General features: G+C 34.1%; 2 protein-coding genes across 3 annotated transcripts in view; both read right to left on the reverse strand.

Moving 5' to 3' along the window:
• Nucleotides 1-15,800: 15,800 nt before the first annotated feature.
• On the reverse strand, nt 15,801-87,816 carry LOC129944598 (serine/threonine-protein kinase SIK2). Of its 2 annotated transcripts, none has more exons than XM_056054140.1 (14): nt 87,180-87,816; nt 69,187-69,799; nt 62,453-62,569; nt 62,322-62,385; nt 62,147-62,262; nt 58,165-58,335; nt 43,239-43,362; nt 34,877-35,832; nt 34,484-34,705; nt 34,287-34,426; nt 26,585-26,778; nt 25,972-26,362; nt 24,971-25,910; nt 15,801-16,469 (listed from the first exon to the last, which is right to left on the reverse strand). In XM_056054140.1, the coding sequence occupies exons 2-14, from the start codon at nt 69,691-69,693 to the stop codon at nt 16,347-16,349; spliced, it is 4,065 nt and encodes a 1,354-aa protein (XP_055910115.1). In that variant the 5' UTR covers nt 69,694-69,799; nt 87,180-87,816; the 3' UTR covers nt 15,801-16,346. The 2 variants fall into 2 exon arrangements, with proteins under 2 accessions (XP_055910115.1, XP_055910114.1); XM_056054139.1 differs by having other exon boundaries at nt 25,972-26,386.
• A 14,032-nt stretch (nt 87,817-101,848) lies between these two features.
• LOC129946059 (integrator complex subunit 2) overlaps nt 101,849-111,460 on the reverse strand; it is a 10,212-nt gene continuing 600 nt past the window's right edge. Inside the window, exons 1-4 of the mRNA XM_056056084.1 lie at nt 111,072-111,460; nt 110,768-111,012; nt 107,005-108,462; nt 101,849-102,836 (exon numbers count right to left, since the gene is read on the reverse strand). The exon at nt 111,072-111,460 is cut by the window's right edge and continues 600 nt beyond it. Of these exons, the coding sequence (XP_055912059.1) occupies nt 101,957-102,836; nt 107,005-108,462; nt 110,768-111,012; nt 111,072-111,460 (2,972 nt within the window). The 3' untranslated portion in view covers nt 101,849-101,956. The remainder of the gene's footprint in view (nt 102,837-107,004; nt 108,463-110,767; nt 111,013-111,071) is intronic.

Here is a 111,460-nt window from a genome sequence, read left to right on the forward strand (position 1 = left end):
AAAAAAAGAACTGAACAGAAATATTTGTCACTTCGAATATTTTACGAACTGAAAATGATATTACTTTAAGAATAATTTTGTGCAACTCAAAATAATGTTTTTTACATCTGGCTAAATTATAAAAAATGAAAGAAATAATCAGTATTAAAAAAATTCTGCTAGAATTGTTACTAACTTTCATTTTTTTTTTAATTCCCAACTTTTGTACACAACACGAAAAATTACGCAGATGGAACATATTTGCATGTCAGGATTAATCCGAACGTCAACTGTGAGACCGACATTAGATGCCGTTGGAGCTCCGAGCTGTGTTCGAAATTATATGTTGCTTGGCAATGGGGTTATTGTATGATTTGGGCCGATTAATATAAAAATTATCCTGAAAGATGATTCACAACCCAAAAGTCGGAATAATTTAGAAAAGTCTGAATTTGCATTGAAAGTTGTTCTTGTGGTAAGGAAGAATAGACAGAAATATAGTGCTGTTCGAACATTTTTGTTCAAACTTTTCGAGATGAGTTCTTAAAATTTAAAATGCTACGGGCTTTTTTGCACTAGGTAACAACACGTCATTCAAAACCTGTATAAAAGTTGATGTTATTATTAATAAGAGCTGCATTGGGCTCGAGTTATTAGTCCAATACCAACCGAAGTGATTTTTTGGAAAAGAATGGTAAAAATTAGTTGGGAACATTAAGGTAATATTTTGCGTCTATCACGTTTCAATTTGACTACACGTGAAATTTCTAAAAGACTGAATATTGCTCAACAAACTGTGACATGGAATTTGAAAAAAAATATGGTGAGACCGGGATTTTTATAAGGAAAAAAAGGCTAAGGGAGGCCAAACAAAACGACCCCAGTGGAAGATCGTTTTTTGGTGTTCTAGAGTCATCGGCATAGGTTAAGGACTTCAGTGGACCTTAAAAACGATCTGAGTCGAGCTACAGGCAAAGTAATTTCATCAAGCTCAGGGATAAAAGGCTATAAGCTGGCCTTAGAGCCAAAGAAAAACGATTTTTCTGGGCTCAGGAACACCTAAATTGTACTCAAGACATGTGAAACAATGTCATCTTTTTGGTCGAATCAAAACTGAAGATCCATGTTGGAGATGGGAGGATCCTTGCGCAAAGAGAACCTAATAAAGGCTGAGATTTGATTGCATTTGGACTCAAGACATGTGAAACAATGTCATCTTTTCGGTCGAATCAAAACTGAAGATCCATGTTGGAGATGGGAGGATCCTTGCGCAAAGAGAACCGAAAGAAAGGCTGAGATTTGATTGTATTTTGTGGATGCCCACCAAAGCTAAATGTGTGATAGTGTGTGATGCTTCTCTGGAGATGAAAATGTTAAAATTGTTAGATTTTGCGTTTATATATACATACATACATACATATGTAATTATATTCTTTATATGTTTTACTAATACTATGAAGCATTCAACACTATTAGAGCAAAAGCAAATAAAAACTGTCCTCTTAATCTTTCTGGCAAAACTCAAAAGGTAACATCATTGTTTCATTTTATAAATATTTGGTTTGTTCCAACATTGGTTATGGGCCCAGGTTTATTTCTGACTCCATAAGAAAAATAATTTTTTTTTGTCAAAGAAATAATTTGTTAAACCATAAAGGATGAGTTCCAGCGGGCTATATCAAATAGATAAACTAGATGATACCAACTATGATGGGTGGAAAATCCTTATGAAATCCGTGTTGGTGAACTGGGATTATGAATCTGGCAAGATAACACAACCAGCAGATGCAGCTGAGCTAGAAACGTGGAGATCTAAAGACGAAAGAGCGTTAGCAACACTGGTTTTGTCTGTGAAAGCCAGCCAGCTTCTACACATTAAAAACTCAACAACATCTAGAGACGCATGGACCAGGCTTTCTGATTTACATGCCCCATGTGGACCTGCACGTAAAGTCACGATTTTTAAATCACTGATTAATGTAAAAATGTGTGAAGAATCAGCCATGAGTGAGCATCTAAACAAGTTTTTCGATCTGTCTGAAAAACTTGCAGAGCTGGGCATCAAGTTAAATGACGAGCTGCTTGCGATTATTTTGCTTTCGGGCTTGCCAAAAAGATTCGAAAATTTTATTGTGGCTATAGAATCGAGAGACAGTTTACCAGGTACATCGACACTAAAGACTAAATTAATCGAGGAAGGAAAACGGAGACAATTTGATAAAAAGAACAATGAGCGTCAAGAGACAGCATTTTTTGCAAACAGACAACGGACAGACAACGAACGAAATCAACCGCAAAGCCAATCATTTAAGAAAAAACCAAAAGGCAAATGCTATAAATGCCAAAAGAGGGGGCATTATGCTGCTTCATGTCGAAATAATACAGTAAAACATAATATAAATTGTAATATGCTTAATCTCTTCAAAAATAATTACACTCAACTCAATAATACCGCTTGGGTTTTGGATAGCGGCGCAACCTGTCACATGTGCTGTGATAAATCTTTGTTCACTCATTTGAAAGAGAATCGAGAAGACATCGAACTAGCGGGAAACAAATACATTTCTTCTGAAGGTGTATGTAGGTCAAGTTTTTGTAGAAACGGACACTAACAAAATTAGTTTGCAGAATGTACTTTATGTTCCCCACCTTAAAACCAATTTTTTGTCCGTTACCAAAATAGCGGAGAGCAATTGCAAAGTGGAATTTTATAAAGGCAGTGCACTTGTGAAATCGTCAAATGGTGTGAAAATCATGCAGTTGAAAAGAAGCGGTGATTTATTTATTTATGAAATGATACAAAATAAGCTGTATTTAGCGGCTTCAAATGACAATGTTGTTGAATGGCATCGCCGTTATGGTCATTTAAATAAAAGAAGTCTAGAGTTGTTATGTGCTAAAGATATGGTTCGTGGAATAAATGTACAAAAGGTGAAAGATTTTAGTTGCGATGTGTGTCTGAAAGGAAAAATAAGTGCTCTACCGATTCCTAAATATACTGTAAAATCGACCACGAGGGTCTTAGAAATAGCTCATAGCGATATCTGTGGCCCAATGAAAACTTCGTCCCTTAGTGGCGCCAAATTTTTTGTCACATTTGTCGACGATTTTAGTCGAAAGATATTCGTTTATTTTATAAAAAAACAAAAGCGATGTTTTTAAAACCTTAAAGACATTTAAGACGGCGGTGGAGTTAGAAACAGGTGAAAAATTGAAAATGTTGCGATCGGATAACGGTGGGGAATATGTTAACCGAGAATTCACTGAATTTCTTAAGCGAGAAGGTATCCGGAGTCAATTTACTGTTCCGTATACCCCACAGCAAAATGGGATCGCTGAGCGGGTAAATCGGACTTTGGTGGAGATGGGTCGATGCATGTTAATAGATTCTTCTATGCCTGAATTTCTCTGGGCAGAGGCTATAAACACTGCCGTTTTCCTGCGAAACCGTTCACCAACGAAGTTGCTCCATGATCTGACACCATATGAGGCATGGTGGGGTAAAAATTCAAATGTTTTCTATCTAGAGGTTTTTGGTAAAAAGGGTATTGTTCTAGATAAAATGCCAAAAATGTCAAAATTTTCAGCCAAGGGTAAGGAGTGCATAATGGTAGGATACGCAGAAGAATCAAAGGCATACCGCCTTTATGACAAAAGTAAAAGAACAGTTATTGTAACACGAGATGTGAGGTTGCTTCGTTCGGATAATATTCCATGTTCTTCGAAAGCCGTATTTGATGATGATTTTTCGGGCTTAATATTGGATACCAAAGTGGAGACTAGGTCTCAAATAAAAAATGATCTACAGTCTTCTGACGAAGAAGATTTGTATGATGCGGATGAGCCTCAGAAGGTTTCTTTGTGCCTTGATAAAGAAGACCATTGTGAGCCTATATCAGAAGCCGAGCAAACAAATGCTGATGTGACGTCTACGTCATGTAGTATGGGTGTTAATCCAATACATAATAAAGTTTGCGATGGTCAGGTTAGCGCTGTAAATGATGATGATAGTTCGAAATCTCCAATAAAGTTGCGTGTCCGAAAACCAGTAAACTATACAAATTTTATGCAAAGTAGGTATAATGAAAGCATCCATAATGAAAATCCGAAAAATCCAACGAGCGTTGAGGAAGCTCTTCAAGGCCCAGATGCAGACAAGTGCAAGGCAGCAATGATGTCTGAGTTTGACTCACTAATGAAGAATGAGACATGGGAATTGGTGGATGTACCTGCAAATCGTAGACCTATTAAATCCAAATGGGTTTTCAATGTCAAGTATGACAAAAATGGGTTTCCAGTCCGGTATAAAGCGCGCTTGGTTGCTAAGGGATGCAGCCAAAAATACGGGGTTGACTACACCGAAATTTTTTCTCTTGTGGTGAGGTTGAGGTATTCTTCAATTCGTATGATTTTAGCATTGGCGGCAGAGTACAACTTAATCGTGCATCAAATGGATGTGTCGTCGGCTTACCTAAATGGGAGTCTTGAAGAGGAGGTCTACATGTATCAGCCTGAGTATTTTATAGACGAATTCAAGAAAGATAAGGTGTACAGATTAAGGAAGGCGTAATACGGCTTGAAGCAGTCGGGAAGGAACTGGAATGAGGAGTTAAATAACTTTTTGAAAGGACTTGGGTTTGAAAGATGTCATGGAGATGCATATTTGTACGTGCTTAAGAGACCAGGCTAAAAAATCATAGTCGCAGTGTATGTTGATGACATTTTGCTTGCGTGCTCCGATCCCAAGACACTAGACGACATAAAGTGCGCAATTGGTTGTAGATTTGAGGTTGTCGACAAAGGACCGATTGAGCATTTCCTTGGAATGGAAATAACGAAATGTCCAAACGGAATTAAAATCTCACAACAGCAGCTGATCCGTAATCTACTTGATGATTTTGGAATGCAGGAATGCCGAAGCTGCACAACTCCTTTAGATCCTTGGACTAAGTTCAATAAGTGCGATGAGTGTTCCAAATGTAACAAAGTGGATCAGAAGCAGTTTCAGTCATTGGTCGGCTCTTTGACGTATTTGAGTATTTGCTCACGGCCAGACATAACTCATTCCGTCAATAAGCTTGCGCAATTTAATACAAATCCACATCTTGAGCATATGAATGCCGCAAAGCACATTTTAAGGTACCTAAACTCAACCCTTAACTTTAAACTTTCTTATTTTCAGAGTGGTGAAAAATTGAAGGGCTTTGTAGATGCTGACTGGGGTGGAAACACGTTACACCGAAAGTCGTACACTGGCTTCGCTTTTTTCCTCGCTCGTGCTGCTATTATTTGGGGAAGCAAAAAGCAGATTTCCATCGCCTTAAGTACTACTGATGCGGAATATGTTGCTCTCACAACAGCATCAAAGGAAGTTGTGTACCAACTGGTTGATAAACCCACAGAACTTTTTGGTGACAACATCAGTGCTCAGAAATTGGTGAAAAATCCTGTGTTTCATAACAGGACGAAACACATCGACATTCAGGCTCACTATATTCGTGAAGTTTACGAGAAAGGGATTCTTGAACTGAAGTTTGTACCAACCGATAAAATGGCAGCTGATTTATTCACAAAGACTCTAAAAAAGGTCAAACATCAAGAGTTCACTCATATGTTAGGATTAAAGTCATAAATTCTAAAGTAATGATTTTGGTTTTTGTTAATCATTTTTTTTTTATGAATTACATTTTTTATTATTGAATTACATTTTAAAGATATAATAAAATTGAATATTGTTAGATACCAGTTTTTAGGGAAGGTTTGTTAGATTTTGCGTTTATATATACATACATACATACATATGTAATTATATTCTTTATATGTTTTACTAATACTATGAAGCATTCAACACTATAAAAGCAAAAGCAAATAAAAACTGTCCTCTTAGTCTTTCTGACAAAACTCAAAAGGTAACATCATTGTTTCATTTTATATATATTTGGTTTGTTCCAACAAAAATGAGCTTTCTAAAGGGTACATTTTTAAAAGCTTTAAGAAAGTTTTAAAAAAAACATATACAATTAAAAAAAATTGAAATTGAAATCTTTATTTAAATCGATAGTACGGTCCATATAATTTATTGTTTATAGAATATTAAATGCGAATGTTGACCTTGATTGTGCCTCAAATGGTCCATTTGCTAAGTCCAATTTTTGCATACTCTTTCCAACATGCCGGCCAATATCTCACGAATAAATGCTTCAACGTAAAGGCGTTAAATCGCACGATCTAGTCGGCCAATTGACTGGTCCCGAACTTGAAATAAAAAGTTCACCAAACTCGCCTCTTAATAAGCCCATTGTTGCGCGTGCTGTGTGGCACCGTCTTGTTAATACCACATGTCAAGGGCAAACAAAGTTGGATATCATCTCACGGTAGCGCTCACCATTCACAGTTACGTTACGATTAGCATCATCTTGGAAGAAGTATGGTCCAATGTTGCCACCAGCCCATAAACCGCACCAAACTGTGAATTTTCTGGATTCATTGGTAGCTCTTGCAATGCTTCTGGCTAATATTCACTCTAAAATTGATAATTCTGCCATGGAGCTAAAAATGAGCTTAATCGCTGATAACAATTTTTCTGTAAAAAGCGTGTGATAATTTTTTTAACAGAGTACGCATTTTGATAATGAAATTCAATAATTTGCAAGCGTTGTTCGTTTGTAAGACGATTTATGGTTAAATTATAGACTAAACTGAAGATGACAGCAAAACAAAACACAAAACGTGAATCAGCTGTTTAAACTAGTGTTGCCAAAAAGATAATAGCTCAAAAATCACCCTTTAGAATCCAAATTCAATGCAAAAGTTAACCTTCGAGTCCTGGTAAACTTATTGGAGCCCACGGCGCTAGAGTCTTTAGAGGACAACGCCCCTTGTCATAAGGCCAAAATTGTAAGTATAAACTTGTTTTTATTTTTACCATGACTGACTAATATTAAGCCTTAAAAAACCTTAAACTTTAACGACTAAAAATAATATTTGGATTTTTTTGTATTTCTAATTTTAAAAAGTACTTCTAAGAAAATAATATTGTTGTACTAAGTTGGCCTCCCTGGTTAATAAGTTAAAAAAACTACTTACTCGGACCTGGAACACGATACCTGCATCCACATGAAAAAGCCTACCAATAAAGTATTTTTCTTTAATACTTAAAAATGAGGCATCATAAGGCATCCTTTGACCTTTGAGAAAAATCTCAAAATTATTATTGTATCATAAAACGATTTGAACCGCATAATATAACAAAATCTCATTAAAAATATGTTGTTATTTCAACAAAAAAAATTTGACCAACATGTTTCGAATGGCACTGTATATGTTTTTATAATAATCAACTAGCGGACCCAAAAGACTTTGTCCTGTCATAAAGATTTGTTATGTGAAAGAACCGTCACCCTGGTATTGGGCGTTGTTAATACAAAATAATTAAATGAAACATGTATAAGGTCATAGCAAAAGTAAGCCGCACTGGAAACTGTAGTCGTTTAAACTCAAATGGCACATTAGTCGCGGTATGGGAACATTTTCTCCTTTATACTTTTCTTTGAGTATAGTTACTTCTATCACGTTGTTTAGTAACTTTTTTTTTTCGCTTACCGTGTACCGTTGCAAAGACGCGGTTGGTTGATATTTCGCAACATTATAACTATTGATCCAACCTTTAATTGAAGATTGTGAGGTGGCAACCCTGGCAAATCCAGTGAGTTCCGGTGAATAGTTGACTACATCATCCTGATTATAGTAGCTGAATCAACTCATTTATATATTCTCGATTCGCCTGTAATTTGTCCTTGAATTTTGAAATGTAATTCTTTATATCTATGTTTTTTTGCATTCAATATAGCTCGTTCGCTCAACCAATTCTGTTCTGTTATTTTGAGAAACATCTGGAAATACGTTCTGAATAAGTTCATTTCTTGATTGCGTTAACTGACAAAAACTTTGATGAAAGTTAATGCAGCCAGTCACATATCTATAGAAATTTTCATCAACAATTTCAATGAGTTGTTGAGAGAATATGTTTCCAGATTGGTCATTTTGCAACTCGACACTGGTGAATTCTACCTTGCGTGCCGAAAGTAATTTATAAGAAACCCGAGTTCCGGAACGCGACTTTAAACTTCTCCAGCAATGTATTCTGTGCTCCAAAGCACACTCGCCCACTGTTTTGATAGATATGATCTTTGACGTTAGGAGTACACTGACATTGATTAGACAACAGTGAATGCTTATACATAATTTAATTTGAAATTTATACAATGCAATAAAGCTCAAATTGACTACGCTTTAGTTAGAAAACATTTGTATAAATTAAAAAAATAATTGGCCAAATTAGTCCAGGCGTTGTTAAGTTATGCGCTTACCAAAACATTTTGCAATTCATTTTTATATATAAGAAGATTGGGTTATATACTAACGCTAAGTAAACAAAGAAAACTTACATACATTTAAATAAACAATTATGTAATATATTTCAATTAGTTTGGATACGTTAAACATTATTGATAAAAATGCTAAACACAAAAGTTAAGAATTTAAATAATTTGAGAAAAAAATGATCTTGAAACTAACAGACTAGATATTATGATCAACAGAATTTAAAAAAAAATTATGTTTATTAACTGGTTAATTGGACTGTTTGACTAACATTAAAGTGGAATCGACACAAAACTGATGAAGATGAAATGGACCCATTCAGAATTCCAACAATAAAGCGAAGTTGCAAATACTTTCAGTGATTTGTTAGTCATCGAAGACCTATTAATTTTAGCCTGATAATGATGGGAGAAAACGTAAAATAAACCTTAGTAACCTTTTTTGGACAACTTCAAGTTTATGAATATGATTGTTGAATGATGCCTAGTCTGATATTTGAGATTTTGTAATTGTAATGTATTTATTAAGAATGCTAACTTACTTACTTAAGGTGGCGCTACAGTCCTGTGTGAACTAAGGCCTCACCCAACAAACTTCTAACTGTCTCCAGTTTAGCGCTCCAAGTTGGGTGAGGTCACCTTCCACTTGTGCGCGCCATCTGATCCGCAGTCTTCCTCTACTGCGCTGTCCTGTGGGTGCGGATTCGAAGACTTTCCGGGCCGGAGCATTGGTTTTTAATGCGCTCTACGTGACCCAACCATCTTAGTCGTTTGACTTTTACTCTTTTACCCTTCGATGCATACGGGACCGTAGATCACACGAAGAACTTTTCTCTGGAAGCGAACCAAGGTGCTTTCATCCGCTTTTGTCATGGTCCATGCTTCTGCACCGTATAGCAGGACGGGGATGATAAGGGTCTTATAAAGCAACACTTTGGTCCCTCGAGAGAGGACTTTACCACTCAATTGCTTTCTTAGTCCAAAGAAACAGCGGTTAGCAAGAGTTATTCTGCGTTTGATCTCAGCGCTGGTGTTGTTTTCTGCGTTTACAGCGGAGCCTAGGTAGACGAAGTCCTTGACTACTTCAAAGTTACGTCTGTCAATTGTGACGTTTTGACCAAAACGTCGGTGTTGTATGTCCTTTCTAGACGACACCATGTACTTTGTTTTGCCTAATTAACCGTTAAACCCATTTTTGCCGCCTCTGCCTCAATTCTCACAAAAGCCCCATTGACATAACGCTGAGTTCTTGCGATTATGTCAATGTCATCAGCATATTCCAGTAATTGGACAGACATTTGAAAGATAGTGCCTCTAGTGTTTACGTGTGAGCTCCGCACTATTCTTTCAAGCACGATGTTAAAAAAATCACATGACAGCGCATCACCTTGTCTATGGAGCAGCGTGAATTCTCCATTGTCATCCTGCACAAACGGACGAGTTTGGCAGGGATGCCAAAACTAGACATGGCTCTATACAGCTCGTCCCTGTAGATGCTGCCATATGCGCCCTTGAAATCGATGAAAAGATGGTGGGTGTCGATTTGGTGTTCTTGAGTTTTTTCCAGGATCTGCCGTAATGTCAATATTTGATCAACTGTGGACTTTCCTGGTCTAAAACCACACTGATAAGGACCTATCAGGTTGTTGACGATGGGCTTTAGACGTTCACATATTACGGCAGAGAAGATTTTATAGGCGATGTTAAGTAGACTTATTCCTCTATAGTTGGTGCAGTTTAGAGAGCCTCCTTTTTTCAGGATCGGGCAAACAATACTGAGGTTCCATTCATCGGGCATGCTTTCTTCCGACCATATCTTACAGATAAGTTGGTGCATGCTCCTAACCAACTTATCTCCAGCTGCTTTAAAGAGCTCGGCATTCAAGCCATCCTTTCCAGAGGCATTATTAGACTTCAACTTAGATATGGCAATCTTTACTTCGTCTAAGTCGGGAGGACGGGATTGTTGGCTTTCGTCGTCTATATTGAATGGATCATCCTGCCTGACAGCGGAATTCAGTTCGTTGTCGTGTTCCTTCCATATCCTCAGCATTGACTGCGGTTCCACTATGATGTTTCCACTTTCGTCTTTGCAGAATGCTTACACAATAAGATAATACAATTTTATAAATTAGTGAGAAGCTTTGTAAGGGCCAGCATTAATAGGAAATAATTATAAGTAACATTACAAACGAACTTAAATAATAAGAATAAAGTAAATGTACAAAAGCAATGTATTATTAATAAATAAATTAATAAAAATATATCAATAAGGTAAGAAAAGAAGAAAAAAAATAACACGCTAATCTCTTAAAAACCTTATTTGTATAATTATAATTATTTAACGGGGAACAATACTATGTTTTGAAGAGAAGTGAACTGTGTTTTGCACATTCCTTATGTGCACTTGTAAGAAGTTTTAACAGCAGATGGCGTTGATGAAGAACTGCCTCAAACGACGTTAGAAATAAAAAATCAAGATTAATAAGTTGGAAGGTTCTACTAGATGAGAATATTCGTAGTCTTTCAAATAGTTAACTATGCTCATGTGTTTGCATAATATTACAAATCAAGATAAGGGTTTTGTATGATAGCAAGTTTATCAAAAGAAAATAATTATAAATTTGCTAACATGAGGCGCGTTTTTAGAGGTGTTAAATGTTCTGACAAATGAAGTTGGCGGAGTAATCTATACGTTTTCCTTATGGCTTGGTTGATATGTGTGTCCCAAGTTATTGTCCTATTAAAAGTCATGCCCAAATTTTGTACTGTGTCGACGTGTTCTAAGTCTGATTTATTTGAAACATTTAGATTTTGACCTGTTGACGAACAATTCATTCTTCTTAGACCAAGTCACTGAGTTTATTGAACTTACACAGTCATTGATGAGACGAAGGCGAGTGTTTTTAAATAGTTGCATATCATCAGTAACATGTGCACAGTGGAACACAATACTGCTTATTAAGCTGATTAATATATAAGGAGAAAATCAAAGGAATTAGTACGGATAGGTATGCATCTAGCGATAGGGAGACAATTAGAAAGTTCTTTCGCTTCAAAAAATACCTGTTTTCTGTTACTTAAAAATCAGAATAGCAAATAATCTAGTTAGTTAGAACGAAAGGGAGAGAGTATGTTCAGGTTTGGAGAATGTACATAAGTTTATTTATTTTTGTGTAATATTATGAAATAATTTCGATAAAAATGGTAATACTGAAATAGGTGGATATTCATTGCCAGACCGATTTTTTGATTTGGCGACTACCTTTGACATTTTCCACTGGCAAGGGTATAGGCACCGGTCATCAACGCTGTACTAAAAAATACTCTCCACTAAATCAGTATTACGGATATAAACATAATCTCTCCGAAGGTACGTTTGTAGAGTGCGACGTACGTGTTAATTTATCAACATTTACATCGACCTTATTTTGCTTTCTCACTTCAAGCTCATACAAATTTGTCCAGAGCTGTGATCCCACAGAGACAAATTAAGACGTTTGCTATAAGTCTGTCTATTTGTATTCCTGACCTTAGAAACAACTGTATGCTTATCTTAGAAACCACTGAATACCAATTGGAGAAACTAATGTAAACTGATCTTTGAAACTACAGTTTAGTTGATCATGGTTTGGACATTTATATAGTTGGCAACACTGGTTGCTGACGCACGTTTCGTGTTTTGTTTCACTGTCAAACATCTTCAGTTTAGTTTATAATTTAACCACGAATAGTCTTACAAACGAACAACGCTTGCAAATGATTGAATTTTATTATCAAAATGCGTGTTCTGTTAAGAAAATTCATTGCTCCATTTTATGGTCAGTTTGATCGACCCACTAAAGCGGCTATTCAGGCTATTGTGACTAAATTTCGCACCAAATTTACATTGTTAGACATTAAACCACCAACACGCTTACATAGAGTGCGAACTGAAGAAAATATCGGAGCTGTATCGGCTAGTGTTAATCATGACCATTAATTATCGAATCGTCAACGTCCGCAGCAATTGGGCCTTTGTTACTCAACAAAGTGGACAATTTTGCGGAACGATTTAGGTGTGATGCCTTTCAAAATACAGCTGGTGCAAGAATTGAAGCCGATTGACATACTGCAACGTAAAATTTTTGATGAATGGGCTCTTGGAAAGTTGGCCGAAGATCCACTTTTTTACCGAAAAATTGTATTCAGCGACGAAGCCCATTTTTTTACTCAATGGGTACGTAAATAAGTAGAATTGTCGATTTTGGAGTGAATATCAGCCAGAAGCATTGAAAGAGCTACCATTGCATCCAGAAAAAGTCACAGTTTGGTGCGGTTTATGGGCCGTACTTCTTCAAAGATGATGCGAATCGTTACGTAACTGTGAATGTTGAGCGCTACCGTGAGATGATATCCAACTTTTTTTTTGCCCAAAATGCAAGAGCTTGACTTGCATAACATGTGGTTTCAACAAGGCCATCTGCCACACAGCACGCGCAACAATGGACTTATTGAGAGGCGAGTTCGGTGAACTTTTCATTTCACGTTCGGGACTGGTCAACTGGCCGCCTAGATCGTTTGATTTGACGCCTTAACATTAAAGCATTTATTTGTGAGATACCGGCCGACAGAGTATAAAGAAAATGGATTAAGCGGATGGGCCATTTGAGGCGCAGCCAAGGTCTACATTTGTATTAAATAATCTTTAAACATTAAATTATACGGAGATTTCATGCATTTTTTTCAATTGTTTGTGTTTTTTTTTTTGAAAAACTTTCTTATAGATTTTAAAAAATCACCCTTTATAACCAACGGCAAAAAGACTTGTAGGAAATTGGTTGACAATGGTAGTAATAAACAAAGGTATGAACTTAAATTCGTATATAAATAAATATATACCAACGAAAATGACAGTCAAGATTAAATATGTAAAAATATATAGTTTAAGGTTAAAAAGTAAAGTGAAAAATTAAGTAAAAAGAAATTAAATTAGATAAATTGATGAATAAAGATTTATTCAAATTATAACATTTTATACAATTTTTATATTTGTATTTATTGTAATATTCGGCTTGGTCCGACCATTAAAACTTATTCACACTTGTAAATAGAACACAATTTTTACTTTATTAAATCGCTCAAAACTTATTTATTGAACACTTTCAATTATTACTTTTCAAACACAGTCTTTACTTTATCGCAGTTAACAATCAACAATCCACAGCTTCGCTTCCGAGCGCCTATTTATATACCTCAAATTGATTCGAGAAACTACTAGGTTCTTGTAGGCACTGAATGCTCTCGAAGTGAGTTCTCCTCTTAGCCACTAGATGTTTCTCGATGCTTAACGAAGCGAGTTCTCCTCTTAACCACTAGATGTCGCCCTTATTCTAAATGTTCTACAAAAGTGTTTATTACCACACATAAACGGTTGCTACGTACTTATTCTACTATAACACAATATTAAAAGAAATAAAGAGTGTATACACGTTACAATATGTATATATAGGTACATATTATTTTTTATATTTATTTCACGATTAAAAGCCTTCACGTATAATTTTGTTTATTTACGCAAGTGCTAGTTTGATAAACTGAGCCATCTGTAACTAATCGCTTCCGTTCAACATTGATGTTTTTTTTATTTTTTTTTCAAGGTGTTTTGTTGCCAAATTTGTCACCGTATCTCTGCAAGGATTGGGCATCGTGCAATCAAATGTATCACGTTTTCTCTTTGTTTAGTGTTGCATAAAGAGCAATAAAGCATTAAGTCGTTGCGTTGCGGTATAAAATTCAGAGGCAATAGTTCTTCTTTGCCAACGAAAATCATAGATACATTTATTGCCCGTTTTAAAATTACAGTGGTGAAAGTCCAGTTTCAATAAGCATGTAGCTTGGAGTTGTGCTTGGCAGCCAAATTTGACGTTTTAAGAAGTACCTTAGAAGTTTTTGGCAGTTTCAAATTGACGCCAGGAGAGAAAAACAAAGAGATCTTTGTTCCCATAAACATTGTGCCCCAGACAGTCCCAACTGCATACTTCGAGCAGATAGTTTCTTCAAAAGCTGTTTTCCATATTAAGATTGCTTGTAATGGTAAAACCTTATTATTAGTGTTATTTTATTCTTTCAATGGTATCCGCGGTGTTTCTTTTCGAAAAACCATTGCTTTTGATTTTTTTAGATTAACCGTTTCATTTCAAACAATAATCTCATAGCCTGTTTATCATGAGCTGAAGCGATTCGAGTGCATAATAATTTTGATCACAAGCCAATATACATACCACTATGTATGCCACAAGGCACGTCTTTAAGCATGCTTTTAATGTAGAAACAAAAGGCTGGAGGGCTGAAGTTGCGTGCTTGTTTAAGTCCTACAAGGGCGAGGAACCAATGAGATAGGTTTTGTCTATCCCAAACTGCATAAAGTGTTGGATTATATAAGTCTTCAATCATATTTCCGAATTTAAGAGGCAGGAAAACAATTGTCGTGTTTGAAAAAAATTTATTTGAGATTAAATAAATCATTTTAGAGCATCCGGAAGGATTTTTGATGTTCTAGATGAAAATCAAACCACACCCAAAACCAACACCTAATCCTTTCTCTACCCCCAATATCGTTGCAGATTTGAATTTTTATTTTCTGTACCAAGAAAAGATGCTCTTAATTAAGATCTCTTATTCCAGATAAGTCATTTTGGAGCATCCTGAAGGATTTTTGATGGTCTAAAAATTTGTTTTGCATGCAATGTAGTCGTTACCTTTTCGAAGCGTATGTAAAATCCATTTCCACTTACGTCTTCGTATTATAGATTCTATAGGTTCCTGACCTGTCCTTCTATGAAGGACCTCATTTGATATGCGATGCGGCAGATGACGTCTTGTTCGGTTCCGCCTTCGATGGAAACGATACTTCCAAGGTATTGAAAGCTCTTCACTTTTTCCACCGGTTGCGAGAAAATATTTATTTGAGATGATGGTTGGGTTCCGAGGCTCATCATTTTTGTATGTATGATATGTAGCTGTGGCGGAATCACCATTTTTGTAGTAGGTCTTAACAATTTGCATGCGTTTTGCGATAGTACAGCGACATATTTCATGTCAGACTTTCAACTGAAAAAAAAAAATTCGTTTAACATCTTAGTTTGACAGATGTCGAATTTCAGCCCTATACTTTTAAAACCGCAAAACGGATAATCTTTTACAATAAAACAAATCAATCAGCGTATTTAATTCTATATTTAAAATTTAATTGAAATTGCTAGCAAATGTGTTAGTAAGATATTTGGAGAACAACCAAATTCTTCATTTTGTTAAATTATTTCAAATCTTTTGATAACTGTAAACCAAATATGTTTAGCCGACGAAAAAAAGGTCTTCGGAACATTCGAATGTTGAAACACGCACACAAAGACCTGGAAATATCGAGAATAACTTCGAGCCTGGAAGTATAACAAAAGATTTTTTTTTGCAAAGTTGTGATATCTTTATTGGAAATTGTTATTAGTTTATTAACCATTGAGTGACATCTGTTCTTTTTAAATATATTTATTAATAACAGTCGTAAGCTAATCGATTATAATCCAAGCCGAAATTTAGATTATTTTCCTATATTTTGTTACTTAATTTCGTATTTTATGTATGTATGTATGTATAAATATTGTTTATAAATGTATGTTTATATTATAAATACGTGGTGGTAGTACATTAGTTACAAATGTTATTTATTGAATTGACTATAATTTAACAGTCTTGACGATTTGAATTAATCTTAATTACTTGTTTGTTCTTAATTAATAATTGTTATGTATCATTCTTATACAACATTTTATATCTCTAATGTAACTATACTATATTATGTGTCAATTGTGTTTTTAATACAAATAAGAACTTTAAACATTTTTAACATTTTTATCTTTGAATGACAACAAGATTTCTATTAACGTTGTTGGTATATTTTTTTAATCTAAGATTTAAAATTTGGTAAAATAATTTGTCTCGATGATTTTATATTGATTCCATTTGCTCAGCCAACTCTAATATGGGACTCTCACTAAGTGGTTTCATCATATTGGGAGTCGGGGTACTCAAGTGTGACCAAGATTGTCCGTAGAGATTAGATGTTGAGTTCTGTGAACAAAGAAAAAGAGATACAGAAATTGTAATATAATATTGAGCAAAGGGAATGATATTAAAGAGCAATTTATTACTTAATAATCCTTTTTGTGGCATGATGCCATCAATAGTAAAATATTAATCAATTGAAAATATTAATATGACCTTTGATCTCAAATTGATACGAAGTACCATTCGGTGCATGAATGTAGAACTAGACTGAGTTATAAATTCGTAATTTTTGTTTTATTTGGTGTGAAGAAAGCCAGTTGCATCTGCGCGTACCTGTGTGCTGCCAATATTTTTAAGTTTGCTTTTGAAAAATGTTGATATCGTGCCTTAAGCTAGTTCTGCATTCATGCGAAGAATTAAAGACATTATTTTGTATAATGTAATTAGTTAGTTATTTAAATTACTTTTATAACAAAAATGCCGTTTTGCTTTGGCCAATTAACTTATTCCAACTTATTTAAACCCTCCTTCTATAGAAACATGAATAAAGGACTTTCTATCCTTGTTCGCCATTTAAAACGTTTACGCTTAACTTAATGCTTGAAAGAGCAGAAGCTCATCATCACCTCTAAGTAGTGATCGCCCGATAGTTGAACTAGCAACAAGCGTTTGATCCATTGGATCCAATAGCTGGGACACATAACATAACTAAACTAAAGAAATAACAATGAGAGATGAAGCGTGATACAATTTCCTTGTTAAGAATGAATAGTTCTTGTGGCTCCTTAATCAGCATCTGCTATAATAGGCGCGGCTGTATGAAACACCTTGAATAGGATAAGTAACTCAGCTATCTATGGTTAACAAAGAATATTTACAAATAACATATATGGCAATGAGTAAAACAAATAGATTGGTATAATACCCAGCTGGCAATCCAGATAAATTGGTAAATCCACTCTATTCGGAGGTGCTATGTGTTTTTGTGTTTTGAGGTTTCTGACAAGGCTTAAACGCTTGTAACGGAGGTTTACTGACCTAAACGATCTGGAGATTAGGACATTGAAGTCGTCTATCAAAAACTTAAACAAATTTAACAGAGATAACTATAGATTCAACATTAATTTGTCACCGTCTTGGACGATGACTTCTTTTTTGTCGAATATCCGCAGGAGATGGCGGAGGTGGTGGGCGGGGGTCTGTTTTCGAGAAAGTAAAAATGTGAATGAGAACAGAGCCAGTCTGCACCATTTCTATATGCGTAACGACATAACACAATTGCGATCCAAGAACCTATGTTTTACCAGGTTAAATGACGATAACTTGGCAAATACTATCATCGCCGAGCTAAACTCTAGAAAATGCGTCTACCTGAATTGATGTAGTATTTTTGGTTCCTAATTGTTATTGATAGTTGTGAATTGTAAGAGACGCCTTTTTTCCTCTCGGACACCTTTTTTGACACTTTATGAAAGTGTTTATAGGTAACACTGCCGCTATTACACTCTAAAGAAATAAACTACGAACTTTATGAGCTTGATGTTGTGCTTTCTTTTTAATTTGAGAGACAGGAAAAATGTTAAGGTAATATCTAAGTTAAAAGATTAAGAATAAGCTCATTATAAGAATATAAACATCTTCTAAAAATATTATCTTGGAAATTATTAATTACAAGCTTTAGTTGCTTAACACTAGCCTTATCATAAAGCATGAGTGTAGAATAATGCCTTGGCAAGTTTAGCATTAATTTTAATATTTTGTTTTGGGACTCGTTGAAGCTTTTTAAGTAGGTTTCAGTGCAATTAAACCACACTGGAGCATCATAAGTAAGTATAGGCTGGAAAATAGTTTGAATATCAAAACTTCATTATGCACACCAAGACCTGATTTGTGGTTTATGAACGGGTATACAATTCTTTTTTAAAGATTAGTTTTGTTAATTGTGTTGGCGACATGTTTGTCAAAAGTCAGTTTCTTTTTTCTTTCAAATGTTACCCCTAAGTAATTCGGTATGATGTAATGTTAAATTACTTATATATCTGAAAATAGTTGATCTAGAACATAACTAAACTAAAGAAATAACAATGAGATATGAAGAATAGACCTTAACGTGATACTATTTAAAAGGGTTTATATATAGGAACAATTTTTACGATGGCGAGTAGTCTGAGATCGTAGTACTTTCGGAGATGAATACATGTCATATTATCTTTATAGAATAAGCACAATAAGTAAAAAGTAATGATTTTTGTTTGTTCGTATTTTTTTACTCACAAACCACACCTCACACTTCTTTTGCGACGCAAGTTTTACTGCTGTGACCATACTGGACCCTGTTACCCGCTTTAAAATTTGACATCTGCTAGTGCTGTGAATTGACTGTTTTGCTATTCAAAACGGAAAAGCAAAACAAATAATTGTGATGTGTCAACGAGAACTGTACCACGAAAATATGAACGCCACATATTGACAGACTATCTGCCAAGATCGGGGGGTATGTATACCTACCTACAAGAAGATGCTGATATTATTTATAATTAGTGGGTCCTAGCGAAGTTTGTATGTAGATCAGTCTATTTTTCATTCGATTCAAACAATTTTTAACTTCCCATAACAAGTTATTGTAATGGGTCCGATTTGTCAAATTGAAAATTTTGACATTTCTCGACGTTTCAAGGTCGAGCGTGTGTACATACATACGTTTGTACGTCCGTACGTTCGCGACGTTTTTTTCGTCGTCCATAGCTCAAGAACTAGAAGAGATATCGATTTCAAATAAATTTTGTTAAACAGATAATAAGGCAGAAAGATGCAGAAAGGGCTCTCTAGAAAATTGCGTGGGTGGTTTTTTTACCATATCAGTTTGAAAAAAGGTGAACATTTTGGTTAACCCTAAATATCTTACAAACCAAAAACGCTAGAGACCTTAATTAAATTTTATATAACATATTGTAACGTGATATCAAAGAAGTAGAAAGAAGTTTTTTTGTATAAATTAAAAAAACTGAAAAAAAAATTGTCAACTCCAAAATCTTACGACTTAAATACGATTTCATCTCCAAAACAATTTTGCGCAACGAAGAATAATGTTTTTGACATCTGATAAAATTTTGAGAAAAATCGAATTGACAGTTTTTGTTTTACAAAAAATTAACAAAATTTGGTAAAAAATGATTTTCGACATAAACATCATTTAAAAAATTTGAGATACTAGCTTCTAACTAATTTGTACGTATAAGAAATATTGTTTTTAACAGTTTTTTTTACAAAAAACAAAAACCTAAAAAAAATGTATAAAAGTTGGTAAAAATTGATTTTCGACTCGAATATCTTTTCAAAAATTTGAGATTATAGCTTCTAACTAATTTTATCTTATAAGAAATATTATTTTCAACATTACGAAAAATTTTGAAAAAATGGAACTGACAAAAAATAAAACTCTAAAAAAACAATACTAAAACTTGGTAAAAATTTACTTTCGATTCAAATAGCTTTTCAAAAATCAAATTTATTGGCCTCAAACTTATTTTATTTCACAGAAAATATTGTTTTCGATAATCAGTAATTTTAATATAAAAATCCAACAGTCCATTTTTTCATAAAAAATAAAATCTATAAAAAATAGTGCGCAAATTTGAAAAAAATTGATACGAGTACATATAGACAAACTTTTAAGCAAGACAAATCTCTTTTTTTTTAAAGTACTTGAGTAGCCGGCTGCTGTCCTCTTGCATTAACCCTAATGCAACATAACCGGATTTGAACCTCAAACTCGCACATAACTTCCTGAACAAAGATTTATAGAGGAAGTGCTCTAGAGGACCTGCAAGACTACCGCGTCCAGGATGATGTGGGTTTTTTACATGGTAGAATTGAATCCCGTTATGTTAGGTCCAAAATATATAATTGATGCACACTAATCAGCCAATAATGAAGATAGTAATATATAACAATATTATTGCTCTTTTCGAAATTCCAGGGGTGCGTTTGCTCATATTGTTTCGACTGTGTGGAAGCTAGGAACCCAAGACATGAGGGCTTCATTGCCCCAGCTGCCTTTCTTGATACCATTATCATAGATAACGATAGTTAAGTTGAGTAACCTATATATTTTTTGTGTACTTTAACTTTTTCTATTTGTATGTATATGTAAGAGTATTTCTAAAAACTATTCACGAGTTTTTTTTACATTTTGTTAACAATTATAACCAAATCTTAAATATGTAAGTAAAGGGTGCTAAGGTAGGGGGGTGTGTGGTTAGTTATTAGTTCAAGGATGACCAGGAAAGACAAGCTTGTGTATTTTTACGGATTATACAGATTTGATAATTTTTGAGGGCAAATGCAGTATAAACAGCATTTTTTTTTAAACACATCGGAGTTTTGTGATAATAACTTATTTATTACCTCGTTAGTACCTTTTTATAATTTACAAGCACTCTAGGGGTTATTAATAGCCTTTATATGTTTATATTTAAAAACAGTGCGAGCTTTAGGAAAATAGGGAAGTATTTAAAAGGAGATACCGGTGCACATTGGTCTTAAAGTTCTGAACATCAAAATGGGAAGAACAGAGTTGGCTATAGCATTTCACATTCTCGATGTGCGATCTAAGAAACAATCTCTATACTTTACAGTACGCTCGTAATTGAGGTCAAGGGTAAACATGATGAGCATTCCTGGAGGTGCGAGTATTATGGCTTAATCGTTTAAGGGTGGAATGCAACGAATGAAACGACAAAACACTGTTAAAATACATGTGTATTAAATGAAATTTGTGAAATATCGAAGGATCCTAAGCCATTTTCATCTTTTTTGTAGATCCGTAGGATTTAAATACATAAAAGAAGATTATTTTTTTTATTAACAACTATCCGAGAGATGTGTGTCGTCTTTGGATAAAGGATCGGCAGAGAGCCATAGGGCCACAACATCACCGTCTCCCTGAAACCACCTTGAAGTCATTTATCTACATATGGTAAGAAAATAAAAATTGAACACGAACTATTTTTCACAATGGTAGAATAATCTCGTACACAAGTGTGAGATGCGTAATATGTAGCCAAACAATGGAGGTGAAGGACATCAATATGAGTGCGAACATAATTATTGGAAATTATCCTGAAATCGGATTATAAGTTCGGAAAAACGCCAAAAACACATAAAATGAGCTCATAACACATTATGAAACAAAATATATTACACTAACTGTTCACAAAGTACTTTTTCCTTTCTTTGGGAAGTATATAATAAGTTCTCGAATATTGCCAATAGGAGAGCTGCCTGAATTGATATGTAGGAAGTACTGGTTAAACAACACCCGTAACATTTTAAGAACGAGAACAAACGACGACTTCTTTACTAAGAAAATTTCACAAAAAAATGGAATTCAAGAAAAATACAAAATAATTTAATTCGTTTAAAAAGTTAAAATATAAATGAAGTTACTAATAAAACAAATTATAGCACAGAAATCTAAACTTCTTTAAAAGAGATGCGGAATTTTCAACAACTTCTTGCAGCAATTGAGCCCATTATGTCAGTAATGACTCCCCAAATACGATATAGTCACCTCGAATTATCTGCCTGGACAAGAGCCGCTGCTGGCGTGATGTACCAATAATGTATTGTGGATTATAATCGCTACAAATTCGACAGTTTTACTAATTAATGTACCCATTCAACCAAGAATGACGGGATCGGTAGCCGTTCACCGAACGCTGGATTTAGATTTAGTAAGCCAGCAAACCAGAATTTTTCCGCAAAATGGGTGAACAACCAGGGGGGTCATTCCGTAAAACGATTATCGTCAGACGATATCGTTTCGACGATAGTCTCACTTCACGTAAGACGATAATCGTCAAAGTGATAGCGTTTGAACGATAGCTAAGTAGGTATCGTCTGCTATTAATTTCCATTGACAACTAAGCAAATTGAATCAAAAAAGGTTCGGTGTAGTTAAGTTTTGTTACAAAAAAAAAATTAAATTCAAAAATATACAATGAATTCTATTACGCATTTTTTTATATACAAGCATTAGTAATCTTTCTTAATTATTGTTATTTAAATAAAACAATTGAAGTTTTGGAATTGCAAAAGAGGACTTTATAATGATATTATAAACAATAAATTTGCAAGACGGTTGTCGTTCTACATACATAATGTGTATACATTCAATATTAAAATTTGTGCAAACTTTGGGGCGTAGGAACATTCGTATATTCGACAGGCTACGATTTTTGTATCGGTTTTTTCACAAAGCACTAATCCAAATTAGTTTTGGAAACAAACAAATATTTTTAAAGCCAAGTTATGTTCCCTGTGGATAAAATAAAGCCTTCACTTCCATCCCTTGGACCAAATTGGATTTATTACTGCAGCTGATTTACAAAAATATCAGGCATTGGACAAACATTTTGATATTATTGTTTTATCTTCGGCGGCAACAAATTATAAAACAAAAAGTGACAATAAAAATAAACATCACAAAATAGGTGGCATGTTTATTAACAATACATTTTTTTCAAATTTTCAAAATTTTTCATAGAGAAAAACCAAGTTTAATAACATTTTCAAGCTATTGAACAAGCACTATCTTTCGTTGAGTTCATTTTGACATTTCAGTCATAGTATAATATACTCAACGAACTTATACTGAAAACGATTGAACGAGACGATAGTGATAAAGTTATCGTTTTGACAATTATATTTTCGGAAATTACGGAATGACTCCCCAGATCTTTTGAGAATAACTAGGTGCAGCATGAACAAGGGCGGATCCAGACTTTTAATCAGGGGGCCACACACACAAATTTTAAGGGCTAAAGTGACAGTCATTTAAGTATTTAAGAACACTGTTGTCCAGCAAGTTATAGTCTAACTTTTTAATTTAGACGACTCCAAGATTCCAACAATTTCCTAAACATATCATATTTAAGAGTTAAAACACAGTGGTCGCATTCACAAAGCTTGTGGATACGTAGTCAAAATTCAACTAGCTTTGTGAATGGAAAACTACACTATAAAGCTAGTTAATCTGGAACTGTCATATTATTGACAAATGCAAATATGTATATAAAATTAGAAACATTTTTGATTTGATAACTTTAACTTATCTTTCGTGTTTTCAAATTCAATAAAATCAAATTTAAGACACAATTTTAATTTGAAATTGTTTTCAAACTAGCTTTTTAAAAAAAAATTATATTTTCTTGTTTCTATTTTTAAAATAAGAAAATAAGAATGAATCTGATATGAAGAAATTTCTGGATTTTTCATTTTAAAGGACTCAACAAAACTTTAAAATTGTAGAGAGAAAAATGTTTGGTTCATGTATTTAAGGTAGGTACATTTAAGTACATAATTTCTCTAAACATTAAATAAAAACAAATTAAGGTAAACATATAAATTGGGAACAAACTTTTGAGTGGCACTTATAAATTACAAGTTTCAGAATCTCTTTTCACTTCAGTTCTTGAGAGATTCAAAGCTTTCATATTAATAGATATGAGACGTTTATTATGTTTTTCAATCAGCCGTTACTTTAACTGAAAAATTAGTTTTTTATCAAAAATCAAAAATTTGTTCGACTTTTCTACTATCGTAATGTTTGTTTAAAGCTCGAGTTCGAAATTTTGTATGAATACAATACTTGCCACATTATTCCTTTATATGACGCAAGTAAAAATCACTTCAATATTCACTATTTATGTGCGTCAAAAAAATAAGATGGAATTGAGGGCTTATAGTTTCAGGAACTAAATGCAACTAAATATTAAATTGACAATCTCTTGTCCAAGGTTTCTTCTTAGAAATTTTATGAAAATAGTTTAAAGCAAAACCAAAGTTTTTCAGAATTTTAAATTGCGTGAAAACAACAATTTTAGTTTTGAATGCCGTAAATTAATAACACATCTTTAGATGAAATCTGTACTTATACCACTTAACTGTATAAGCTTTATGCCTCATATAACATCCCCTGGATGGTCCATTGGTCCAAAGTTGATAAATATGGGGTGCGTCATTTGCAAAGGGCCGAATTTCCGATTCATATTATGTTAACGGTCCAGTCTTCAGTTAAAATTAGTAATTTTAACAACAAAGTTTAAGAAAGTGAAATGAAAATGTTGTTTTCATATATAAAAAATAGCTATATTCATTAACGCAATACGAATTTCTACCATGGGGCATGTCATATAATATATCAAAGTGTTAATTTACTGCACACATGCTCATATAAAATAAATTTCAAGAATCAGAATGAAAGGAGAAAGTTATAACAAAAATTGTTTACTTTGATAACTAAAAAGTATATAGCTTATCTTTATAAACTTCTAAATAGAAGTTCTTGCAATTAGTCCGATTCTTTAAATATTAGAGAGCATGAACGCACACACGCACACTAGAATGTAATTCAAATTTAACTTTTCCGCACGCATTTAACGGTGTAGATAATAATTAATTTCTGGTAAATAAATTGCACACACATTCCCAAAAGTACTCATTTAAAGTGAATTTCTTACAATGTTCAAAACTACAAAACAAACCAAAATAAATGAACATACCTGAAACAATTGCGAATGGTTCGGATTCCAATTCTCAATTGATTGAAACTGGTCGGTTAACTGGCACGTTTGCATAGAACCTGGGAGCGTACTCCAACAGTCAGCAGTTTCCATTGATGCAGTGGCTGCTGCTGTTGGAGGTTTTGAATTGCTGTGTTTTAATGAAGACAAACCACAAACTTCTTGGGGTAGTTGCTGTATGTGTGATGTCTTTATTACTATTTTTGGTGAAGCAATAGCCAATGGATCTGGTGTTTTAGATCCAGATTCCGGATTTCCTTCCACGACTGCCTGAAAGGCAAGTAAATCTTCAGACTCAATATCACTTAATGGAAGTGGTGGCAAAATTTGCGTTTGTTGCGCTATCTTATAACTTTGCTGACGTAAAATTTGTCTCCTTGATAAGTTTGCCTCTAGAGCCACTTGCTTTTGAAAAATATGTCTTTTTTGTTGCAGTAGTCTGTGTTGCATCAATTGCTGCTGAAGGGGTGGTTTTTGCATTTGATTCATAACAGGCGTTTGTAAGATTTCACGCTCTGCTCGTAGGACTGCTGCTTCTTCACCTTTTACGTAGTTCAAAAACGATGCAGCCTCTGCATTTTGTACTGATGAAGTAAAATACTCACACTGATTTGTCGGAGGTGCATGATGGTGATGATGAAGTTGACTTGCGTCCGTGGCAGTTTTGTTCGGATTTATCTGAAATTGACTATGTTGCATTTGACGAACTGATAACTCATCGGGTGGTACATTTGATTGGTACTGCGTCTTAAGTTGGGCTGCTTCCTTTTGTAAAACATGAAGTTCAAGTACGCCCTTGGTTTTAAATGCTTCATGAAGACGTTGGCTATTGAAAGCAACCATAGAATTCACAGGATAATCACAATAAGAATGCATTATGCCCTGGGCTACTAGACCGTCACTTGCACGTCGACCTTCACTGAAATGACAGATACTTTGGCTACAAATTTCAGATACATTTCCAAAATTAAGATTCTTACCGAAAATCTACAGGCGATCTCGAAATTGCTCGGCACCTCTTAATTCCATGCTGGTGCTGAGCTGCTAATTGATTGTGATGAGAAAAGGAACAAGGAGACTTTGAAGACAAAGATACATAAACATTTGGAAGAATAGACGAAGACCTGGTTACGGTAGGAGTATCATTTTCATTCAAAGTGTTTGCACTTGATACACAAGAAGGCAAGCTTCCAGCTAAATCGCTACAATTTGATAAGTTCAAATCCAGGCTCTCCAAAGTTGAAAAATTGCTGCGTGAAGAACCGCAACTAAGGTTCTGGCTTAAACTTTTGGAATAAAAGTTTGTGACCACACCGCTTGAGGAACTGCTACTTGCGTATGAGTTTAACCGCTGCATAGAAGGCATTGGAACTGTGGAATGAGCTTCATCCATTTCTTAGTTTTTCATTGGTTTGTATAAAATACAAAAAAAGGAACACAAACAAAATAAGAAACTGAACATGCTAATAATTTTGTGTAGTTAATTTTACCCTTAAAATATAAAAAGAAATTAAGAAGTGTGTGTCACCACAAAATCATGTTTAATAAGAACTATCCCATTTTTTCTCATATTAGCTTATTTTACGCCCGTACCTTTTAGGTCATATCCCTGATCCGTGTCGCACCCTTCATCTGTACTGGAGCTGTACTGAGGTGTTATTTGATTTTGTTTGGGATGCATATTTATTCCAGAACTTTCAGCTGTATTAATTTGACTATGAGAGGGATATGAATTCGATGAAACTTTGTTATGGTAGTCACTTGGGGGGTAATTACGAGAGACATCGCTGAAATAAGACAGTTAGCTATTTAGTTTTACAATTGTATCCATATAAAAGCATATGAGTCAAAAGTGAAAGCCGATTTGGGTGATATCTAGTATTTCGATATTTTTTGTTTACTTATTCATGAAGAAATTATTATCATACGGGGGACTTAGTTTGCTTCTACACTATGTGCGGTATTGCACGGCGCATGTGGTTAAGGGTGGTTAAATTTTACGGACCGAAGTTGATTTTGAATAAAACATAAATTATTGTATTATGATAATTTGGTATGGATCAATTATGCATGAAACAGAATATCAGCCCAATGCCTTTAATTTTATCTTATTATCTTAACCTTGCTGGCTTATCAACGTACATATTTTCTTGCAAATAACTCAAAAAAAAAGAAGTCCAACGTTATAAAATAACATGATCTTGTTTCGTTAGCTCAGTGGCAAGTAACACCCTCCTGTTGAAACCACATACTGTCCACATCCATATCTTCTTCAAACAACGTTATGATCTCACGATGGTGATCAAACAACGTTATGATCTCACGATGGTGATCACCGGCCTAATTTTGAAAAAAAACGGTCCGATGATGCCGCCAACCCATGAACTACAACAAACAGTCGCTCTTTGTGGGTATGCAATTGCTTGACAGTCACTCTTCGATTATCACTCAACCTAAAGCAGCTTTATGATTAAAGATGATTTTCTTCGAAAATGTATCATGCACTGTTGTAATTTCTTGCCACCATTCTGACCATTGATAGCGCGGCGCTTGAAATGGTCAAAAGTTCTTGAGTCAATTGCACCTGTAAGCGTGTTAATGCAAGTCTTTTTGTATAATGTTCATCAACGATGAGCGTGAGAGGTGCACTATCGTGAACAGCGGCATGCAAAAAAGTTTGCACGATTTTTCCGATTGTACGCACATTAAATTGACCGAAAATATGACGTACAGCACGATATGTATTTTGATTAATCTAATGCCCATTTTCATAATAAGCCTGAATAACTTTAAAGCTTTGCTTTATTCTGTTTCTTCCCATGGTTCAAACTGAGTTGGTCTGAAATTGAAAAATGTTAAATGAAATGCAAAACAAAACTTGACGTTGAGGTGTGGTTCACAGTCAATATCAGCCTTTAAAATTTAACCACCCTGTATTTAATGTGCAGTTTTCGGCTATTTTGTTTTGAAGTATCTTTCGGTGATACACTGTGACTTTTTTGATTTTTTAGTGCTCTTCATTATTTGACAGATTTTATTCTTCATTTTATCTTTCGTTGTAATTTCATTCTCACTAGTCGTATTGCTTTGAATTGAGATGAAAAGAACAGAAAAAATAAAGCTAATTCAAATAAAAACAAAGAAGCAAAAAGAGAAACGTGAAAAACATGCAAGGAATAGGGCGCATTCACAAAGCTAGTGGCTACGTAGTCAAAATTCAACTAGCTTTGTGAATGCAAAACTACACTACAAAGCTAGTCAATATGGAGCTGTCATATTGTTGACAAATGCAAAGATAGAAAATAAGAAACATTTTTGATTTGATAACTTTAACTTATCTTTTGTGTTTTAAATTCAATAAAATCAAATTTAAGACACAATTTGAATGATTTATATTTGTATTTAATTTTTAACTGTTTATTTCAATTTGAATTAGTGTGTCTTTACCGAGTAGCTGATTCTGAAACGTCAAAATCATTCTCCACTAACCTTGTAGCCGAATTTTTTACACTACGACGGAGGGGAAATTTCAACAATTTTTTGTAGTTAAATTTAGCCAATCAGAATCCCTTGACTACGTAGCCACTAGCTTTGTGAATGCGACCATAGTCTGGTATTACATAACGCATGTATTAAATGTGCAGTAATCGGTTATTTACGGTGATGTACGCATTATTATAAGAAGACTATACGGATGTTTAACTCTGTGCATTATTTTGACAGATATCTTGTTTAATACTCGTTACATTATTCCGTTTTATTTTTCTTCCGAGAATGTTTTATTCAGATGCGAGGCCGCTCCGTATAGCTTCTTTCCGTGATTGCTTAAAACTAAACTACTATTTCACAAGAATAGAAAATATCGAATAGACACATCAATCGACATATTTTTATTTATTTTAATTAAACAATGCATTTGTCTCTTAATGGGAATATATGGCATACCAAAGCAATAATAATTGTAAGAAACTATGATCCACATTAAAAGCTATAGGAAAGTTAAAAAAAAACCACAATAATCAAAAAATTGAATGAAATCTTTATTTGAATCGATAGTACGGTCCATATAACTTAATGTTTGGTGATTATTTCTTGCAAATGTTGACCGTGACTGTACCTCAAATGGTCCATCCGCTTAGTGCAATGTTGGCATACTCTTTCCAACATGTCGACCGGTATCGCACGAATAAATGCTTTAATGTTGTCTTCCAATGCATCAATTGAAGAGGGCTTGTTTGCATAGACATAAGCTTAAACATAGCCCCACAAAAAATAGTCTAAAGGCGTTAAATCGCACGATCTAAGCGATCAATTGACCGGTCCCGAACGTGAAATATAATGTTCACCGAACTCGCCTCTCAATAAGTCCATTGTTGCGCGTGCTGTGTGGCAGATGACCTTGTTGAAACCACATGTTATGCAAGTCAAGCTCTTGCATTTTGGGCAAAAAAAAGTTTCATTCACAGTTACGTTACGATTCGCATCATCTTTGAAGAAGCCAAAAATTAGCTTCATCGCTGAACATAATAAAATGAAGAAGCGCGTGATGAACTTTTTTAACAGAGCACGCATTTTGGTAATAAAATTTAATAATTTGCCAGCATTGTTCGTTTGTAAGACGATTCATGGTTAAATTATAAACCAAATTGATGATGTTTGACGGTGAAACAAAACACAAAACGTGAGTCAGCTGTTTAAACCAGTGTTGCCAAAAAAATAATAACTAAAAAATAAACTCTTCATAGATACGTATAGTAACATTTTAAAATAGGAAACAAAATTTTTAGGGGCACAAATTGACACTGAAATAAAAACCTAACCCCCGAATTATATTGTAATTGATTTTGTCAGATTCCATTAGCCCAGGCACACTTCCTTTTCCTTCTGTGTGGATATTGATCTCTCGTTTATTGAAGACAAACTTTATAATATGAAGATATAAATTCTTCGTAAGTATCACCCTCTTAAACCTATTTGTTGACGAATAGGCCTGCATTTTCAGGGAAAAATTTGGCTAGTGAGTTTTAAGGGAAATGCCACAATTTTGAGGCTAAATGTCTCACATACTTGAATAATTTTATGAATCAGCTGTTCGCTTTGGCTTGAAGGTGAACCAAGTTTGCTACAGAGGATTTATATCTTTATTAGAGTGTTTTGGGTTTGTTGTGTCTTTTGGGAGCATATATTTTGAGATTAACGAAAAGATGTAGTTGTTCTGAATAAAAATATTTTTTTTTCTTAAAAAAAGGTTAAAATGCAGCTAAGCAAATAATACTTTCCAGTATTTAGTAAGAAGGGTTATTGTTTAAACAAGTTTTTAATGGAGTTTGGTTCGTTATTTAATTTCAACTTCGTTTTTTAAGTGCCAAATACTTTTTGTAATATAAAAATTAAAGCAAAAAATAAAATTGCGTGAATAAATATTGCAAAAGCCCGAAAAAGAAAGTAAAAATATGGTAAAAGCAAAGTCGACGATTTTAATAGGTGTCAGACAAATCGCTTTTACATTAAAAGAGATAGAGATAAATAGGACTCATTAAATGACGAGACTGCTATCTTATCTCTTGTTGGTGTCAAAAAAGTAGATATAATTAAACTTTAATTCAGTTTTTTTTTTTTTAATTCAGCTTACGATCTACATGTTTTTGTTCTTGAATTTCAATAAGCAGTTGGTAACCCTACCGTAATTTTTAAGAGGATTATGACAATGTTAAATTATTAATACGGAAAACCTATAAGAGCCATGAGAAAGCTTTGAAATGGCATGAAAGGAAAATATCGCATCTTCCCTGTATCGCATATTGAAATTGAAGAGAGTACATACGAGTACCTACTACAGACATGTCACATAAAATTCCAAAACCCTTGCATGTATCTTCTTTCAAAACCTATGTGTTAACATCAATGTTTTTATAATTTGGATATTATGTCTATGAATTTGTGGGGCATTTTAGGTGAAATGGATTTTAAAGAAAAACATTACATAAAGATAAAATTAGCAGGCGCAACAGTGTATTGAGAAATAGGGCCCAGTGACTTACAACTCTACACCATTCTTGTGTGTGCGTCCTTAATATAAAAATTAAGCTACCTATTCTTCCTATAAACTACTTAAAACTAGACCAAACACAACTACTTTTTTTTCTTATTTCATGTTTTTTTTTTGTATTTTGTACATATTTTCTTAATTTTTTTTAAAATTAATATACATAAATATTTTTTTTGTGCAACCATGCCTATATTACCTTAAACTAAACCCTAAAACTATAAAACAATATTTATTTATTTATTTATTTAATCCGTTAATTATCTAACGTTAATATAAACTTATAGCTATTTACATAATTTTTAATTTAAAATTTTAATTAATATAGAAATAAATAAATACTATAACAAATTAAAAAATCTTTCTTTAAATTGTTTACTTTTAACATTGTCATTAACAGATGAAATTAAATTATAAAATTTATTGAAGACTGAAATCAATTGATTTAAAGGGCTATTCATACCATAGTTAGTTCTGCTAAAGATCGGACATAAAGGTATCTGTCTTCTTATGCTAGTTTGGCTATAGCTAAAATTTAGACGATTCAGAGCTGTTGCGGATATAATAGAACCATTAATTAATTTTAAAATAAAACAAAATTGGAGATATTGTCTATGTTGTGAAAGTGTAGGGAGCTTTATTAGCAAAAGTCTCTGAGAATAAGGAGGTGGTGTGAATAATTGGGAAAACGGAAGAAAACGAAGACAAAAACGCATAAATCTTTTTTGGATACTTTCAAGTCTGTCAATATGGACTGAATAGTATGGTGCCCATATAACACAGCCGTATTCAAGTATTGGCCTTACAAATGATACATAAAGAAGTTTTAAGACGTATGGGTCACGAAAGTCACGAGAAAAACGTTTAATAAAACCTAGAATTTTGTTAGCTTTTTTAACTATAAAGTTATAATGGTCACAGAACGTTAATTTACTGTCAAGAATAACACCTAAATCAGAGAAAACGGAAAGCTTACAAAGGGAGGAAGAATCTAATAAATAGTTATAATCTATAATTGTTTTTTTGCGTGTAAAACACATAGTTTTACATTTGTCAATATTCAATAAAAGTCGGTTTGTATTGCACCATTCCCTAAAACTATGAAGATCTTCTTGAAGCTGTGAGCAGTCATTAATTGAACTAATAGATTTGAAAATTTTAATGTCATCAGCGTATATTAAAACGGAGGAGTTTTTTATAACGGATGTTATGTCATTTATATATAGGATAAATAATAATGGACCTAAATGGCTACCCTGTGGAACACCAGAGTTGACGTAAAATTGGTCGGAGAATTCATTTCTGAATATAACGCTATAACTTCTGCTCCGCCTTATGCCAGACCGCATTTGTCTAAAAAGAGGATTGCCTCTGGTGGAATGAAGCAGCTGAAGCCTGCACTCTCAAAATACTCGTCGTTCGGATAGAACGCCTCGAAAATTAAATTGTTGGTCAAAGACATAGCTCATGCAATGTGACCTCGTTTTATAACAAAATTGTCAATTCTGTTGATTCGATCCCCATTGTATAGGACCTCGTTAGAATAGTAATAAACAAACGAAGTTTCAGCCGTTCTATATAAGGAGTTACACCGTCGTAAACACTGCCGCTCGAACACCCGAAACCTCTCCATCTGGGAAGGGGCCACGATGAACCGCACAGGATAACCATAAACGATCATTGGCCGCATGAAGGCCATGTAGCAAATTATCTTCACTCTGGGGGCAAGCCGACAGCTGTAAACCAGCCGTTTCGTCAGAGCGAAGTCTCCTCTGGCACTGTTCAGAGCAGCATTTATATGTATGTCGAAATATAAATACTGATCTAACCAGCTATCGAGGTACTTTACTACACTTTTGCTAGTTAAGATCAACGATGACCATCTTGCGCCAATTCTTGCACGTATCCCTCTTGGGATAGCGTAGCCAACCTAGTCCGGAACAGAATTTTTTCCGACTTCAGGACATTTATTTTCAATTTCGCTGAATCCTGTCGAAATCACGCTGCAAGAGAATTCTGAAAACCCAAACCTTTCGGGCCGTTCTGTACGCAATTAGATCGTCGGCGTACGATATTGCCTTTGTAAGACTACCTATTAGATCGCTAGTGTAAATGCTGAAGAGAATCGAGAAATGCTAAGACGTTGTTGAAAAAGGCCAGCGCATCTTACTGGAATTGTAAGAGTGCATTGCAACATATTCCTCCGACTCCACGCCTTCATTTGGAATCTGCTTTATAGCAGTCAGTCCGCAAATCCCTAAAAAGAATCTTGAGTTCTGAAGCACAGTAAGTTACCTGGATACTGATTATATGATTGAAGTCCAAAACTTTTTTTAATTTAAATTTTAAAGTACTCTAAACGAACTTGTGTGGCTTCAAGTAGACAATTTTTCGCTGTTACGCTCTGAATTGATTTCCCCATTAATGTAAAGTCGAGATCTGAGCACAAAATTTGTCTTAAATCATTATTTTATTACTTTCCAGTCTCAGTTAAGACACATTATTAAGGTAATTCATTTATTTGTTGTTTGTTTCAGATTTTATTTTGTAAGTGGCAATTTTTTTGGTTTTTATTCTTAATTTTGTATCTCTCATAAATTATTACATTTTCTTTTTATAAATTCAACCCTGTACTAGTTCATCTTGATGTACGGTGTTTATAATAATGTAAACCAAAAAATAATACCATGGAGCAAAAACTAGGTTGCCTACATATGTATATCGTGGCCTTTGTTGAAGGTTGTCTGGCTCAAAAAGGGGTTAAATATACGCTTATATATATATTTATCAGTTATTTAATTGATTTTGGTGTCAAAAGAAAGATAATTTAATTCTATTTCAAATAATATAGGGTTGCCTAACCAAAACTTGGCATAACCCAGGGATGCCTCAATTTGAGATATTGTATCCAAAATTCGGATACTGATTTTAACAAAAAAATGTGTGCAGCTACGAAACTTAATTTTTATTGGATGGGTTAATTAATATGCAAAATAGTAGTATTTGGTGTGATCATAAACCACAACACAATCAATTACTGAGACGCCGCCGAGTCTTCCTCTAGATGATTTAGTCACCGCAGCGGCTGCTTGCTTTTTTAAACCAAATAAGTTTTAAATTATAATGTTATTTTTAAGCAATTTATAAATCGTTGAATGAAATGAAAGCTTTGGTTTCTATTATTTTCCATTAATGTATAAGCTCAAAAGAACAAGTCTAACTCAAAAACTATTAAATACTCGTACTTACCAACAATTGATTTTCTTATCCTTTCCCGAGCTTTCCACATCACAGTTTCTAATGGTATGTTTTTGTTCAGCATTGTTTCCATGTAAGTGGGGCTGATATATTTGTGGTGAGAGAAATCGGGATGATTCCCCTTGGCGTGGCTTTAATAAAAATGATTTTAGTTAAATCTACTTGTAGCTAATATCAACAACACATACTTCCGGTAATGGACTTTGTTGAAGTGTGTAAAAAAGCTTTGTTGCTTCGGCTGACATTTGAAATCCCATTGGAAAATTATTCGATAAATTTGATTTCGAATCGAAACTATTTGACAGAGTTAAGCTCCTAGACTGTCCAGAACATCCAACAGACGTGGAAGAAGATTGTCTACCTGGTTCTAGTGTCGCAAAATTTCGAGATGGATCCGATATAGCAGTAGCCTAAAAGTAAATTCGTCAGCATGTTTAATTTTATTAAAACTGACCATTTGAGCCAAATATTAATTATTTGGCCCCCGGCCGATTCAGTTCTTAAATTAGGAATTAAAGGCCTTACTCAATCACACAATGTAATTTGCTTGGCTCATTTTAATAGAAATATTCGAAACTTACTTGGCGTAGCAATCGGCGACAATCATCAGAACTTTGCTTGAGTATTCGCTGATCCAAATTACATAGAGTTCGATTGGTTAACGGATCTCGCCCAGTGAATGTGTTACTTTCCCTCAACCCAAGATTTGAACTCACAAAATAGGGAGAATTACAATCTCGTTCACGAACTAAAAACGCTGATGTAGTAGGAATATTCGATAGTTTATTACTGCTACTATGACAATAATTGTTGTTATTTGAGCTGTTGTAAAGATATGAACCTCTTTGCAATTGTTTTACATTATTACTTCTACTTGGTACAGGTGTAACCTGATCTCTGATGATCGCTTCTCGCAACAACGGGATTCCGTGATCGTTATAGCATGAATTAGTATTACTTAAAAGTATGCTCCCTGAACAATTAGAACGTTCTGCGGGTAAAACGTATTGGTGGTTTTGTTGTTGTTGTGATTTTTGATGATGTCTTGGAGATATTGGCGTTTCCCTGGCATAGAAACTACTACCAAGGTTGGAACTAGTTCCACTTAGAGCCAATTTTCGTATGGATTGCTCTGCTATAGTACTTGGGCGGCGGCGTTGAGATTCGATTGACGCAATACCATGTGAGTGTTTTGAATTTTTTGAATTTGGATTACAGTTTGAGTTTTCCTGGGAAGATGATCTTATTCTTACGCGGTCTTGAAGTAACAAATAGATAGCTGCGATGTGATCATAACAGTTTTTCTTAAGACTCTCTTTAGTCTTCTGTGGATCTATTCCAGCATATTCTGACATAAGCCGAAGAATATCTTCGTTCGGTTCTACATTTGAGGTACCACCGAATTGTGCAGGGTAGTCCGTAAGGCTCAATACATCCATTGCTTCCGTCATTAGCCAGCGGTGTCGTTTTATTTGCTCGATTGTATAGCGATGATTAGGTTCTAAAACTAACATTTTCCTTATAAGATGTTCACATTCTATGGAATAATATTTTTTTTAGAATCATGGTTTTTTACAATTTATAAAAGTATTATATAACATATTATATTTAATGGCACTGGTCAACAAGATTTTATCTTTTCCTAAGGGTTTGATGGCCTTAGTTCGAATCTATACTCAAAATTAAACTATCGCTTCAAGTTTTTGAGGTATCACCTTTTAAAAGTAAGACTAAGTAAATTCATGAAGTAATTTCCTTTTTCAATGAAATTTGAGATAATTTTCCAATTTTACATTCGCTACCTTCAATATTTCAATTAACCATATTCAGTAAAAAAATGTTTATTGGTTGTTAGGTTTAACCTGTCCTACATAAACTTTAAGGGAACGCTGTGGAGAGTACGATAACTCAGGCGAAAAAGTTTAGTGACGGATTTGTATAGAACGAGCATTTTTTACTATGGGAGGGGGGTCTATTTCCTTCCGTTTAGGCGTTAGGGGCAATTCAAAAAAATATGTACTTTCAATAGAAAAAAATAATTAAAAAAATATTGTTAATTCTTACAATTAAGTTTTATACATTTCTTAAAGCCAACACTTTCGTCCATTACCTTGATTTTAAATCAAGTCAAAACGCACAGTTTTTGACAAAAATTGTTTTGAACTAAAAATTTGGGCAATAAAACTTTTAAAAAATGTTTAAAGCGTAACTTTTTTAAAATTTTAAGATAACTGTGTTTTTTTTGTATTGTTTTTAATCAAAAACTGAAAACTAGATGATCTTATGTCTTCTAGTTCTTGAGTTCTTGCAGGGGGCAGCATGTCCCTTAATTGTAAGCATTACCATTATTTTTTAACTTTTTCATTTTAAGTAATAATTTTTTTAAATTATCCCTCCCGCCTAAACGGTGGGAGATAGACCCCTCTCCCATCGTCAAAAATGCTTGTTTTTTAATAGTTCTTAAAAAATTCGTTATAATATATTGTCGCCTTAGTTATGGTACTCTTGCCGAACGCTGAAGCATTTATGTAGAAACCGCAAAGCGCTAAGAAAATAATTTCGAATTTGATGTATCAACACGATTGCGGCAAACTAAAAAAAGCAATGCATTTAGTTGACCTGTTGGGGAAGAAACAAGATCAAATTATTGTTGATTTTTGTTTCTCACAATCATTTTTTTATTGTCTCAAAATTTAGTTTATTTATTTTAGGTCTTTGCGTTCGTGCTCACCATTAATTAATAATTACTCTTATCGCCAAAATTAATACAGATGTATAACAAAATTAAAATATTGAATGTAATAAAAAATTTAATTGAATCTCGTCAATTTTTATTGAACTATCAATTTTTCGGAAGTAGGCAAAAATTTGAAAATGGTTAAACCAAATCTGGACTAATGGTTTTCCCTTGGTGTGTTGTTAAGTAGAAAACGTTTAAGCGGGAAGGACTTAACATGTTTATTAAAACGTTTGGCTTAGGCATTAGTACATTTAAAAAAATATCACAAGAAACTAGGATAAGGCGGAAGTACATACAAAAAAATGATTTTATGGCTACTTAAAAAACCTTTCGTACAACTTGAGCTCGTATTTTTGTTTTTAAATTTTTATAACTACAATTAAATATTTTCTTATGTTCTATCGGTTTCATTATTGAAAATGAATTCTTGTTCAACTAAGAAAATACATTTTTTGACTTAATACATTTAGTGTTGTATTTTGCTTTAGTTAAACTGAAGATCCCAAGATTTTTAAAAATATGTTGAAAACGAATATTCTTAATTATGTAGCTTAGATCGGAGTTTAAATTCGGAATCACAACGACAAATTAACAAATTTTTCAAAAACATGAAAGCATAGCATTCAAATTTTTTAAAATTTCATATAGAATTAGAATCCAATAAAGAAAAAAAGTAACTGAGATACCAAAACGATTTAATTCAAACGGTTCTGAAAGTTATGCATGTAAATTTATACTGTGATAAAATCATCTTCAACTCTAGCCTTAAAAGTACAGTGTTATGTTTTTCTTTTACATTTTTTAAAAGCAACAAATCACAAATTTACAAAATTTAAAGAACGTATAGCGTAACTTAATTGTTTTTTTTTAAGTAAACGTTGCTATTTTTAATTTGTATTTGGAATTATACACATTCCTCCAAAATAATTTATTCCTTTCCAGCATTTTTTTTTTGCAGTCACAAATTCTCAATCGAGTTAAGATCGGGAACTAAGATGACCATGATGCCAAAGAGATTTGACGATCGCGAGGCCAACCACTCACCAATTTTAAAGAGTGCTTGGGTATATTGCCCCAAACGCCTTTCCTTGAGAACGAAAAACAGTTCCTCGCAGTAACCCACAAAGTGGTTTAGTTTTGTTTAATCTTTGCAAAGAATGTGGCGAAACATTGTTAGCCTTGTAATTAAAGTAATTTCCTATTATTTTAATTAGCTTTGTAAAGGGTTCGCCATTTTTTCAACTAGTGCTTATTTCGTGAATGGTAACACTAAGCTCATGTCTGATTTGACAAATAATTAGTTTTATTCTTCCGCTGAACGAATATGGTTGCGCATACGCTTGTGTATAAGATCGACTTAGAGAAGATGCCGATTTTGCCATAAAAAAATTATCAGATGAAGCTCATTTGATCTTGGCGGGTATGTAAACAAAATTGTCGCATTTGGGACACAAAAAACCCGCATGTTCCAGGGGCATAATTGGACCACTTTTAGAAAATGAGCAAGGAGTGGCCGTTGCAGTCAATGGCGATCGTTATGGGGCCGTGTTGAACGAATTTTTGTTCACATAAAATGAAGAGGAGGATATTGGCAACAGCCAAAGCTACACTCGATGTTTTGCGTTCTGTTTAAAAAAAAGTTATTTGGCGGACCCTATAAATACTTATTAACTTGTAGTACCCATGGCGTGATAGTTAGTGGGTAGGAATGTCCGTGCATACGGGACTAAGTCCCTTGTTAATAACGAAGATCAAGGTCTAGCTCATTTCCAATTCAATTTAAAACAAAAAGTCAGCACGTGTCGATGGTATATCAAATATTTTAATAGACATGCATGGTAAGAGAATCCTCAACTGAAACTGAGCAGAATTGGCATACCCAAACCATTGCTATATATGATTATGATATACTTAACGGTAGATTATTTGCTGTCAAAAAAGCAATGTAATTTCTACCATAAATTCCTACTTAAAAATACATCTTCAGCATTTACCGCAGCGATCTGATACTAAGATAATTGTAATTGGGTATGCCAAAACATCTACATATTTGTGTACAAAACTGTCCGAAAGATTTAGGTTATTCAAATTCTCTTACAGCATAATTTCAAAAGAATCAGTTACATTGCGATGGATGGAAACTAAAACAAACGTTCAGGAGTCCGAGAAAATTGTGTTCCGTACTCCTTTGACAAGGATACGTAACAAAACTAGCAAAAGTGTTGGTAAATACCTTGGGATCTGGGCCTTATTTCTTAAATATTGACAGGTGCGATAAGTCGCAATTTGTAGATGACAAACCCAAATTTTGGCCCATGCAAAATTGTCAATTTTGTAAAATTGTCGGGGAATAAGTCACAATTGTCAAGATTTCAGATCATAATAAAATTGTCATGACAATGAATTGTGACAGGCAGTTGAGTTTCGGTCGTAAAGTGACAATTTTATTTTCATATAATGTTTTCAAGTGAAAATGGTGATGAACGCGAAGTACGTCACCCTCGAATTTTTAGACAAAGAATAACCAATGATTTCACATCATTAGGTGATTACTAATTTAAGGAAAAATTTCGCGTCTGCAAAACAACAGCAGAATATATTTTGTAAAAATCGGTCGGCACCTCCAGCATTCCACAAAAAGAAACCATGCTCTTGATGCCAGACCCAAATTTTATGAGCTTTCCACTGGGTGTTTCTAAAATTGCCATTCAGCGCTGCTTCAAATATTTTGCAATATGACGGTAGATAATCTAATGATGGAAGAAATCAGGAAAATGTTGTATCTATACCTACACGTTTTAAACATTTTACTAATTTTTCTTTTGTTGCTGGCATTGTTGATGGGTCATGAATAAGAATTGATGCTCCAACTGATAATGAGTCAGCATTCGGTGACAGAAATGGTAACCACTCAATTAAAACGCTGTTTGTATGCGGCCCAAATTTTTGTATGTTTCTGCACGCTGGCCTGGACCCATTCACGATGCTATGGTTTTAAGGAATAGTTTATTAGCTGGGAAAATAGATGGAGCCTTTTCCAAATGCCATAATATTAGGAGACAGCGGTTATGGGCGAAAAAGTTGGCTTATAACACCAGTTATTCCAAACCAAGTTGAAGAATCTGAAGGAATATTAAGATTTTTGAGGGCTAATACGAAAACGAGGAAGCTTGTAGAAAACGCATTGGGCATTCTTAAAGGAAAATGTACTTGCTTTAACTATGCATGGTTATTTTGACTTGTACATGTACAGTACTGGAAAACTTGGAAAATCGTTTAGAAAATGAACATACACCATTTGAAATGATGGATGATGATAATCGTAAGTTAAAATACAATCTAATTTTTTAAACATGTACTGAACTAATGAAAAATATAGATGCTGAAGATGTACTTGAAGAAGAAGATGTCACAACAAACGAAGTGAAATTCAACGAACCTACATCGATTGATGTTTTTGGCACGATTGGATCCAGATTTTCTTAAAAAAAGCCAAAAAATTGGTGAACTGAAATAAAAAATGGTCTTACAAAATAAATCTTTTATTTCTGGTATGTGCATGTAAGACTATTAATAAAAATTAATTAACATTAACATACATTTTCGTTCATTTGTTATATAAAGAATAAATTAAAACATAAATTCTATATAATATGGCATAGAAATTTGTATCATTTTCGGGACGCTATTCAGGTGATGAAGTAAGACACATTTTTTATTTTAGAATTTGTTAAGGGGCAGTTCATGAGTTTAATTTGTATTAAAAAAATGCATGTTTTACGGACGTGACCAGGGGGCGTTGGTACATATGTATACCATTCGGATAGTTTCGTGGTACAATTAAATCCCATTCGGCCTGTATAACACAAAATACAACACAGTCGTAATTTTGGGAATGAACACATAAACTTTATTCTTTTTTCAAAAAAAAAGGACATTAAAACAAAAATACTATTGATTATATTATATAAGATAATATGAATAGGTACATAAATATATGTAGAAAGTAAAAACAATGCTGAATGTTATCTTCAGCTCTCTTTCGATTTGAAGTTCTCGATTAATATTGTTCCAAGAATCAATTACTTTATTTTCATTCCATACTAGTTTTGGTAACAGTTCTAGTTATCTAAGATTCTCATCCATTGAAGATGTTAATCCTATCAACATTGGCATATAACAAGGGCATGCTTGAAATTTCACTAGTTTTCATTACTAGGCAGTATTCAACCACCTAAGCCCTTGCTATCCACGACGTTGAATTCATCATTTTTATCGGAGACACTAGTACCGTTGATTATCGAAAAACCATAGGAGTCAAATAGATGCAATAACTTATAAACATTTGCATTTATCGCTGTATTTTTTTATCATGTTATGATCGCCATTATAGATGTCTACGAAATCATTTAAAGTTCGGAAATCCCTCTCCCAATTTTTACAGTATACATATCATAAATAGAATTTATGAGGATTTTTTAAACTATAAGATCACCTATTTAGACGAATCCACAATATACTTTTTTCATTGATTTTTTTTAGCTAACAAAAATATCCTACACTTGCACTTTCTCTCGCGTTGGCTTTAATTTCAGGAACTCGATGATAATTAAAATATTTAAAACTGTCAGCATATAACTTTGATTTTTTTTACCATAAAAGTTTCATATAAAAGTACTATATCATAATTATTTAATAATCCATAACAAATATAATAAATTGACTTATTTTTAAGACCAGATATATTTTAACTTAATATTTTTATATTGACAAATTATTCAACATTTGTTTCTTTATTTTGGCAGACGGAAGTATCACCCTATGCGAAATTTAAGTTTGCAGCTGCATTGTCCTTGCTAAAGTTCTCGACTACTAGGAGTTGTTTGGTGCACATTGTTTACATTTTTGATTTGAAGTCCTTCTGACTGTTTTTGAATAACTCTTTTGTAAATAAGATTTAATTCCAACCCAACGACCCAACTTATTACCACATAAAAGCCCCAAAGCTTTGCTTCATTGAAACGTTTTGTTCTTTTATTTTTTATTTTTTATAAGTTGAGGAAGATCTTTAAACATTACGATTCCGTGGCGTTTGATATCATTTGAAAATTTCGAGGCAGTGATAACTTGTTTTTTTCATTTCAGTTTGACAAGATAGTTCTTCGTCAAATTATGTTGAAATTTATGAAAAACTTCAATTTTGTATCTGTTTCAAATAAACTAATTTTTTCTTTTACTAATACATAGTACCCGTAGCATGATGGTTAGTGCGTTGGACTGTCATGCAAGAGGTCTTGGGTTCAATCCCTGCCTGTGCCACCATAATTTAAAAAAAAAAAAAAATAATTTTCGCGGGTACTGCCTCTTGCGAGGAATTGACAATTCCTTCGAGAGTAATTCTTGTCATGAAAAAGTGCTTTCTCAAACTAGCCGTTCGGATTCGGCCTTAAATTGTAGGTCCCTTCCATTCCTGACAACATTACTCGCACACAGGAATGGTTGAGAGTTGTAAGTCACTAGGCCCTGGTTCACAACGGACTGTTGCGCCACCCCATTTGATTTTGAATACATAGAAGGCAGAAAGAGCCATTCAGTGACTGACCGTCTAAATTTCTGCCAAATGTTACTGGTGACCCTTAGGACCAATCGACATATTCTAAACACTTACAAACTGCTTTAAATCTTGGGGTCACCTTTAATCGCTTTTTGACTGTAGCAACCTTTGTACCCTATGGGTAACTCAGGGTTTTATACCAGTTAACGCAATTGCTTCTAGCTAATTTATACCTTAATGTATTTAGGCTACATTTACCGAAACTTTAATTATATTAGCTAGTTGAAGATACATATACACATCAATGAATTCGAAGGGAAGGCGTATATGGGTTACGTAGATAAGACAGGGTATCTGGTTTTAGTACGCAACTTGTGGATACGTCTTTCGAAACATATGTCAAAGTTTTCTTACTGAATATGCTAAACGACAACGACAATAATAATTTGAAAAAAATAAGAGCTATATCCTCGCAAAGAGTTCTTTAGTTAATTGTTATTTTCCACTTTAAGTCCTTAATAATTGCACTAAAGATGTTATGAAAAAATTGAAATTTTTTCTATTAGTGGGCAAGTAGTTTTTCAGGTGAAGTACGTTAAGTTACTACCTGGATCTATATGGAAGATTTATATTGATTATTACACATTACCTGAAGACATAAAAAAAGGAATTCTAAATCTGCCAGACAGCACACGATCTCTTAATGATTGCAATGTTGAACCATCGAAAGGAAGAGCACCACACACCAACACGTATAACACAACTCCCAGCGACTGAAAAAAAAGAAAAATACCATTATGTATTTAATGTTAAAGAAATAAAATTAAATATTGAAAATTTAAGCTTGCATTATACAGTTTTTGTTTAGCAAATACAACAATTTTTAAATTACTACAAATACATTGAACGAAACAAATCAAATACTCGTAACGTAGAGGAATCTTGAAGGTAGCCTCTTTTTATTTCCGGTTTCAGAGCACAAAACACACTTTATTCGATTAATGTCAAAAGTATGGAAAGAACAGCAACATTGGGACGCAATCCAAAAATGTATAACGTTTCAATTAAATGCATTACTTAAGATAGATTAAACGATAGGTTTGTACATGAACAAAACCTAGTAAATCATAACTCAAGGGGTTAATAATAACTTTTAATATATATTTAAATACAGTGCGAGCGTTAGGAAAATAAGGAAGGGTTCAAGAGAAGATACCGGTGCACATTGGTCTTAAAATCCTGACTATCAAAATGGGAGGGAACAACAGAGTCAAAGCATTTAACATTCTCAATGTGTGGTTAAAAAAAGAATCTATATACTTGACAGTACGTCCGAAATTGAACTCAAGGGCGAGTATTATGGCTGAATTGTTTAAGTTTCTAATTTGACAGAACAATTTTTGTAAAAATATAGGTAAAACAGCGTAAGGCATGCGTTCTCTTGATGTAAATGTTTCGGCTTTCAACCGCTTATTCTTTTCAAAGCCCTTTTTTGGATTTTATCCAAGAGATAAGATAAGATAGTGTTTGGGGCACCAGCCCAGTTATGCCAGTAATATTCAAGCTTTAGAAGAATAATTGCTTTGTAAATTATATTAGTCAGATCAGAAGGGATAAGCATTTCTTGAACTGCCGGAATCCTAAGCACTTACCAGTATTTTTGGCATAGTCGAATATGTGTTCATTCCATAAGAGGTGACCTGTGAAACAAACACCGAGTACTAATAGTTGATTAGCTTCCTGAATGCAAGGTCCACTCATGGATAGCTGCATTGGGGGTGGGATAAAACCACGCTTAAACCACAGGAGACAGCATTGAGTTTTTACAGCCTTAAGTTCTACACGGTTATAATGAGGTTAACATACGCTGCTGATATCCGAAGGACAAGGATATAAATCTATAAATTAATATGAAAAGCTGAGGGTACTGTCATCAGCAAAACAGTTAAAAAGTTAAGACAAGAGACAATTTCCAATTCGTTTAGCTTTGAATAAGTCTCAAGGCCAAACGATGTCCATTTGTGTTTTAGATTTTAAATATCCATGTGTTTTTCATGGTCAGCTATATGTTGCATGTTCACGTGTAGAAAACCCGTTATATATATTTTGCACCGATTAGCGCTAAATTAAAAAGACATTAAAAGTATTTATAATTCAAAATAATAAATATTATTGTTAGTAGATTTAAAACTATCGGCCTCATTTATAAGTTTAACTGTTACATGTTATTTACCAACAACTTTTTTATACACTCATTTCTTACAAACTTGAATAAAAATGATAATACATTTTAAATTTTAAATTTAATTTTTTCGTATTGATGTTTGCTTAACATTAACTGTACGAAAATTTTTATCAATTGTGTCAAATTCCCTTCCCTTCAAATTCCAAACCAGTAGATTTTTATACCAGCTTTAACGTTTCCGCCTTCGTTCGTAAATAATATTTTAGTTGGAGTGGCGTCTTAAGGCATGGGCCCGGTAGGCCAAGGCCCATCGTCCCGAAATTATTTTCCCCTCGAATCCACCAACTCAAAATTAATAACTTTAAAGTGTACTAGACAGTAGCAGAAAAACAAGTTTCATTTTACTCTACGTTCCGTTGAAATTCTCCTCGTCAACATCTTAAACTTCTGGCAACATGAGTCCTTAAACATATACCTTTGTATATACAGTGCACATGCTGTGAACATTATTTTAACAACTCTGCTTTCGTTCTACTCTACAGTTCTGCACAAGTGTTGATAGTACACCCTTTGACTTTTGTAATTCGTTATGCTAAAAATTGTGTTCTCATCGTAAAGTTCTTAAAATGTATACCTATTCAAGAGCATAAATCTGAATATTTGGCAGACACAATCTTGACATTTCTGGAAAATCATGATAATTCAATAGAGGATTGTACAAGACAAAGCAAGTATAATGCATCTACTATGTCGGGAAAAATATTCTGGTTTGCAAGCAGGATTGAAGGAGAAGTGCTGCCTTTGTACCTTGTGAAGCACATTCTCTTAACTTAGTAGGACTTCATGTGGCTAGTTGTGTGCAGGAGGCAACAAGTTTCTTTCAAGTGATTTAAAAAATATACAACTTTTTACCGCTTTTACCCATCGCTGGAATAAATTGAATGAATGTTTAGGTTCACATAGAGTTCTTAAAAGCCTTTCTGAAACAAGATGGTCTGCACAAACTAATGCAGTTAACGCGCTCCATCATCTTACGAGGGTATTGTGTCCAAGAACATTAAAAATTAGATAAATACCTAGGCAGTGGCAAACCGTTTGTTTATTTATATGTTATTTCCATAAAAGTCATTATGTTCATTTCGTCATATTTTAACGATAAAAAGTCTCGAAAGAACAATATACGCTGAAACCTACAATCCTGCTCTCTCTACCCTAATGTTTGCAGTACCAAAGCAACCCATTTACCTCAGCCACTGTGAATGCAAGTCTATGTACATACGTTACAAAAAAGTCATAAGGTACATGACAACCTTAAGGTGCATAGACATTCTAACCGCAGTCACAGCGAGCAACATTTTAAAAGCAAATATGAGTTTGAAATGTAAGACACTCGAAAAAATCTTGGTCAAAATTTGCTTTCAAAAAATGCAACTGACTGCAAATGAAGTCCCTTATGTTGTCTGAACCTGCCCATTTATTGATAGAATATCGAAAATGTACTAAACAAAATTCTAGCGGGAGCTATTAAAGTAATAAATTATTCGTTAGAACTTTTGATACAGTTATATGATCTGGATTTAAATTAATTTTAGAACTTTATAAAGAAAATGAGCGTTATTAATTATTAATCGAACACTGAAAACTAGATGTCTCTAAGTTGTCTAATCTATTAAATTTTGCTTTTTTTTATAACGTACGCGCACTCAAGAGGATATGAATAGCCTTATAATGATTTGAAAGGAGATAGCGATGCACATTGGTTTTGAATGCCTGCACATTGTAATGAGTGCGAAATATTGAGTCTGGTAAAGCATTCCACATCTCTGAACTTTACATTCCTAAAAGAACGAGTATTACGGTTGAATTGTTTGAGGGGAGGAATGCAACTGGCTATTTCATTAGAGCATTGCTTATGGAAGTAGCGATAGAATAATGAGCGACATGAAACCTTACGACGGTGCTCGAGAGATGCAAAAGTTTCAGTTAGACAATGGTCACCTATCATTTTTAGAGCTTTCTTTTGAATTCTGTCCAAGAGACTCAAGTGGGTTATAGGAGCACCTGCCCAAATATGGGAATTGTACTCAAGTTTTGGACGAATATAGGCTTTATAAATTATAGCCAGATCAAAAGGGGTAAAAAACTTCTTGCATCGTCGGAGAAAAACTAAACACTTAGCAGCATTTTTGGCGATAACAAATATGTGATCACTCCACAACAAGTGGTTTGTTAGAGGTCTGCAATGAATGTCTTGAAACCAGTTTCAAGACATTCACTTTATTTCAAGTACACTTCCATATTATATACACTCCTTGAAACTAAAATGAATGAATCGTCGTATATGTTATTACTGCATGAGTCTTGTACCCATTTCAAACCAAGCACTTACTGCAGTGAACCCATGAAGAATGGGTATTCATAAATGGGTACTCATGAACAAAGTGTAAACTAAACTAAACTACACTATGTACACTCAGTCGTTATTTGACTTTCAAAGAGTTAACAAGTGTTTAAAAGTGGATAGTAGATAATTTCAATTAAAAGTGCATTTGTAAGGTTTTTCATTTAAGAAGGCAGTAAGCCACAACTTTTACTAATTAATCGGTAGCCTAGTTGAGGTGGCGTCCGAAGACGGATCCAGAGGTCGTGGGTTCGAATCCCGTGCGGAGTGCACGAAAAATATTCTTGCTTTTTTCCACAATCGAGAAATTGTCGACTTTATTGATTGGGAAGAAAAGCTGATGGAGAGGGAGAGAAAAGCAGGGGTATCGAAAGATACCTCTGCCAACACATCAGGTGATGTTACGGTGGTGCCAGCAGCGGTACCAATAATAACAGCAACAACATCTGGTCAGGTATCTGACCAGTGGATGGAAGCAACATCTAATAAGAAGAGGAAGCTAAAAAAACAACACAGTCCCAATAAAGTTGAAAGAACCAACTCCGCTAAGCGGCGTGATATGAGAAAAAAAATGGAGAAGGTTAAAGAAGGAATCACAACTGAAAGTGAATTCTCAGACTACGCCGAGTCTGAGAAGACAGAATATGTATCCGAAGGTGGGGAGGGGCTTTTCAGGTCTCCGAATATGGATTTAAGCATATCGGAGCCAGAGACAGTCCCGCCGACAACTAAGGCTTTGGAGGTAGAGGCGGACCTCCAAGATGAGACAAGACTTGTAAAGGCCCTGCAAGCCAAACAAGCAACCATCAGCCAATTTGAGGAAAACCTCAGAAAGCTCAAGGAGGAAATGGAGCCCCTCCTCACTCAGCTGAAACTAAAACAAGAGGCACGCCGACAACAAGAGGCAGCTCAACGGCAACAAAAACAACAGCAGCAAAAACAACTGCAGCAGAAACAACAGCAACAACAACCACAGCAGCAAAAACAATCACAACCCAAGCCCGCTAATAAAAACACAGGAGCGGAGCAAAAGAAAAAACCGCCATCAGCAGTGACAGGCCCGGATGTTGAGGGCCCATCGACATCAAGCAAAGCAATGCAGCAGCAACAACAGCAGCAGCAACAACAGCAGCAGAAACAGCAGCAGCAACAACAGCAGCAGCAGAAACAGCAGCAGCAACAACAGCAGCAGCAGAAACAGCAGCAACACCAGAAACAACCACAGCCCAAGAAGGAGAAGGTGCCACCTATTAGGACCTACCGGGTTGACATAAAGGACATAAAACAGGTATGTACGTCGGCCACTAAGGGAAAATTTCTTATCAAAATTTTGAATGAAAAAGAAAAGAGCTATTCGGTCCAGTGCTTCTCACTGGCCGAATACAAACTAGTGAAAGAGTTACTAAAAGAGGCTACAGCTGAGTTCTTCAGCTACACGCCTAAGAGCGAAAAATTCAAGACGGTCCTTCTGAAGGGCATAAGTTCCTGCACGGAACCGGAGGAGCTCTTAGCTGAGCTCCGCCAAAAAGCCAGTGACGATCTCGATTTTATCGGGGTCAAGCCTTTCACTACGGTGAAGTCAAGACGAGGGGGTTATAGGCTGCCAATGTTCCTCGTAACATTATCGCCCCAAAGCAGTTTGAATAGTGTCGAGAGAATCGTATCTCTCGACAATCAAGCTGTACGCTGGGAGACATTAAAAAGGCACGACGACATTCTACAATGTACGAAGTGCCAGAGGTTTGGCCATGCCAATGCCAATTGCAATATGCAGTTGCGTTGTGTGAGGTGCGGAGAAACCCACAAAGAAGGAGAATGCAAGCTGGGGAATGAGCGGGTTGAGGATTTGACCCTGCTCAAGTGTGTCCTTTGTGGAAACCAAGGGCACCCGGCTAGCTATAGGGGTTGCCCTAAGGTCCAACAAATGAAACAGAAACAGGCCAGTCAAAAAGCCGAAAAAAGTCGACAGGCTCCAACACAAAAATTCGTAGATCCCAAATTTTCCTACGCCCAAATGGTGTCAGGGAATGGGAACACGAGACAGGCTCCACCAACGGTTGCCCCAAAGGCCCCTGTGCCTAAGGCACCAGAGGTGCAGCCTGACATTGTAGCCTTGTTGTTGAGCATTCAAGGTCAACTAACAGGACTGCAAAGTCAGATAAAGGAGCAAGGCAAAAGGGTAGATCATCTCTACTCTTTGTTGCCTGGCCTGGCGCAATTTAGACAATAATGGGCGCGCTGCCGGAGACGCGCCTAAAAGTCCTAGCTGTGAATGTAAATTCACTGATTAGGATTGAACGAAGAGCCAATATGTTCCAATTGTTGACAGACTACAGTCCCGATGTGTTTATGGCTAGCGAAACTAAGCTAAACCACAAACACAAATTGACTCATAAAAATTACAATATCGTAAGAAGAGACCGGCCCGACTCCACTCAAGGGGGCGGTGTCGCTCTCTTTATACGAAAAGGCATTAATTATAAAGTCGTATATAACAATGAATTGCGAAAGCTCAAGACGCTAGAAGTTTGCGTTGTATGCATCTCTCTCACTCAAGGGAAGCGGATGTATATGATTGCGGCTTATGCGGCTGGAGCTCCGCAGGTTACTTACTTTGCTTCAGAACTCGAGATTCTTTTTAGGGAACTGAAACTGAGCTTGGAAGAAAACTATTTCATCTTGGCCGGTGATTTGAACGCAAAACATGAAGATTGGGGAAATCAACATAATAATCCCAGAGGTAACCATCTTTTTAATTTGATGAATCTTTACAGCGTTGAATATGGCGTCGACCTGCTGGCTACCGAAAGGCCATCGTATCCAAGAAGCGGCTCCTTTCTGGACCTTTTGCTGTACGACACCAGACTGACAGTTACAGACAAAGTGGGTAATCACCCGCGAAACTGCTTACAGACAGTCGAGTACGACAGTGATCACTGCGGACTGGCGGCTGTAATGCAGATTCCGAACGAACGCGTGGAGTTGGAGGAATACGTTGCAACGCACTCTTACAATTACAGTAAGATGCGTTGGCCTCGTTTCACCAACGCCTTAGCGAGAGAACTTCGTTCGAGTGACATAGCCCCACCAAACAACAGAAACCTGACAAATACAGAAATTGACCAACATTTACAACAGATGGACGAAACAATAAAACGAACAATGGAACGGACAATCCCAAAGTACAAAGAACGGGACCAAATGGACGCTTACAGAAACGCGACTATTGACGCACTACGTAGGCACAAGAGTGGCTTACTGACAAGACTCAAAAACTTGTACAGACGACTTACAGACCCACACGACTTGGAGGTTAGGACACTGAAGTCGTCAATAAAAAATGTCAATCTGTTGATTAAGGAGAACTACAGGCTGTCAATTAACAAGTACTGGGACCGCAAGATCCGGTCAGTTAATTCTAGTGACCCTAGTATGTTCCCTAAAATCAACAAGATATTCAGGAAAAAGAACGACAATGACCTTCCGAGTTTGAAACTCCAAAGAACCGAAGAAAACAGAGACGTACTCATGACAGCGCAAATAGATCCAGAAGAAGCCATCTTTGACGATGACTTTTACATAATTGAAGATCCGAAGGAAAAAGTGGAGGCGGTGGGAGCTGCCTTCCAGCAAGTGTACAAGGTGAATGTTAGCATTCGCCCCAACCACGACCTGGAAAACAGAGCCCTACTTAATCACTTTTACCTCCGTAATGATATCACACATTGGCGATCTGAGAACCGCGGTTTCATGCGGTTCAATGACGATTCCTTGGCAAATGCCATAATCGCCGAGCAAACGGGACCAAGTCCCTTGTTAGTGACGAAGGTTGAGCTTCAGCTCATCTTCAATTCAATAAAAAACAAAAAGTCAGCAGGTGTCGATGGTATATCCAACGTTGTACTAAGACATTTACCGATGGAAGCAATTGACATTTACACCACGCTCTTTAATAATGCACTGAATAATGCATATTATCCAGTGCATTGGAAGACCGCTGTGGTTCATCCTCTCCCGAAAAAGGGAAAGGACAACTCCAACCCGTCAAATCTTCGGTCGATAAGTCTTCTTCCGAGCATCAGCAAAGTTTTCGAAAAGATCATTAATAGGGCTCTGACTAAGTGGGCTGCGGACAACAAAATAATTCCGGATAAACAGTTCGGGTTCAAGGCGGGTCATGACACAATTCATGCTGCGTCTAAACTCGTTTCTGATATCCAATGGAATAAATCAAAACAACAATGCACAGGTGCTGTTCTGGTTGATTTGGAAAAGGCCTTTGACACCGTATGGTTAGAGGGTCTTTACGTAAAACTGAGCAGGCTTGGTATAAGCAAGCCATTGTTGTATATACTTTATGATATGCTTAACGGTAGAAAGTTTGTTGTCAAAAGTGGCAATGTAACTTCTACCACAACATTCTCAATTAAAAATGGTCTTCAACAGGGAGCGGTGAATTCGCCGATTCTCTTCAGCATTTACACCAGCGATCTGATAGGTAGTCTTACAAAGGCAATTGCGTACGCCGACGATCTAATTGCGTACAGAACGGCCCGAAAGGTTGAGGTTATTAGAATTCTCTTGCAGCGTGATTTCGACAAGATTCAGCGATATTGCGACGACTGGAAACTGAAAATAAATGTCCAGAAGTCAGAGACAATTCTGTTCCGGACTCCGTTGGCTAGGGCCACGAGGGATACGTGTAAAAATTGGCGCAAGATGGTCATCGTTGATCTTCACGGGCAGCCATTAGCGAGCAAAAGTGTAGTGAAGTACCTCGGTATCTGGTTAGATCAGTATTTATATTTCGACAGACATATAAATGCTGCTCTGACCAGGGCCAGAGGAGCCTTCGCTCTGACGAAACGGCTGTTTTTTAGCAGTCGGCTTGACCCCAGAGTGAAGGTAATTTGCTACATGGCCCTCATACGGCCAATGATCGTTTATGGTTGTCCTGTGTGGTTCAACGTTGCCCCTTCCCAGATGGAGAAGTTTCGGGTGTTCGAGCGGCAGTGTTTACGACGCTGTACCGGCTTATATCGAACAGCCGAATCTTCTTATGTGCATTACTATTCAAACGAGGTCCTATACAACGGGGCTCGAATCAACAGAATTGACAATTTCGTGATAAAACTCGTTCGAGGTCACATTGCAAGAGCTATGTCTTCGACCAACAATTTAATTTTCGGGGCGTTCTATCCAAACGACGAGTATTTTGAGAGTGCACGCTTGAGCGGCTTCATTCCCCCAGAGGCATTCCTCTTTTTAGATAAATGCGGTCTGATACAGGATAGATTGGCAGTTCCGTTAATCTACCACGTCAGACGAAGAACCGTGGATAGGCGACTCCTGTACAATCGGGACGTCATGGCACAAGGCGGAGCAGAGCTCCTTCGGTTCAGTAGGGCTGTGTCCGAGCGGGACCGAACTGATAGGGTGAAGCAGGAGAACCAGTTTTGGTGGCTTCAATCGGCACTTGATAGTGGGTAGTCGGGATGGGGTTTTAAGCCTTGGCCGGCTTACATACTTGTTTTATAGTTTTAGGGTTTAGTTTTAAGTAGAATAGGCATGGTGGCACAAAAAAAAAAAAAAAAAATACAAAAAAAAAAAAAAAAAAAAAAAAACTAAAGAAATTAAAAAAAAAAAAAAACATGGAATATAAAAAAAAACAAAAACAAAAAATTACAAAAAAATTAAAAAACGTACAAAAAAGACAATAAAATATAAACACGAAAACGTTAGATTTGCTGCTGTGGTTGTTCTAGTTTTAAGTAGTTTATAGGTAGAATAGGTAGTTTAAGTTAGTTTTAAGTTTTATTTAAGGACCTAACTTTAAGTAGTTTGTAAGTAAAAATAAATAAAAAAAGGATATTGATATTAGTTTTTTGTTCAAATTTTCTAATAAATACAAAAATAAATGAAATAAAATTTAAATGAAGTAAAATAGATCTTAGGGCCGAAAGGCATTAGTATTAAGTGTTATAGTTTAACTTAGAGTGTCCGTATGGGACCATTAAGTTAGTTGTAAGTTATGGATAATTAGGCTAGTTTTATGAATTTTTGTCTAGCTTTAAGATATGTTTAAGAATGAATTAAATAAAAATGAATTTGAAAAAAAAAAAAAAAAAAAAAACACTATGTACACTGGGTACACTGAGTACACTGAGAAGGTTCAAGAAATATTGGTTAACTTACTGCTGTTTGAAATCAAAGTCAGCTTTCTTAAACAACAGATATGTGAGAAATGGCTGCTGAGAAAAGCAACAGATTAAGACATGATTGATGATGGAAAGTATAGATATCAATAAAACAAATGAATCAAATAACACATTTTTAATTAATTTATTACAAAAGTTCTTTGAGGTCATTACATATTTCGGTTTTATTTATATTAGAATGTAAAAACATAATTTGGTTAACTAAAATTGGGTCGGATCCAATAAGACAACGTTTTTCTGAAATTAACATTCTGGCTGCAGAAAATATGCGTTCAGAGGCAGCACTACTTGCCGGTGTAGCCAATATTTTGCAGCTGACTTTAAACAATAGTGGGAATTCAATTTTGTGTAGATACCACCACTGCAAAACATCAAAACCATCATGAAAAATCACGTTTACGTTTTCATACGCCAATAGTTCATTGTTAATTTTATCATTAGAAGTTGCAGTTTCTGCTGGTTGAATAAAGTCTTCAAACAAATTTTTACCATCTGATAAAAGGCTATCCAGCTCTTCATTCAACACTCGTTCAAGAATTTGATCAGACGCTTCAGGTGTTTCATTTGCATAATATTGCATACAATTTTTGCATTCATCCTTGATCAATATTTTTTCGGGTTCATCAAATTGAATTCATTTATTTGTTGGGGGAAAAAGGAAAAGGGCAATTTTATGATTTATTGACAAATTTTGTAAGACAATGGAATCCAAAAAGGTGCCTAATTTTATTTTGAAATTCTTAATTGCGTCTAAGTCTTCATAGTTAACAGAGCATATTTTTTTTAAACGATGAATATGAACGATTGTTAGATGAAGTGTCGGATATTTTTCGCCTTCTAATACTTTTGAAGTTTCCTCAAAAGAGCTTAAAATTTTAATCAAACCACTTATGTAACTTAAATTAATGTTAGAAATTTTTTGCAATTCATTTTTTTCCCGCAATACATTTGTGATTTCGACCCAATTTTTTTCAATGGAAAGCAATAAATAATAAATTGTATTGAATCGAGTACTAACATAACTTTTTAATGATGTTTCAAGAGAACAATTAATACCCGATTTTTTAAAGTATTTTACAAGTTTAGAGCAAGTATTACATAACTCAATTATTTCAGGGATTTCCTTAATGCTCTTTTCTATAATATTGTGTAGTAAATGGTTTATGCAAAAATTATGATCAAATGACCTGAAGGCAGCAATCATATTTGACCCCCTATCCGTAACCATTATGGCCTTGCGACTTAAATCAAGTTGAAATTCACTCAAAAGTGATGAGATTTTGGAATAAATGTTTTGACATGAAATTTCACGTAAATATTTGGTTGAACTTAAAATAATTTCAGAAACAATCACCTGTACATGACACGCCCTTCATAGATTTTAAGCCCAGGAGTTTGGAAATCAATTTGCTTTCATAGACGTAATGAATTGTCAACGATAGATATGAAGTTCTTAAATAATTATCTGTCCAAACGTCAGAAGTTAGGCCATATCCAATATTTTTAACACTCAGTACATCCGATTTTACAACATTTAAGTATTTATTGTAAACATTATCAATATTACGTGAGACTGTAGTTGGGTGTGGTAATAATCTATCGATATCAACATTATGTCCGTATTTTGCGCCAATGGATACTAAAAACTCCGCAAAATTTCTTAAACCACAATCACTTACCATATTAAACGGTCGGCAGTTTTCTATCGCCCATTCTGTTACCAACAATATACTTCTTTTTTTATCTTCAACATTTACTTGTATTTTTTCTATTTTATTGTCGGTTTTCACACTTGTTAATATGTAGCACTTATGTTTCACAAGGTTTGAGGTGCTTTTACAGTTAAATTTGTGCACTGAAAAACAATTTTTACACGCCACTAAATTTTGAATGTCAATGCCATGTTCATTTTTGATTGTTCCGAATACATCCCATACCTTACTTCGGCCTCTTTTATTATTGTTAACAATTTTGAATTCTCCATTTCTAATTTTTGATTTGATAACGGAACTATTCAGCGACCCACTATCACTAACACTGGCCATTGAGACGTCAGAGTCATTTGTTAATTCAATAAAAATATCAAACGTTTGCATTAACAAAGAATATCGAAATCTAAATAAAGACAATTATTATTAACTTACATCAGTAGTTTCCATTTTTTTTATTTTTATTATTTTTTATTTTAACTTTAACCTCATAACCTAAACAAAGCAAGAAACCAATTGGACTCTGTTTCAAAAACACTCTAATGAAGATATAAATCCTTCGTACGTACTACGTATCACCCTCCAAACCCCATTTGTTTACATTGTTGTATTTGTAATTTTGACATTATGTCCATGAATAAATGTGAAATTCAAATAACTGGTAAACTAAATTTCCACGCACCGGACCTCATTAATTGTGTCTTAGTGTGCGTGTTTTCACCCACACTAAGAATTACTTTATGATATCCGTTTCCGGTTTAGTTTGTAGGCAAACCAATATAGCTACCGAGGATTTATATCTTTACTAGAGTGTTTTTGCTCTGTTTGTTGTCTGTTATTGTTTCATTAAATGCATTCAGTGTACCCAGTGTACTCAGTGTATTTCCATAAGTTTACATTGCACACCTTTCGCTCAAATCAAGCACTCAAGAGAGCGAGAGAAAGAAAACAGTGTACACATTTTGCAATCAGGTGATCGAGTAGAATACACCTCCTGCTTTTTATAGTGTGGTACTCGTATTCACAGTATACTGTGTTGAGAAATGACAATGAATAGTGTACACTGAAGTAGTGCACAAGTTATGAGAAAGCAAATGAATGCATTCATGCAGGCCTTTAGTTTGTAATGCACATACCTAGGACTGATAGCTGTTCAGTCTCCTCGATGCAAGTACCACTCATGGATAGTGGCATTGGGGGTGGGTTACGCTTTTGCGACAGTAGACAGCATTGAGTTTTCGAAGCATTAAATTCTACACGGTTTTTGATTCCCCATTAAACAATTCTGTCAAGATCTGAATTTAATAAGCTTATCATACGCTGCCGTTGGTAGTCCACATCCGAAGAACAAGAATGAGAATCTAAAAACGAATATGAAAAGCTGAGGCTTTCTTTACATAAATTCAGTGCTATCAAACTGCATAACGACGTATAAATATTAAGTACACACGCTACCTCTCAACAAGTCCCCTGCGATCCCTATCAACCCCCATTGGGAAGAAACTTGGAATTTATACAATATGTGTATATCCAATATCAAAACTGGGCCCATTTTACCAAAAACTTTTATTTTGCAATTTTACTTTGCAAATTTCGTTTCAACTTTGCATATACATATACATATTTAAATATATGTATGTACAAAGGTTTCGGCAAACGCAAAAATGCAGTCCTTTATGAAAAGTGAACAGTTTTGAAAATGAGGAAGCAAACTAAAGTTAACAAGACAATAGACAACTGATATTTTTTTAATATTGACGAATTTAACAAAAAACATTCATTTTTAATTTTAGGGTCTACGCGTGCTCAAATATAAGTGAAACTAAAAATTAACAATTGGTAAAACACTTTTCAAATTTTGTGAAACACTTTTGTAAAGTTGCAAAGTGAAAAGTGTTTGGTAAAATAGATCCCTGTTTTTATACTTGTGGCTTCAAGTTGAACATTTATGTACCTGTTTTCAAAATCTTTTAGGGTTGCAGAACGCAACAAGCCGGGTGCTAGATCTGTGTTTGTGTTAACAAACTTACCCAACATATTAAAATTTAATAGGAAAGTAATGCTGTTAAATTTGAATTTTCCCATAAACTAGACAACATAAAACCATATAGATGTCAGTTTTCGATCAAGAATTAATAGGACTAAGAAATAATTAAGTCTAATCTACAACTTTATTTCAAAACATAGAAACATAAGTATTAGCTAAAATTCTATTTTTTTTATTTGAATGTGAATTTTTCAAAAAGTACTTACATAAATAATTAATTTTAAAGTTAGGATTAAATAACGTACATAACTGTATTGTAATTATTGTCATTGTTTTTTAATATTTTATTTTTTTAATTGATGTATTTTTTTCAAAAACTGTCAATACTAAAAAATGTTGTTTTAACCATTCCAAATCAAATCGTATTCGTGCCAATAAAAAAAATGTATAAGAACTAACTTGAGGCAAATGACTTAAATTATTGGTCTGTAACTGTAACAATAGATATTGTCCATGCTGTGATTGCAGATAAAATTTGTTACAATGCATGTTAGGTTTTTAAAATTTTATCCTAACCATTCTTGTTTTTGACAATAGAAACGGTTAATATGCTGTTGGTAAACTGTACTTATCGGTGCAAAAAAGAAGAATTATTTTTTTTAACTTTAATTTTGTCACCAACAATTTAGTTTAAATTCTTAACTCTTATCTCTGAAAAAGAAAAAACGGAGATACTAACGACATTTTTTTTGAAAACTTTGACGTTATGGACCGTCACAGACTCCAAATCAGACTTTTTATACAATGTTTATAACACCAAAAATTGGGTATACACAAAAAAATAGCTAACTTAATCTCATTCAAAATTCAACCCTTTTTGTGACCTTATTTAACTGGATTATAATTTTTCTTTCTTCTTATGGGAAACGTATCGAAAGACAAACAAAACAAATGTAGATATCTCCATTTGTCGGTACACCCAACTTGCTTTAAATCTATAAAAATACATTGCTAGAGCATTAACAACGGGAACGTACTTACATACCTATGTAATTATATTACAAGTTATATTTACCCATATATCGATTTCTGGTCCAGTATATTTTTTGCCTTCAAAAACTTCAGGAGCAGCATATGGAGGTGAACCACACCACGTAGATAATAATTCACCAATTTTATACATATTAGAAAACCCAAAATCAGCTATTTTAATGTTCATATTCGAATCCAAAAGCAAATTTTCCGCCTTAAAATAAAAAAAAATATATAATTTATTAGTTATATATTTAATAAGAGTAAATAAAATACGTTAAAACCTTGTGAAGTTAGGATTTTTCATATGTGTAGGTCGCTGACCATCAAAATCATACAAATGAATTAAATAACTCTTTAAAATGGTCTGATTTATTAAACTTTTACTGAACTTTCTCCCAACAAGAAGTTTTTTGCCACATTTGGCCTTTGCATGCAAACACCTAATCGTGGCTTCTTTTCAAAAAAAAGTTGTACTCAATCTTCATCTTTTGGAGATGGAGTTAGAGTTGGAGAACAACGGTTTTTATTACCAAGCGGCCGACACGCTCCTAAAGATTAGACAAGCGCTTTGGTTTTGTAAGTAAAGTTGCTGGTTGTTTCTCTGTTCTCTATTAAAACCTATTTGCGCTGCCTTATTGTTTAATATGTATTATTGTTAATTAATAAACTATAAATAAAATACTGAACATAAAATTAAAATTAACAGTATTTTGTTTGTTGTAAAAATTACAAACAAACGTAAACTTTAAAATATGCAATACATAACAAAACTGGTTTTGGAAACCGAAGTCAAAATAAAAAAACAGAAATTCTTAAAAACCTAAAATAATAAAAAGAAAAGACTTAAATGTTTCACAATCAAAATTGATGGTTTACGTTTGAAATAAACTAAACTTACATTATTTTTGTTTATTTTTCGTAGGAATTAACTTGAATTCAAAACACTACGTATTGCGTTAATGGATATTTTTATTTTTGTTTATTTATTTTTTATATATGAAAATAATTCTTTTATTTTACTGCTTTGGACTTTGTTGCTAAAAGAACTAATTTTAACTCAGGAATAGACCAAGAACATAATATGAATTGAAAATCCAGCCCTATTCCAATCGTGCAGCACAAATTCATCAATTTTTGACCAATGGAAGATTCAGAGGGGTGATATGGAGTTAAGTTGTATGTGTAAAGATTGTATGTATCTTAAGAATTCAAATTCAAATTCCAAAAATGAGTTTGCTGTCAAAAACAACTCAAATCATTGTTTTCATACAATTTAGAGTTTGAAACTATGAATATAGTTCTCGAACTCGAGAATTTAATCAAACACGACAGTAGAGAAGTGGAAAAAAGTAGGTCCCCCGATTTGTTCAAACCTCCGAATTTTCAAAAAACAGAGGCTCATCATAAGTACAAGTGCTGGTTGTTAGTAAGAAAATAATATAGTTATAGCCTAAAGGCGCGTGTCATCTGCTAGTTAAATCTCGAGAGCAATTCTCAGGAGACTGTCCATTTGAGAGCCAAATATTAGATCTCTGCTAGAAAATTGAGAATTTTCTTGCTGAGAGTACTCTCATAATCGTGTCCACTTGATAGATTTCTTCTGCTGGCATATTATCGGTTGGCCATGTAGTCTATCCACACTGATAACTTCCCATCCCGTTTGTCGATTTGCCTCGTTTAATAGGTCTGTAGGTTTTCGTGTATTGTTAAAAAAGTTGTCAGTTGAATTATTCTAAAAGATTTAAAAACTACCAACAACATTTTGCATTTGATGACTTGTATCAATATCAAAATCTATTTTTGTAAACGAGATTTTTAGTCGAAACAAAATTTTTACCAATTTTAGTAGCATTTGATTTTATTTCTTAAATAAATAAATACAAATTGAATGAATGAATCTTATTTAAATTATATTGTTCACGAGATTCGAGAACCGAACTTCAATTTTTACCACATTTGTGTACTATTTTTTTGTAGATTTTATTTATGTTTTTTTAGGTATCTATTGTTTATAAAAAAATGTCAATTCGATTTTTCTCAAAATTTGTTAAAAGAACTATGTTAAAAGCGTTATTCTTCGTTGCATAAAATTGTTTTGGAGATCGAATCATTTTTTATTCGTACAATTTTCAAAGTGACAAATTTTGTCTTCAGTTTTTTTTTTGATTTATAAAAAAAACCGGTTATTGTTTTTTTTTTCATAAAATATATTTGTTTGGTATCACGTTACAATATATAATATAAAATTTAATTCAAGTCTCAAGCGTTTTTGGTTCGTGAGATATTTAGGGTTAGCCAACATTTTCACCTTTTTTTTAAAATGCTATGGTAAAAAAACCAACTACCACATTTTCTTGAGATCCCTTTCCGCAACTTTCTGTAGTCGATATCTTAACTAGTTTTTAGTTATGGCCGACGAAAAAACGTCGGACGTACGAACGAACGTACACACGCACGCACAAGCATCGTTCTTAAAATCTTTTATTTTGACTCTAGGGATCTTGAAACGTCGAGAAATGTCAAATTTTTCAATTTTACAAATCGCACCCATTACAATAACTTACTTTAGGAAGTTATAAATGTATATTCAAATCGAATTTATATGCAAAAAAAAGACATAGTTTCTGCTTTGACATGTTTACTCTCGACAGCTACTCCCAGAATACGAACTGTGTTGGTATCCCCCGAGCTTATCTAGGATAGTGGTAAACACATGTGTACACTTGCTAGTGACTTTCAAAAAGATCGAATGTCGAGAGTAATTAGTCAACTCTCCAAGAGCTACTCTCCAGACTATGTCCACTTGCGAGATCGCTCTCGAGTGCAGCTTGAGTACGGTAAAACACGATATATGCAGGGTTTCAGAGCTTAGTATCGTGTCTTGAAGTGGCTGATCGACCTCTGCCACACGAATAATATTGTATGATGCGTTATTTAGATTTAAATCTATCGACGTTAATATGTATAGAATCAAATGTACGCAGGTGATGAGTTGCGCCTCGGTAGTTCAAAAGCAAATAATTTGCATCAGTTTCCCAATTAATAAGTAATAAGGTTTATTCATTATTCACACAACTTTGATGGAGAGATTGCATTTGAAAAAGTTGAATACGTCCGTCCTTTTGTCTGTCGTGGCCCCCACATCCCAAATCATTTGGTCAGTTGACTTCAAATTCGGAAATTAGGGTTTGGAGCCGATTCGCATTAGGCTTTTTTTAAGACTAAAAATAACAGTAGTCCCCATCCAATTTTGATGATGAAAAATGTTCAAAATGTGTACAAAATCAATTTGAAAAAAACTACTCTAACGATTTTCAAATAAGATAAATATAAATATAAATATAAATATAAATATAAATATAAATATAAATATAAATATAAATATAAATATAAATATAAATATAAATATAAATATAAATATAAATATAAATATAAATATAAATATAAATATAAATATAAATATAAATATAAATATAAATATAAATATAAATAATAAAAAGTTTTAGGCTTTCTTTGAGTTTTTTTCTTTCGAACCATTAATATTATATTTTATTAATTTTTTTTATTTAAATTTTTTTATTTAAAAAAAAAAACACAAAATGAAAAAACAAAGTTAAATACAGCATAGTGTGTATATGAATACATATTACACGGAATTGCTTAAAGTATGAGCATATATTAGATTCAAATGATAACAAACAGAAATGGGCACAGCGACGCCATTTTTTATCACTGGGCAATAATCTGTGTCGTTATAAAACGTTCGTGCATTTAAATATTAATTTAACTAGTTTAAGGATGTATTTTAATTGTATTTCTTTAAGCTGCTTATTAAAGACTCCTCGAAATTATTTTTAGTTTTTCTATTGACCGTAATGGAAGAATTTACGTCACTTGCGGCTTGTGACTATATTTGTTCAATCACGTTAGTTATGATTTCCAAAGTTATTTCAGAAGTCTAATAATAAATTTATACTATGTGTACATATGTAAGCAAGGAATTATGATTTCATGTTAAGTACCTTGAGATCTCGATGCACAATGCCTCGATTATGACAATATTCTACTGCCGACAAAATTTGCCAAAACTTAAATCTAGCTGCATGTTCCGACATTCGACCACATTTTGCTATGTAATCTGAAAAGAAGTTACAAATTAGTATTTCAAATAAAGTGTTTCTTTAAGAAAAGTTTTACCAAAAATTTCTCCTTGACTAGCGTATTCCGACACGATATAAATCATGTTTTTCGTCTCCATTACCTGAAGCAAATTTAATTAAAATCTTATAATTCTTCTGTCAAAACAAAAATGTATTTAGTTTAGTTACCTGATATAACTTTATTATGTGTGGGTGATCCAGTCGCTTCATAATTTCTACTTCTCTATATACTTTTTGCAAATTACTTGTGTCTAGCTGCGATTTGTCAATTATCTTAATAGCCACCTGTAAATATAAATAGTTTTGGATTTGCCATTAAAATAAAAAACATTAATATCTTAGAGAAACACAATACATAAGAAAAAATATTTATGCAAAATTAAGCCTTCGTTTTTATAATTTTAAACAACAAGGCTTATTTTCGTCTGTACATATATACGAGTATGTATCTAGGTTAGAGGCCGAGGGGGTTGCTTTCCAGCAAGTGTACAAGGTGAATTCAAGCATTCCCCCTAATCACGACCTAGAGCACCACTTCTACCTGCGTAACGACCTCGGTTTAACCAGGTTTTACCAGGTTCAATGACGAAATCTTGGCAAATGCTATCATCACAGGGCAAAACGGGACTAATACCCTATTAGTCACGAAGATAGAGCTCCAGCCCATCATAGATTCATTAAGGAAAAAGAAGTCAGCAGGTGTTGATGGTATATCCAACATTGTACTACGACATTAACTTTAGGAAGCTGTGGACATTTATACAACTCTGTTTCACAACGTTCTGAATAATGCATATTATCTGGACCGTTGGAAAACAGCTGTGGTACATCCTCTCCTAAAAAAGATAAAGGACAACTCCAATCCGGCCAATCTCCGATCTATAAGGCTGCTGCCGAGTATCGAGAAGGTTATAAATAGTGTTCTGTCCAAGTGGGCTGAGAACAACAAAATAATTCCGGATAATCAGTTCGGCTGTAGTACCCGTGGCATGATGGTTAGTGCGTTGGACTGTCATGCAAGGGGTCTTGGGTTCAATCCCTGCCTGTGCCACCTTAATTTAAAAAAAAATAATTTTCGCGGGTACTGCCTCTTGCGAGGAATTGACAAATCCTTCAAGAGTAATTCTTGTCATGAAAAAGTGCTTTCTCAAACTAGCCGTTCGGATTCGGCCTAAAATTGTAGGTCCCCTCCATTCCTGACAACAGTATTCGCACACAGGAATGGTTGAGAGTTGTAAGTCACTAGGCCCTGGTTCACAACGGACTGTTGCGCCACCCCATTTGATTTGAATCAGTTCGGCTTTAAGGCCGATATCCAGTGGAACAAATATAAAAGACAATGTAGGGGTGCTTGTCTGGTTGACTTGGAGAAGGCCTTCGACACCGTATGGTTAGAGAGTCTGTATCTAAAGTTAAACAGACTTGGCATAAGTAAACAACTGTTATATAGGCTTTATGACTTGCTTAATGGTAGATGGTTTATTGTCAAAATTGTCAGTGTTACATCTATCAAAATCGTTGATATTAAAATGGTCTTCAACAGGGAGCGATCAACTCGCCGACCTTATTCAGCATTTACACCAGTGATCGTTGACGACCTAATTGCGTACATAACGGCCCACAAATTGTGCTTATCAAAACACTTTTGCATGTTGACTTAGACAAGATTTAGCAATATTGCGATTACTGGTTGAAAATCAACATTCGGAAATGAAAAAACAATTCTGTTCAGGTATGCAGCCTCAAGGGATACGAGAAAGAACTGGACAAATCTAGTAATCATTGGACCAAATCGACAGCCACTGGCGAATAAAAGTGTAGTAAGGTACCTTGGCATCTTTTTGGATCAGTAATTGTATTTTGACAGACATATGGGTGCTGCACTGGACAGAGCTAGGGGAACCTTTGCCCTGACAAAACAGTTTTTTTTTAGCAGCCGTCTTGACAGCAGGGTGAAGGTGATTTGTTATGGGCTTGTTGCCCGGTATTGTTTAACGTTGCCCCATCTCAAATGGAAACGATTCGGGTGTTTGAGAGACAATGTCTGTGAGTCGGAGTACAAACATTATATTCGCACCAGGTTCTATACAACAAAGCCAACATACAGAGAATAGTAGATAATTTGGTAGGGGTCACATTGCGAAAAAGATGTCGTCGACTAACAGCTTAATTTTTGGGGCTTACTACCCCAACAATGAGTACTACGAAAGTGCACGCTTAAGTGGCAACATTCCGCCCGCAGTTTTTCTCTATTTGTACAATCTAGGGCTGATACAGAATAGGGAGGCGGTTCTGCTAATCTACCACGTCAGCCGTGAAACTGTAGATAGGCGACTCATTTACAGTCGAGACGTCCTCGTACTGGATAGAGCCGAGTGCCTTATAATGGGTTTCATTTTTTGTTTAATACGACAACGCAGACATTTATTAGAGAAAATAGAAAGCTCTATGCGTTTTTGTGGACCTAAAAGCTGCATTTGATACGGTGGACAGAAGCGCACTTTTTTATAAATTGTACAATATAGGTCTATCAAGAAAATTTGGCAACTTGATTGAAAAATTGTATGAATAAACGACTTCAGCTGAAAAAATACTGTGATGAATGGAGGCTGAATGTAAACATAAATAAATCCAAAACGATGGTGTTTAGAAAAGGAGGTGGCTAGGAATGAGAAGTGGTTTTTTGATGGACAGGAATTAGAAACAGTAAAATCATATAAATGCTTGGGAATAAATATCTGCTACAATAGAAAAACTGCTCCGATTTTTCTTAAAGCGAATCTTCAAGCTTCCAAAATCCGCACCAAACCATATGCTATTTGTTGAAACAGGAGTCTCACCACTATTCATAGAAACATTGCGACTTTATTGCGAAAACTATGGTACTGGCCGGAGAAAGGTTTACCAAACAAATAGCAAGTTACGTGATAGAGAAGAGAATATTGTTTTATGAACATTGGAAAGCACTCGCAGAGTTCGCTGGTCAGACTTTAAGGATTACTATGGATAATGTTAACAAAGACAGCGTCTATTTGGGGGTGGATTTGTTGTTTGAACTAGGCTGAGGCAAAAAGTCTTGAGTTTCAACAGTGTGAGCGAGCGCATCACTACAATCCGCATCAAGGCTAAATTCGAAAACATAAGCCTAATTTGCGCGCATGCTCCAACAGAGGAGAAAGATGAAGACACCAAAGACATATTCTTTGAGCTCTTGGACAAGACATATGAGCAGTGCCCTGGCTATGACATTAAAATTGTCTTAGGAGATTTTAATACCAAGCTAGGAAGAGAAGACGTCTTTGGTGGCATAATCGGGAGATACAGTCTGCACGACACTACCTCCGACAACGGATTCAGGCTGCTCGATTTCGCTGCGGGGAGAGACGTTCTGGTAGCTAGTACGCTCTTTGGTCCGGAGGTGATTGCACCTTACTTCTTCGAAAACGACGCTAAGTCAATTCGGAGCGTTATGGTCCTATGATAACCTACTTTTTTGCCTCCTAATGGACAACACAACTTGAAGAATATGTATAACATAGTTAAAACAAATATTGCATTATTGCAATAGACATTTCCTGGCCGCGTAATTTCTTGTCGTGGTGATATCAACTATCCATCAAGATCATGGGATTTGAAACCGCTGGACTTTTTTTTGTATGGCTACGAGAAAGAATTATCACGAACAAAAATATTTTGTGCTCCGTATGGATAGCCCTGTACAGTACATATCTGCTTTCTATTAGCATGCTCTCCTTTTAGGTCTACATTCCTGCCGTTAATTTTTAGCAAGTTTATTTAAACAACATTCCCCGTAAAAGCAATACCCAATATAGATAATGCATTTGTGTTCATTTAAACTGGATACGATTTCATTTCTTTATTGTCTGCGGAGCGTTACAAGAAATATTACAAAATTGCTTATGTACAAAAGAAAATTTTAAGAAAAATTTAAAATTTTTGTCCATAAGCCTCATAAAAGGAAAGGGAACCACTCTAGGCCAATTGTTTGTGGCTAGAGCTGAATCTAGACCAAGGCAATAAAAAAAGGCAGTTTAAATAAAGCAATAATTCGACTTCACACATTCTGTTTTGGTTTCACAAAAGTTTTTTCATAACATTATCATTGTATCACAAGAATACAAATATCGGATGTTGCAACTGCCAAATCCTGTTCGTAATGTACTTTTATGTTAAGGTTTAAAATAGGTAATACATATCTACATGCCCATATATGTATATTAATATATATATTTTATAAAAAACTAATTTTAGGTTAATCCAAACAAAACTTTTAATGACTTTTAGTATAGCAAAATCAAAATAAAATTGAACAATTCCTATCTAAAGATGGAACGGAACAGCTCTGAATATGGTTGGTTTATTTTAAATAAAAACTGCACTATAAAGATTTCAATAGTGTCAGATTCTTCCAACCACAATCTCCGTAAAGAACATTCTTCAAAATAGAGCAAAGGAAAGTCTTCGAATTTAATGTAAAATTGGGCGATATGCTAGGAAATGCAGTGCATCTGGATTTATGTACATAGATCTTCTTTATATTATATACTCCTGGTAAATGGTTTTCTCGCTCGCACAAGACACCTTTCAAACATTGTATGATCTATTTTAGAGTGTCATACGTTGATAGAAGGAATTTGTCCATTGTTCTGCGTTGTTCATTACTAATGACAATGCGAGTAAGTGAGTAACAGCATGATCGTTCCATCTTTTGTTAGGACTATAACCACGTCTTAAAACAATCAGAATGATAAGTTCTTGTAAGCTTTGATTAGATCGCCTTATAACTTTACTAAAATAATTACCATTAGACTTAAATGTTTAAGAAATTTTGGCTGCAATCTCAAGACTCAATGTGTTAAAAATTAACTTGAACACTCTTTTGAAGTATATCCTACCCCGGATATGGTTTTCGACATCGTTCAAGAAGAGTGGATACATAATTGGACTTTTAGCGTTTCCTTGTCGATTTTGTTTACCTTTCTGCATAGCTGATGTCATATTTTTAAAAACTTTTTTATAGATTCTTATAAATTTGGATTATAATCCAATTGCTTTGAGCTTATAAAGCATGGAATTTTTGTTAATTGTATCGATAATACATCAGCTTTCAAGACAGCAAAAAAAGCATACAAACATTTCATTTTGTCAAAACGTCTTGCAACAGTGTTGAGTACAAGAATTTGACCAATAATTGAAAGGTTGGCTAGGAAACTATCTTGATAGCTTTTAATATGGGTTTGTTACAAATTTTGCGTGAAAGCCATCTTCGAAGAATTTAGTATAGAAATACCTTTATAGATTTTGGGTAGACTACGATCACCTTTCTTTAAAAATTTCTGAAACTATAGATAGATATGTGCAATGCATCAGTTCAATCAATTTAGAAAATTAAATTTGCATTTGAATATTGTTGCTTTTTTTAAGCAGTCTTTTGATACATTTGAGCGATCCAGTCGTGTATTTTATTTTGTCTTAAAAATAATAAGTATTAGTTTACGACACTTTCTCAGTGTGAATATTAATTTTTCCGTAATTTACAATGAAACCAAATTTTTAAGGTTTTTCTTCGTACTTCTATATATTTTTTTAAAGAAAAACATTTTTTTATTTACGATTGTGGATATTTTCTGCGAAAATTCAAGCTGTAGAGTATTAAGTGTATTTTTAGTTAGTTTTCTCTTCACTTTTTTTAAAAGATCTTCATTATAAGAATACAGATTTTAAGTGTAAATTTAGTCGATAGCAATAAGTTGAAATTAAATACATGGGAGTCTATGTTTCAAGTAGAATACTAAATGAAAAGATTTGACTTGCGCCATATCATAATGCGTACACTTTAATAACTTTAGAATCGACTTTTGATCGGGATATACATATGTAGAAACGTGTTGAAAAAAAAACATTACTAAATGATTGATAACTAAACTAGTATTTTGCCGAAAATTTTAAGCATTTGGTCCAAAGGTCATATAATGGCGCAATGTCAAATGAAATCAACTAACTAAAACCAGTCAACACCTAAATGAATCACAAAATTAACCTCTTGTAGGAAGCAAGCATCGTGAAGAATTTTGTCTCATTAGATTCTGAATATTAAAAACAAAATTAAAAATGATTCTGGGATGCGACCCACTCTGATAACTTCCCATCCAAACTTGGGACACCAAATTTGTTGCAGTTTTTTTAATTTATAAAAACCGTTGATTGGATTTTTTCCCAAAAATATACTGGTTTGGTATCACGTTACAATATATAATATAAAATTTAATATAAGTCTTTAACGTCATTGGTTCGCGAGATATTTAGGGTTAGCCAAAATGTTCACCTTTCTTTCAATCTGCTATGGCAAAAAAACCCCCCACGCAATTTTATTGAGAGCCATTTCTGCATATTTCTGCATAATTATCTGTATAACAAAATTTATTTGAAGTCGATATCTCTTCTAGTTCTTCAGCTATCGACAACGAAAATAAAGCGCACAGACATCTTTCTTAAAATCTTTAATTTCGACTCTAGGGACCTTGAAACGTCGAGAAATTACAATAACTTCCTATGGGAAGTTAAAAATAATGTTTCTTTTCCTAAGATTTTCACAAAAAAGTCTTTTTTTTATATAATTGAAAAGTTTCTCACCTATTGTCCCTATTTTTAAACGTATTTACACAAAACTGTCTAGGAATATAAAACTGTTGATACGTAAATTTTTTAACGCGTGCAGTTATATCTCTAATATCAGCATAAAAGTAACATTTCTAAAATATTTTTACTTAAATATTGATAAATTACAAAATCCTGGTTACTTTCGTTTAAACAAGTCACTTGTCAAAAATATCTATGGACATACATACATTTAAGATTGGAACAAATTATATTAAATTTACCTCATTTTTGGTTATTCGATGACGAGCAAGTTTTACTACTGCAAAATTGCCTTTTCCTATAGTTCGCTCAATATCATAGAAGCCAACCCGTATAGGGCCTTTAGTTTTGATGCTACTTGTTGTTGCAGTATTATTACAAGATGATTTACTGCCACTATAATTAGATGCATTTCCACTAGCAGAACTGTTACTAATGATTGGTCCATTCATCGAGCTTTTAACTAATGAAGCACTTGATCCAGCGACTGACGCTCCTACAGAGCCATTCCTGCTAGTGCTGGGATATTCTGTAGAAGAAGCTGCATTTTCTTCCTCAATTTTAGTACAATTAGTTATGTTTTGTGTGGCAGAATCGGAATCATTTTCTTTGAGCGTAGTGGTGCTACTAGATTCAGTTGGGTTTGAAGCGTTTTTATTTGTTGGGGATATGGGTCGTGGAGTGCTGGGTTTTTCCGAAAGTGTTTCGTTTTTTGATTCCCCAGCATTTATGTTATCGCGTTCTTCCATTTTTAATTCTTTTATTACAATTGCTCTATGAAGTGAAACAAAACTAATCGGTAATAGATATAAAAAGTTTGTCCTTTAAAAATGCAGGCAGTGATTTCTGGATGTCCTGTAAATAAACCAATTTAAAAAATAAGTAACAAATGTTTGGAAAGTGTTTCTTAACTTAGAAAATATTTGAACAATCTTTTAGAAAATAAAACTATTTTTACTTTTATTGGTCGATTGATTTATTCGTTCTTTTAAAGGCCTTATTTAAATTTTCTGAGAAATTACATAATTTGAATTGAGGGGCAATAACGGTAATACTTAAAATGCAGTGTTACATAAATACATACATACAGCGCCGGATTTAGGGGAGGGCAACGGTGCGGAAGCCGCGGGGCCTCCACAAACGGGGACCCACAATAAAGACTTCGGAAAATTTTTGTTTCAGATTCCAACTAGTAAACAACTTTTCCTTTGATATGTATTTTTTTTTGCTCTTTTACCTACAGCCTACAAAACTTTGAACATGATTATTTAATTATATTAATCTTAAATAACAGAAATCATTCATCTATATTTGTTTACTCCAATTAGGCAATCAGTGAAATATCAAAATTTCAAATGGCCCTGATAAGAAACACTTCCAATTCACTAACCATCTTGAGTAAGTACTCCAATCGCTTAATGGCTGAGTGGGGTGGTACTTGCAACCTCGGAGGTTATGTATTCGATTCCGTGTCTCAAAATGTTTTTCTTATATATATATATGTACATTTAAATTGATTGCTGTTTATGAAGAATTGGTCTTCTTCAATTCTTGGAAAAATCAATTATAATTGACTAATGGGTAATTTGGCTGTTGATTTCGTGCAGAAATTTTACACGTTTTTCACAGCCAGTACAGAGTGGCACCGAATTCTCATTGAGAAATTATCGGAGAAGAAAAGCGGACAGTTTTTAGTCTTGAAAAAGCTCAACGACACTCGCTGGTCTTGTCGAGCTACGAAAGCCTAAGTCAACGGCTATTCGGAAATCGTAGAAGTTTTAACCAGCATATCTTCCAATAAAGAGCAAAAAGACATCGTGATGAATGAAGCACCGCACCTTCTACAGAATATGAGTGGTCTCGAAATCGCTTTGTTTGCAACATTTTGGAACGAATCGGCAATGCGTGCACTAGAATCATTGAAACCATTCGTGGAATCCAAACGAAATGATTTTGATATATTTTTATAAATACGAGGAAGCAGCCAAAAAAATATTCCATACTAATGAATATGTACAATCACGCACCCGCACCAGAACGCGAAATGTAAGGTTGAATCCCCTCTGTCATCCAAGAAAAAATACAAAGTATCCGCTTTCATCCCAGTGATAGGCCAGCTATCCGTTTCTCTTAATGATATCAAGAAGATGGATGCTGAAAATTTGTACGTTGCAACAGAGTGTATCCGGATGATTTAGAGCCTAGTCTTGGTAATGAGTTGGTTCAATTTGTGTCTTTGATTGACTCATACAAAAAGGAAGGACTATGGAACAGATCAATCGCCGGAACTATTTTAATACCAAATTCTCGAAAATCAAATTTTCAGAGCTGCATTCCCAAACCTCGAAATTGCATTGAGAGTGTATTTGGTTTTGATGGTAAGAAATTGAACTGGAGAGCGCTCATTTTCAAAAATGAAGATTATAAAAAAATAGGCTTCGAACCACAATGGTACAAAACCGTCTATCGAAGCTTTTTCTCCTGAGCATTGAAAGCGATTTACACTTGTTCCGTTCGGTAACCCTAAAATTTAATTTTAGATAATCCTTTTTTCCGTTTGTTCCAATAATAAAGGAATCCACTTGGTTTCACAATAAATTATTTATTGAAAAACTCGAGTGAAAAAAAATAGTTTACTTAATTTAAAAAAAATAATTTTGGGCGAGGGGGCCTCTGCTTCTTTATTGCCCTATATATACATATCCGGCCCTGCATCTACATACATACATACACAAATAAAAATGAACCCATTGCAAAACTTTCTTGTATTACAGAACTTTTTGATCAAAGAACATATCTCATACAACAGTGAAAGAGAAGATTACGAAGAAATTCACAAAAAGTATTTCTTTCCAAACCCGCTCTTAGAAGCAAACAGGTTTAAAAACCTATAGGCCAGCCATTCCTATACCAGTTGAGTCCAAGAAACAAAAACACCACCCGAAAACCGCCATTGATAAAAAGATTCTATTCTGATATATGTTATGTATGTGAGGACGAGGCGAATTGATATCGAAAACTTAATTGAAAGCCAACAAAATAAGACATATCTAACCTCTACCGCTATATCCGTATGGCAGACAAGAACACTCCACTAAGACTAGTCCAGTTGGACAAAAAAAAATGAGCTACCAACAAGGAATTGGTCAATTGATGGGGAAACCTTTGCATGGGATGCATATAAACGCATCCAGGTACTCCCCAATCCTTGTTCACCAAAATAAACTATCATGTTTTAAACAATAGATTGCGTTTTGGAAATTAGGGCAGTGGAGTAGTTGAAGATAACGCATTCAAAGCTTATGATATTTTTTTTAAATCCTAGAAGACCACATAAGGTTATCCAGCTTCTCAGAACAAATTTGAATATAGTCTCAAATCTTAAAACGCTCTTTAAATTTAAATTTAAATTTAAAAATACGGATTCTGAAAAAAGGAGACCCTCTAAACTGCACCAACTATAGAGGAATCAGTCTACTTAACATCGCTTGCAAAATCTTCTCTGCCGTAATTTGTGAACGTCTAAAGCCCATCGTCAACAACCTGATAGGTCCTCTTCAGTGTGGTTTTAGATCTAGATCAAACAAAAAATAACTCTTGCTAATCGCTGTTTCTTTAGACTAAAAAAGCAATTGAGCAGTCAAAAGCGGATAAAAGCACCTTGGGACGCTTCGAGACAGAAGTTGTTCGTGTGATCTACTGTCCCATATGCGTTGAATTGGAGTGGAGGAGAAGATGGAACGACGAGCTGTACGGGCTATACAAATTGGAAAGAATAGGTACTATCACACTTAATTAAATCCAGTTAAAGGTATAAAAAAGAGTGGTAAGTCATAAATACTATCTCAAACCGTTACAATACCTACTCCAACTCTATCTCGAACACGGAAGGTAACGCCAACGAATTCATCAACTTCTTGACGTCTATTGAAAAAAATACTTTCGTTGACTTAACCTCATGTAACAGTTGTTTTGAGCCTAGCAATCATTTAACTTATAGTACTCAGTACAGTTTAAGTTTCCCTAAAACTAGCCACTTGGGAGTTCCACAGGGTTCGTACTTGATCCAATTTTATTCCTTATCTACATTTGTTCTCTTTTTCAACTTCCGACTTTAGGTAAAATCAAAGCTTTTGCTGATGGTCTCGCTATAGCTTATTTGTCTTCAAGTTTATTATCAAATTTGTGATATAAATCATGATATTCCTCAGCAATAATATGTTTTTTAATCTTACCCGCAAAGTATCGCTAGACATTCCCATCATTTTTCATTCAAACAATTGTACTAAACATTATTAAGTAACGGCATATTTAGTACTCAAAGAGGCCAATAATTTGAAATAAGCGTAATTGCTTTATAATTGAAAGCGAAATAGACTTTAAATACGTTGGTGTTACCTTAGACTAAACTTTCAATTGAACCAAGCAAATAACAATTTTGAAAAATTTTCTTTTATCTTCCAGTCGTTGTTTATATCATCTAAAAAAACTCTACTCTTTTAATTTGTTGAAGTTGGTTTACTTTGGCCTTTTCCATTAAAAATTATACAATATGGCATATGCTACTGGGTGGTGCATATGTCAACCATCTACAATGCTCACCATTATTTAAAAATCATCTATAAGAAATGTTTGTAAAATTCATCGCTTAGCGCACTCAATGGATTTGTTTCGATGTTTGCAAGTTCTACCTGTACGTCATTTATAGAATTTTAAAATCTTCAACATTTTTTTCAAGAGAGCCGGTTAGTGGCAAAGCCCTATTTCTGACATGAGAATCTACAGAAACTCCATTATTCCTTGTAAACTTTTCAATACGCTCAGATTAGAAATTCGTAATTTGAGAATTTTCATCGCTTTTTTAAGAGCAGTAAAATTGTGGCTTCTTCATTAGATCATCGAGAAATCGAGGTTTTAATACGATATTTTAACTAGCCGTAAACCGAAATATAAGAAAATTAAATTGTTGTTAATTTGTAGATAAATTAACGATTTCTTAAATTGAAACAATTAGTTTTATAAACATGTGCTTTCATATTTGTAGAATTAACTTTGTTTCCTTTATAGTTCTTACAATTTGAATGTTTTTTTAATTTCACCGGGTAACTTTGCCTTTTAATTGTATAACATTTTATATTGAACACATCACATATTGAAATCGACTAAAAAAAGTTAATTGACTTAAAGTTAATTAACTGCAGTTAAAAGACTTACTGACTAAAAATTCTAATACCCCAGTACAAAAGAATTTGTACTGACTAAAAAGACTAAAACCAGTTAAAAGAACTGCAGTTAATTAACTTTAAGTCAATTAACTGCTTTTTTTAACTGCCAAGTCAGAAATTAAGTACTGACTGCTGACTGTTTTTTTGCATTTAAAATTTCCCAGTCGCAGTATTAACTTGCATTCAAAAAATTAGTTAATTAACTGCGACTTAATTGAATGCATTACCCAAAAGACTGCAGTCTTTACAACTCTGATACGAACTGTCAAACTTTATTCGCGTTCCACATTAGCAACGAATAAAATAATCGAGCGAACTTAATCTAAACATCATTCTTGTTTTGGTTTCGGTGGTGAATGGTATTCGTCTGTGGCTGTCAAAGTCAAACTTCATTCGCGACGAATAAAAAACTCTCATGTGAAAGAAATGTCAAAAACGACGAATCTTTGTTTATTCGTTGGTTCTTGGTAGTACTTTTAATGTAAAAGGCGTTTATAAGAAGCGCGAAATAATTCAATAAGAAAAATACCAATAAAAAAAAAGAAAAATCAAAACTCTTCTTCACTCAAACTTTTTGAAGATAAATAAAACATCCAAAAAATTTGTTTAATGGCGAATAGTTCAACGTCGCACACATGTGTATATGATTTAAGAAAGAAAAAAACAAATTTTTGAATAAAGGACATTTTTAATTTCTGCGATCAAAAAGAAAATGCATTGCAAATGTTTGTTGCACTAAATATCTAAGTAACATTTCACTAAAAATTTTTAAAACTAAGCTTTGTGTGTTTGATCGAAATCCACTTTTATACATGGAAAACCTCCGTCCAACGTAACAAAAGCGATCGGAGCGTATTTGAATGAATTCAGCAATTGTATATTCTTCTCTCCTGACAAAGCCATTGCAATTATTTTTAGTTTTTTGAAGCCACCATTTATTTCCACTACATGTTCTATTTTTTTTTTCACTGATTTCACAGCCTAGCTGTAAATGCTGTTAATGTTAATTTGTGTGCTGGAATTGAGCGATAAACCACCTGATTCAATTTCTGAAATTGATGTTACTAGAAACCCATAGCTTGATGCCAAAACAAAAAGCAGCAAAAATCGGAACAATCTTTTGAAAATGCTTGGCATAGTAGTTCACCGCCCCCGAAACGCCAGTTCGAGCCATGTCCCCCATTGCGTTATGATTGTTTGTGGAGGAAGTTTCAGTCCAGGTTCTATGTCTCTAAGAGTTTTCTCTCTGGATGAAGCTTTTAAAAATACTTTTTTCCATTTGCTATAAAGCGGTCAATGTGAGCAAATTCACTTCTAACTTTTTCACATACTCGGTGAAGTCCATGCGTGCGAGGCATGTAACATGCATTATTTTTGGGTAGATAACTTGAATGCTTGTGCCGCATTTACAATATACGGAGCAGCATCTGATAAAAAAAAGTAAGATCGAGTCTTTGTTAAAATCTTCAACCAGAATTCTAACCAAATCATCAAAAAGCCGGGCAATGATGGTGAGTGATTTGTCATTTTCAGTTGAAATAAATTCAAAACAAATGTTTCTTTAACGAACGTCTCATCTGGATATCTGGATCAAAAATTCCAATGATAACATTGGCAACATAATCTGTTTTCTGCGTCTGTTGTATCGTCCATTGAAACCCATAAAAATCGATTTTTCATTTTGTTTTTGATTGCATCGATTGTTTTTTTGTACAAATTGTGTACATATTTTTAGCGAAAGGTTGTTTCTGAAGGAATTTTTTGCTCGGTGTATTTTTCCAAAAAAGAACGAATACTATCATTGCGAATTTTGAAAAAGGGTATATCTGCCCCAACAAAGTCACCACACCTTTCAAACTCTGTATGTTTTGAATCACTCGAAAATTTTGCAAAAAAGTTGTTGCGTTTCATTCTTCGTTCCTATTAATGCTCAATTATTTTCCGTTAAAAAATTTATTATTATTATTATTATTTATTATTATATTCCAATTCACAGTAAGAGTACACTTATAAATTTGTGAAAATTAAAAATATTTAAATTACAAAGCTTGACAGTATAACAAAAAATAATTATATGCTTACAAAATAATAAAAAAAAAGAAAAATAAATAAAACATAAAACAAATTAATCATAGTAACATTACGTTATTCCAAGCATACAAAAGTTAAAGTTGAAGTTGCTTGATAAGGGTAAATGGGAGCGGGTTTGGGGGTGAAAGTTAGCTAGTTGCTTTGGTTAATAAAATACAGTCTTAACTCGTCACTAAATTGTTGCTTGTCACTTAGTTCTCTCAAGTTTCGCGGAATTGTATTCCAAAGGCGTATAGCTGAGATAAAGAATTGTTTCTCGGATGTAAGGCAGGTGTAATGTGGTAAAATTAAACAAGCAGATCTGTTGGATGTCGAAAGCCGGATTTTATCAAAAAGATATGACGGCTGCATAGTTTTTAGAATTGAAAATAACAAACACATGGTACGAAACTTCATATAATTAAAAAATGACATGCCTAATACATTTTTTTCCAAATGTGAAATATGGTCGAATCTCCTCAGATTGTAAACATAGCGCAGAGCACTATTGAATGCTACTTGAAGTTTTCTTTTGCTTTCAGTATCACAGTTATAAAATATTTCACAACCATATACGAGAACTGGTATAACCAAAGTCTTAACAAGAACTAATCTTGTCTTTGGTGGTGTAAACTTTTGAGCTGTCCATAAAGTTCGAAGAACCCCATATGTTTTTCCCACAACTTCATTAACATGGTCATTCCATGTCAAAGTTCGGTTGAACACCAACCCTAAGTTCTTTGACTTATCCACGAATTCAATTTTTGAAGAACCAAGCATAATTGACGGAAAATAAGACAGATCTAGCTTCTTTTTCGAGATAACAAGGCATTTACATTTCTTCGGATTGAGCGAGAGACCATTGTTTACCGACCACCTCATAATTCTTTGGAGATCATAGTTCAGATCATTGGCACAGTTTTCTATGAGCCCAAGAGGGCAGCTTTTATATATTTGAATATCATCAGCATAAAAATGTTTCGATGAATTCAAGATTGTATGTTGTATGTCATTTATGTACATAGAAAATAACAGAGGGCCCAAAATCGATCCTTGTGGAACGCCCCGTAGCACAGGACTAAAATTTGATAAGGCAGTCTCTAAGAAGACAGCCTGTTTTCTATCACTAAGATACGATGAAACCAATTTTACAGCAGAAGAAGACATATTGAAACGGTGGCTCATCTTATCAATAAGAATAGAGTGGTCAACCATATCAAATGCCTTGGAGAAGTCCAGTAAGACAAGAAAAGTAACCTGGTCTTCATCTAGTTGTGCTCTTATGTCTTCAACTACTTTCAAAATTGCTGTGGTACAGCTATGTTTGGCACGAAAACCAGACTGAACTGAGACGAGAAGATCATTACGTATGAGATAATCATTAACTTGCTTATGCATAATTCGTTCGCAGATTTTGGACAAAAAGGGAAGAATTGATATCGGCCTAAATTCCTCACCCGATGAGTTTTTAGGTATTGGAATAATTTTTGCATTTTTCCACTGACAAGGAAAATCACAGGTCAAAAAGATTGTATTGATAATGTGAGTTATATACGGAAGCAAAAAAGGTAGTATAGCTTTCATAAAAACCGGGTGTATTCCATCTATACCAACTGCATTAGAGTTTATGGATAAAAAGCTTTCCACGACATTCGTACTTTCTATTCTTTCAAAGAAAAACAGTGTTTCAGTGGTATCAACAGTGCTATTAAACGGGACTCTATTAATATAGGTGATATTAGTATCTGGAATCGATAAGAATTTTAAGTTTAGTTCATTCACATCTATATCACTTTTGCACTTCAATTTCTGCTTGCCTACTCCTAATTCCCGAAGATTATTCCACATCTTTCGCCCATCTACATTAGTTTTAAGCTTGTTAGAATAGAACTTTGTTTTAGCTATTTTTATCTCACGAACAACTTCTTTTCGTTTATTTTTGTAAGCTTGAAGGTACTCATCTATGCGGTAGCGCTTCCATCGCTGGTAAGCATGATCTCTTTGCATTATTAACAAACGAATTGCATTCGTAAACCAAGCATTTACTTTAGGTCTCACCCTACCGGTTGATAAGGGAACATGTGTGTCAAATAGGTTATTTATGTTACTATGAAGAAAGTCAACTTGAGCATCCGGCGAGGTCATACCATAAACATGACTCCAAGGAATTGAACGAATATGATTTTCCAAAGCAGCATAATTTATATTCTTGAAGTTACGGTAACTATAAGTTGTATTGTTGGCATGAACGTTAGTATCGAAGTCAAAAGTTAGAAAGATGAGGTCATGTTTTGAAAAAGCAGGAACAGAAATTTGGTCATAAAAGAGTACTTTGTCAATATTATTTACAAAAAACAAATCTAGAAGGGTACTTGAGGTGTTGGTGAAGTGAGTAGGCATTTGGGTATTTACTAAATGTAAATCAAACGCTTCCATATTTTCGCTGAGTTGACTTTCAACAAGGATATTGCTGTTAAAGTCACCGCATACAATAACGTCTCTTGCAGTGGTTGAAAATTCATCCATTAATGAATATATAGGTGTTAAATCGACATTTCTATTTGGTCTATAAACGCTACCTAAGCGAACAAAATCAACTCCTAACATTATGTCTACAAAAAGGTATTCAATAGGACATCCAATGGGTGAAAAACATTTAAGCTTACAATTGAGACATTCTCTTATATAAATAGCTACACCTCCACCAGTGCGATTTTTCCTATCCGAACGAAAAATTTTATAACCATTTAAAGCATAAACAGCATCATTTACATTTGACAAGAACCAGGTTTCCGACACACAGATCGCATCAACTTTGGAATTAACAAATATTTCTCTAAACTCATCTATTTTAGGGAGCAAGCTTTGCGAATTAAAATGGCAAATTTTAAGCCCTTGCCTACGACTACAAAACACCTTTACCATTGATCGCAAAACTACATCGTCACTTTCGCCCATGGAGATCACTCCGCTGTCATTTAATTCCATTTCGGTTAGTATTTTGGTGTATAGGAGAACCAAGTGACTCACAAAAGTATATGTTGATATTGAGCGACTTATCTACTTTCCAAAGCTTAAGAATTTGTACAAAAGGACAGGTATAGGAAAGGAAATCAAGCAAAATCATTACACAAACAAAAAAATAAAAAGAAAAATTGCAATAGAAAAAAACATAAAAATGAAAAATTTCATGAATAACATAATCAAAACAAAAGAAGTGTGTCATAAATACTAGTTGATCGCTGATAAAGATAATCATTGTTGTTATTGATGTTGTTGTAGTTTGTCTTCTTCTTCATGACTGCTCGTGGCTAAAATATTCAGCATTCTCTCGTTCTCCACCAGAATGCCCCTTGCGTTTGCACTTTTCCTAACATAAACGGAACCAAGATGTGTAAAAACAGAAAACAGCTGTTTGTTATGCTTGAAACGTGAAGCTTTGTGATAGAGTGAGCGGTTTTTCTGGTCATACTTCCATACATATATATGTTTTTATTATGCTCTGCTCTAATATCAACGTCATCGAGACATAATTGCCTTTCATTCTTGCAAAAAAGAGCAACAATTTAGGCAAATTATTTGTATTATTTTCTTCATAAAATATCTTCTTCATTAAAAAAAAGAAAAACTTTTTTTGGGGTTTTGAACAAATGTGATACACTTGTGTTTTTTTGAATGAGCTAAACATTATAGCCTACCTATCTTTCCAAATGTTCAACCTACCTACGCACCGTTATCATAGAATGAAAGCGTTGCGTACAAATTTTCAGATTTCACAATAACTGAAATTCTAAAATCAAATGAACAACGAGAATGTTATGCTTGTTAATTGATAAAAATGTATAAAATATAAAATGTTTTGTAAGATCCGCTTGACGAAAATATATCCGTGACCGTCTGTCCATTTTTCTAAAGCTTAAACAAAATATAAATATTATGTGTGAGAGACACAAATTTAAGGCATATAAAAACAAGCCAAATATTTGGACCTACTTATATGAACATGTGCTTATATATATCAAAAACATTAATACTGTTTCAAAGATATTTTTGTAATGTATCATTTGGTATCACTATAATTATTATAATGTACTCTATTAGCTCAATTATGAGTTAGGTCAAACAGGTCTCAACAATGAGAGTTAGTTGAAATGAAAGACCAAAAATAAGAGATGCTTTATATTTTATAATTTTATATGACTATTTTGTCTTATTGCCTGCTGGGGATCTGAACATGATTTTGATGTATGATGAATGCTCCATATATAGGGTTTCCCATAAAGGATAATATTAATATACCAGGTCATGAAACTTCAGAATTGGTAACTTGTTAACTTCGATTCATAATTGTATTCGTGTAACGAGTGTTTACTTTCATTAAAGTGTTTCCGAAACAAGAACTAGGTAAATTAAATTAACAACAAAATTAAAACATAACATAACAAATTCTATTTACGTGAATTCGGGGGCGGGATCACAAGGTTTAAGAAGTGGTAGACTATGAACTTTTGTTATCGTTCTATAGCATCTTCTATAGGTATGCAAAATTTAATTTTTTAGAAATTAAAAGTTATTCTCACTACAGTGAAACGTAGACGAATTTTGTACAAATGTTTGTAAGGTGAAAAGTTTGGTCGAAGTTTTTTAACGTATCGAAATGTTCTTAGAAATAATTCAGCTTTGTAGGTTTTAATGTAAAAAACATGTTGCTATCGCCTGATCTATAATTGTTGAGGGATTCTTAAGAAAACCCATGCCAAGCCTGTGTTAGGGACGAATATATAAAAACATTAATCGTAATATATATATTAGTATACGCTGATGACCTTCTTTTGTTATCCGAATCAGCAGAAACCCTGCAATTAATGGTAAATCATCTTACGGACTATGGCGTCAAGTGGGGTCTAGTCATCAACACAGACAAAACGAAAGTAATGGTCTTTTCGCTCCGATTGGAAGTTAGGAGCAACTAGATACTTAATGGAAGTCGTTTGGAAATATCGAAACAATACAAGTATTTGGGAGTTTTACTAAATCCAACCCTGGATTATAGCAAGCACCTTGCAAAAAAGCAAAAAATTCACAAAGCTTAATTAATGTTACTTGGAAGAAGATTTTTTCTAACGATCACATAAACCTTTCAACAAAATATAATATTTTCAATGCAGTCATACAATCTTCGCTTTTTTATGCGACAAGAATACGAAGAAATTGAAAAAATTCAAAGAAATTTCTTAAAGAAAATATTCAATGTTCACTTAACCTTAACAGCACCAAACTATTCAATTTATTTGGAAACAGGCCTGCCAAAACTTTTTACTTTAAGTCTAAAGTTACAGGCTGATTATTTAATTAAAGTGCTTGGTCTACGGGAAACTCGGTTATGTAAGATAATGATGCTCTACGAAATTCGGAATAAGGACTGGTGGATGAGGACATGCGGGAAAACATTGCTGCTTCCTGTGGAGAAGTTGTGCAGATCAATCTCAACAATATTGTTCAGTTGAAAACGAAGTTCTACGAAATCATGTAAAAACTTGAAGAATTTAACCGAAATCAGATGATTGAAAATGCCCGTCAATCGGAGAGCTCTATAGCCAGCTTAATTATAACTTGTATCACAAGAACTACTTCCAAGATTCTTTCTCCTATAAAGATATTTCCCTAGATTTTAAATCAAGATGCTCTACATTTAAAAGGAAAACCATGCAACATAAGCTTTGACCAATTTTGCAATTTATGTTACTTGAGACCTAAAAAAGATTGCTTTCATTTCATCAGTGTGTGTCCAATTTTTAAACAGCAAAGAAGATTATGCTTTAGTAAACCATCCATATCAGTACAAGAAACGATTATTATTTTAAATGGATCAGATTGGGCGAACCTTGTCAAATTTGTCAGAGCTAGCTAGCACTACAGAATGCTTATAATAAAAGAATATATTATATAAATCATATAATGCAAACATTTATACAATCAAATCATCCTTTTTTTGGAGATAAAATAATTTTGTATTCGTAAGATTTTCACTAATTGGATCTTTTTCAAAAAATATACTTGTTTGGTATCACGTTACAATATATTATATAAAATTTAATTTAAGTTTCTAGCGTTATTGGTTCGTGAGATATTAAAAACGTACGTACACACGCACGCACAGACATCTTTCTAAAAATCTTTTATATCGACTCTAGAAACGTCGAGAAATGTTGAAATTTTCAATTTGACAAATCGGACCCATTACAATAACTTCTTATCGGAAGTTAACAATACAACTCAACTTATTAATCCCAAGCCATCTAAATCCTTACATTAAACAAAATAAGTAATAAAACTGAACTTATTTCTCCTAAACCAAGCGGAACTAAATTCACATAAAAAACAATTGAAATCAAAATCAAAGAACAGCTAGCACAAAACATAATAACATTATCAGCGAAAAGATTTTAATTCTTAATGAAAACCAAAAAACAGACTCAAAAGGATATTAAACATAATAACATCTCAAATTTGTTTAAAATCACTCAAACACCAACTATTTTACAGGCTCAAACCAAAATAACTTTCTTTAAACAATTGCCTCTTTTTTGTTCTTCAATTCCATCTTATTTTTGTATGCACATAAATAGTGAAAATTGAAGTGATTTTTTTTGCGACACATAGGAACAATGTGCATGGTAAGTATTGCATTCGTAAAAAATTATGAATCAAACTTGACATTACGATGTTGCATTCGTAAAAAATTATGAATCAAACTTGACATTACGATGTTAGAAAAGTCAAAAAAAGTGGGTCCCCCATTCCATCCGCCTATCTGTCTGTCCTGGCCCCTAAAGCATAAACCACTGTGCATATTGAAACAAAGCCGATTAGCTTAAGGCGTTTTTTCATGTTTTAATACTATTTAAAAACAACGGAATACAATTTTTTTGGTGTAAGTTCGAAGATTCTAATTTTTTCACAAATGAACCGATAGATTTTTTAAGAACTTTCTCTAATTTTTTTCTTAATTCGGCTTCTTTTTACAAGAAAAACATATTTTGGTATTGCTCCAGAAGGGTACCCCTCATAAAGCCGTTGTTTTATTTTCAAATTTTCTCAAGAACTTAATCAGATTTCAATGATCTTGTCTTTCAATGCAAGCTCTTGTCTATGGTTAAATTTCCAGATTGATGATGATTTTTGATGATCGAAGGGCATTTAAATTTTAAGATCATTTTTTTTTGCAGGTATTGCAGCCGGGCAATATATTTCTTTCAAAATTGATTTTCAGTTGAATAGAACTTTTAAGGTCGTAACAGATTAAAGAAATCTACATTTTGAAGGGAATTCGCTTTAGATATTCTAGAACCTAGATTTACACGAATTTCAAGAATAAACATAAATGTTCCCAACTAATGTCTAATTGAAAAACACAATGCACGTTTCATATCTATTAATATAATCTATTTGAATCTCTTGAGAACTGAAGTAAAAAGAGATTCTGAAACGTGTAATTTGTTACTGCCACACAAAAGTTTCGTCCCAACTTATTGTTTACCTTAGTTTGTTTTTATTTTATATTCAGAGAAATTATGTACTTAAATGCACTTATTTCCTTAAATTCAAGAACCATAAATCCCTCTCTCTTCAATTTTAAAGTTTTGTTGACTCCTTTAAGATGGAGTATCAGCTACAATCTACGAGTAAGCAGACTAGTAGCGATAGTAATAATAGTCTCCCGAAAATTGAATCCGAAAAAAACTACGTCAAAAAAAAAACAGAACATTTTTGATGTAAGATTGTTTCTCATTTTCCGGGTTTTTAAAATTTAGTAGCATTTTTCTCTTTTTTTAAAAATGGCAACAAAACAAAATATTTTTTTTTGGAAGAAAGCAAAGTTTCAAACCAATTTAATACATTTATCCATAAAAGCAATAAAAACCCTCTAACTATTGTGTTTTACTTTTAAATATGTAGGGCATATTTAGAAAACTGTTAGAATCTTTCAATGCTTTTATATGAAGAAAGTTTACTAAATTAAATAGTTTGACTATACCTTGCTGGACAAAAGCGTTCTAAAATAATTTAATAACTAAAGTTGTCACTTTAGCTCTTGAAATGTGTACATTTAAGGTTAAGATGCACATTATGTTATTTAAATTTTGTTAGCCTTCTTTAAAGAACATTTTTAAGCAGTAATTAAAAACTCGTCCATATGTTAATTGCGTGACCCCCCCCCCCCTGATTAAAAATCTGGATCCGCCCTTGTCCCAAATCATTGCTCCACGTAACTTTATCACTATCGTCTCATCAATCTTGTTCCGTATAAGATTGTTCAGTATATTTCAAATAATTTTATACTGAAATGTCAAAAACAACTCAACGAAAGATAGATTTCGATAACTGAAAATGTAAAATTAAACTTGGCTTTTTTCTAATGTTGAATATATGTGTGTACATAATATACATATTATGTTGGTGAGTAATACAAAATCAACTACAAATTTGTTAACAATTTATGGATGAACATCCTTCCTTGGCCAATGAGAATAAACCCAATTTTGTACAAGGAAAGGAAGCTAAGACATTCCAAAACTATTTTGGATAAGTGCTTTTTGCAAGAGCGATACTAAACTCGTTGCCTGTCAAACATGCCAATGTTCATATGCCCCCATAGTTTCAATAGTTACAGTAAATCTTAGTATTGAAGGTACATACATATATTTGAAAAACGACAACCATCTGGCAAATGTATTGTTTCCAGTATCATTATAAAGGTCCCTTTTGAAATTCCAAGACTTTGAACACAACTATAATTGTTTAAATTATTTTACAACAATTAAGAAAAATTACTTATGTACATATTTATGTTTCGTATATAAAACAAATTATTACATATGGGTTGGAATAGATAGAAGGACGATTTTTCTCTAAATTTTCTTTGTAACCGTAGTAATTGTATTAAAACTAAACCACGCCGTAACTTTTATTGTTTTCAAGATGTAGAGATCAACGATTTTATAAATAATATTCTCAGAAACAAATTCTAACCTTTCAAATTGGGTCATAAATGTCGAAAATGTATTGCAGGAGTATGCCTTAATAATATAACAATAAAAAAATGTAAACAATTATAAATATAGTTTTAATTATCATTGCACGTACATATGTATATTAAAAAAAGCCTAATTACCAGACTAAAATTAATTAAGTACTTGTACACAAAAAAAAGTAACTCTATTGCAAACACAACAATGTTTATTGACCGATCTATCTAAATAGATTATGGTCTCCCAGTTTAAGGAAAGTGTACCAAATCAACCTTGCAACACATTTCAACAACAACCAAATCCAACCATTCACCTTGGAATTTACCTGCAAATCCATTGTTTCAATATTTCAAAAAAAATCAACAAAAGACTATTTGATGCATCGCAAACAACAGATCGAACTTCATCTGCGGTTGTCCGTGAAAACGGCTCCATAACCAGCAAGATAATAGCTCAGCAATTTTTACGGCCGAAGCTTCATGAACTGAAAAGAATATTTTATTCACTGACAGCTTATCATAAATCAACGCTCTTAAAATTATTATCAACTACTCCTCTATAGTTGCAGTGATTCGTGGGAAACTGATTGCTAAAAACAAAAACTTTATATTGCCTTGGGTTCCAGGTTACAAAGATATCGCTGCCAATGAAAGAACCGGCATTGAAGCTAAACATGCTCTCAAAAAGCTCCTTATCGAATTCTACCTCCGCAATGCTTAAGATTTCAGAAAACATACCAAATTTTGTATGACTGCTAAAACTAACGACATCTGGTTTTGCTATCAAAATCATTATTTGACACTTAATCCAAGAGCATTGAACTTGTCCATACAATTATGTATGCCAAATTTTATATTGATTGATATATAAATATATAATCTTAATATTATAAATGGTCTTTTTAAGAAGTAGGATTTTAAAACTAGCAATACTTTTTGCGGAGTTTGATATCTGTCACTTGAATGCGTTTCATTTGTTCTTGAAACCAACTTGTCTTAAAATATGCCCTTTATTTCAGTTGATATAATTTTTGTATGTTCTCAACAAAGTTTTAATAATGATATTTAAAATTTCCATAGGCAGATCAAGCCCCATATATTTTTGCCAGTTTCAAAAGTTGTTATTTTGACTGTCAAATGTCAATAAAAAGCTGCCAGTTATGTTGTTGCTGTTGTTGTATACATATGTATTTGATCAATTATTTTCTTTTAATTTTTTTTTTAATTAAAAAAATCTTTGAAAGTGTAAGGAACTTTTAGAAAACGCCGCTTGAAAAATTAAATAAGATTTGTTTTATTTCCATTTATTAAAATATTAAGACTAAAATAGCCAAAATCACAACGCATTGGAATTGAAAACTTTGTTAATCACAAAGCAACGCTTAAAATCACTCTCGCAAAAAACCAATTCAGGTAGTTTACAGTGGGTTTAAATTAAATAATAATTTAAGTAATTTCAGGGCTGATCGAAATAATTACTACGAAATATATTATTTGCTTTTTTAAGTATTTTTTTTTTTCAAAGTCAAAATACAATCGAATACCAATAACCACCGTTTTAAAACTAACTAACGCACGAATGACGTCTGAACCTTTGATAAGAACGCACAGAATGAAAATATTGTTAATGCGGGTAGATATCAATTTTGGAGCTTTGAACATCCTAAAAAGGACAATGTGTTAATACACGCAAGGCCAAAACACAAACCCTTAATTTTTTTATTCACGATGACGTGAATATAAGTTTCGAAAAGCTATTTGTCTTTCCTACCCCAAGAGCTGTTTAACCTCTTACTCAGGAAGAATTCACGGAAGTGTAAATATATTGACAGTAACTACCTACATTTGTTAATGGAAAAATAGTGCGGTTCATTGTTTATGAACAATGTTATTGATTTTATAAACTTACCAGATTTTATTAAAGCAATAGCTTAAAATAACTGCGGTAGATAAGTTTTCAGCAAGTTTGTAGGGAACTTCCTCTTTTTAGTGGATTCTATTGAATCTTTCATGGAAATACTTTTCGCTGTCATGTTTTACAAAAGAAATAGTTATTCGTATACTCATATACCATTTGCATTTATGTTGTTTATAATGTCTTTTTTTGGTACTAATGCCTTTTCACACAATATTCTCATAAATGTATCACACTTTCACGTTTTAATTTCAATTAAACATTAATTTATTATAAATAACTGTTTTTGTATAATTAAGAAAAATGTTTTGAGAAATTGTAGACAAAAAATCAGTTGTTCTATATGCATTTTATACAGAAACTCAAAATTTAAATCAATTTCTTTATAGCAAAAACTTTGTTTTACACACATAAATTCAATAACCAAAGACGTATTTTATAATAACTTTTGTAAGTAGAAACTATTATTAATAAATGTATATAAGTATAAATAAGCTAGTCTGTGAGAAGAGAGTATACAAAGAACTATAAGTTTTGCAGATAAAACAGATAAAACTCGCCTGTCGTTGTCGACGTCTTTTTGGTCTAGGACCAAATATCCGACAATTCGTTGGGAACAAGAGAACCGTCCAGCTTCCAAGCGTTGAAATTTCAAAAGTAAGAAGTGTTTTATACACACATTACATATACCAAAATATTTGTTGGATTCAGAGAGTTCTAAATCCTGTAGCTACAGTGTGTGGTGGTTGTATATGTGTTGATTGTGCGCTTGTCAACAATTTTGAAGTATAAAAATGAGCTTCAAGTGCTTGAAGCTTTATTTTGTTCTCCACATCAATTGAACATACCTACAGTTTATTGAAAAATGTGTAAAAGTGCTGCCATTTATTTATTAACTAAAATCAATATTACTCCAATAGTAGTTAAGAACTATCCTTCACTGGAAACCGTTTTACTAGGCAAACATTTAACTCCTTTTTTTATTTTGTTTACTTAATAAAAACGAAAATAACATTTTTCATAAATATTTGACAAGTTGAAATAAGTAAACTAAAAGCTTATTATATATCAATATCACCATACGACTACGTTTTTGAGTCAACATGACTTTTAGTTATCACTGTCAGTATACAAACAACTTTAACGATCAAACGATTTGAAACCAATTTTAAAAATGCCGTGTATACGATTTAAAGTCATATCTCATTTTAATAAAGAATTTTTTTTTATACTACGAACATACTACAACTTTTTTGTATACCCTTAATATGCCTGATTGCGAGTGCAAGCATTTTTTAAGTTCACGTTCAAAGGCTTTTTGAAACAAATTGTTCTCTTACAATTTTTAGTGTTATGAACTATTAACTTAGTTTGTTATAGAAATTGTTGGAACAGCATTTATAGCAGAGGAACCCAAGAGGGGATTTATGGATTTACAGATGCGTGGCAGTTTAGTGCATGGGGGGATACTTTGGACCCTGTTGAGTACCTTCAATGTATGTACCTATATGAGCTTTAAATATATAGTGGAACGCCTGCGATAACGGATCAGATTAGTAGAAAGAAAAGGTTACCAGCAGTCATTCTCGATCGTTTCAAATTAAGATACGATGTACCTTGAAAGTGTACATTTCAATGAGCTGACGATTTTAAAAATGTCATCTCGACATTCTCGAGCTCTGCTTCCTTTTTTTAATCTTAGAGGAAATAATTTGTGGATAATAGAACATACACGGAAAGAAGTGTAGAGCATTTATGACAATGCTAGTATGGCCTGGAGACCCATACTAAAAAAGTATCTGTGATATTTTTACATTGTCTTGCAACAACTTCTATAAGTATGGGATTGTGTACTATACTGTATAGTACCACAATCTTTGCTTGTAACACATGAGTGCATAGTACTTTTGACGAGACAGCATTGCGTTCAGCCCCATTCTGTACCGGAGATGTCGCAATGCTATTAGTTTTTCCCGCGATATTTGATGGCGTCCTTATTGGATAACTGTCAATAGTGCATGGGTATAACTACTGTATCGATATATTTCTACAATAATGAGGGACGTTATAGGGATATAACAATAACGGATAGACTTTTCTGCTAGGAGCATTGTACATGTCGCCAGTCAGTATGGGCCTGACTCCCACACAGGCATTGGCGTATTGGCTATAACTATTTTCAACGTTATTATTCTCATTATGGCCAAATTAACAATACTTACAACTTTGTATCCAATGGAAATCTTCTAAGCCATACAGTATTGCATTCACACCCATATTGACGTAATATTCGCAATGTTTTTATTTTCGTGTATATAACCTGACGACCACCAAAAGCCTCGGCAAGACAAAATCCTCGATAAAATACAACACGTCCAACTAAGTGGATCTGGATTTACTACTCCGAGTTTCTATATTTATCTCTCTTTTTTCTCTATGTTTATTTCTTGCACTCTCCACTCCCTTCCCTAAATTGCTTTCTATTACCATGGTCCATGATGCCATCACATCTGATCATGGACACGATTATTATTTATTTTATTTCTTTCATATTAAACATTAACTTACATAAAACCATAAGGGATAATAATATCAAGTGTATATTTTGTGCTGAAACTACTTTGTAAAAGACGATTAAATTTGTAGTGGAAATACTAGGAGTGCGTTAATGTTTGCCTGGGGGCCATTTTGTTAAACGATTATCTTTAGACGATAGGCTCACTTTACGTAAGACGATAATCGTCAAACAATAGCGTTTGCACGATAGCCACGTTGGTATCGTCTCTTATTAATTTTCAATAATAACTAAAAAAATTAAATTAAAGGAAAATGTTTCGGGTGGTTTAGTTTTCATAAAATTTCTACCGTTGTGAAGAGAGAAAAATCAGCAGCATTTATATGTCTGTCGAAATATAAATACTGATCTAACCAGATACCGAGGTACTTCACAACACTTTTGCTCGCTAATGGCTGCCCATGAAGATCAACGATGACCATCTTGCGCCAATTCTTGCACGTATCCCTCGTGGCCCTAGCCAACGGAGTCCGGAACAGAATTGTCTCTGACTTCTGGACATTTATTTTCAGTTTCCAGTCGTCGCAATATCGCTGAATCTTGTCGAAATCACGCTGCAAGAGAATTCTAATAACCTCAACCTTTCGGACCGTTCTGTACGCAATTAGATCGTCGGCGTACGCAATTGCCTTTGTAAGACTACCTATCAGATCGCTGGTGTAAATGCTGAAGAGAATCGGCGAATTCACCGCTCCCTGTTGAAGACCATTTTTAATTGAGAATGTTGTGGTAGAAGTTACATTGCCACTTTCGACAACAAACTTTCTACCGTTAAGCATATCATAAAGTATATATATATACAACAATGGCTTGCTTATGCCAAGCCTGCTCAGTTTTAGGTAAAGACCCTCTAACCATACGGTGTCAAAGGACTTTTCCAAATCAACCAGAACAGCACCTGTGCATTGTTGTTTGGATTTATTCCATTGTATATCAGAAACGAGTTTAAACGCAGCATGAATTGTGTCATGACCCGCCTTGAACCCGAACTGTGTATCCGGAATTATTTTGTTGTCCGCAGCCCACTTAGTCAGAGCCCTATTAATGATTTTTTCGAAAACTTTGCTGATACTCGGAAGAAGACTTATCGACCAAAGATTTGACGGGTTGGAGTTGTCCTTTCCCTTTTTCGGGAGAGGATGAACCACAGCGGTCTTCCAATGCACTGGATAGTATGCATTATTCAGTGCATTGTTGAAGACACCTGCTGACTTTTTGTTTTTTATTGAATTGAAGATGAGCTGAAGCTCAACCTTCGTCACTAACAAGGGACTTGGTCCCGTTTGCTCGGCGATTATGGCATTTGCCAAGGAATCGTCATTGAACCGCATGAAACCGCGGTTCTCAGATCGCCAATGTGTGATATCATTACGGAGGTGATTGAGTAGGGCTCTGTTTTGCAAATCGTGGTTGGGACGAATGCTATCATTCACCTTGTACACTTGCTGGAAAGCAGCTCCCACCGCCTCCACTTTTTCCTTCGGATCTTCAATTATGTAAAAGTCATGCGCTGTCCTGAGTACGTCTCTGTTCTCTTCAGTTCCTTGGAGTTTAAGACACGGAAGGTCATTATCGTTTTTTTTCCTGAATATCTTGTTGATTTTGGGGAACATACTAGGGTCACTCGAATTAACTGACCGGATCTTGCGGTCCCAGTACTTGTTAATTGATAGCCTGTAGTTCTCCTTAATCAACAGATTGACATTTTTTATTGACGACTTCAGTGTCCTAACCTCCAAGTCGCGTGAGTCTGTAAGTCGTCTGTGCAGGTTTTTGAGTCTTGTCAGTAAGCCACTCTTGTGTCTACGTAGTGCGTCAATTGTCGCGTTTCTGTAAGCGGCCATTTGGTCCCGACATATGTATGTATGTATGTACACATAGTCTAAAAAGTCTTCTTACAGCAGCTTCCTTTTTTTGTTAATTTTGAGATAAAATATTTATTATACCAAAATATTACAACCAGGTTTTTGAAAATCGCAATTACAATTTTTTAAAACTTGGTAAAAAGTTTAAGGTGGGAACTAAGTTGTTTTCGATGTTACCACTTTGGTTTTTACATTTATTCCTAGTACTTTTTTTTCAAATAATAAAATTAGGCTGTTGTATGGAAACTTTTTGGACTACCTATGCGTGTATTCAAAATTAAAATATGATTTATTAATTTACAATAATATCAGACATACAACAAAACTTACATTTTGAAATCACTGTTTTATCGTCAGCGACAACAAATAAAACACACAAAAAGTAACAAAAACATCACACAATAATTGGCATTTTTGGTGACAAGACATTTTTTCCAATTTTCAAAAATTCCCATTAAGTAACACCAAGTTTAATAACATTTTCAAGCTATTGAAGAAGCATTTTCTTTAGTTAAGTTCTTTTTGACATTTCAATCATAGTATAAGAGTATTTGAAATATACTAAACGATCATATGTAGGGGAGTCATTTCGTAATTTTCAAAACGATAATAGTCAAAACGGTTGGGCAGGTTCAGACAACATAAGGGGCTTTATTTGCAGTCAACTTTATTCCTTGAACGTACTATCATAATCTTCAAACTTGGAACTTTAATTCACAAACTCTAATTTCAGTTCATTTTACAAAAACTAACGTAACGTAAATTATGTTCTTAATTTTAATAATAATGATGTTGGGAATATAATAAGACATAAAATCCCTACTTTAGAATCTCACCTTTATGTAAACTTAGTTTATGGTTTTTACCACCGAGCTAGTCTGCTTGACTGACGCACATAAAACCACTTCGCTTGTAATATTAGAAGAGATTAGACACAAATAATAATTATCCTTGAAGTTTTTTTTTTCTTTTATCGCATCGCGGTACCTGCTGCAAAAATTTTTAACTTTTTTCAGCAAAACCTTTTGAGCCCTGGGATTTATACTAAGAATAATCCCCCCAACGTCAATAATTTGCTTCACATAACTTTATCACTATCTTCTCGTCCACGCTTTTAGTATAAGATTACTGAAATGACAAAATGAACTCAACGAAAGATAACGCTTGTTCGAAAACTAGAAAATGTTATTAAACTTGGTTTTTGTCTATGAAAAGTTGTACAAATTTTCTACAAATTGCTTTTTACCAAACTTACCAACTATTTTGTGGTGTTTATTGTTATTGTTACAGTTCCCTATTTTATTTTTTGCCGCCGACGATTTAACTATAATTTATTTGTGTCTCATATTATTCAAATTATAAAAGCCTCTTTTGAAAAACTTTGAACAAAGCTATAATGGTTTAGATTATTTAACAAGTGAGAAAAAAAAACAAAAATGCCTTAATACATGTAGGTTGGAAGAGATAGAGGGTCTGATTTATTTTATTCCATAACCTTTTTTGTATCCATAACCGTATTAATTTTTTTTCGGAGTTTTCATTTTCACTGTGTAACAAAACTCAATTACACCAAAACATTTTTATTTCAATTTGCTTAGTTAGTATTTGGAAATCAATGACAGACGATACCTATTTAGCTATCGTGCAAACGCTATCGTTTGACGATAATCATTTTACGGAATGGCCCCCTAAAACGATTGACGAGACGATAGTGATAAAGTTACGTGAAGCAACTTATTGGCGATATCGCTTATGATAATCGTTTTGACGATCTCCCCTCCATTATTACTTTACTAATTTACTATTCATTAAAATAAACACAATATAGTCGAATAATGTAATGATTTCTTATTATACAGATTTAAAAGCTGGCAATGAAATTGACGAAGAAATAGAGCGAGATGAAAATGATCCCACGAATGAAAATTCAAAAAAAGAAAACTAATTGGGTACCAAAAATAAAAGCATTTACTTATTTTTCTATTAATGTGTATGAATGTACATACATGTGTACATACGTGCGAGCTAAAAAAAAAGTTTAAAAAAATCTTTTAATGCTTTATTTTAAGATTTTGATTAGACTAGGTTAGGTTAGGTTATAGTGGCTGTCCAAGATGGAAATGGACACACTTAGGCCAGTTTAATGGCCCATTGTGATACCACATGAACCTTGAGGCTTCCTCCTAAGCTCAATGGAACCAGCTTGAGTCCCTTACGAAACGTGAGAGGCTGACTATACCGATGTGATTTAGATCGGTAAAGAAGAATTCTCCTAGGTAATTCTTAAGTTTTCGAGCAAGAGCAGGGCATGTGCAGAGAAGATGAAGAACCGTTTCTTCCTCTTCCTCGTCCATATAGCTTCTGCTAAAGTCATTTAAGAATACGCCTAGTCTCGTGGCGTGCTTTCCTATTAGACAGTGTACGGTTATGACACCTATTATCGAGCTTATATGCGATCTGCTTAGAGAGAGCAAGCACCTTGAACGTTTTAAATCCAGTGTTGGCCAGATGTTTTTTGTGGCTTGACACGTGGTGATATTGTTCCACCTGGTGCCTGCCCTCCTCACAGCGTCTTGCATTAGCAGCAGTTTACAAGTAGCGATTGGTATGCCAGTACTTGCCAAACGTGGTAGGATAGACTGTACTGTACCGTTCCTGGCGAGTTCATCTGCCTTACAGTTACCTGGAATGTCTCTATGGCCCAGCACCCAGCAAAGGTGAATATTAAACTGTTGTGCCATCAATGGCGGATCCACGGGGGGGGGTCATAGGGGTCATGACCCCCCCCCCCCTGGGAGATAATTTGTTTCCTTTTTCGTAAGAATTCCCTTCAATTAAAAACTAATTGTATTGCGTTAATGTATATGACTCCCATTATATTTTGAATTATTTATTTTTTTGTATATGAAAACAACATTTGTATTTTACTTCCTTAAACTTTGTTGTTAAAAGTACTACTTTTGACTGGAGATTGGACCAGGAACATAATATGAATCGGATATTCAGCCCTATTCCAAAAACACAGCACAAATTCATCATTTTTTGACCAATTGACGATCCAGGGGGGGTCATATGAGCCAAAAAGGTTATACAGTTAAGTTGTATAAGTAAAGATGTCATTTAAAGATTTATTAGTAATTTAACGACATTCACCAAAAAGTGGTTTGCTGTCAAAAACAACTCAAATTTGTATTTTCACTCTATTTAGAACTTGACAAAAATTTAGTGATGCCTTAAATTATTTTCATAAAAATTGTTTCTAAGAAAAATAGCAAACATTCAAGTTCTTAAGAAGAAACCTTGAATAAGAGATCATCAATTTTATATTAAGTTGCCTTTGAATTCCTCAAACTATCCCTCAATTTTATTATTACATTTTTTTTACACACATAAATAGTGATTATTGAAGTGATTTTTACTGCGACAAAAAGGAACTATATAGCAAGTTTTGCATTAGTAAACAATTTCAAACTAGAGTTTTTAATCAAATATGACATAACGACGATAGAGAAGTCGAAAAAAGTAGGTACCTGCAATCCTTCCGTCTGTCTGTCTTTCCTGGCCCCTACAGTCCAAACAAGTTCTGATTGAAAGTAAGATTTTCAGCGCAAATTTTTTGGTCCAAACATGTGAATTTTCTAAAACTTTCTAAAAATTTTCTGTTCTTAATTTGGCTTCTTTCTACAACAAAAACATATTTTCGTATTGCTCCAGAAGGGTACCCCTCAAAAAAATCTTTATTTTGTTTTAAAGATTTCTCAAGAACTAATGGAACGATTTCAAAATTCTTCTCTTTCTGTGCAAGCTCTTGTCAATGATCAAATTGATGATGATTTTTTATGATCAAAAATGTTTTTTTTTTATTTTTAATAAAATTAAATTTAATTTTGTTTACAAAACTTGATACCTCAGAGAGGGGACAACATTTTTTTACGAAATTTGAATGTAAAATGTTCATATATTTATAAGCTCTTTATTTATGATTTAAAATTTAAAATAGGTTAATCTAGATTTTTTGACAAATAAAATGGCATTTAAATTATTGAGAAGAACTTATTTTGAAGGTAAATTTTAAAATCTAAAAATATAGGTAATATTTTTAAACAGACTTTTTGCAAGAAATTATCAAGTTCTTGCGACCCAGTCGTGCATTTCATTTTTTTCAAAACTGGTTTTCTGTTGAATACAAAAGATCTTAAAAGATTAAATAAATCTACTTTTTGAAGTGAATTTGCTTTGGATGCTCTAGAACTGAGATTCAAACATGAATTTTAATAATACAAATGTCCCAAAAAATTAAGTGACACTTTTGTTAAACTAATGTCTAAGTGAAAAACATAATAAACGTTTCATATCTATTGATATAAAAGCTTTGAAACGTGTAATTTGTGAGTGCTACAAAACATTTCTTCCCAACTTATTTGTTTACATACCTTACCTTCTTTTAATTTAATTTTTTTAGATAAATTATGTTCTTAAATACAACTATTTCCTTGAATTCAAGAACCAAACCTTTTTGTATCTACAATTTTTAAGTTTTGTTGACGCCTTTATAAGATCCAAATACGAGTAAGCAGATTGATAACGATAGTAATAAGAGATTCCCGGAAATTGAGTCCGAAAAAACTACGTCAAAAAAAGCCCGACATTTTTACATTCAGATCCTATCTCATTTTCTGGATTTCGGCGCGAAATGCACCAAAAACCATCTAAGCTATTGTATTTTAGCTCTTAAATATGGCATATTTAGACAACTGTTCGATTCTTGGAATGTTTTCATATGAGTGTTTTAAATAATTTGATAGCTAAAGTTGTCATTTTAGCAATTAATAAATTTTGTCAGCATCCTTTACAAAACATTAGAGAACATTTTTAAGCGGTGAGTAAAAACTCATCTAAGTGGGTGACCCCCCCTGATGAAAAGTCTGGATCCGCCCTTGTGCGCCACTTCCAATACAGATGATCGACAGTTATGGACTGTTATAGAGTTTGTAGAGACAGAGTCCAAAGATTTGATAGCGGCCTGGCTGTCAGAGAAAATACGGATATCAGATGCTGATATCACGTTTTCTTTGAGCCAAGACAAGACTTCCTTAATCGCCAAAAGTTCCGCCTGAAACACGCTTCAATGATTGGGAAGGCGGAATGAGAGACTTAATTTCAGTCGTTCAGAGTACACACCTCCACCAACCCCTTCTTTGGTTTTTGAGCCATCTGTGTAAAAATGGATTGACTCATCCTTTAAGAATGTCCTATCCTCCCAAAAAGATCTGGTAGGTATAGAAATCTGGAAGTTTCTGTCGAACTGTAGTTGGGGGATGGTGTAGTCTGTGTGCTTTGGAATTGATTCTAAGTACCTTAGAATTACGTAGTGGCCAATGTTGTTGTTAGTCCACTGCGACGAAGCATTGAGGCGAATTGCAGAGTTTGCAGCTATTTGTTTGCTAAATATGTCAAGAGGTGAAAGGTAGAGCAAGGTGTCCAGTTCCGCAGACGGGATCGTGCGAAGCGATCCGCTTATACATAGACATGCTGAACATTGGACTTTATTTAACTTATCCCTGTTTATACCTTTCTCTAAAGCAGTCTACCATACTGCCACACCGTACGTTAAAATCGGTCTGATTACCGATGTGTATAGCCAATGCGTGATTCTGGGTTGTAAACCCCATTTATTACCAATATCTTTTTTGTAAGAAAAGAGAGCTACAGTAGCTTTTTTGACTCTTTCCTGCACGTTGCGTTTCCAATTTAGATTTTTGACTGAGACAAGACCCAGGTATTTAACCACGTCTGAGAATTTTAATTGGATTCCTTTAATATAAGGAGGGTTGACAAATGGAATTTAGTATCTCCTCGAAAATAAGACCAGATCGGTTTTGTGTGGGTTAACACCCAGTCCACACCGATCAGCCCAAAGTATTAGTCTGTCCAAGGCATTTTGTAAGAGTTCTTTTACGATATTAAGATGCTTTCCTGAAACTGCTATAGCAACGTCGTCCGCATAGGCCTCCGCATCCAGACTAGTTAGGATTTCATTCACCACTAGGTTCCAGAGGAGAGTGGATAGAACACCACCTTGCGGTGTCCCTCTACTTACGAATCGTCTGCTAGAAGAGTTGCCCAGTTTTGAGTTAATTATCTTGCTAGTAAGCATTAAATGAATTAACTCCCGAAGCGAACTCTCTACATTTAGAGATGTCAGTGCAGATGTGATTGCAGATGTGTCCACGTTGTTAAAGGCACCTTCGATGTCAAGGAAAGCAACCATAGTGAACTCTTTATGATGGAGGGAATATTCGATAGTGCGTACTAATGTGTGTAACGCTGTTTCCACCGATCTACCTTTACAATAGGCATGTTGAGACGAAGACAGAAGTCTTGTATTGATACATGCCCTTAAATGGATATCAATCAATCTTTCCAGGGTCTTAAGAATGATCTTAGGAATGATGATAGACTTAAAAGTCGAAGATCTTTAGGATTGACTTGGGAGCATTTACCTGCTTTAGGTATAAAAACAACTTTAACTTCTCTCCATGCCGAGAGAATATGGACCAGATAAAGACAGCTTATATCAGAAGTCTTTGATTTGACTAAGTTCGTAATGACTAAAAAAATTATAAATTTGTTTAATTGTCAAATTAATGAAATTCCTCCGCATCTTTTATTACTATTAAATAATCAAAAAACAAATTAAGAATTCAATTATTGAATATTAACTTCCCATAGGAAGTTATTGTAATGGTTCCGATTTGTTCAATTGAAAATTTTGACATTTCTCGATGTTCCAAGGTCCCTAGAGGCGAAATAGAAGATGCCTGTGCGTGCGTGTGTACGTACGTCTGTACGTCCGTATGTCCGTACGTTTCCGACGTTTTTTAGTCGTCCATAGCTCAAGAACCAGAAGAGATATCGACTTCAAATAAATTTTGTTATACAGATAATAAGGCAGAAAGATGCAGAAAGGGCTCTCCAGAAAATTGCGTGGGTGGTTTTTTTACCATAGCAGTTTGAAAAAAGGTGAACATTTTGGTTAACCCTAAATATCTGACGAACCAAAAACGCTAGAGACTTGAATTAAATTTTGTATAATATATTGTAACGTGATATCAAAGAAATATATTTTTTGAAAAAAATCTATGTAACGGTTTTTTTTATAAATCAATAAAACTGTAAAAAAATTTGTCACCTCCAAAATTTTACGACTAAAATATGATTTCATCTCCAAAACAATTTTGTGCAACGAAGAATAATGTCTTTGACATCTTATAAAATATTGAGAAAAATCGAATTGACAGTTTTTTTTTTATAAAAAATAAAAATCTAAAAAAAAAATTACTCAAAGTTGTTAAAAATTGAATATCGATTCAAATATCTTTTCAAAAACTTGAAATTTAGGCTTCAAAATTATTTTATCTTATAAGAAATATTGTTTTCAAGATTCTAAGAAATGTGGAGAAAAATCGAATTGACAGTTTGTTTAACAAAAAATAAAAACCTAAAAAAAATTAATAAAAGGTGGTAAAAATTGATTTTCGACTCAAATATCTTTTCAAAACTTTGAGATATTGGCTTTAGTTTACTTGTATCTTTCAAAAAATATTGTTGTCAATATTCAGTAAAATTTTGAAGAAAATGGAATTGACAGTTTTTTTACAAAAAATTAAAAACCAAAAAAAAATAACAAAAAATGATAAAAAAATGATTTTCAACTCAAATATCTTTTCAAAAATTTGAGATAATAGCTTCTAACTAATTTTTTCGTATAAGAAATATTGTTTTCAACCAAAAATAAAAACTTTAAAAAAAAATTTATAAAAGTTGGTAAAAATTGATTTTCGACTCAAATATCTTTTCGAAAATTGTAGATGTTGGCATTAAACTACTTTTATCTTTCAAAAAATATTGTTGTCAACATTCATTAAAATTTAAAAAAAAAAACGAATTGACAGTCTTTTTTACAAAAATTTAAACTCTTAAAAATAGCAATACTAAAACTTGGTAAAAATTTACTTTCGACTCAAATAGCTTTTCAAAAATTAAAAATATTGGCTTCAAACTTATTTTATTTCACAGAAAATATTGTTTTCGATATTCAGTAATTTGTATATAAAAATCCAACAGTCCGTTTTTTCATAAAAAATAAAATCTACAAAAAATAGTACGCAAATTTGGTAAAAATTGATACGAGTACATATAGACAAACTTTTAAGCAAGACAAATCGACAGGCGGGATGGGAAGTTATGAGTGTGGGTCGCATCCCAGTTTTTAAATTTAAATAAATACTTACAGCTTCTAATGGAAAATAAAATAAAACGGTTTTATAATAGTTCATTGAATATAGTACAATTTGTTCAATATAAGGCTGGTCAATACAAAAAGATTCCAGGTATTTTTTTAGCAAAACCCCTTGTTTTAATCACTTCAACACATCTTCGAGGCATGGAGTTAATTTAATTGTTATTAAAATGTTTGTCTTAATTTCCCAAGCCATTTTTATTTGATCAAGCACATCATTTTTTGCAATTAGTCCTTACAATTCGTCGATCTATAGATTTTCTATGGGGTTCCAATCTGGGGACTGTGCTGGCCATTGTAACACGTCAATCCGGTTCTCTTGAAACCTCCTCTTAATCGTATTAAATGTGTGGTTTGAGTTGTTGTCATGGAGAAATGTTCATTTCAGAGGCAATTGATCCTCAGCGTGTGGCAACATTACATTAACAATATCACACGGTACATAAAACAATACCTTGTTCCATGTATTTGGTATATTGGTCTCAGTCTATGAACTGAAAAAACATCCCCATACCATTAACTTACCTCCTCCTTGTTTAACAGTAGCTTTGGTGGGACGTGGATTAAGTGTCTCTTCGGCTGGTCTGCGAACACGACGGAAACCAACAAACCCTTGAAATTGAATTTGGCTCGTCCAAAAAAAAGTATTTTTATCGATTTTCTAACGTCTAATTGATGTGGTCATGAGCAAACTTGTTTTTGGTTGAAATAAAAGGCTTCTTACAGCTTTGAAAGTTTTAGTCCACCATCAGAAGATAGCAATAAAAAGGTGCAATATTGAGAAAAATATCTCTGGACTTGAAGCCTATTCGTGATCGAAAACTAAATTGTGAACTATGTATGTATATTAAATTTATTTCCTGAACACAGTTGCAGGCAAAAGACAATTGGAAAAAACGGGACATAATTAAATACTCAGTTGGAGATTTTGTTTTAATATTATGTACATAATATTAAAACTGATTATGGGTTCTTATGAAAATGTTTGGCCAAAGGATATATATACTCAATATATGAAATACAGAAGGATGTGAAAAAAATCATAACTAAAACAGAAAAAAGGAAGATATCAATAACTATAGACCCATAATTAGCATTTCGACAATTTACAAGCTCTTCTCTAAAACGCTTTACAGGACCATTAAAGAACCCTTTAAAAGCACGCAACCAAGAGAACGAGATGGACCTAGAGAAGGATTCTCATCAACATACCACTTGCAGACAATGAATCAGCTAATAGAAATATGCAATGAATTTAGACTTTCTAGTGGCAAAGCCCTCTCTCGTAGGATTACTTAAGGTGGCCCTACAGTCACTTTTCACTTGTGCGCGCCACCTGATCCGCGGTCTTTCTCTACTGCGCTGTCCTGTGGTTGTGGATTCGAAGACTTTCCGGGCTGATTTGGTGTTCTTAGGTTTTTTCCAGGATCTGCCGTAATGTGAATATTTGATCGACTGTGGACTTTCGTGGTCTAAAACCTGATAGGTTTTACGACGATGGGCTTTAGACGTTCACATATTACTTCAGAGAATTTTTTGTAAGCGATGTTAAGTTAACTGATTCCATTTTAGTTGGTGCAGTTTAGAGGGTCTCCTTTTTTCAAGATCGGGCAAACAATCATCATTCATCGGGCATTCTTTCTTCCGACCATATCACACAGGTAAGTTGGTGCATGCTCAAAATCCCAAAAATGTTCTTTTTTGAACCCTCACCTACTAAACGGTTGAATTGTATATATTACATACACCTAAATGAAGTTTGGCTATCACTGCACTCTCAAAATTTGCTGCCTGCTCTTAGACAAAAATGTTTACCATAATATCTCTCATCCCACGGCTGACACCTTTTTCCCCATATTTATTAAACTTAATATACCTTGTATTAAATGTATTGCTGAAAATAGTTGAGAAAATTCGACACTGTTTTTTCTTGTTTTATTTTTGATTAATACATTGATTATATATTATCATTAACTTATTTACATAACTAATACTAATTATAAATATATTTTTGTCTGCATTTGCTTGTTCAATATAATTCTACTTGTGATATAGCTTCATCTATCAAGCTTGAGAAAGAGTTTTCTACTGCACTTACAAGTTTTTTTGCACCTTGAGAATTTTTCAAGTTCGATAATGATTTAGAGGAAGTTTGCAATGGTAAAAGAGCCATACAAGATGCGTCTCTACCAAGAGTGTCGCGTGAGTACAAACTTCGACCAGCCTGCATCAAGAAGCTTATACAGTCGTCCAAGAGCACGGGAAATGCCTCTGAGAATCTTACAATAGCCGGTAAAATTTTGCTAAACATTTCTACTTTAGCATCATTAGATAAAAGTCCCAGCAATGTAAGAACTGTACTGACACACAATTTTGCAACACTTAAACTTTTTGGTATTGAATACCTCAAAACTAAATAAGATGTCAAGTCTATAGTAAAAATTTGCCTTTCCATTTCGGGCATACCAAGAATTTCATGGAGGAAATCTATACAAATATGCATAGAAGGAACACCCCGAACTGTTATGCTAAGCAATTCTCGTGGATATGTCTGAAAGTGAACAAGTTTTGCCAATGATGGTTCAGATATAAATGCATGATGGATGTAAGAACACACGATTCCGTGTATCTCCCGCAATGTCCATGAAGTTCCAAACTTTATGATATCTTCCGTTTTTTTTATGCTGGTTTCTAGGAGAATCTGAACAGCTGCACTCTCTTGTGATGCAATTAAGGCTGTCTTGAGTTCTTCTCGTTCCATTTCACTCTGTAGTTGGCCATTCTTGTCAAACATTGGTTTGTCTTGAACATGTCGATGGAGCTGTGCCTTGGAGGCAGCCAAACTAGCTTGAAGTATACGTAATACAATTATCAGTACATCCGGGCAGCGAAAAACTTTTTCGTTACACCTATGGAAACGAAACAGAAAAAAAACAAATTGAGTCAATATTTTACAATACATGTGTTTTATTAATTAAGGATGGGGATATTAGTATAAGAGGTACAAAGTTAGACATGGGTCTTTTTGACAAAATGTTTTTATGTGATTCTGTCAGTATATTTATTGTACAATCAAATATTTGTCTTTTGCGGAAAAACTATTATATCTGACAGAGAAGGAAGGCTACCAAAATTATACCCCTCTGAATTTCTGTATTGCAATAGGGTAAGGGCAAAGCACACAAGTATTTTTTTAAATAAAGTAGTACATTTTTTTAACAATTAGCGCACACTTAACCATTGATTTTAAAATTAACTATCAAAAATAAAAATTCATAATATTTTGTAGGCTTATTCACAATAAGGCATTGTTTATTCGACTACGTTACACAATACCAAATATTAAAACCAAACGAAACCGTTCGATTGGATTGATGATCAACCAACGGCAATCGGGGCCTGCATGTGATCGCTTTAATGCTCAAACACGATGCTCAAATGGTTGATGCTGAAACATGGGGAGACGTCTAAAAACTAAACACGAGTGTAAATCCCTAAATCTTCTTTGGTTTTGAGTTGGGATGCACTAGTTAAAGTCACACAAGTGTTCTGACTGTGAAAAAGTTGGACACAAAGAAGGATTCTTCGTAGTTTTTAATCAATGAACAATAAGCTACACAAAATATTTAACAAAAAACAAATTTAAATATACGTAAGGTGTCACGGGACATTTTGTCTATACTTTCTGGAGATAAATATTTATCAGTAATTGATCAGCTGCTTGTCTTCAAACTAAAGTGCACGATTTATTAAAGCCACTTCTGATTATAAATACACACCAAGGATTGTGCCGATATATCCGTGTTGTATTCGATGATGTAATAAATAAATAAAAATATATTAGTTGGCGCAACAGGCCGTAAAGAACCAGGGCCTAGTGACTTACAACTCTCAACCATTCCTGTGTGCGAGTAATTTCAGGAATTGAGGGCACCACAGTTTATATGCCGAATCCGAACGGCTAGGTTGAGAAAGCACTTTTCATAACAAGAATTACTCTTGCAAAATTTGTCAATTCCTCGCAAGAGGCAGTACTCGTGAAAAAAAACTTTAGGTTTCACAGGCAGGGATTTAACCCAAGACCTCTCGCATGACGGTGGCCCTAGCCAACGGAGTCCGGAACAAGTCCTACGCATTAACCATCATGCCACGGATGGATTACTTTGTCATGCCAGACGTCGTGGGTTTAATTACTGCCTGTGCTATCTTAAGTTCGGGTACTGCGTCTTGCGAGGAATTGACTAATCCTCCAAAGTGTTTCTTGTCATGCTTTCTTAAATTAGCCATTTGGATTCGGCTAAAACTGTAGGTAAATTTATTATCAACATATGACCGGAAATTGTATTAAATTTGTAATACCGGTTTGACCCGAAATTAAATTATTCATATAAATTTAATTTTGAATCGACCAGATATTAATAATATAATATAATACCGGCTTAAATCCCTGCTAATATTATATCCGTGGTCAAGAAACATACACTTTGAAAACGCACAAAATTTTGTTGGGGCACAGTAAAAACTTAAAGAATTTTGAGATATGTTGCTCAAAAAATCTAATTATGATAACATTATCAGTTTCTTTTCTAAGCATAATTTGAATTTTCATTTTATAACCCACAGAGCTATTGGTAGCTTGGATATCATTCATGAGGATAATTTACCTCCTCAAAAATGGCTTTTAGTAAGAGTCGTTAACGACTTCAAGGGATCTGATGGGCGAGTTAGAGTAGCCGATGTTAAAACCCAAAGAGTAGAGTTTCGGAGACCCATTCGATAATTGCCTGCGATTCCGTCTTAAAAGATGATTCTTTCAAATGGGGCAGAATGTTGGAGCACATCAACATAAATTATAACAATTATTTATTTCAACTGTTCTAACATTAAATCTTATTTTGCATTATACGAGTATAAAATGTTTTGAATATCAATCTTTATATGTACATATTTAAATTTAAATTTTGCATTTATAAATTTTAAATTAAAATGAAAATGCAAAGTAGGTTGCCCCAGATTTACGAAGGGAGGAATCACTTCTGGTACCAGCCTAACAAGTAACTAGAACCGATCACTGTCCTTTCGACTTGCAATCCATACAGTAGACACACAGGACAGCGATATGACGCCGCGGAGAACAAGACCAAGAACGGCAAGGCTAGAATTCTTAGCGAGAAAACCAAAAGACGAAGTCAAAGATGGAACGCTGAGAGGATGGTTCGGCAGAAATTCCGAAACCTTAACGGAGAGGGAAAAGCTAGCCCTGGGCAAATTCAACCAGCGGTTAAAGACATTGTCTGGGAACATCAACGAACGACAAAGAGATAAAATGAAAGAAGGCCTAAATGGCGATTTTACCCCTCATCAATTATCGATAAGCTCCTCTAAAGGAATGAGGATATTAAAGGAAATAGGAAAACTCCTCATCAAAGATCTGCTACAAAGATACATCTTATCCCTCAACGCCTATCTACTAAGCCAAGAATTTGAAGTGATCGGGACGGAGAATATCCAGATATCAATGCTTCTTCTCCGTAAGGTAGATTCTAAGATGTGCGTTAGGATAATCCGATGCAAACTAAGATTGCTTTCAGGCCAAAGAAAACAGGTTGATGAGGCGGTAAATTAATTTGATGATGAACATTAAATTCATTTTGAACTATTATTCAACATACTAAAGCCGCCAGCGCCAATCTAGTCTACTTAATGAATACTATGACGTAGTCCTTATTTAGGAAGCCTGGGTATCAAGTGATGGGATTAGTAAGCTGAACTACAAAGATCTTTTGCTAGGCCCTAGTTTTCAACGGACTGTTGCGCCACCCAATTTATTTATTTAGTTCAACATGAATCAAACTGAAGTGAATCTAGAACGAGAAGTTCAGGATCAGTTTATGTGCCCCCGCGATGGAGTGCCAGGATCCCCAACAGATATTACAAATCAGCTGGCAATATACTCCAACAAAACAAACTTGATCTGGTCTTGGGTTGCGATGCTAACGCATACCATGTTCAGTGGTGCAGAACTGATATCACCACCTCCAGGTGTGAGTCTCCTTGTTTCAAATTGAGGAAATATACCCACTTTTCTCGAAAAGAGGTGCTTGACATTAATGTAAACAGTAATTCGAAAAAATGTCTGATAGACCGATAGAGTTTTAGACGGACCCTTATCCTCTCACCACAGGTTACTTGAATTCCTAATCAGAAACAAAAATGAAGAACCAAACTTTTTAGAATTGGCATAAGTTCAGTAGGAAATTATGTAACAATATAGTACAACTAACTAACAAACCTGAGCCGAAATGTTTAGACAAAGTGACAACTAAATTCACAGTAATTCGTTTGGAAGTTTTGTTTCTTAAACTACCTACAAGGGCAGATGAAAATCCTCCTTGGTGGACTTAAGAACTCGGAAACATAAGGAAAGAAGAAATAGAACTTTTCAGTGTTGCCAAACGCACAAGTCTAGATGGTGACTGAGGCTCTTTCAAGTCAAGTAAAGCAAGAAAACATTAAAAGCAGAATATCAACGAGCCAACAAAGATCTTGTCGAAAATTCATGCTTTCAGGGCTGCAACCAAGTTGATAACGAAACAGGGTCAACGTTTTACTCCCATAACATAGTTCTGACCGTGTGATATCGTGAGATATATGATCCTTTTCATCGTTCAAATCACCAGGTCCTGACAAAAACTTTTTATGATGGTAAAAAAAAGTCGATCTTGTAATCCTACACCCACATAATCTCTTCCACAACAGCCTTAGATGGAGATATGTCCCTAAATTGTCAGAGTAAAGGTCAAACTAGTTTTTATACCTAAAGCTGTGAATCAATCTGAGTTGTGAGAACAAAAGAAACAACACTCTGTAATGCCCCTTTGATGTCGCCGTTCATGGACATTAAAGGTGCTTTCAATAACGTCGTTTTTTGCATATAACTTTTAAATTAGATCCAACGACTAGCAGTAGATTGTTCTTTTTTATAATTCTTAATATTATATTAACAAAAAGGATACATAATATATGAAAAATAAGTAAATATAAATAATTTAAATAACATACAATTTTTGAGCTTACCTTAAAACATTTAAAGGATCCAACAATGCATTTTCATGAGCACAATTATGAGTATGAATCGCTCCCCTCTGAGGCATCAAAGCGTTTATAGTTTCTACCCATAATCGCTTGGGCAAAACAGAATTTAGTCGCAGCCAAACTTTTCGGTATAGCTCCTTTATTAGTCTTGGTACATTGTTTTCCAACATTTTATTAATGTTCTTCACAAACACTGTTGCAAATTGCCACAAATCTGTTGGAGGCTGTTTAAGCATAACACGAAGGATTTTCATGATTTTGGAAGGGTTCACTTCTAACTCATCGAATGCGTCTATCAAGTGCTGTTCCTTAATTTCCAACCCCATGAGCCAAGTTGAAGAAGACAAAAAAACCAAATTTGTGCTCTTTTCTATCCAATCGTCAACCATACTTAAATGTGGGAAATTTGATACCAACAACCGCAAAAGAGGGTGAAATAGGCCTACGTACTCGTGTTGATACTTCTGGGCTTTTTGAAGTAGATACTTGATAGGTAACTCTGAAAGGAAATCATTCGAGTAAGTCTTTGCCTTTCTTCCATTCATGACAATCATTGATGTATTTGATAAACGAGTATCTTCATACAAAACTAAATAGTACAAGACTAACAACTGAGAAGTAAGATCACAACTAATCTTTAATCGATCATCTCCATTATCCGAATCGGTTGTCTTTATGTCTCCATAGTCATAATGTCCTGGAACCGAATCAAGATTTAACTTAAATGTCTGACTTCCAGATGCTTTGAAGATTCTCAATATTTCATTTTCCGAGAGCGGTTTGTGTAAGTGATCATTATTGAATTTCCCACTACCACTTCCTTGATTTGGTAGTATTAATGAATTTACGTAGACCTCGATAAGAGCCGGCATTACAGGATGCAGCGGCTTTCTGCAATTACAGATTTGTTTATAAATCCAAGATTTTATAATTACTTTGTGCTTTAAAAATGTTTTGCACTTAAGAAGCTGATGAATGCAGTGTACGGGCAGGTAACCTGGAATGTTTGCGTTTAAATGAGGAGTAACAGGAACTTTTACCGCATGGGCTGCAACAACTTGTTCACTAAATAAATCCTGGGTGAATATTTGTTTCATCCGACTCGTACTATTTGGTCGGATAGGTATTTTCATGTGAAGTGTTGAGCAAATCAACTCACCCACAGCTGATATTTGACTACTGTGAAAGTGTATGGCCATTAGTAAAAGCATTTCCCCTAACGATGAGGAAGTGCCCGATTTGTTACTTAGATAGGATTCCTCTTTGATTAACCATTGCATCCATTCTATGGCTTTGGTTTCTAAATTTTGGTTTGATATTAAGGTTGGACTTGCGATAAGCATGCATAAACCCAAAGAAACAAAACGAATTCCAGATTGAGTGGGCGTGGGTCTTGTGGTTATTAGTTGCATTATGTAGGATATTTCATCTTCGTGGAATCTTTAAAAATAAAACAAATAGGATTTACAGTAGTTATATTTACTAATTTTAAAAATAACTAAATTAAAACGGTATTTGAAAATTGTATAAGATAAAATGAAATTGCATTCACTATTTTTTTGTTTATTTTACTGAAAATAGATACAAATCAATTTAGAAGCTTTTGTCATAAAGGTACAAGACCGTGTAATGCTGTCTTATACAAATATTTACTTATTTTCATAAATATATTTTTTTTTATATTCCATTATTCTCTTGTATATGTTGTCTCGTGTGCTTAAAATGGATTGAATAAGCAGGCCAGTCGAAAATAGTGATTAACATTTCGGACATTCCACTAGCATGTGTGAAACTGGCAAGGCAACATTACAATCTACTCCTAGTATCAATACTATAATTCTGAGGAGGTGTTCTTCCGAGCGTATAGAAGACAGCATTTGTACAGCCAAAAAAAAGGGAATTATCCTTCCACCTTAATTATCAATCAAATGTCTATTGTTAATCCCATGGTTTTGAAGAAAACGAGATTATTGCGCTAGTATTTCAAAAGAATCTGTTACGGTTTGGCATCAGGCCCTCTTGTCGAATGCGTGAATTGGATTAGATGAATATCTCCCTCGTTGGATTAGAAATCAGTAGTATTTACTGGGTTCAATTCTAAAAACTGCTAGTGTCTAGCGATCTATTTTGTCACCGATACACTTACTTATTTGTGTTGTTAATCTAATTAGTTGTTTTGCTGACGATAGTACCGTTATCTTTTTATATTCGTTTGCACTCTTCTTCGAATGTGGTATTCTAACAACAAAACATGCTAAGCTCATTAAATAACGACCGACTGCATTGTACAATGCACTCGATACTTTTTTGTATTTATAAATCGACAAAAATCACACTTGCCATTATAAATGGGCGCCAATTGCATCAAAGAAATTGAACATCACGATATTCTGGGATGTGAATCACCATCCTAGCCTTTTGAAACGATCATACACGCGATGTCTTCAAAAATTCCGGAAATATTTGATTTTTTTGACACGATGCAAGAAATAATTTTGTCCTTCTAATCTTTCTGCAATTTACAAAACATGAGTATTAAACCTGTTTGTTATTATTAAACGAGCTTTTAAACTAGTTCACGGCAATAAAAGCTACCATTAACTCATGTACGTTATCTTAGCGGAATATGCTCTAGTGAAATAGACATGGCCGTAGGAAGCAAATTTTCCAGTTATTAAACTGTGGGTGTCGTGTTCATGGAACTTTTACTACCCATATATGCAATTCTTGGAATTTTTATATTATTTATAAGATTGGTAACCCTTTCAATGGCTGGCCACCATACCAAAGATGCGTTTGATAATATGGGCTTTCAATGTCGCTAATGTTCTTCACTCAGCACTTGAAGGCTTTTTTCATCAACTCAGCTAACGTGCAGGAGTTTTTGGTCGTCTTGTGTATTTTGTTTGCTGTTAACGGAGGGAAGTCGATTCGTTGTGTTTGTTTGTTTTTCCAGGCCCCCTCAAATCAGCATATTCGTCCCTTGGGTGGATTGGGTCCTTAACCCGCAGCACTTGTGAGTTACTATTCTACCGACAGGTTTTGGTTTGGGCTTAGTCGATGCCTTAATGTTGCTTAGCACCTTTTCGGCATTTTTTTTTTAGATCTGTTTTGCCATACTTTAGTACGGCTCTTCGAGCATTATCGATCGTTCTAAAATATGGATCTGAATTACTTTTCTTATTCTTATTTTTAAATGATTTTTTTTTTACATAATCCTTTTTCATGATTCTTTTTAGTGGCATTGTAGTAAGGTTTTCGGCCACGTTGACATTTGCGTCGGAGCCTGCGAAGGACTGATAGGCATCTGCCAGAAGAAGATTCTCTTCATCCGATCATATCGCTCTCTTACAAGCTTCCGCATCCCCATCGTCATATTTTTCAGTTTCAAATTTGTGCGCTAGAATTACATCTAATATTTGTTTTGGCTTTGCTTTTATATTCAATTATTTTAGCTATATTTTTTGTAAACCAAATAGATGTACTATTTTCTGAGTTCCTTGAAGCTGGAATACTTGAGAGCTGCTGATGATCTTACATTTTTAAATGTAAATTGTGTCTGAGTGGTAATTCATGCAAGATTTTTGTTTACAATATAATAATAATGCATAATAATGTTTATATACAATAAACCGAAGCTCATTTAAAAAAAGCTAAAGAGTATAATCTTAGTTAAAACACAATTTTCGTACGCTGACACAGAAAAATAAAACAAAAATAAAATGTTGTTAGTTCTTAAGCTTACTTAATTCCAGCGATTCCTCTTAAGGCACAATAAAGGCGAAGAAGAGCTGCTGCTTGTACAGTATAATCCTCGGCACTCTTCGATACATTCGACAAATTCACTAAATATTTTAATTGTAACAAAAGCTCTTCCCTTGCGACTTGAAGCGCATCGGTTTTTCGCTTTTGACTAGATCGCACAAATCCTGCAAACCAACTACGAACAACTTGGTCGTTTCCCAACAACATTCCAGATATAAACGCAATCTAGAATAATTTGAAAATTTTAAATGAAATAAAATTTGATATTTAGAGAAAAAAAATACCAAATCTTGTGGGTATTTCAAACTCAGCTTCAGCATGAACGATGGAACTTTCATTAAGTCCACGCAAATCGCCCTCGTAGATAACGCTTGCTTTGGATTCATTTCACTAAGGGCGTACAAAACTGAAAGTTTTAATTTGCCATCAGGCATATCCTCATCACAGTTTGTGATTAAGTTAGAAACTACGTCTCTATAGCAGTCTGGGAAGTTTGCAACAATTGAACAAATAATACGAGACCCGTTATTCACGTATAAAAGTACATCTATTAATTCTTGAACATTTAAAAGAGATGGTAGTTCAGCTAGGGATATGCAAATAATGTCTATTATCTCCTCCATGTATATACCATCTTCGAAGAGCTCTGATTGTTTAATAATAAATTCTCCTA

This window comes from Eupeodes corollae, chromosome 2, assembly GCF_945859685.1.
Source record: "Eupeodes corollae chromosome 2, idEupCoro1.1, whole genome shotgun sequence".
Taxonomy (NCBI): Eukaryota; Metazoa; Arthropoda; class Insecta; order Diptera; family Syrphidae; genus Eupeodes; species Eupeodes corollae.

Coding starts and splice junctions, on each gene's coding strand:
- LOC129944598 (XM_056054139.1), bottom strand. CDS start 69,693: ATGGAAGAACGCGATAACATAAATGCTGGGGAATCAAAAAACGAAACA. Junction 43,363..58,164: donor GACCAGAAATCGATATATGG/GTAAATATAACT, acceptor CTTTTTTTTCAG/TCGCTGGGAGTTGTGTTATA. Junction 35,833..43,238: donor TCCTTTTTTTATGTCTTCAG/GTAATGTGTAAT, acceptor ATTATTCCATAG/AATGTGAACATCTTATAAGG.